We start from the raw sequence: 103995 nt of genomic DNA on the forward strand, positions 1-103995 counted from the left end.
TTGTGGGTTCAAGACCCAAAGTAAAACATTCTCCTGCTACAAACCTGGCCACATTGCTACTGGCTGTTTGAAACTGAAACTCAAGCAAAAAGCACATTCTATTCAAAAAGGCTCTGGCTTGAAAAAAAGTTGTGGGTCCAGAACTGACAAAGAAGCCAAGCCTAATAAAAAGCCACATTTGGACCATTATTGCTCAATGGTGTAATGTGATCAATTTCAGAGGTTGACTAACTCTGAGCTGCCACCTGTTGACCATCTTCTGGGTCCCTCTGAATGACCTGCAATGTGACAGATTGTGTATACCCCAACCTCAAAGTGTTTCAGTAAGGTCTATTAGCAGCCCCAAGGGTTCTCCATATGTGTTGGCTCAAAACTCTTGGCAGACTCTATTTTGAGGAAACTGGGCAACCTCATTCAGTGTTTTGGACCATTGAGAACGTGTTGGCAGATTCCACAGGCTATGCCTAATTGTTAATATAAGGAGTGGTATGTAGTATATTCAAAATTTGGTTGTGATATGATGAAGCAGGTTTAAACGGAACAATCCTCACTGGGTGTGGAAGTTGCTGTATTTCTGGCATGAACAAGTGCTGCAAAACTAGACTGATGCTGCCACGACGAAGGTGATGTACCAATTAATAATGGATGATGAAGGTGAAGATAACAGACTTTGGCCATCTACGGCTTGATAAAGTGAACTGTTAATATGTGTATTACTGAAGTATAATGCACTGATGTTGTAAGAAGTGCGAAGCTGAATTGTAGAGAAACCCTTTTCTGACAAAATGTGTTTGTAATTTACTTTTTACTTTTTTTTTTTTTTTTTTTTTAAAACATCATTCTACCCTGAAATAAAGAACCCAGTTGAAAACCAGTTAAAATAATAAAATTAAAGAGATTCATCCCCATGATGCATGGGAACACACGTTATCACAACTGAAGGTCCAAAAGTACCTGAAGCCACTGCAGGGAGAGGTCAAAATTCAATTGACTCAGATCACATTCAACACTGGCTCTTATCTGCGGACAGAGGTGGAGCAACACCTGAAGAATGAGAAATTAAGCGTCAGAGTTCAGAAATGAAAGTGAGAGATAGACCTGAGCAAAAATCAAGGAATCCAACCAGGCAGCAAAGGTGTAGTAAGATGTGACCCAAAACTCTAGATGGATGACATTCCACTGATGAAAGTTGGATGATAATGAAAGATGAAACTAAAAGCATGTGTAACAATGGAAATTCACTTGAGCAGAATCAGTTTCTTGAATTCAGATTACTCCCCTGTGTATATAAGCCCTGTTTCTTTTGTTCTCTGTTGCATCGTCTGATTTCACTGTTCCGTTGCCTGTTTTGCCTGCCTGTTAGTTTACTTTCCCTCAGTATAATTAGCCTTCTGTTCAGTCTGCAACCCACAATAAAGCTGTTTATTTTGAGTTCAACCAGCATTTTGGGTCCTTCCTCCCTCCCTGCCTGCCTGCACACAGCCATGACAGTTTTAAGTTCATGATTTCATATTTAGTCTGAATAAAGCATTGGGAGTTTAGAAATGAAAGTGAAAGCTGCAAAACATGTTCTCTCTTTCAAAGGAACCTCAAACCTGCAGCGCTTCTGTTCAACACTGAAAAGTACAGATGATCATAATCACACAAATGTTGATCTCCTCTTTATAGCCTACAAACATGGTGCAATTTGTTAAAATATTTTTTTTACATTAATGCAGGATTTAAAAATTAAGAAATCTTAATCTGCTTATTGCTGACAATTATTTGTGCTGATTATGTTTTTGTTTTATATCAGTTGGACGGAAAAATAACAGTAAAAATTCATAGACAGAACTTATTTATAGTGCAAACAAAAAACAAACTTTCACTTTCAGCTGTTGTGATCTGTGACAGAGATGTAAGTGTTGTGTATTTGTCTGAATCTGGTTTCATTTCAGCTGTTTCAGAGTAAAAGCTGTTGTTAGCTAAATAAAAGGGATTCAGAGCATCATAGAAATGACTCCTAATGATTTCCTGAAATATTCCTGCTGTGTGTCAAACACTTGCAGCTTCTTTCAATTTGAACTGCAGTCGGCACTGAGGCTGCTGTCTGCTTTATGAATGATTCTATGAAGATATGCACAGTTTGTTGGCTTTGCAGCTGATGGTGACAGAGAGTACACTATGGATGTGGGCAGACAAGGAAGGCACTCTGCGTGTGGCAGGAAACCAGAAATGGTTCAATCAGGAATCTACTGCAGAGAAATCATAATTTAAGAAATAAGAAATCATTTGGTGCTGATGAAATTTCAAATACTGGTGCACATAGTGCAAGAGAGCTTTGTTGCTTTTGTAGCTAGTGATCTCTGTGTGTGGTGTGACTGTTTGCTCCTGCTCTTTGGAGAGGAGTGTGTTTCGATGACAAACTTTTTTTTTTATCTTTTCAGTTTAGTGACCGAGTCCTGGGTGGTGTTTTCCTTATTTAAAATGTGCAGTGTTGGGTAAGTTACTTTAAATTAGTAACTTAATTACATTACTAGTTACTTCTCTAAAAAAGTAACTCAGTTACTTCAAGTTACTCGTTACTTTCAGAGTAACTAGTTACTAGGGAAAGTAACTTTGGTTTTACTCAGAATTCTCTTGTTTGTGTTGCTTCCGTAACTGGATACCCAGCAAGATTGCCAGTCTTCTAGCTTGCTTACTTGCCACAAGTGCACTGTGCCACCTACCAACAGAAAGGAAAAAATAATGTGCACATTTCCACGAGAGAAATCCCACGCCTGGACCGTCGTTGACCGCCGCCATGATTCTAGCCTGCTTTTTACATCCAACACAAAAACTGCAGTCGTGGTGCTTTTGATTGTACTCAGAACTTGGAAATTCTGCCTTCTGAATAGGAAGATGTAGGTAACACCAGACTGCAGATGAGCTGCATACAGAGCTGGACTGGGACAAAAAAAATCGTCCCGGGCATTTTGACTATTATAGGAAAAATCATAAAGCCTTTGAATGAAAATAAACACTGTTGTGACAGTGATGTACACTGTTCTGATGGTATATATGTATTAATCTATCAATTGTTTGTTGTAAGACTCAGATAATTATTTTTTTAAAAGCGAGACATTTTAAATGAGAATAATAAAGTATTTCTTTGTGCCCCCCTTTCCCTGTTAATGCCCTACCTGGCCCCCTGGCAACACTTTGCTAGACCCGCCCCTGCACAGTTACCAGCTGTCAGCTACGTAGAAAAGGATCCTGCTGTTATTTGTCTCTCAGAAACAGTTCATAACTTCCCTTCAACTCATTCATGTCACCTAAAAGGTAAACCTGTTTCTACATCACCTGTTCAGCTCTGATGATTCAGTAAGGACATCTCCTGGTTTCATCTTCATGTTTCCCTCTCACCAGATAACCAAACCGATATCATGACCAGCAGCTTTACAGCTGTGGCTCCAGCAAACATCAGCTGATACTAGAAATTAATATTAAATAAATTCTAACAACAGCTGATCAAGCTTAAACGTGCTGCTGTTGTTTAACGCGACATCCGCTGGTTTCCTCTTTCTGGCGCAAAGTGGGCGATAAATAAACAAGAGAGAAAAGCCGATCAGCTGATCATTGATCAGTTTCGTGATTGAAGTAGAAACAGGAGAGGAGAGAATGAGAGAAGAAGAGGCAGCTGTGCAGCTTCAGCTTTGTGTCTTTTTCATTGTAGCTGAAGTCCGGGACAAACTGTGTTCCTTTTCACCTCAATACGAAACGCGTAATATTTTCTCTGAATACCAGACAATTCTGTTTTTTAGGGGACGGTTGGCAACTCTAATAATTAACCGTATGAACAAAATAAAGTTCAACATCAGTAACATAGCACCCACCCAGCTGTATAGAAACTCCGTCATGCTAGCTAGCACGCAGTACGAAAATGTCAGCATACCGAAAATAAACTCCACCTAAACTTGGTTTATATCTGACCCAGATAGACTGCAGGTCATAACTTCTTACCTGAAGTTCAGTTCACCTGACACGCGGACCGGCGGCCGCTTCGGGTCTCTCCTCTTGCCTCCCTTTTCCTTCATCCACCTGCTGGCCTCCACCACTTGCTAATGTTATTGAATCTGTGGAAGCTCCGCGATATCCACCACACGAAGTAACGAGTAACGAGCCTATCTAAATCCCAGTAACGAGTAACGCGTTCCTGGTTTTGGCATAATAACTAGTTACCGTGCTCGTTACCACAATAATAACGTAGTTACTGTAACGCAGTCCCAACACTGAAAATGTGATAGTGGTTTCACCATCGTTTAGTTTAATTAGTAATAGAAACATTAATAAACCTTTAATTTGACTCATTTTTTCAGCCTTGACACCTTTTACTCTCCCACAGCCCCTGGACCTTTTAGGGCAGTATCACAGTCCTCACTGCATTTTTGCATTTATATGTGGACAGATATTTTTTTTTTTTTTCAAAACTGCACGTGGACAGGATTTAAAAACAAAACAAACAAACAAAAAAACCCCGGAAAAACTCAATTTACAAAAATGCCTGTGCAACAATCCTCACTGCATGTGGATGTTGCTGTATTCCTGTCGTGAGAACTCCTGCAACACTGGATTGATACTGCCACTACGGAGGTCATGTACCAGTTGATAACAGATGATAAAGGCAAAGATTACAGACTGGGACTGAAGTGTGATGCACTGATGTTGTAAGAAGTACACAGCTGAACTGTAGAGAAACGGCTTTCTGACAAAATGTGTTTTTAATTTACATTGTTTACCCACTGAAAATGTCTGGGTTATGCCTAAAAGTCCATATCAGGAAACGGAAACGTTTAAATGAACAAATTCTGACAAGCAGATTCTGTCTAGCCAGAATTATTCCAGAAGCTTGCTGGTGGAAATGTCACAGTGAGTGTGTCTATTTACAGTGAAAGATGGTTTATTTAACAGTTCAGTGTGCAAACATCCCACTGTGATGTTGGTAGCAGAGATGGGCAGCAATGCGTTACTTGTCACCATCAGCTGAAAAAAGTACAAGTAACGCGTTACTGTAATCCGATTACTTTTTTCAGGTAACGAGTAAAGTAAGGGATTACTATTGCAAAAACGGTAATTAGATTACTCCTTTCTCGTAGGAACGCTGCGTTACTAAAACCGTGATTTTTTTTTTTTGATTTTTTGCGAGAATGTCTCATGACAATGACGTAAGCGAGTGCGACGTTCGTGACAACAGCTGTGTGCAGATCAACAATGGATAATATATCGAGTGTGGGAGAGAGTATGACCTTACTTTGAGTTTGATTCCATAAAAAGTGCACCGAGTGCGCTACGACGTAATGGGAAATTCACAGAGAAACTCGCGGATTCTTCCACTGACCGCTGCGGCACACCTGCACCAGGGCAAACCTCCGCCTACCCCACTCCTGCTTTACAGGTGAAAATAGAGCAACAGGACCGCTGAGTCTTTGATTTTATTTATTTTCTGCTGTGTTTTACTTGCATCTATTTAAAAGAGTGAGTGTAAAGACAAAAATATTTTATTTTATGTGCTGGAATGTGCAGAAAATAGGTTTAAATATTAAACAAATTTCTTCCAGTCAGAGAATGTTGCATATAATTTAATTTTGCTTGATGCATAAAGTTAAAAGATTAAAACTAATAAAACAAGTTTAAAAAAGAGACTTTTCCATTTTGTATGATGGATTATGCAGAAAAAGTAGAATTGGGCTGAAAGATCTGTCGCTTTATCACCTATTCAGGTTGTAAATCATGTTTTTAAAAAGTAACTAAGTAATTAATTACGTTTGAAAATAAGTGATCAGTAAAGTAACAGGATTACTTTTTGGGGAAGTGATCAGTAATTGGTTACTAATTACTTTTTTCAAGTAACTTGACCAACACTGGTTGGTAGTGCATCTGTCCTTTTCCGGAAGTAAACCAGTGCACCTCCCAAGAAATCCACTCCTTGCCTGTTCCTAGTGAAAGCAAAAGGTAAATAACGATTCTTGCAGGCGCACACTTCCTTCACGATCCTGCAGCTACTACCAAGCTTAATGCAATACTCCAGCACTGACTGTCACCTGACCACACCGTTAAGTAGCATTGCTCAAGATGGCGGATGATCAGAAGCAGCTGGACGCCAAATCAGTCGGATGCACCCGGCGCCTGTCTTCCTGAAGTGCAAACTTCTGTAAACAACACACCACGGTACGGAGAGGAAGAAAAAGGAGAGGAAAACACAATAACACAAACAGTGAGGACCGTCCGACCATGACAGGAAATGAAACTTGCCATGGGATATTTAACCAAATATTAGTGTGGGTGCATGCCTATATTTGAGCCTGAATGTAAATAAAGATAATATATACAATAGAATAAAATAGAATACAAATACTATATACAACTGAGTAAGAAAATACAAAAGTACAACTTTGTCAATTCAATTCAATTCAATTTTATTTATATAGCGCCAAATCACAACAAAAGTCGCCTCAAGGCGCTTTATATTGTACAGTAGATAGCACAATAATAAAGAGAAATTCTGTCAGAGAAAGAATTGCACATATAGCAGTCTTATTGCACGTGTGAGGGTTTGATCAGCTGCCAAAGTCTTTGTTGTGGAGTCTGACAGCAGTGGGGAGGAAAGACCTGCGAAATCTCTCCGTCCCACACCGTGGGTGCCGCAGTCTCCCACTGAAGGAGCTGCTCAGTGCTGTCACAGTCTCATGCATAGGGTGGGAGATGTTGTCCAACAGGGATGACAGCTTAGCCGCCATTCTCCTGTCACTCACCACCTCCACTGGGTCCAGAGGGCATCCTAGAACAGAGCTGGCCCTGCGGATCAGCCTGTTCAGTCTCTTCCTGTCCCCAGCAGAGATGCTGCCGCCCCAGCAGACCACTCCATAAAAGATGGCTGAGGCCACCACAGAGTCATAGAAGGTCTTCAGGAGTGGGCCCTCCACTCCAAACTGAGTCTCTGCAGCAGGTACAGCCTGCTCTGCCCTTTCCTGTAGAGGGCGTCTGAGTTATGAGTCCAGTCCAGTTTGTTGTTCAGATGAACACCAAGGTACCTGTAGCTGTCCACAGCCTCAATGTCCATACCTTGGATGTTCAGTGGTTGTAGTGGAGGATGTTTGTGCCTGCGGAAGTCTACCACCAGCTCCTTGGTTTTACTGGCGTTGATCTGGAGGTAGTTCAGTAGGCACCAGTCCACAAAGTCTTGAGTCAGTCCTCTGTACTCCTTGTCGTCCCCATCAGTGATGAGGCCGACTATTGCAGAGTCATCAGAGAACTTCTGCAGGAAGCACTGGGTGGAGTTGTGGGAGAAGTCTGCAGTGTAGATGGTGAAGAGGAACGGAGCCAGAACCGTTCCCTGTGGGACCCCCGTACTGCAGACGACCCTGTCCGACACACAGCCCTGAGTCCTCACATACTGTGGTCGGTCGGTGAGGTAGTCCAGAATCCAGGTAGTAATGTGACCATGTGTGGATTAGAGAAAATGTAAAATTGTTTTTTAAAGTCATTAAAGATGTATGCTGTACAATCATTCTACCCTGTAAAAAAAAAAAACATTTGAAAAGCAGTTAAGACAAAAATGAATGATTCATGCCCATGATGCATGGAAGCACACCTGTTACCACAACTTAAGGTCCAAAAGTACCTGCAGTCACTGCAGGGAGAGGTCAAAATTCAGTTGACTCAGACAACATTTAAATGTTTACTGGTAAAATTTCACCAGTGTATCTCTCATCAAGTGAGGCGGAGCAACACTTTCATTTCTGTCAAAATTCAGAAATGAAAGTGAGAGATGCACCTAAGCAAAACCAGTTTTTCTTTAAAAGAACACGAAACTGAGCTCGGTGAGCCTTTTGCTACAACAGTGCAGGGCTTCTGTCCAACACAGGAAACCAACCAGCAACAAAGGTGTGGTAAGATGTGCCACAAAACTCTAGATGGATGACATTCCAATGATCAAAGTTGGATAACAATAAAAGCTGATACTAAAAGCATGTGTAACAATAGAAATTCACTTGAGCAGAATCGGTTTCTTTTCAAAGGAACATTAAACTGAGCTCACTGATCCTTTCATATCATTACAGCAGAGCTTCTCTAACACTGGTGAGTACAGATGATCATGAATGAATTGTTTGAAAGTCCAAATGTGGATCCTCCTGCAGAGACAAGTTTACAACTAAATCTGTAATCTCAGGGTCATCTAGGTCTATCAGGTTTTCTTCAACAACAGCAGAGTCTTTACAAACATTGGTAAGTGAACTCATGACATTCACTTTCACAGCACTTTGTTCATTCACGTTGTTTTGAATAGAAATTGGGTCATATAGCCACAGATCCACTGTAGAAACAGTTGTGTCATTTCTCAGGAGTTTGGAGGTGAATCTTCATAGTCTGGATTTCAATCTGACTACTTTTTTATTGAATACTTACTGTTTTATATTTCTTTTACCTCTTAAAAGAAAAACTACCTGCAAACCATAAAGGTTGTAAAGGTTTTCTCATATTCCCAAAAGTTGATTCTGTTCATCTGGACGTAGCGTTTTCAGTGGGAGAAACGTTTCGTCACTCAAGTGACTTCTTCAGTCTCAGCTGACTGCAGGTTTCCCCAATCTTATAAACACTACGTTTGCATATTGACTGAAACTAGCACCTTGAAGGAACAATGGGCTGGGAGGTTAGTTCCTTGATCATCAATATGCAAATTCTCATGACCACTGATCAACAACCACTGATCAAAGCTCATTAATCAAAGCCCACTGATCAATGGCCATGAGTACCATTCACAGAGAATTGGGGAATGGCTGCAATCACAGCATTGTATGATGGCAAAAGATGTACCCTTAGGCCCCCTCCTCGATTCAGAGATGGTCTTTCCCTTTTCAAGTAAATGGCCTCCTTGACTCCCCATTCAAACCAGCGTTCCTCCCTGTCCAGGATGTGTACATCCTCATCGTTGAAAGAGTGTCCACTGGCCTGTAGGTGCGACTAGACTGTGGAGTCATGGCCTGACAAGGTAGCTCTTCTGTGCTGTGTCATCCGTAAGATGTAAGATGCTGTAGCAAGAAAACGGAGATCTCATCTTTGACAGCAGATACTTGAAATGGTTGGTAAGCCAGTAAAGACTTCAATTGACTATGTGCACGAGAAAATGCTAACTTCCTGGTTTGAGGCCGGATGTGGGGTTGCACATTTCCGGTAGCTTTACTTTGCGGTAAATCGCTACTGCGAAGATATACTCCAAAATCATGTCCAAAACTTGAAAACGGAAAGATCAAGTTAAGTTCCAAAGAGCAGAAGGTGGGAACACTCACCACTGTTGTGTCACAAAAAAATCTAATGATAGATTTTGACGTTTAACCACTTAAGCCCCACGTCTCCGGTACCGGGGGCAAAAAGGAGGAGATCACGTTTAATCGGTTATAACGCGGGTTGAGAAATATAAGTCCAGACATGTGTGGTATCCACAGAAACCTCAGAATCTCAGCTAAAATGTCATATAAACCATTTCTACAACCACCAAACACACCGAAAATAAGCCGCGATTAAACGAGCAGTTACGTAATTGCGCAGAAGTCCGCTAAACAAACAAAACCGAACCAGAAATTCTTCAGACTTCATGTAAGTAACCGGTTAAAGATAGGCTGGTTAGCTCCCAGAGCTATCACTGACTCCACACACCAAGTTTCACCAAGATCAGACCAAAATTCACTGAATTAGCCGCAAAAGAAGACCACAAAAACACACAGCGGCGCAAATGCGCTAAGACAGAAATTGGCTTACCGTCCCGATTATTTTCGCCGGTAGCCGGTAACCACGTGATTGACGTTTAAAGAGTTTAGATCGATCGGTTGTTTGCATCACTCAACACAAGCAGAACTGCATCACTGCAGCATAAGACACATCGTCCACATTCAGAAGCACATCTCTGTATAGTGACTGGTCTTATTCTTTAAAACAGGCAAATGTTCAGCATTCAAACTACAGGTGAACAACAGTCACAGATGTTTCCCGTTATGTCGATATCAGCTAGTCAAGTACACACCTACACAGCATGTTAACAAACCGTGAAAAAAGCCACACAAAAAATGAACGATTGGTGGTGAGGGTTTCTATACATTAGTATGTATGGAGGGTATGTTGTGACTTACCTTCTAAATTAAAAAGTGCAGTACTGGATGTCCACGATGTCCACGCATCAAAAAAATAAAATTGGCTACTTGATTTCACCCATCGCTGGTTATTTTTAGAACATAACACCCGCAATAAACGAGGGACAGCTGAGAAATATAACATTTGAATCCCTTTTCTCTTTTGCTCTGAGGCGTGGGGGCAAAATATCGACAAGTCCATGAACATCATTTACAGATATATTGGGTAAATGCCCAAGACATCTATAGAAATGTAAATTGACGCTTAATTCATTCATTTGGTTAACTTCCTTTGGACATTAAACAGGGCGCGAATAGGACACCGGAAACAAAGCTCCACACAGGATTTTCCGCACCGGAACTAGCATATGCTAACGTGCACATAGTCAATGGGGAGAGACCAGTAGCAGTGGAAGTTATGAAGGTATGTATTTATGATACAGGACAGTTTGGAGCTTAAGTGGACTGGTTGAAAGAGGTAAGACACCGAAGGGCAGCTTATACCTCTTGGTTAGCTTTATCCCCTTACCTGTTGGTCTGGGAATAGAAACCAGAAGAGAGACTAACCTGAGCTCTTAGTGCTGCACAGAACTCATTCCAGACAGGTGGAATTAAAGTCCATGATCAAAGACAATGTTCCAGGGGATTCCACACAGCTAGAAGACGTGGTCAGTCAAGAAGCTGGGCAGTTTCTAAAGCTGAGGGAGCCTCAGAAGAGCAACAAAATGGACAGCTTTGTAGAATTTGCCAATAATAGAGTTACCTGAGGAAGTAGTTAGACCAGCAATAAAATCCGACCAAGGCTGACCGGGTGTTGGAAGAGGTCTGAGCAATCCTGTAGGAGTTAAGCTGGTTGACCTATTTTGGGCAAAAACATAGCAGGCAGTAACATATTATTATACTTTCTTTACTAGGGATGACCACCAAAACAGATGGTGATAGTACGTTTTTTTCCCCCAGCATGATATGCAATTTAGGCAGTATCTGTCCAAAGTATTGTGGCGAGCTCAGACAAGGAGGAGACAGAGGTATTGTTTGGTCTTGCTTCCCGTGAGCTAGCCAGGGAGCACAGCCATTTATTTAAATCTGCGCAGGAGCACTGCTGCTAGCAAAACTGCTCCGCGCGGCAACCACAACAACAACAACACAAAATGGCGCTCTCTCACCCGGAAACACACAGTTGCAGAGAGAGCGTCACTCGTAACCATGGCAACAGAACATAAATGTCAATAACAAAACCCCGAACAGTCCTGGCCCGCTACAGTATTACTTGAGGGTGGACCTTTGAAGCCACATAGAGATTGTTGGGTCGATCGTTTCTAGGATCAGGCTTAGCCCACTGAACATCTTGTTCTTTAACTATTGCTTTGCAGCTCAACCAGATAGGCTATTTTAGAGTTGCAAGACCAGTAGGTTGTACTTTGCTGACTAATGACTAGGAAGCCATGAGTCATATACTGTCTTCCTAAAGTCATCCTAAAGACTACTATCCAGTGCTACCAATCTACATTCTCCACTAATGCCACCTTGCAATCTGCTGTGTCTTTCATATTGCACAAGATGTTGTCCACATGTGTGCACCTTCCTCCACTCTTGCATGTTACCCTTTGTTCCTCCCTCTTCTTATATTTCCACCCTTTTCACAAAATCTGCCAACATCTGTCCTTCTTCTTTTTTAGGTCATTAATACCATACCTACCCAACACCACTTCATCACCTCTGTTTCCTTCATGCCAATTAAAGTTTGATCCACTCACCACTCTCCCCCACTGGGGACACTCTCTGCCACTTCATCCAAGATGCTCCAGAATTCTTCTTTCTCTTCAAACTGACATGCAGTTTCCAGGCATTTGCACTGACAACATCCAACATCACCCCTTAAATTTCTAGCTTCAACCTTGATATTATCTGACACCTATGGCTGGTCTTTTTATCAAACAGATGTAAGACTAAAAAAACAACAACTGTGTGATACTGAGTGTTTAGAGCAGTCTGAAGTTTGAATGTTGGGCTCAAAGGAATTACTTTCAAATACACTGACCACTTTATTTACTTAATTATTAGTATTTGAGCCTTTGGTCATGTTTAGCATAAACATACACAAGTAGAAAGAAGAAGAACTTGTGACTGGAAAGAAGGAAAAGCAGAATAGGTCCACTCAAAACAGAATTAATACTGAATTTAAAATAAAATCATTTTCTTTTCTTCCTCACTCAGAGTGCAGACATGTCTGCTGCCAGCTGTCTTCTATCTGAAGATCAGTTTCTGTGCTCCATCTGTCTGGATGTCTTCACTGATCCAGTCTCCACACCATGTGGACACAACTTCTGCAAAAACTGCATCAGTCAACACTGGGATATCAGTGAGAGGTGTCAGTGTCCTGTGTGTAAAAAGGTCTTTCAGACCAGACCTGAGCTGCACACCAACACTTTCATCTCTGACATGGTTTCTCAATTCAGACGGAAAGTCAGCAGCAGCGGCTCAGAGCAACAAGCTGCCAAAACAGGAGAAGTTCCCTGTGACATCTGCACTGGAACCAAACTGAAGGCCCTGAAATCCTGCCTGGTGTGTCTGGCCTCCTACTGTCAGACTCACCTGGAGCCTCACCTGACAGCTTCACGTCTGAAAAGACATCAGCTGATGGATCCTGAGGAGAACCTGGAAGGCAGGATATGTGTGAAGCATGATCAACCTCTGGAGCTGTTCTGTAAGACCGATCAGACATGTGTCTGCATGCTCTGCTCTGTTATAGACCACAAGACACATGCGTTTGTTCCTTTGAGAGAAGAATATGAAGGAAAGAAGGCAGAACTGGGGAAGACTGAGACTGAAATTCAACGAATGATCACGAAGAGACGAATGAAGATTTGGAACATCAAAGAGTCAGTGAAGAAGAGTAAAGATGCTGCAGGCAGAGAGAAAGCAAAAGGTGTTCAGGTCTTCACTGCTCTGAGGAAGACTCTCAGGAGATATTTGAAAAAGTTCATAAAGGAGATTGAAGAGAAACAAGAAACAACAGAGAAACAGGCTGAAGGTTTCATCAAAGATCTGGAACAGGAAATCTCTGAGCTGTCGAAGAGAAGCTCTGAGGTGGAGCAGCTCTCACACTCTAAAGATCACCTCCACCTCCTCCAAAGCTTCTCATCCCTGAAAGCTGCTCCAACCACCAAGGACTGGACAGAGGTCAGTATCCATCCACCATCATATGAGGGCACTGTGGTGAGAGCTGTTGGTCGGCTGAAGGAGACACTCAGTAAAGACATGAAGAAGCTGTTTGAGGCTGAGCTGAAGAGGGTCCAGCAGTATGCAGTGGATGTGACTCTTGATCCTGATACAGCACATCCTTATCTCATCCTGTCTGATGATGGAAAACAAGTACACTGTGGTGAAGAGGAGAATGATCGTCCAGACAACCCAGAGAGATTTTCTGCGGAGCGTCTTGTTTTAGGAAAGCAGAGTTTCTCTTCAGGCAGATTTTACTTTGAGGTTCAGGTTAAAGAAAAGCCTGACTGGGTTTTAGGAGTGGCCAGGGAGTCAGTCAACAGGAAGGAAGTCATCACACCGAGTCCTGCGAATGGTCTCTGGACAGTAGGAGTATATGAAAACATTTGTGGAGCTCTTGAAGATCCTACAGTCCCACTCTCTCTTCAGCGTGGTTCTGAGAAGGTTGGGGTGTTTGTGGATTATGAGGAGGGTCTGGTCTCCTTTTATGATGTAGATGATGTAGATGTGATCTACTCCTTTACTGGCTGGTGCTTCACTGAGAAACTCTACCCATTGTTCTGTCCCAAAGTTAATGTTGATAATGATGATGAGAACAGTTGTGGTAAAAAATTTAAACCTCTGATCATCTGTCCTGTCAATCAGTCAGTCTGATAGTTTACCATGGGGAAATTGGACCATACACAGAGTCATCTCAACCTTTCAGCTGACACAGAAAAGAAGTCATAAAAAACATAACTGAGAAAACTGCAGCTGCTGTTACAGTTAGAAGCTGCAGATTAATCCGGTAAGCTGAGTTGAGTCAGTTGAGTTTTTGTTAAACTGTTTTCAAGTTGAAAAAAATGATTACAATATAACAAAATAGAAACTCTCCTTTTCTTTTGCTTTCAGTGTTCAAAGGCACAGACATTAAAGCATATACTGTACACACATTTGAGGAAACATGTTAATATTTTATTATTTTCATTCACCTTTTCTTAAATATCAAAATCAGGATTGAGAAAATATTTTTTTTTTTAAATATGTACACCATGCTTTTTCAGAATATAATAAATACAATTCTAAACTTTTATTTCTTCTTTGATGATAATCAGCTGGTGAACTTCAGCCTTTTTACCTCTGAAGTGACAGCATGACCAGTTCTTTTAGAAAAACCCACAGTTACGCCAATAGCATGAAAACTATCATATGTAACGATGTAAAAGAATGAGTATGGTTTTGTTGTTGTTAAATTCCTGTTAAACTTGGGATCGCAACCATGGGTTTAGTTTGAAACTTTTATTTTGAAAATCCGCAGCGGAAGTCTGCTACTGGTAAACTGGTTTTCCCTGAGCTTATCCGTTAGTAGCAATGAAGCTTTTGCTGTGGTAAGTTCTTCCTCAGTCCACTCTGACTGAACATGAGTTTAAAACATATTTGAAGATCCTCATTGAGGTTAACATGACAGTGCATTAACAGCATGAACTGCCCATACAGTAGCATCTGAGTAGATTTCAGTTTTATGATCTTGTTTTGCAATTAATGGGTTAGACGCTGGTAGGAAAAATGGACACGTTGAGCTAGCGGCTAACAGCTAGAGGAGACTGTCGTGTCTAATAATTTGAAACTTCTCTTGATAGTTTGGGCGGAATTCTATTGCTGGAAACCCATGGTTATTCATGTCCCATGTTATTGCAGGTATGTGTATTTTGAAACATGTATTTGGTTGAGCTGCAGGCTAATTCTGTTTAAGAAATACTGCTTATTAAGTTTTGCCCAGTAGATGGCAGCATTGTTCCATTTACTATTGTACATGAAAGGAAATTTTGGCTTTGGTCTGGAAGTTTATTTATATTCACATGAATGTGCATTTAAGTGAATTTATTTCTCTTCTTTTTTTTTTACCTAAGCCACAATGCAGTAATATTTTATTTTCCGTAATAAGTTTTGTTGCCATTTTATTTTTCGATCAATATTTGGTTTTTATTTATTTTGAGAAAATTAAGAGTTCCACTATACGATCATTAGCTTATCTGTTAGTAGCAATGAAGCTTTTGCTGTGTTTGGGCGGAATCCTGTTGCTGGAAACGCATGGTTATTCATGTCCCATGTTATTGCAGAGACCCACAAAAGGGGAATAAACCACGCCCGAGCTCTACCCATCTCGAGTCCAGAGAGTTTTACTCATACAGCACCGGACATAGAGACTGAGGGGGGTTACAAATACATGTCATAAATAAGTTTGGAAAATGCAATTTTTTTCTTAATTTTGAACATTCAAACATCTAGCTAGCTAACTTTTAGTTCATTATTTTTTCTCTCTGATGTTTAGCCCCGATTAAGACAACAAAAATGCAGCACTTTAAATGAAAATGCAGCAGAGGGCGCTCTTAGCCAGGCCCACTCTGTTCTTTATTTAAAACATTTAAATCATTGTGTGTGTTTGATTAGTGATTATTCAGCTCATCAGAGCTGCTTCAGTGTTTCACTCTGTTTTTTCTTTATTCCAGCACATGTTGGCTTTATTTTGGAATTCTTTCCTCTTCTCCTCTAAGACATCTTTGAACTAGTTTTTGTGTTTGTCATGGTTCATGTCCTAGTTCTATACTGGTGTTTCTTCAGCTCAGTTTTCCGCAGTATAGTCTCTGTGTCTTTCAGCCTTCCCAGTCACAAACCCATGACTGTCTGTTTTCTCCCTAGTCCCAGTGTCAAGCCCACGTGTCTTAGTCATGCTCTCAGTGTTTGTACTTCCTGCTTTGTTAATCTTCCTTCTCATGTATATTCTGTTCAGTTTTGCTTCCCCTGCGTCGTCATTCAGTTTAGTGTCAGCTGTGTTCCCACCTGTGGCCTGTTCCCTTGTTGTTCTCTTTGTGTGTATATTGTGTGCATTTCTCTCTGTTGTGTTCTCACTCATGCTTGTGTCCTCTCTTTCAGTATGTGTTTCATGATATCACAAAAACATGACTCGTTAACTTACAAGTTGATGTAAGAGAACAACCACAAGTGATGTTGTTCGGCAATCAGCTGAGCCAGCTTCATATTTTACTGGACCTGAGGAATTAAATAACTTACTAACTTATGTTAGCAAAGTTTCTGTCAGCTGAATATTTTGAATTGTGTACATGGTACAAAAAAATACATTTAAAGTTCCATTAAAAGAAAAACAATTTTATAAAAATATTTAAAAACCATTTTACACCCCCCTGCACACCCCCTGTTTTTTTCCTTTTACTTTCACTTTCACCAGTACTGATCTGTGACAGCAGAGATAAGGCTGGTTGGGGGGAAGGTCTGAAACCGCTCAATTTCAGCTGTTTCCCAGTAACAAGTGTCGTTAAGTAAATGAACGAGAAATAGACCAGACTTCAAGAATCAAGAGACTCAGAAAAACCCCAACAAAATAGAAACAATCCTACTGTGTGTCAAACACTTCCTTAGCTTCTTCATTCAACGTGTAGAATTGCAGCTCTGCACCTAGGCTGCCACAATCTGTGGAATGAAGAAAGTGCATGCATGGTTTGTCTGGCTTTGCAGCTGCTGCGACGGGCTGATAGAGAGCAGCCAGACTTCTGTGTCTAAAGATTAATCATCAGCTGTGTCGTTCACTGTCAGAGCCTAAAACACGGTCCTGAGCTGAGTCATTTTCACATATTTATTCGCTCTTAAAGTTGAAACTAAGTAAAGGTAAGTTTCCTTCTTCCCTGTACAGGTACAAGAAAAAGAGGGCAACACAGGGGACTTTCAGGCTGTGGCACAAAAGCTGTGAAAGCTCCAGCTGACCCTGTGGACTCATTTAACGAGCAGTTGAAAACTTCTCTGTTATTATTGCGTTAAAGCCTGTTTTTATCCTAATTTTAACACATTTGTATTGCTATTAACTGTGTTTTAATTTTTGATTTTATTTTATTGAGATTATTTCTAGTTTTTACTTACATTAAGAAATGTTTTAAAGGGCTGCAGAGGATATAGATATTTTGGTCCTGCGTCTCTTACCTAGCGTTCTGTGTTTTTTGAGCTTTGAAGTTTTATTTAGATATCTTTAGATTGTTTCTTAACTTTACACTTCATAAATGAAATGAAATGTAATATTCCTAAGCTTTATTCAGCTTTACGTTTATTTATCACCTTGTATATTAAACAGTAAAATACTGGCAGCAGGCTGAATATTGTACTCAACACTAAAAATCTTAGAAATATGTTATCTAACCACATATTTTGTTTGCATGGCAATACTGTGGCCTCCAGTAACATTGTGAGGAATCTTGGAGTCCTTTTTGACCAGGATGTGTCCTCTAGTGTGCATGTTTATCACTTATGTATGGCTGCTTTCTGGCATTTGCATAGTATCTCAAAAATGACAAGGCCGACCCAAAAAACTTTCTAAAACTGGAATAAAAACTAAAATCATCAATTGTGTAATTACATTCAACTTTCATTTAACATGCGAGTGAAAAAAGAAAGGATTTTCAGTTTTTTCCAAAAACTCAGTGAGCTTTTACCCAGAAAACGCTGATGTTTCTGCACAAAATTGTTATATTGGTTCTTCTTTGCACAGTTCAGCTTTAGGCTGCATTTCTTGATAAAGCTGCGGATTGTGATATTGTACAATGACTTCTGAAGTTCATCTAAGGCCATGAGGCTCTGTCAGTCACAATAGCATGATGATTTTGAATGCAATACCTCCTAAGGACTTAAAGGTTACGCACATTCAGCAGTGGTTTCCTTGCTTGACCTTTACGCACTGTGATTTCTCCCGCCTCCCTGAATCTCTTCACAATGTTATGTACCATAGATGATGAGAGAAACAATGTTTTTATATTGAAAGATAATTTTCTCATGAAGTTCCACAAACACTGGTGAGCTACAACCCCTTTTGCAAAGACTGAACCTTTGGGTATAAAGGAGCATCCACCAATCTTGAAAACCTGCACCTGATATCAGTTAACCTTCTAATTGAGAGCTTCACAGATTGTTACTTGTCACTACATTTACAGGGTTATTTTGAATCTGTGTTGAGGGCATCATTGTCTAAAATTGTTTAAGAAATAAAATACACTCAAGTGCATTATGTGCACTAAGAGTAAATATGTTTTGTATACCAGAATCTGCTAACTCAGCAGCCATACTGGTTGATCCTGACATAAAAAAAAACATGCAAAAAGCAACAGAGACAGTGGTACCAAAATTTCAAAGAGAAACTAACATGGTGAATGTAAAAACCACTGTATGAAATTCTTTATTAGAGTTCTTGATAGGACAGGAACACAACTTGTGTTCCTTGGTCCAGGGCCTTGGACCAAGGAGTAGGGTAAGTTGCCAATATCTAAAAGAATGAAGATAAATACCACCATATCCATATATCAACACAAAAAAGGTAAAGAAAGCATCAAAAAAGAAGTGACATAGAGAGTTACGCTGGACATAGTTAAGTCCTGCATAAAACCTTTTGAGATCAAACGCAACAGACTTACAGACTAAAGCAGATTACGGTCTGGAAGGATCAGAATCAGAAACTAAATAAAATCCATAGATTTAATTAAAACTGAATTTAAAATAAAATTATTTTCTTTTCTTCCTCACTCAGAGTGCAGACATGTCTGCTGCCAGCTGTCTTCTATCTGAAGCTCAGTTTCTGTGCTCCATCTGTCTGGATGTCTTCACTGATCCAGTCTCCACACCATGTGGACACAACTTCTGCAAAAACTGCATCAGTCATCACTGGGATATCAGCTACAGGTGTAAGTGTCCCATGTGTAACAAGTTGTTCAGGATGAGACCTGAGCTGCACATCAACACTTTCATCTCTGAGATGGTTTCTCAGTTCAGACGTGAAGCTCAGCAGAAAGTCAGCAGCAGCAGCTCAGAGCAACAAGCTGCCAAACCAGGAGAAGTTCCCTGTGACATCTGCACTGGAACCAAACTGAAGGCCCTGAAGTCCTGCCTGGTGTGTCTGGCCTCCTACTGTCAGACTCACCTGCAGCCTCATCTGACAGCTTCATGTCTGAAGGGACATCAGCTGATCGATCCTGAGGCGAAGCTGGAAGGCAGGATATGTGTGAAGCACGATAAACCTCTGGAGCTGTTCTGTAAGACCGATCAGACATGTGTCTGCATGCTCTGCTCTGTTATAGACCACAAGACTCATGAGTTTGTTTCTCTGAGAGAAGAATATGAAGGAAAGAAGGCAGAACTGGGGAAGACTGAGGCTGAAATTCAACAGATGGTCCAGAGGAGACGACTGAAAATTCAGGAGATCAAAGAGTCAGTGAAGATGAGTAAAGATGCTGCAGACAGAGAGAAAGCAGAAGGTGTTCAGGTCTTCACTGCTCTGAAGGAGTCTGTTGACAGACGTCTGAATGAGCTCATAAAGGAGATTGAAGACAAACAAGAATCAACAGAGAAACAGGCTGAAGGTTTCATCAAAGATCTGAAACAGGAAATCTCTGAGCTGATGAAGAGAAGCTCTGAGGTGGAGCAGCTCTCACGTTCTAAAGATCACCTCCACCTCCTCCAAAGCTTCTCATCCCTGAAAGCTGCTCCAACCACCAAGGACTGGACAGAGGTCAGTATCCATCCACCATCATATGAGGGGACTGTGGTGAGAGCTTTGGTGAGAGCTGTGGGTCAACTGAAGGCAACACTTGATGAAGAGTTTGAAGACTTGTTTGAGGCTGAGCTAAAGAGGGTCCAGCAGTATGCAATGGATGTGACTCTTGATCCTGATACAGCACATCCTAATCTCATTCTGCCTCATGATGGAAAACAAGTACACTGTGGTGATGAAGAGAAGAGTCTTCCAGACAACCCAGAGAGATTTTCTATGTTTCTTTGTGTTTTAGGAAAACAGAGTTTCTCTTCAGGTAGATTTTACTTTGAGGTTCTTGTTAAAGAAAAGACTGACTGGGCTTTAGGAGTGGCCAGAGAGTCAGTCAACAGGAAGGAAGACATCACATTGAGTCCTGAGAAAGGTTACTGGACTATAGCGATATATGAAAATATTTGTGTAGCTCTTGAGGATTCTGAAGTCCGTCTCCCTCTTCACTCTGGTCTTGAGAAGGTGGGGGTGTTTGTGGATTATGAGGCGGGCCTGGTCTCCTTTTATGATGTAGATGATGCATCTCTCATCTACTCCTTTACCTGCTGCTCCTTCACTGAGAAACTCTACCCATTCTTCTGCCCAGGTGATAATGATGATGGTAAAAACTCTGCACCTCTGATCATCTGTCCTGTCAATCAATCAGTCTGATCTTTTTTTTAATTGTGTATTAAACCGACACATAGAAGTCCTAAAAACAAAATTCAGCAAACTGCAAATGTTGATTACCTTATTTAGAAGAGACCAAGAGGACACTCCTCAGATGCATGGCACAGCAAAGGATAAGCAGCTCATCAGGACCACAATAAGCTGTACATTTGCACCTAAAGGAGAAAAGGAATTCTTTAGAGAACATTAATATTTCCACTTTGAACTGTGAGGACAGATGTTTGAAAGAGAAGCCATCTATATTCCAGTGTGAAAGACAGTCATTCACCAGACATGACAGCAATTGTCAGGTACTTACAATACAGTCTTGAGATCCATGCCCACGTGATTTATTCCCCACACACACCTTGATCCACGTGACCTTAATAACTCAAATGATGTCTGTGAAGGTTTTCAGTCATCCAGGTCTGCATCTAAAGGACAAAGGTCACTCTTTCGAGGTTGCCAATGTTCACATTTTGGACAGAGAAGACAGATGGTTTGAAAGAGGAGTAAAAAAAGCCATTTATGTTCACTGTGAACGACCATCTTTGAACAGAGGTGGTGGTTTACGACACCAACTGTCTGCCAACCAAGTCATTCAAGCCAGGCCAGAGATAAAATCCCTCCTGTTTGTCCTTGGTCTGGCCCTGGGCCTCCTCCCAGTGGGACATGCCCGGACACCTCACCCAGGAGGCGCCTGCAAGCAATCCTTGTCAGATTCCAGAACCAACTCAACTGTCTTCTTCCATTGTGGAGGAGTAGCAACCCTATTCTGAGCCCCTCCCAGATTGCCGAACTCTTCGCCCTCAGACTTGGAGGTGTTGATTGTCATTCCTGCCACTTCACAGTGGCTTCGGCTGCAAACTGCTCCAGGGTGAGCTCGAGGACACCACCTGATGAAGCCAACAAAACCACATCATCTGCAAAAAGCAGATATGAGATACTGAGACCACACAAGTGGAAGTCTTCTGCCACTTGGCTATGCCTAGAAATTCTGTCCATAAAAATTTTGAACAAAATTAGTGAAAAAGGGCAGCCTTGGCAGAGTCCAACACCCTACAAGCCATATGACATCCAGAGCTTTCAGTAACTCAGAGCGAACTTCATCCACTGCACAATCGCACCACTTTCCCGTCCTGACCTGGTTTGCCAGAATCTCTTTAAGTCTAAAAAGTCTTTTTCACTGGCCTCTTTGAACTCCTCCCACACTTAAGTTTTTGCTTCAACCACTGTCCAAGTTGCATTCCACTTGACCTGTTGGCACTCATTGACTGCCTCCAAAGTCCCACAGGCTAGGCAAGCCCGATAACAGACTCCTGCTTCAGCCAAATGCAGCTCAGGGCAGCAGCTTCAGTAATGGAGGTGCTGAACATGGTCCATTCTGACTCAAAAACCGCAGTCTCCCTCTAAATGCTGTCAACCTCTGGCTGTCTGCCAGAGGTTGGAGCTAAAGATCTTGTGGACGGGGGCCCCTGCCAGGAATTCCCAGCACACCCTCACTATATGTTTAGGCACATGAGGTATGTCCAGTATCCTTCCCCACCACCGGATACACCTCACCACTAGATGGTTATCAGTATATGGCTCAGCACCTCTCCTGACCCGAGTTTCCAGAACATCCAGCCGCAGATTTGATGATATGATTACAAAATCGCTCATTGACCTGTGCAGGGAACAAACCCTCTCATCCACTGGGAAAAAGGAACAGGCAGCAAGCTGAGGAGATATTAGGATGAAGCCTGAAACCCACTAAACCGACTGAAGCTTACTATTGAAGTAAATGTGATCAGTTTCAGTGTTATTCACTAAGCTGTTGCAAGTCATCTGATTTCCATCAACAGCTAAAAAGATCCATTTCAGCAAGTCCAACTTTTTTTTAATAAGCCTTAAATTTGCTAAGAACTGCACAATTTTCAGGACTCTATTACTGAACTGTGATCCAGTCATGCAGGAACAATGGATGCAGGCAATCCAGAAGTTCCACTGGTGGCTATAAGGATTTTTCCCCATTGTATTTCATATTTGAAATGCAGCAATGAAAGCACTATTGGGGGATGCTCAGAGGAAGAAGAGAGTGGCTGGCACAAAGAAATGTCATGGTCCCAAGTCTTCAACATTTCAGTTCTGTTCATTATTAAGATTTTTTCTGCTTATTTAAATGTTTTATTCTTGTAATTTTGAGTTTGTATTCTAGTTTCTATCTCATTTTGTTTTCCATGATTTCATTCCCAGTTTTGATTGGGTCTTCCTTTGTTATTTGTAATTAGTTATTATTTATACTTGATCCCCTGGGTTTGAATTTTCCTGCCATCCTGTTTTCCCTGTGACTGTGAAGTCTGTGTTTCTGTGTTTGATGTTCCCATGTTTTATTTTGATAGTCTCCTGTCTTGTGTGCATTGTATTTAGCTTTGCTTTCCCTGTCTTTAATTAATTAATTGTCTTTAATTTTAGAGGTGTTCTTTGATGATCCCCATTTCCCTACTTGCCTTGTTTCTATTTATATCCTTTGTCTCCCCTCAGTTCTTTGTTGGGAAGAAAAGGAAAAAAACACCACGCAGGAATCTTAGTAATGAAAATTAAACCGAACCTTATTGATTCCTTCCAAAAAACTAAAGAAGTTAGAATTAAGATCTTGGGCTCATATTGCATTTTGTAAGAGTAATTTCTTTGGTGGCATTCGAGGGGTTTTTGTATTCTCCACACTCCATACCAGTTGGTGGTCATAATGCACAATTTTTCTGTTTGTCAGCCAACAATAGAAACTAATAAAAAGGGAGAAAAAAAAGAACTCCGCAGCTTCACGAACAAAGAAGCCATCATTCATGTTAGTGCAGTACTGCAGTAGATTCTCACTCTTGCAGGGAGCTGTGATCTCATTTTTAAAGCAGTGACAGCACAGCCTCTATGATGGACAGTTTCAGTTTACTGTGTTAAACTGAGTTACACCACGGCAGCAACTTAAGCACTGTTTAAAACCGCTGGTGCGTCATTAGCACGAAACTTAATGTGAAGATGTCTGATTAAGAGAAGCCGTGTCAGGAAAAGAGATCCCGGATGTGCTGACCCTGGTCTTTGACAACAAGTTGGAGGTGGTTTGCTGGACTGATGAGAATCTTGTGTCAATTTACAAATACCTTATGTGACAGAATCATTCAAACAGAGAGCTGTGAAGCTAAACTTACTCCTCATTACACCGAGTATTCCTCATGAAACTACGAACACTGGATCCAACTTAAAAATAAATCAAAAGGTGAAATAGATTCCTGAAACTGTCTAAGTAGAGCTAACAATAGAAAACATCACCAGTCTTGTCAAAGTCTTGTTCAGATTACATCAACACAGCTTGTTAAAATTCACTGTGCATTAAACAAATAAAGATGAGCTCTAAACGAGGTGTATTCATGTAGAGATACAGACTCCACTCAGATTCATTTCTCAGTTCACTGTGTGGTAGAAATCTCTGAATGAGTTTATTTCTCCTGTTCCTGTCAGATATTCAGCAGACAGCTGAGGGTCTATACATCAGTGTGTAGTGTTTAATGTTTTAGATTTGACTGTGAATTTAAATCTTTGATTCATAGAAACTTTCTGTTCATGGGTGTCATTAAATCAAAAGTAGACGTTTCTGCTGTTGTTGTAATAATAAAGTCTGATTTCTCTTGATAAGGTCTTTATAAAAACACATCTCTTTTGAGCATTAAAACATGAAGTGATCAGGGTAATATGCTATAATAAAGAGTTTAAAGACTTCATTTCCAGCTGTCTGCAGATGTTCTAGTTCACATCGAGAGGTGAACAGCCGTACTGTAAACCCTGAGCTCGTGGGAAAACGAGACTGAGCTTCACAGCGGCCTCACAGTTACATTGTGATTTTTATACACACAGGTTTAAATGGTTTAAATTAAGCATAAAGCTCAGAGCGCCCTCTGCTGGATTTTCACTCAAAGTGATACATTTACATTTGGAGCTGTCATGTTAAGCTAATCATCAAATTGGGAAAATGGTGAATCAGTACAGCCTAAATGACCCTCAGGATGATGAAGCTGAGGGTTTGCTGGATTGAAGAAAACTGCAGAGCTCCTCATGGCTCCTAAAAACACAAATACACATAAAACAGGAAGTTTATCACCTGGTTTCCTGCAAGTGTGAGAAAAAAAATAACTCACAGAGTCACAGAGTTTTACCTCCGAGGGGTTAAAAGATAAGTCAGAATAGTGAAGTCAAGCAGATTTGTTTTGCTGTATTGACTGGGATCAGCTGTGATGCTGCTGTTCTGGTATTCATTGTTTTGCTCTTTTCATGTCTTGAATTTAGTTACTGAGGTTCATTTTAACTTTTATGTTTGAGGGGAGCAGTAAAGTGTGACCTGTACAAGGACCATTACTGCCACTGAATAATTGGTAGCTGCTGACTGTGTGCCAAACATTTACTCAAGTTGAAGTCGAGCCACTACTCACCTACACTTACACCAGAGACGCACTGCTATACCTCTGTTATGCTGGATGAATCCGTCAAGGCTATTAAAATACAGTTGTCTCATAGAAAACTTTTGTTTTTAAAAGAGGGAAAAGAGGGAGCGATACAAGAGCGTTCCCCAGGCAAGGCAGTGGATCTCCACTGGTAAGCATGATACTCTGTAACACACTGTCACTCAGAAGAAAATTGGAGGAGTTGATCAAACTGCATGGCCTTTCTCTTGTGCGTGCAAATAAAAACAAAACTTGTGGGAAGAACCGAGAGGGGTGGCAGCTGCATGTTTGTGGGGGACAGTTGGTACAGAAATGACACCATCAGAGAAACTGAATTCTGAAGCACTTGGGAAATCCCAAAGACTCCGCCTGTGTTTTGTTTGTTGAAATAATCTCTGCTTTAATGTGTTACAGTATCATCTCCTTTTACAGAACCCAAGTCAGATGTCTGTCTCTCCACTTATTATTAAATGCTTTTAATTCTCTTTAACTGACAGAACAGAATTTTAGGGTGAATAACATGCGCTCCATCAGCACTGCTGTACCTTATGGCTGTGTTAGCTCACTAGTCCTGGTTACGCTTTATAATCTTTATATTTAAGTGTAGACTTCTTCCCACTCCTTGTAAATAAGTAACTGAATCAGAAAAGGTGAAGCAATATTGAAATGCATTTTGCTTTATTTTGTATAGCATTTTTGTTTTCTTTTCTTTGCTCAATTAACTTCTGTAGATTGTTTACATGATTGAAATAAAAATTAACGAACAAATGATTGTAACCCAAATAACTTTTTCAGATGTTCTGATGACAAATTTAGCCTGCTATACGAGAACGCAGATCTCTCAGTGCACTTCGCTGAGGTAAACATTCAGTCAGGTTAAACCGTTTTCTTTAGCTATCAGGGTATTCACCTTGATTACCTCTTTAGCTGGAATGGTCACACTGACAACTCATGTTCTCATTTACAGCAAAAGGACTTTATGGCTTTGACTAATGTGCTTGATGTCAACCAGAGAACAATGTTTCTGTTCATCAAGATAGAACATCATGAGGTATGGAGTATTGTTATGATATGGCAAGCTCTCTGTGGAGGCAAAATCTAAGCTGTTGTGTCTGGTGCAGTTTGCCATGAAGGTGATGGAGGACTGAAGACCTCTCCATACAATCCATTCATGAGTGTCCTGTATTCATTGAGTCACAGAGCTTTATTAGACCCTCATCTATCCTCCATCCTGAGTAGTAGCTCTTGCCTTTTGGCAGAAGAGACAGAGTCCCAAAATGCTGAATAGTATTAAAAATTAATTTGCCTGCATGTCAATCAGGGTTTTTAATCATCATTTTTAAAGTTATCTGTGCAATATGAGAATTGTGGAGTGTTTGTTGTCACTAAATTGACTGGTTATTAACAGATAGACTTCTGTTCTTTATCAATTTATTTATTTCTCTTTTATTCAAATGTTTTGATAAGATACAGTAACTCTGTATTGTCATTGCACAGTCATACATAGTACAACAGTGCAATTCAATTGGTAAACAGTCCCACGCCGCACTACGTACAACACGACACGACACATCACATCACAACACAACACAACACAACACAACACAACACAACACAACACAACACAGTGACTTAATGAATAAAATGAAGAATAAGTGTGTGTGTATTGCACATTGTTATTATTGGACATTGATTATTATTCCACCTTTTTATAAATATAAATATAATTTTTGTTATTGGCGTTACCCCCCCAAAAAAGTTCAGGGAGGTAGCCAATCAGGTCAGCTGTTTGCACTGATTAGGGCTGTTGCTCTGTTGTAAAATCTGTCCTTTAGTCTGTCCACAACCTCAGCAGCCTGAACCTCCTGCCTGATGGCAGCAGCTTAAACACCCGGTATCCTGGGTGTGTACAGTCTTGTAAGATGTTGCGTGCCCTCTTGAGACAGCGAGTTCTGTAAAGGTTCATCAGGGAGGGAAGGTTTATTAACTCTTTGTTAAGGAAGCTTCAATGACAGCAACTGAGCCCACAGCAAATATTCCTATGGACAATAAAGTATCACTCAGTGTAAATGGTGGGCTTTTTTCCAGATTCAATGTTTGAATATACTTGGGTCGAGGCTTCATATCAAACAGCAGGTGATTCACTTTCTTTGATTCCATCATAAAAAATACTTTTGCTGTTTTTCCACACGTGAGCAACATAGTCTTTGTTTGTCTCTTTACTGTTTCAACTGAAGGACCAAAACAAAGGTCTGAGTCCTGCTACTTCCTTTTTCCTGGTGCTCGCCACGTGTGTGGGTGTCTTGAGCGTTCTCCACATGGTGCTGCTTATCTGCCAGGATGCTCTGTGTGGCTTTGGTCCTCTCATATCTGGAGCATTAGTTACACAAAGGTGGACATTTAAAAATACAATTTCAGGTGTAATGTGTCACAATGGTCTGACTAACTTTGTGCTCTTCAACAGATGTTGTACAGATTTGGGGAAATAAAAAATGCAGCTTTAGACAGAACAGCATTTCAGAAGTCAAACCAAACAGAAAATATCAGCACAAAGATTTCCCTTGAACTTTTCCAAAAGTCCTGCTCCATGTGACTGAAATGTAACACACATGCACGCAGGTCCATAAGTACCTGCAGGAACTACAGAAAGAAGCGAAGACTCAACTTAGTCAGACTACATTTGAATGTATCCTGATAAATATTCATATTGATTCCCCACAGATAAAGTATTCATTACATTAAAAGTTGCCGCTGAGTTGGTAGAAGGAAGAGGTGGAGCAGCATCTGAAAGAATCTAAAAGTGAAACTTAAAGCGATTTTCTCTTCAAAAGTGCATCAAACTGTGCTCATCCAGCCTTTCTCAGCAGCACAGCAGAGCTTCTGTCCAACACTGGTAAGTACAGATATCTATGACCACACTGTTTTAAAGGCCAACTGTTGATTGTCCTACTTTCTAAACCTGTAAACAGGATGAGGGGAGACCTTGGTGCGACAAGACACTTTTTGATCATTAATTCCCTTAGCAGCGCCGATTCAGAGTAAAACTAACCACTTAAAGGGGAATGAACTGGATTCAGAGCATGAGGAGACTCATAAAAAGACTCTAGAAATATTATTAATGAGTTAAAGACATCAGGATTACCTACAAAGGTCAGCGGTGCAACTTCTTCTTTCCAGATGTTGAACTTCAGCTCTGCACAGAGGCTGAAATGTAACAAACTTGTTTTGTTCTTCGGTTGTTGTTTCAAAAGGTTGAAATGAGAGTTGACTTAATAGCGGCACTGATCAGACTACATGTGTTGGACTAAGACAAAGAAGTTTACAGTTAAAATCTTTGATCTCATCACAGTCACATTGGTTCCAATTCACTAGCTTGGACCACATCCTCATGAGGTTTGACAGCATTTCTAACAGATACTGGCAGATGGCTTGAGCATGACTTGAGGCTGCGGTTTGCGGAGGGTGGTGGCTCCCCTGCACTGGCAGATCATTGTGTACTAATGAGAAGTAAATTAACTGAAAAGGGAGGGAGGGGCATGGAAATATGAACAGCTTGTAGTGCAGGGGGATCATATACAGACAGAGAGTAGGAAAGGGCATGTATGGAGGTGTGGTCCTGCGTCTGAAAATCAGAAAAATGATCTCTACTAAAAATGCTATCATTCAGCCACAAATCCACTGTGGAAACTTAGCTGTCACTTCTCCGGACTTTGGAAGTGAATGACATGGTTTGGATTTCAGTCTGCTTGCTTTTATTACTGTTTATTCACTACTTCTTGTACTTACTGTTTCTATTTCTTTTTTCTCTTTCACAGTAAAAACATAGCAAAGGATTTATTTTATTGTGAAGGAGTGACAGGAAATATAGTGTGTGTGACATTGAGTAAGCAGAGCTTTGTTAACAGTGATGTTCTTTAATAAAAAACAATCTACACAACAGAACATGAACCATTTATCAGTAACAGTTGATCCTGTTTAACCTGCTCATCACTCTACCTTTTACTAGCATCCAAATGACTGATGATCACATCCTAACAGTTTTTAAAGTGGACTTATTCTGCTTGTTTCCAGCTACACATTTTTATACTTGGACTGTCCTAGCATTGCATGACAATTTTTAAATGAATCTGTCATGGTACTGGGTCTTGGACCATACATGCCAACCCTCCCGATTTTTCCGGGAGAATCCCAAATTTCAGGCTACGTCCACACGTACACGGGCATTTTTAAAAACTGAGATTTTCCGTTTTCATTTTAAAAAAAAATTCTATCCACACGTAAACGCCAAAAACGAAGGAAAACGCTGCTAGAAACATGCCAAAGCAACAGGTGGCAATATATTCCTAACCATGTAGAAATGGCCGGAAAAAAAAGGGAAAGAAAAAAGACCTTTATGATTCCTAAAATTTCAGACTTTCAACAGTAACATGTCAAAACAGATTTCATTTATCTCCCCTAGTGTATTTTCTGTTATTGTTTAACATGAAAATGTATAACTGTGTCCATTCTTTCAATTATTCTGGTTTAGTAATAATTCAAACAGATTAATACATTGTTGTAATAATTTTAAAATGATTGATACAAAGATAGAAAAGTGGGCGGCATCACTGAGGGGGAAAAGTTTTGCTGGCTGAGTGGGCGGGTTGTGTGTGTGGCTGGGCTGAGCGGGGTCCCCCCCAACAGATGAGACGTCTGCGAGGATTTGTGCAAAACAAAATGCATCAGAGACTTCAACTAACTACATTTTTTTGGACATATTTTTGAGAAATATTTTTAGCCAGTGAAGTTGAAATGACTGAATATCCAGTTGTCCTTGAATGTATCATTGCTTGGCTGTTTTTGTGTGTGGTCAGGATTCTCAGTATGCATCTATGACTGGCTTTTCCTGTGCTGCAACACATATTTGAAGAAATAAATGGTCAAAAAAAAACCCCAAACAAAAAAAAACAACAACAACCTAGAAATGTTGGCCAATCAGAAGTCTAGAAGCCTGGGTGGACATGTAAATAAGACACTTAGATAACTTAAGAATGTTATTGTTTGACTTTTTTCAGTATTTTATTTGTTCGTGAGTAAATTGGTTTGGCAGAGATTAAAGTAATTAGATTAGATTAGATTAAATAAAACTTTCTTAATCCCTCGGGAGGGTTCCTCCGGGTTTTCTCAGGTGGATGTAGTGTCTGAATTTATATATATGTGTTTTGGTATTATTATAGTTTAAGTTTAACATGCATGCATGCATGCATGTATGCATGTATGTATGCATGTATGTATGTATGCATGTATGTGTAGGGAGTGCAGAATTATTAGGCAAATGAGTATTTTGTCCACATCATCCTCTTCATGCATGTTGTCTTACTCCAAGCTGTATAGGCTCGAAAGCCTACTACCAATTAAGCATATTAGGTGATGTGCATCTCTGTAATGAGAAGGGGTGTGGTCTAATGACATCAACACCCTATATCAGGTGTGCATAATTATTAGGCAACTTCCTTTCCTTTGGCAAAATGGGTCAAAAGAAGGACTTGACAGGCCCAGAAAAGTCAAAAATAGTGAGATATCTTGCAGAGGGATGCAGCAGTCTTAAAATTGCAAAGCTTCTGAAGCGTGATCATCGAACAATCAAGCGTTTCATTCAAAATAGTCAACAGGGTCGCAAGAAGTGTGTGGAAAAACCAAGGCGCAAAATAACTGCCCATGAACTGAGAAAAGTCAAGCGTGCAGCTGCCAAGATGCCACTTGCCACCAGTTTGGCCATATTTCAGAGCTGCAACATCACTGGAGTGCCCAAAAGCACAAGGTGTGCAATACTCAGAGACATGGCCAAGGTAAGAAAGGCTGAAAGACGACCACCACTGAACAAGACACACAAGCTGAAACGTCAAGACTGGGCCGAGAAATATCTCAAGACTGATTTTTCTAAGGTTTTATGGACTGATGAAATGAGAGTGAGTCTTGATGGGCCAGATGGATGGGCCCGTGGCTGGATTGGTAAAGGGCAGAGAGCTCCAGTCCGACTCAGACGCCAGCAAGGTGGAGGTGGAGTACTGGTTTGGGCTGGTATCATCAAAGATGAGCTTGTGGGGCCTTTTCGGGTTGAGGATGGAGTCAAGCTCAACTCCCAGTCCTACTGCCAGTTTCTGGAAGACACCTTCTTCAAGCAGTGGTACAGGAAGAAGTCTGCATCCTTCAAGAAAAACATGATTTTCATGCAGGACAATGCTCCATCACACGCGTCCAAGTACTCCACAGCGTGGCTGGCAAGAAAGGGTATAAAAGAAGAAAAACTAATGACATGGCCTCCTTGTTCACCTGATCTGAACCCCATTGAGAACCTGTGGTCCATCATCAAATGTGAGATTTACAAGGAGGGAAAACAGTACACCTCTCTGAACAGTGTCTGGGAGGCTGTGGTTGCTGCTGCACGCAATGTTGATGGTGAACAGATCAAAACACTGACAGAATCCATGGATGGCAGGCTTTTGAGTGTCCTTGCAAAGAAAGGTGGCTATATTGGTCGCTGATTTGTCTTTGTTTTGTTTTTGAATGTCAGAAATGTATATTTGTGAATGTGGAGATGTTATATTGGTTTCACTGGTAAAAATAAATAATTGAAATGGGTATATATTTGTTTTTTGTTAAGTTGCCTAATAATTATGCACAGTAATAGTCACCTGCACACACAGATATCCCCCTAAAATAGCTAAAACTAAAAACAAACTAAAAACTACTTCCAAAAACATTCAGCTTTGATATTAATGAGTTTTTTGGGTTCATTGAGAACATGGTTGTTGTTCAATAATAAAATTATTCCTCAAAAATACAACTTGCCTAATAATTCTGCACTCCCTGTATGTATATATATGTATATATGTGTATATATATATATATATATGTCTTTACAGTCCCTGGCACAGCAGCTGCAGCAGCCTGCCTCTGTGCTAATATTTCCTTGTGCTCCCTGAATCAGCAACGAAGTTCCTGAGCTAGAAGACTCAGAAACAATCTTCTTTTGCCTGTACATGCCTTGTACAAAATGTAGGCATTCACCGCCGCCAGGTCAAGCATATTGTAGAAAACCGCTACTGGCCACCTGCGTGATGCTGCTCTTACGGAATACATCCACGCAAGTTGAGGAAGTTCACGCCGGACTTTATTCACCGTGCCCAGTAACGTTGTTTTGCGCTGCAGCAGTCTGTGCGACAGTGACAGTGAAGTAAAGAAATTGTCCGTTGTGACATTTCTCCCATCATCCAAAAACGGCTCCATCAGTTTCATGACCACGTTCTCTGCCAGCCTCTCTCCCTTCTGACGACTGGGGTCCTTTCCCAAGTAAGGAGATGCACTGCAGACATATTTGGTGTCCAAGTCCGTGGCCATCCAGAACTTGATCCCAAATTTGTCTGGCTTGGTTGCGATATACTGTGTGAATGGACAACGAACCTTGGTAGGGAACAGCTGTTCATCTATGTGTTCTCCTGGAGTGAAACTATCTCAGCCACTTCACAAGCGCATGGCACAACATAGAAGAGCCACCTCCACAGGACAAAACTCAGCAGTTTATCTGCATCTTAAGGATAAAGGTCACTCTTTCGAGGATGCCAATGTTCACATTTTGGACAGAGAGGACAGATGGTTTGAAAGAGGAGTGAAAGAGGCCATCTATGTCCACTGTGAGCGACCATCTTTGAACAGAGGCGGTGGTTTACGACACCAACTGTCTGCCATCTATAATCCAGTTTTGAGATCCCTCCCCAGACGCCTTAACGCCCACTCACATCCTGGGTCATCTGATCTCAGGAAATCACATGATAGGGTGGGACCAGGTTTCACAATGAGCTCACCCGAAACCCTGGCTGATTAGGTCCCACACCCGCTTTCACACCTTGGCTCATGTGATTAGAGGATCACCAGGGGGTCCTTTGTCCCTCTTTGGGGGGATACTCCCACTGGGTTTAAATCTGGGACTCTCAGCCATTTGACCTTAGAACTGAAGAAGCTTCTCGGATGAGAGGTGAAACGTCTTCAAGCAACTTAAAGAAGTCCAGACGCTTTTCTTTGCAAACTCCTTTGACTACGATGACCTGGATGACTGAGAACCTTCACAGCCATACACTGTTTCTTTTCCTGCACTGTGGTAGAACACCTTCAAGCTACCTCTGATGCTCATAGTTGTGCTTCCTTGCTATGTTTTTTCATGCATACACAACTCATTTACCTATATTCTCTCAATATTATCAGCACTTTACCAGTCATAGTTCCTACATTTAGTCTGTATTCTCATCTGCACATGGATGCCTCTCCTTATCTCTCACTGCGCTTGAACATGCCTTCCCCCTCCCTTCTTCCGCAGGCTTGAGGTCAGCACTAGGAGGGGACTGGATTGTGACCCTCTTGTGGCTGCATTTGTCCCAAGTAGTGAAGATTATCTGAAACTCAGTTTGTAGAGCAATCTGTAGTCTGAACTTTGGGCTCACAGGGATTACATACACTGACCTTATTATTTAAAAATGAACATTCACAAGGTGAACAATAGGGGATATGTGACAGGAAAGGAGGAAAAGCAGAAAAGGTCCACTTTAAACATAATGAAAAGTGAATTTGAAATAAAATCATTTTCTTTTCTTTCTCACTCAGAGTGCAGACATGTCTGCTGCCAGCTGTCTTCTATCGAAAGATCGATTTCTGTGCTCCATCTGTTGGGATGTCTTCACTGATCCAGTCTCCACACCATGTGGACACAACTTCTGCAAAAACTGCATCAGTCAACACTGGGATATTAGTGAGAGGTTTGAGTGCCCCATGTGTAAAAAGGTGTTTGAGACCAGACCTGAGCTGCACATCAACAGTTTCATCTCTGACATGGTTTCTCAGTTCAGACGTGAAGCTCAGCAGAAAGTCAGCAACAGCAACTCAGAGCAACAAGCTGCCAAACCAGGAGAAGTTCCCTGTGACATCTGCACTGGAATCAAACTGAAGGCCCTGAAGTCCTGCCTGGTGTGTCTGGCCTCCTACTGTCACACTCACCTGCAGCCTCATCTGACAATGAAAGGTCTGAAAAGACATCAGCTGATCGATCCTGAGGAGAACCTGGAAGGCAGGATATGTATAAAGCACGATAATCCTCTGGAATTGTATTGTAAGACTGATCAGACATGTGTCTGCATGGTCTGCTGTGTTTTTGACCACAAGACTCATGAGTTTGTTCCTCTGAGAGAAGAATATGAAGGAAAGAAGGCAGAACTGGTCAAGACTGAAGCTGAAATTCAACAGATGATTATAAAGAGACTACTTAAGATTCGAAAGATCAAAAAGTCAGTGAAGATGAGTAAAGATGCTGCAGACAGAAAGAAAGCAGAAGGTGTTCAGGTCTTCACTGCTCTGAAGGAGTCTGTTGACAGACGTCTGAATGAGTTCATAAAGGACATCGAAGATAAACAAGAATCTACAGAGAAACAGGCTGAAGGTTTCATCAAAGATCTGGAACAGGAAATCTCTGAGCTGATGAAGAGAAGCTCTGAGGTGGAGCAGCTCTCACGCTCTAAAGACCACCTCCACCTCCTCCAAAGATTCTCATCCCTGAAAGCTGATCCAGCCACCAAAGACTGGACAGAGGTCAGATTCCATCCACCATCATATGAGGGGACTGTGGTGAGAGCTGGGGTGAGAGCTGTTAGTCAACTGAAGGAGACACTCAATAAAGAAATGAAGAAGCTCTTTGAGGCTGAGCTGAAGAGGGTCCAGCAGTATGCAGTGGATGTGACTCTTGATCCTAATACAGCACATCCGAAACTCATCCTGTCTGATGATGGAAAACAAGTACACTGTGGTGAAGAGGAGAAGGATCTTTCAGACAACCCAGAGAGATTTTCTGAATTTCCCATTGTTTTAGGAAAGCAGAGTTTCTCTTCGGGCAGATTTTACTTTGAAGTTCAAGTAAAAGACAAGACCAAATTGATGTTAGGAGTGGTCACAGAGACAGTCAACAGGAAGGAAAAATTCACGGTTGAACTGAACCGAACGAAAGGTTACTGGATTGTAGGAGTATATGAAAATAAATATATAGCTCTTGAGGACCTTCCAGTCTGTCTTTCCCTTCAGTCAGATCCTGAGAAGGTGGGGGTGTTTGTGGATTATGAGGAGGGTCTGGTCTCCTTTCATGATGTAGATGATGCAGCTCTTATCTACTCCTTTACTGGCTGCTCCTTCACTGAGAAACTCTACCCATTCTTCTGTCTCTGGAATGTTGATGATGATGGTAAAAACTCTACACCTCTGATCATCTGTCCTGTGATGATGGGTGATGGTGATGAGGATGATGATGATGATGACGATGACCATGATAAGTGATCATCATCTGTTCTGTCAATCAGTCAGTCAGATATTGGACTGCAAAACTAACACCAATGGAAGATGGACAAGAAAAGGTCAAAGCCATCAGGTGCTTCAGTTTAGAAAAAAAAAGAGAAAAGGAGGTGAAACGAGAAAAAGATAAATGTAGGCAGATGTGTCATGTGTGGGTAATGACATGTGTCCTGAAACAAGATAGCATTAATTAGTAGGGATCTAAGGAGCTTGGAAAGAAAAGCGTCTGGACTTCTTTGAGTTGCTTGAAGACGTTTCACCTCTCATCCGAGAAGCTTCTTCAGTTCTAAGGGTCAATGGTGGAGAGTCCCAGATTTAAACCCAGTGGAAGTTTCCCCCCAAAGAGGGACAAAGGACCCCCTGGTGATCTTCTACCTAATCACATGAGCCAAGGTGTGAAATTGGGCGTGGGTCCCAATCAGCCAGGGTTTCGGGTGAGCTCATTGTGAAACCTGGCCCGACCCTATCATGTGATTTCCTGAGGTCAGATGGCCCAGGATGTGAGTGGGCGTTAAGGCGTCTGGGAAGGGATCTCAAAACTGGATTATAGATGGCAGACAGTTGGTGTCGTAAACCACCGCCGCTGTTCAAAGAAAGCTGCTCACAGTGGACGTAAATGGCTTCTTTCACTCCTCTTTCAAACCATCTGTCCTCTCTGTCAAAAATGTGAACGTTGGCATCCTTGAAAGAGTGACCTTTGTCCTTTAGATGCAGATGAACTGCTGAGTCTTGTCCCGTGGAGGTGGCTTTTCTATGTTGTGCCATGCGCTTGTGAAGCGGTTGTTTGGTCTCTCCGATGTAGAGGTCTGGGCATTCCTCGCTGCACTGTACAGCATACACCACGTTTTTAAGTTTGTGTTTAGGAGTTTTGTCTTTCGGGTGAACCAGTTTCTGTCTGAGTGTGAAACTCCCACTGGGTTTAAATCTGGGACTCTCCACCACTGACCCTTAGAACTGAAGAAGCTTCTCGGATGAGAGGTGAAACGTCTTCAAGCAACTCAAAGAAGTCCAGACGCTTTTCTTTCCAAGCTCCTTAGACTACGATGACCTGGATGACTGAGAACCGTCACAGACAATTAGTAGGGATAGTGATAAACTTCTGTTTACCTTTGTTAGCCACTTGGTTATGATAATAAACAGTAGGCAGACAGTAGATACTGATGTTGCTTATTGAATCTTTTGGACTGTGTTCAGCACAATATTAATTAGCCATTAATTGGAAGAGGTTTATTATTGATTTGTCTCCTCTACGAATTATAATGGCTGTTTGTTAGAGGTTTGCATACTATGCATACTATCGCTCTCTCTCTCTGTCTTTCTCTGTGTGTGTGTGTGTGTGTGTGTGTGTGTGTTTATCTGTTTAAATTCAGTATCGTTCTGACAACAGTTTTCACAATAAAATATGTCAATGCACAATCCTTGATATGTTTTATGTGTGTGTGTGTGTGTGTGTGGGAGGGAGAGGTGGGGGACGCACCAGAGTGAGTGTTCACCCAGGGCACCAAACAGGCTAGGACCGTCCCTGTGTGGAAGCATATTAATGTCAAAAGTCACACCACAAAAACATAATCATGAGCAAATAATTTTATGTCACCACATTTTCAGATTATACTTTTCAGGAGCCGCAGACAAACCAGGAAACAAACACTGGATATATCTGTGACATTTGTGTGGTTCAAATACAGTCTGTCAGTTTAAGTTAACGAGAATCTTGCTGTCTTCATCATTATTCTTCTAAAATTTTATTACTCTGATTTGATTTCAGCATTGTTGCCTGCGGACTAAAGCATGTAGTTTACAGTGTCCGCACTCAAAGTGAGTCCAGTCCACTAGTGCCGCCTGTGGCCATGTGTCATAGCCTACAAGCAGAGTAACTTGTGACACATCTGCACCTGGCTCTGTCAGCACATTGAGTAGAGGCTGAGTGGCTGCACTCACACCTGAAGCATTCAAATCGACCCACAAACATGTTTAAATATTCAATGCCAGTACATTGAATTATCAAGACTAAAATCAGTCATTAAGAATGAATCATTTATTTCTGTTAATTTAAAATGTGTAACATAGTTAATCGCCTTCTGCAATCCGGTCTTTAAGTGATGACGTGATGAATCCTGCTTCCAGGCCCAAAGTAGTTTGCATTCAATAAGGCTGTTTTGTTTTTAACATGTTTTAATGCTTTGTATCTTGTTCTATTTAATCTCAACAAGCCCCTAAAAACAGCCAGTGGTCACTCTCAGCTTCTCTCGGTTTTTATTACCGCTAATCACTTTAGAGCTCAGTTTTTAAACCCTTACAATGTAACTACAGCCCAGCCCATGCAGCAGTATATTATTGACTAACCTTGTATTGTGGATGGATTATCTCAGTTGTTCTCCTGACTGACGATTGGTCCGTTTACAGCATCCTGCCATGCGATTGCATTTGCCCCTAACCATTGGGAACCCTCACATGAACTTTTATCGAGTGGAAAAAAGTCCTCCGTTCGTTAGCGTTCGTCCTCCAGCTTTACTGTTTATGTTATGCTAACATAGCTTTGTCGTGCTAGCGATCACTTAGCACAAAATATATACCAGCTGGCCCAACTTCAGTAACCCTACAAACATCACTGCTGTTTACTTTCCTGTCTTCATTTATGTTGGAAGTGATAGCAGAGCTGTACGTTTTAATTTGTTTCCTAAATCCCTCAGTCTGAACATGGTATATTATATTTAGAGGGAAGCAAGTGAGCTAACTCCCTGCTAACTTCTAACTCGGTTAAATGTCATAGATTCCGTTTTCATGGATGCCTGGATGTTAAATTTAATTGTTACACCTGGTAGAGCAGCCACAGTGATCATTTAATTACAGATGAAAGAATTTAGACGGTTTTTCAACTCAGTAATGCTGAAGTGATCATTTGACTTAGGGACCTGCAGCGGAGTTTGGGCCCAGACATGGCTAATGACGTCAGACTTAAAGACCGGATAGGGAAGTCCTTGCACACTGTGTGGGTCTTGTGTGGGACTTTCCACAGCAGATGCATTCAATCTGAAGAGAGAAACATTTAATGTTGTCAGTCATTCATTTAAAATCAGTTTGTTGAATGAAGCAACTAAAGATGTGTAAATGTGCAGTTACTTCAGAATTCTGTGCTTCAGTCTTAGGTCTGGATTTCGTTATCTTACCCACTCATCAGTTTCTGCACCAGAGCTTCTCTTAACACAGCAGAGCTGGTAAAGATGATCTGAAAATATATGCAACAGTGAGGATATGCATATAAATATTTTAAATTAATATTGAGACAGCCGTTTCTGAAGTATACCTGAGAGAGCACATGTCCAGTCTTAGCCTGGCAATCCCCTCTTGGTCAACTGGAAACTATTGTTGTATGTGATAGGAGCTGAGCATTTCATGTTAATTAAAGTCTGTGCTTATTCAAGTGCAATACATCATGACCATTACAGCTACCTTGCATACAAAGACACCGCAGGATGTAACATCCTGCTCTTCGAGATGGGCAACAGTTAAGTATTTCAATTTTCCAAGGGTTGGAATTTTCCTCCTAATCAGAGCTCTGTACAGAAACAGATACTACAGTTTTTGAACTTAACTCAATGCAAGAGCCTTTAATGCAAGTCACATATACCTGAGAGGTGTACCTTTAATCTTGGGCCTTTGTTTTTATTTGCAAGAGGGCCTTTATCTGTTTTAGATACATAGTCTTCAAAAAGTGAAAACTATTAAACCCAGGAATTTAATTTACAGGTTTCATGGTTGTGTCAAGATTGCTGTGATGGACTTAGTTGAAAAGCAGGATCAGTCCCAGGAATTATTATGAAAAGAGGGGTTTCCTTTATTTAATCCTAAAAATTACATTCACCAAAATAATAAATGTTAATCTAAAAAAAGAGGTCAAAGAAACCAGACTGAATTCAGGCAAACAAAATGAGGACTCCACATCCCAACTGACTGCCCAAACAAACTAAACTGACCTAACCAGAGAGACAAGGTTATATATAATGGTTGATAGACCACTATGACATAACAGGGGTAGTTAAACACAACACAATCACGAAACACAAAAAACAATCCAATCCAGTCCAGTTTTTTAAACAGTGAAGAAGAAAAAAAAAACACTAAACTTGAGTTCAGATATTTAGTTAAATACAAAAAGTTAACTAAAGAAAATACACATTCTCTCCCCTCCAGCAGGAACTGGTGGTGCAGTCCAATAATCCCCTCTATGTATTTAAGTGCTCTAAGCCCTGGCCACCACCTTTTGTCTGGCAACTCCCAGAGACCATGGCATTTAAGGAACCAGTAAAGAAACAAGCATTAGTCACAGACACAAACCAAAAATAAAAAATAATTGGCTTAAATAAATATAGGTAAAGTGTAAGGAACTTGGAAAGAAAAGCGTCTGAACTTCTTTAAATTGCTTGAAGACGTTTCACCTCTTGTCCGAGAAGCTTCTTCAGTTCTAAAGTCAAATGGTGAGTGCCAGATTTAAGCCCTGTGGGAGTATCCCCCCAAGAGGACCCCCTAATGATGGAATACAGTTACTCATATTTTGTATTTTAAATACATAACACCGGTACATGTATTCCGTTACTCCCCAACACTGGCTCAGTTCAGACATGAAGCTCAGCAGAAAGTCAGCAGGAGCAGCTCAGAGCAACAAGCTGCCAAACCAGGAGAAGTTCCCTGTGACATCTGCACTGGAACCAAACTGAAGGCCCTGAAGTCCTGCCTGGTGTGTCTGACCTCCTACTGTCAGACTCACCTGCAGCCTCGCCTGGCTGTTTCAAGTCTGAAACGACATCAGCTGATCCTGATCCTGAGGAGAACCTGAAAAACAATATATGTGGAGCTGTTCTGTAAGACCGATCAGACATGTGTCTGCATGCCCTGCTTTGTTTTTGACCACAAGACTCATGAGTTTGTTCCTCTGAGAGAAGAATATGAAGGACCGAAGTCAGAACTGGTCAAGACTGAGGCTGAAATTCAACAGATGATGCAGAAGACACAGCTGAAGATTCAGGAGATCAAAGAGTCAGTGAAGATGAGTAAAGATGCTGCAGACAGAGAGAAAGCAGAAGGTGTTCAGGTCTTCACTGCTCTGAAGGAGTCTGTTGACAGACGTCTGAACAAGCTCATAAAGGAGATGAAAGACAAACAGGAAGCAACAGAGAAACAGGCTGAAGGTTTCATCAAAGATCTGGAACAGGAAATCTCTGAGCTGATGAAGAGAAGCTCTGAGGTGGAGCAGCTCTCACACTCTAAAGATCACCTCCACCTCCTCCAAAGCTTCTCCAACCACCACAGACTGGACAGAGCTCAGTATCCATCGAACATCATATGAGGGGACTGTGGTGAGAGCTGTGAATCAGCTCAAAGAGACACTCAATAAAAACATGAAGCTCTTTGATGCTGAGCTGAAGAGGGTCCAGCAGTATGCAGTGGATATGACTCTTGATCCTGATACAGCACGGGCGATCGCGCTCAAGAGTTGGCAGTTCGTCTTGTAATTGGAAGGTTGCCGGTCTCGGTCGTTGTGTCCTTGAGCAAGACATTTCACCCGTTGCCTACTGGTGGTGGTCAGAAGGCCCGGTGGCGCCAGTGTCCGGCAGCCTCGCCTCTGTCAGTGCGCCCCAGGGCAGCTGTGGCTACAATTTAGCTTGCCATCACCAGTGTGTGAATGTGGGTTAATGACTGAATGTAGTGTAAAGTGCTTTGGGGTCCTTAGGGACTAAGTAAAGCGCTATACAAATACAGGCCATTTACCATCCTTATCTCATCCTGTCCTATGATGGAAAACAAGTACACCGTGGTCACAGAAGGAAGAATCTTCTGGCAACATAGAGAAGAAGTCCCAAAAATAAAACTAAGAAAACTTGAACTGCTGATGAAGATCATGAGATTCTGTCAGAAACTGCAGAAAAAGTGGGTATCTGACCGTCACTTTATTGTTTTGTTAAACTGTTTTCAAGTTGAACAAAGTTATCCATTTTATCAAACTTCAGACTGAGAAAGTAGAAACTCTCCTTTTATCTTCTTTCAGTCTTTAAAGGCACAGGCATTAAAACATATACTGTTCACAAATATGAGTAAAAATGTTAGAATTTAATTATTTTTAGGCCTGCAGCCAAACAGGTCCATATCATTGTTCTCCTCATCAAACTCCATATCATCAGAAACAAAGCTGTTCACTTTGACTAGACTTGTAGTCAAGACCGCCTAATCCGAGACCAAGACAAGACCAAGACCAGAGGGTATTGAGACCAAGACCAAGACCAAGTTGAGACGAGACCAAGACCGAGACCGAGTCGAGACGAGACCAAGACCACGACCAAGACCAAGACCGAGACAAAAAAAGTCTTTAAACTGCAGCCAGATGCTGCTTCGTTTACGGGTGTCAGGCATATTTATGTGTTTTTGCTTTCGCACAGCCCTCCTCACCACTGTCTGCTGTCTCACTCACTTACTGAGAGGAAAGACGCATGCTCCACTTGACTGTCGCGTCTCTCACCCTCTCTGTTTTTCACATAATGATATTATCCTATATCTAGAGTTGGATGTCTCAAGACCGGTCTTGGTCTCGAGACCACTTTTACGTGGTCTTGGTCTCGTCTTGGTCTCGACGGACTTTTGTCTTGGTCTCGGTCTCGGTCTCGCTGTTTCGGTCTTGCGTTCTCAAATTGACATAGAGATTTGGAGTCAACCATCAGCGGAGCGGGGGGGTGGCTTACTGGGCTTAAGCCCGGGTCATTTTTTCAGAAGCATGATGTTTTTTGGAGTGTAATTTGTTAGTTAGATGCCTGACTGACAACTGTATAAAACAAAAACAACACACGAAGCGCAGAGCGCACCGTCGTAAATTCCCCCTAATGTTGGTATGATCCAAGCTCAGGCACTAGGCGACTGAGCACAGCACGCATGTGAGCGAGGGGGGAGAAGCTGCTGCCTGCGAGTTTGCTGCAGACAGAGGAGAGCTTAAGTTTAACCAGGTACCAAAGCAAATCATTCATACTGAACTAATAATGTAAATATGATGGTGTATCACAAAAGATTGATATCAAACTGATCAGTTGGTTGCGTTACTTACTCATCGAGTGAATCGACAAATGGATCAATAAAAAGCCGAACAACAATGCTGATTTTTTAGAGAGTCTTAGCTTACATTTCATATTTTCAGTTGTTACCCTCCACGGCTAAACAAACTCTCTAAATCGGTTTCAATTGTGTACTGATGAACACAACAATGGACATAAGGAGCTTCTTTCAAAGAAAAAACTCAGGTAGATGTTGATAGGTTTGTAGCTTGAACCTATTCGCTGGAACGTTAAAGGCAATGTGATTACACAGCAAGCAAGACACGAAGTAGGCAAAGTCCTTTGGGTTACTCATGCATGAGGGAGGCCTGCCTGGAGCCAAGTGTCGTTCCACCTACTTGACCTCCATCAGACTCTCAGCCAGGTTCCCCATAGCACTCCTTTTATTGTGGTTACTTGAATATGCATAGGGTCATTAACATATAACGGCTTACATAGGTACACATGTGAACAAGGAATACCCTGCCTGTGGTTTTGTAAGTGCGTGTGTGCGTGTGTGTGCGTGTGTGTGCGTGTGTGTGTGTGTGTGTGTTGCTGACCAAAAGGGTCATAAAGCAGGAACAACATCCTAGGTCATAAAGAGGGTAACCTCCCCACACCCAGTCTATGGTTCACCCTAGATAACACAGTGAAGCCATACAAAGGGCAGGAAGTTTTACCACATCAAAAGAAGCAGATCTTCCAGATAGGATGTATCTGCAATAAAACACTACAGCCCCTCACCCAGAACCTCGAGAATCTGGGGAGGGGAGAACAAAAGAATTCCTTTCAACACACAGTTAAAGTACAAATGGTAAGAATAAAAATGACAAACATTTAACAATTCACTCTAACAGATGTTATTTTATATATTATGCTTTGTATGTTGTTCAATATATCTATGCAAAACAAGAGGAATTTCAATACACAGCAGTATATTCACAGTTGAAACCAGATATTTACACTTTAGGGAGAAAACATAACTTTTTTTTACTGTTAAACATCAATTTAGAGTAAACTTTTGTTTTAGATAAATAAATGTTGAAATATCTTTTGAATTAGTTAAATGTCAGAATAAAAAGAGGGAGCTGTTTATTTTAATCACTTTCATCAAATTTAGGAGTACATATACACTAAGTTCATTGTTAATTAATAAGAAAACTCCAGACGATTCCATTCTGAGCTGAAGAAGCTTCTGATAGGTTAGTAGAGTCCATGTGAGTAAATTGGTGGCACTCCTGTGGATGCATATAAGGTAACACACAGAGCCTGTTTCTTTGAAATGGGAAAATCAAGAGATGTCAACCAAAACACCAGGAAAAGAATTGTGGAGCTCCATAAGTGTGGCTCAATTTTGAATACAATTTGGTGCCATTTGCAATTAAGAAATACATATAGTTTCTCTCTTTACTCTTAAAGTTAACAAATATGTTTTTTATATTTATCAATCTAAAAAAAATAAACATTTAGTCTGATTTGATGTTACAATTAAAGTGTTTGTGTTTTTATCTGAAGAGTATGTAAATATCTGGTTTCAACTGTATATTTGATGATGTTGGTGTTTGGCTTGATTGTCAGCACAAAGAGGGAGAGAGAGGAACAGAGAGGGAGAGAGAGGAGCAGAGAGGGAGAGAGGAACAGAGAGGGAGAGAGAGGAACAGAGAGGAGATGGAGAATGAGGACAGAACAGAGATGGAACAAGAGCAGGTGAGACACACGTGTTAGTCAAATGGTTGTTTGCCAAAACTCATCAGAACATGTATCTAGTACCTAGTGTTTCTTTTTAGATACCATTTGTTACTTTTCAAATTCTATATTTATTAAGTTATGCAGGCTTGTTTGCACAACAAGGCTAAATAATTATATAAACTTTTCTGAATCTAAATAGTGGACTTTGGTAGAATTAAAAAATAAGTGTAGTGCAGGTCTATGATGATTTTCAGTGCTACTATCATCTAGTTCTGTTTCTGGTTCTGTCTTGGTTACTGTTGTAGTCCTGTTTTAATTCCGGATCAGTTCTGGGTCTGGTTGAATTGGGGTTTAGTCCCTGTGTCTTGATACAGGCCCGACTTTGTTCTGCCTTGCTGCTTAATTAAAAAACTAGTTTAAGGTGTCCTGCATATGTATGTAGAAGTATATATATATATATATGTATATGAAGTCATTCTTTTTTGAACAAAACTCAAAACAGAGCCTAATAATCTTTCAGTCATTTCTACCCTCACTTAATTTCCTTTCGCTGCTCAGCTCTCACACAGTGGCTCAGCTATGCTCCAATCCCTCCATATTGTGGCCAATCACATGCGAGGATATAGGTAATATCATTATGTGAAAAACAGAGAGGGTGAGAGACGCGACAGTCAAGTGGAGCATGCGTCTGTCCTCTCAGTAAGTGAGTGAGACAGCAGACAGCGGTGAGGAGGGCTGTGCAAAAGCAAAAACACATAAATATGCCTGACACCGGTAAACGAAGCAGCATCTGGCTGCAGTTTAAAGACTTTTTTGTCTCGGTCTTGGTCGTGGTCTTGGTCTCGTCTCAACTTGGTCTTGGTCTTGGTCTCGATACCCTCTGGTCTTGGTCTTTTCTTGGTCTCGATACCCTCTGGTCTTGGTCTTTTCTTGGTCTCGATACCCTCTGGTCTTGGTCTTGTCTTGGTCTCGGATTAGGCGGTCTTGACTACAAGTCTACTTCTTTGGAGCAAGCGGTGCCTATGATTGTGCCAGAGCACATTTTGAACAACACCATGGGAATTTCAGAGTTCACACAGGTGGCTGGTTGTTGCACTCTGGAAATGGAATGAAGTGAGTGTTATTAACCATCTGGGGTCCACAGACACCACCTCCAAATCACATGACTGATTTAAGCTGCAACTGCTGCAGTCTCAGTCAGTGTTGAAGGTTCGGACTTCAACATATACACCGGTTTTGGCATTTTAATGACAGGCCACTAAATCCAGAGTTATGATAAAAAAAATATATAAGCCATGCTTTTTTCTAAATACTATTGTCACAGGTTTTTTTTGTTGTTGTTGTTTGTTTTAAAAGCATTTTCTAAGGTCAGCGCGAAAATAGTAAAGTAAAATGTACCATGTCGACCAATTTTTTAAAAGTCAACACGTGGGATTTTGTTGTTTAGGAAGAAGGGGCAGAGAGACAGAGCAAGCGAGTGACAGAGAGAGAGATAGCGAGTTTTGAGATGGGGGAGATTTGTGACATTTAGCTTGGAGTGCGTAGTGTGTGTTGTGTAGTTAGTCTGTTGTGTTGTTTTTGTGTCAATGAGGGCACTAATGACTGTCACAAATGCAGATTGCAATGTAAACACTGTCTCTAGGTGGAAAAGAGGAGGGATACACCTCCTGTTGTCAGGCCTGCAGGTTTATCCCTGTGGTGTTCTCCTCTGTCTTGTGGCGGACGAACAATTTTTTTTTTTTTACTGGAACAAATAATTTGTGGGGCATCTTATTGTGACACCTGATTGTTCTCTCATTTTAGTTATAGTAGTTTTTTTAATTGGTTGCACAAAATTAAAAAACGCCAGGTGTACTGGCTGCATTTTTAGATAAATAGTTGTATATGTTTACAAAATGTGTGCATAAGTTTTCAAAATGTACATTTATATTTCCATTTCAACTCATACAAATAATTTACTCAACATTTCTGCGATTTGTACAGTAAAAAAGAAACTATGACTAGGATTTTATATTTTTTGTGTGATTTCAGATGAGTTGTGTTAATACAGTATGTCAATGAAAAACAACTGTAAACTCGTGAGGTTGAGCTGAAAAGAATGATACCAAGCAAGGCAAGACAAAAAAATAAAATGAAAAAAATTAAAGGTGAAATACAAATGTGAAATCAAAAAGAGTCAAAAATGGCCGGTTATATTTAGACCTCAGTGGGTTAATCCAACAAATCATGAAAAATTTGGTTTAAATTTTTGTTCATGACAGAGCAGATTTCTGACATTTTGTGCAATTTAAGCATGTAACAATTTGATTTTTTTTTCTAACAAAAAAGTGTGACACTTAAGTTAGACTTGTGTTTGTAAATGAACCGCCCCATGTTGTGTTGCTTTCTGGATTGTATACTTATTGGGCTACATATTTATTTATTATACAGGCTATACAGTACATAGTATCAAAATTCGCATGTTTTATGTAACTAAAGTGTTTAATTATGTGGGCTACAGAAAATAATTAAGTTTATTAATAATTAAGATTATATTTATATGAAAAATGTGTATACTTACTGACTACATATGTAACCACCTGTATATGTGTTTGAAAAAAAACAAGACTTTGATTTTTCCACCCCATTTGATTCCTTTGCCACCCTCACGCCACCCTAATTTCTCTAGATCCGCCCCTGTTTAAACAGTCAGGAAGCTGTAAAACTAGGAAAACTCTGGTAGCTGCAGAAACTGCAGAATAGTTCTTCATTGAATCAAATTAATTTCAGTTTGAACTGCATACAAGCTAAGAGATCTTTTATCAGACTGGCACAGTGACCTTAAATGTTTAAATGTATGCAGTTTAAAGTTTCTGATTCTGATGTGCAGCTGTCATTTAGTGCAGAAGAAGCGTCACCTGACCCCTTTGCTAGGGAGTGTGCACTGGGCAGTGAGAGTGGATCCAGTTTACTCCACCTTCACAGTCCAACCAACTGGACATGGAGGCAGTGACGTTTTACTTTGAGAGTCGTTTCATTACCGTTCAGCTTGTGGGTTACAACATAAAGTGATACATTTATTGTTCTCACATGGTGTCGACTATTTCAACAAACTTTGGACGTTTTGCTGAATAAGAGGATAATCACGTCTGTGTAAACTTGATTCATAGAAAGTTTAACGCTAAAAAAACAATTTTTTCCATGATTTGGACACAAATTGCGGCTGGATCAGAAAGAAGGTTGGTCAGCCCCTGAGAACATAACGGTAAATAAAATCCATTAGCAGTGGTTGAACTTTGACCTCTGACTTTTACCACTTTCTGGCATTGTTTCAAATTACAGAGAGGTGTGTTTAAACAAATAGAACTGTGACAGGAGAGCAATTAACTACTGATGAATTTATATGTTTTACTGGGAGGGATATAGAAACAGAACATATAGAGTTACATGAGATACACGTGAGCTGCTGGACAGACAGGTGAGATCCATGTGAATGACTTCACTAAGTACGAGTTTGAATTCTTTCTTTTATTCTTCTGTCAAATCCCGATGATTTTTGTCATGGTTAGTGGTCGGAAGTACTCAAAATGCAGATTTCAGTACAATGTGTTTATTTACAGTGACACATGATCACACAGGAAAGCAACAATCTTTGCGACAAATCTCTCATAGGTGTGGTAATCGACCCAGGTGCAAATAGGCTGAGACATGCCTTTACAAAGCAAGGTGTGGCTAGTGACAACAGATAGAGAGAGGTAGAGAAACACAGAGAAAGAAAGATTGAGAGAGGAGAATATGAGCCAGGAGACTGGAGGACCATGATTTTTTGATTAATCGGAATATTTCAACTGACTGTTTTATAGAAGTAAGTAGGACTGTGTAGAGAGTTTATATAGATGGTAAGTGATGCATGAGACTGTTAACTACACAGAAACTAAGGACCAGAAAAATGTCTGATTGTGTTTTTTCCTGTGTGACAATCTGCTGTAGGCCAAAGTTTCAGATTTCAGGTTTGCTTATGTAAACTTGATTGCTTTATAGAGGTACACCATAGTATATATCATATGTTAAGGTATATGTGTTTTTGTTATCATCTTGAGGGTTGAAGTCTTTTTGATAGGTTTGTAGCTTGAACCTATTCGCTGGAACATTGAAGGCAATGTGATTACACAGCAAGCAAGACACGAGTAGGCAACATTCTTTATGTTTCACGTGCACGGGAGAGAACTGAACAAACGCCGTTCCTTCGCTTGACCCCAGTTGCTCTCGTCCGTTCCCCCGTAACACTGCTCTTTTATTGTGGTTACATGAATATGCATAGGTTCATTAACATATGACATCTTATAGGTATACATGTGAACAAAGAATACCGTGTGTGTGTGTGTGTGTGTGTGTGTGGTTTGTACGGTGGCCCTGAAGTGCAAACCACAAAAACAAATCACAAAACGCACAACAAATTGAAAAGCGCAACAACAAATTGAAAAGCGCAAAAACAAATTCACTAAACGCAAAAACAAATTGAAAAGCGCAAAAACAAATTCACTAAATGCAAAAACAAATTGAAAAGCGCAAAAACAAATCACAAAACGCACAACAAATTGAAAAGCGCAACAACAAATTGAAAAGCGCAAAAACAAATTCACTAAACGCAAAAACAAATTGAAAAGCGCAAAAACAAATTCACTAAACGCAAAAACAAATTGAAAAACGCAAAACAAATTGAAAAGCGCAAAACAAATTGAAAAGCGCAAAAACAAATTGAAAAGCGCAAAAACAAATTGAAAAGCGCAACAACAAATTCACTAAATGCAAAAACAAATTGAAAAGCGCAAAAACAAATTGAAAAGCGCAACAACAAATTCACTAAACGCAAAAACAAATTGAAAAGCGCAAAAACAAAAGAAGAATCACAAAAACAAATTGAGAAGCACAAAATAAAATTAAGATGCACGAAAACAAAAGAAGAATCACAAAAACAAATTGAGAAGCACAATTACATTAAGAAAACCGGAAAGGGTAGGTACCAGTCGGCAACAGGAGACATCACTGATTGGATGTCCGCGCTGTTCGTCTTTGGAACCGGAAGTTACTCTGCCTGTAGTGCATTTCGTTTGAAAAACGGCGGAATGTTTTGTCCTAGCTATGGGAAAAAGCTGGTTGAGGAGTCACCAAACTTTTGCAGCGGCTGTGGCGAGAGGCTTTATCACGCATCTTGCATCGGAGACACTTCACTCCCATTGAGTAAGTTAATAAGCATAGTAAAATGTTTGTTATTTATTGATTTATTAGCCTAGCGTTAGCTGTTTCCAGACCATAGCAGACCAGAGGGCTGTTCCACTAAGCGAGCTCAGAAAATCGAGGCTCATTTGAAAATGCACGCAGCTGTCAAAATGACTGCTCAAGACCTTTCTAGTAGTGAAGGTTTGAGGGCAGTTCTAGTGTTAACAAACCTCGCAGCTAGGGTGCCACGGACCAGACTTGTCCACAAGCATATTGCATAATGAATGAGTAGAAAGACTGCAGGTTAGTCTGGTTCCTGGAACCGAATTTGGGGCAATCGAGCCTGGATTTTCAGAGTGAGCCTGGCTTTTGGGATTAGCTTGCTTCGTGGAACAGTCCTCTGAGCATTTCCACAACTGAAACGATAATAAATTAGTTCATTTATTATGTTTGGTTAACTTTAGGAACTAACACTATTATGTGTCTATACATTAAAACTTAGTGGTGTAGAATTGTATTGGTCAATAGTATCAGTTACATTGTCATTCCTTGGTAGAAATTTTCTAGTGAGATTATTCAGTGTTGTCCTTATTTGCGTGTTGTGTGGACAATGGAATGTCACATGAATGAATGTCTTTAATGTGTGACATTGTAGTACATTTTTCCTTTGTTTCCCTTTAGCATCACAGACTACCTCAAACTGCCCGACTCCAACCTTCAGCACCTTCTTAGAATACAGAAAAAAGAAAAATGAAGAGAGGCAAAAGTTTTCTGAAGGGAGGAAGGGCTTAAAGAAAAAGGAAAAAAGAAAGGTTCAGGTAGTTTGGCTAGCTCTGTCTGAAAACAAGTTGAGGTTAATTTTCTAATGACATTCTTTTGTTATTCCTTAGGGGAGTTGTGTAAAAAATGTTCAGTGTAGTAAAGCTATCCAGAATAAGAACAATTGTTTATGAGTAATTGTACATTTAGGTTGTCAGGAAGATCCCTCTTTTGCAGTTAATAAATATTCAAGTTTGAATAGATCTGCTTAGAGTCATATTAGTATCTACTTGGCCCATTGTTCATGTCTTTTTCCTTACAGATAAATGTCGGCTTGATGACCATTAAAAAGGGTGGTTTGAAGCCATACCGTGGAAAAACTATTTTCCTAACAACAGACCCTGACGCTACTGCCACAAGTCTGCTCAAGCTGTTAAAATAATGAAGGACTTTAACAAAGATCTAAAAGATGGACCTTTCCTTCTTCTGTATCCGGATGGCACTGAGGTCATTACTGTCCCTGGAACACAAAGACCATTTACACTTGAGGCTTATAAGGCTGAAGTTGGCAAGCCTTATCAAAGAATCACTGTTTTCATCTGCTTGAAGAGTGACTTTGAAGATGGTAAGCTGCTAATGTTTGTTTGGATTTTGACACACATTCCCTTAGTTTCAACAAATGCTAATTTTGAAATTGTGAAATGATAACATTACGCATAAAGCACCCAAGTCAATAGCATACCTACATTAAAATGGTGAATGGGCTGTATTTGATATAGCACCTTCTAGGGTTCTACAACCCCCCCAAGACACTTCACAACAAAACCAGTCATTCACCCACACACATTCACACACTGCTGGTGATTAGCTACAATGTGGACACAACTGTCCTGGGACTCACTGATTGAAGCAAGGCTGCTGTACACAGATGCCACCTATCCCTCCCACTACCACCACCTGGCATGGAGGGTGAAGTGTCTTGCCCAAGGACACAACAAATGTGACAGACTGAGCAGGGCTCAAACCTTCAACCTTTTGATTACAGGGCGGGCTTTTAACTCCTCTGCCACCATTGCTCCCTAAATTAGCTTGTATATGTTATGTTTCTTCCTGGAAACATGAAATTCAGCCATTTTTGGATCTACTGAGTCATGAGTTTTAAATGCTAACTTTATGCCTTTCGTATTAATCTATTATTGATGATCAAATAAAGTTTCATACATTAGTATGAATTTAGTTAGCTTAGCTTAATTTGTTTTCATGTTTTGTAGTTGGAGAAAACTCAGACTTGTCTGACTCTGACCCAGAGATTGTTATTAAAAGGCCCTCTGAGTTTGATCTTGCTGATACACTGGTAAGTACAATTTAAAATTTTTTATAGAGTTTTCTTGTTGTTTAGCCACCACCATTTGCCTCAGTTCAGTAAAACAGTTAATAGTTATATGTGAAATACATTTTGTGTGTGTGTGTGCGTGCTCGCGTGCGTGTGTTTGTTTGTTTGTTTCAGCCATGGGAACTTCAACATGAAAGCAGTCCTTTACAGAAAGCGGCAGAATATGAGTAAGTGATATTTGAAGAACATGTAATCTTTTACTGTTTTTTGCCTACACTTTGTATTAATGAGATATACACTTTTGTCATTCATTCTGTATATGGTTTTTGGAACATGGACTACATAATACTTGTATTGCTTGTTTGTTAGTTAATCAAGATGCTTAAATATTTTCAAAGTGTCAATTAATATTTTCACAGTACACAACAAAAATGCTTTTCTTTGTTCTCTAAGGAAGGGTGCTGGGGATCTTGTGCTTGCTAATGAAGTACAACAGGTAAAAAACTATTTTATTAGTAAAACAGTGCAGCAGACAATCTCCACCGCCTTTACTTTGCAATTAGATAACGATTCACTGTTTGCTGAGCCCCCAGAAGAACCTGTGTTAGTAATTTAAACATTTGAATCCAATTAACCGCCATCTTGTTCTGTACAAGACATCATGCAATCATGAGAGAAGTATATATACCTTTAAAAAAAAAGTTTCCCTTTTTTTAGAGACACCAATTTGCAGGCACATGGAATTATTGCAAATTTGGCACTGGAACTTGACCACAAGAAGGTCAGCAGGTTCAATATATCAAGGTCAGCTGTATGGGATGGAGCTGTTAGAGGATTTCGACGCAGCACATACTCTGACAACTACGACATGTTCATCAAGTTTAATGATGATGCTGGCAGCTTTGAAGAAGGTTTGGATACAGGTGGCCCGAGGCGTGAATTCCTCACACTTCTTATGGGCAGTCTGCGAAATCGCCCCATCTTTGATGGACCTCCAGAGAGCCGTTATCTTGTATATAATTCAAGAGGTGGATGTTTTCTCCGTAATTATTACAATGGAAATTTTAATAAAAATTGGCGTATTTTTTTCATTAGCATATTTAATAGCAATTAACCGTGATAATTATGTGCCCTGTATAACAGCTGCCAGGCAAGATGAGTACTTTTTAGCAGGAAAGATGATCGCTGTATCCATTGTGCATGGGGGACCAGCACCACATTTCCTCTCCAAGAACCTGGTCAACCACATCACAGGGAATCAGAGTTTCAGCGCCACTGTAGAAGATGTGCAAGATGAGGAGATCACAAAAATTTACATCAGGTAGAAAATTACCTAGGCTCAGGGAATGGGTTTACTTAGAAGACACTTGGGGCCAGTTTAAAAGATTTAATCGGGATAAAAGTTATCCGGGTTGGATCATATCTTGAAAGTAGATTCTGTAATCTGAAAGGACGGATTTCCAACTCCCAACAACACAAGTGAAATAACAAATTGATTATTTTTTTAATCCAATGTTTGAATGAATCGTAAAAGTAGTGAAAATTATATTTTGTTTTTCTTACAGTAAACCTTTTTTTTTTTTTTTATAGGTTCTGAAAGCTGAATCAGAGGAGTCTTTGCATAATCTTATTTTGCAAAACAGCACAATCTTCCAAACTGCTGGATGCCTCAGAAACGTCAAGCCTTTTGAGAAACAAGCATTTGTGGAGGAGTACCTCAGATGGTACATCCTTGAAAGAAACCAAAGTGTCATTCAACGGTAAACTCATTACTCCTTTTAAATTCAGGATGGCCAGTTGCTCATCACAGCAGCCACTGACATTTTCAGACCTTCAGATGTATATGAAAAAACTGATTCAGTAGCATCGGTGATCTGATGAACAACTAGTTAATTCCTGAGCCACTGTCGCACGCTATTAACCTTTTGACACTAGAACTCTAATTTAATATACATTTATTGTTCACAATGACCCATAATAATCATAGTCATGCAACATGATTAATTTTCAGTTATTTATAAAAAGAGGTGATCCCTTGTTTGACACACTTGTTTATTCCAGTGTGAAAGCACTATTTTTTTTTTAAATGCTAAAATCCCAATGAGCTCTTCTTTTTTGCTGTCACAGTTAATTTCTGAGCGCTATGAATTGTTTTGTGTATGAGTGATTCTATGCATTTGAAATCTGTCCAAATTTATAATGAAAGATCTAGTAGGTAAAGACATTTAAACACAATTTAGAAGACTGCAATAGTTATAGCTATAAACCAATTATTAGTTATTTGTCTATCCTTTGCAGATTTAAAGATGGACTGGAAAGTCTGAATTTTTAAGTGCACTGCAACAAAATTCCAGTGTGCTGGCCCCACTCCTATGCTTCTCTGCCAAGGCCCTGACTGCTTCAGAACTGGAGAGCATGTTCAGACCAGATCTCAGCCCAGCAGGAAGCAACAAGCAGCATAAGGAGGTCCTAACACTTGGCTTTTGGGCAGATTATCTCCTTGATTGTGAAGGTTTGAATGACCATTTTTATTTGTTTATAGTTTTATGAAAGGAGAGGTGAGGAAATAAATTTTCTGTAATGTACTACAGTGTTTACTTTCTTCTTTCAGAGAAGGCAACAGCAGTGTGTCTGGAAGATTTGATGATGTTTGCCACAGGGCTGACGGCAGTTCCACCGGCAGGAATGACACCACCACCACGCATCCAGTTTTAAGTGTTTCGCCTTTTCCAGTTGCAAACACCTGTGCAAATACTCTGAAGCTACCCATCTGTGACTCATACAGCATCTTTAAGGCCAACATGGACTTTGGAATTCAAAATGCTCCAGGATTTGGATGTTCTTAAATCAGCAAGGTCATCAAGTTACAGTTACTGAGTTACCCTGTTAGGTTCAGCTGCCGTTGGCATACTACTTAACACATTTATGTGACAAGCAACTTCCATATTGTTAAACATTTAGTTGTTTTTTCTGAATATTGTGTATGCTGGACACTATTTGTAAATGGTTTTATTAAAGAAAATTTTAAATGTTTCCTTGTGGTTAAATGTTAATATTTAAATCCATGCCAGTTGCTGTATATTATGAACAATATTATATTCAATTTAGCAAGAGGGAAAGGAAACACTACTAACATTAAAAAATGAAGGAAAAACAGAAGGGCTGGAGCACTCAAGTCCAAAGGTTTTATTAGGGGCAAAAAAAGGAAAGAAACTAACGTTTCGACACCGTGTGTGTCTTTGTCAGAGTAACTCTGACAAATGTCATTACAAACTGAAGTTCAGTTGGTATCTAAAACCCAGCTATGTCCTTCAGGGCCAAATACAGTTCTGTGGCCGATTCCCAGTCTTGTGGCTGCTGCAGTGTGTTTTGTTGTACAGCCTGTTGTAAATATTCCCCAATGTTTGGATCACCACACAATCCAACCAGTAGCCCCTCCTCGGGAAACACATCCAGTTCCCTCTCCTCAACAGCAAATCCACAGTCTCTTGAACCATATCTGCAAAATGAAAATAGAACAGTGAAGGATTTTTTGCTGACAATATGGAACTATATAAATCAACGCATGCGGTGACACGTTATAAACTGCTCTATCATACTTATGTGTAAAATTATGAATATATATTAACCAACTTAAGCAATAACAACACCTTGCATTTAGTTTGATGCAAAAGGTTAATTTTGTTAAGAACTCAAATACCTGTGAGGCAAGAGATAGAGTTTGTTTGGAATCCCCCCTGGACACGATGCAAGTCTGCTTGGCCGGATCCTGTGTTTGTTCCAGAGGTCTTTGCATTCATCCAGGTCTTTCTGTAGAACCCCTGTGAAGCAGAATCTCAGCAAGCATTGGCGTTCGTGGCTTCCATTGAAGTTTCCAGAGTCTCTTAGGTCTCCAAAAAAGTCCATCCAAAACTGAGACCTGGGTATATAATTAATATTTAAGAATCAATTTAGCTTTGTTCTTGGTCATTTTATAGGGTTTGTTACATTTTGGTCCCATTTAAAACATGCCACAAATGGATGTCAAACAAAGTAATGCATATTAGTTTTCCATAAATATTGTAGCGACCCTGCAGTAATGTTCTTGTTAAAAATGCTGTATTCTTTTCACTCTGTTCTGTGTGTTGATTGTGAGGAGTGGAGAGTTTGGTCTGAGTTTTTCATTTTGTATTGGCGTCGTTAAATCTAGGCAAGCATGCTCATTTCGGCACAACAGCTGACAATGACCATTTTGAGTTCCTGCAATAAAGTGACGGCTGTTAACGTCTATCTCATCCAACTTTTCAACACGTCCAGCAGGACGCTACTCTATTTTCTTAAATGCATGTAAAAAAACAACAATCTGATCAGCTTTCACTGTAGCTTACACCTACCAGACACAAATGTACCCACCTTCCTCTTCTGAAATAAGACCACCATGACTCGATGCGCTGATTCCCAGTAGATGATCCGTATCTGTGGCTTGACGATCCAGCATAATAGTCCGTGTGCGCGTGACGGAGGGTACACTGTATTGCTGCCATAGTCCCATTCTCAGTCCCGAAGTCTGTTCGTAATCTCATTGGTATCACACCGAGACTCTTTACACAGTTTATATAATTGTGCGCTATAACAGCCGGGTTGTTGTTTGTTGCTCCACACACAAGCCACATCAGTCTTCTTGAAAAGCCATCTATACATCCTGACAGGGTTTCAGTTTATCATAGCCATCTACATGCCATATGTAATTGGGCCCCATGGAGTGATACGTGCGTCTTGTGAACCTCCTTCGAGTTCTCAAAGCGATTCCTTGAGGATTTAGTTGTCTCAACAGCCTCATAACTACATCACGCTTGACACGCAGCTTGTGTTTTTGTTTGAGAACTTGCCACATGGTCCGATATCCAAACAATTGTCCTGGTCCTCGAAGCTCGGACAAAATGGCACCCCTCACCTCAGGAAGTGGAGAATAGTTGCCTCGTCTGTACAGTCCAGATTCTTTTAAATGTGTTTTCAGTGTACGCATACTAATTGAAATGTCATGATTACACTTGAGCATATCCAGTATCACCTCGTATGTATGTCCTGAATCAAAAATATTCTCGAATAGTGACAGCTATGTTTGGGTCACCGCTAATGTTCATGTTTGAAAATAATGCGCTACAGGCAGAGTAACTTCCGGTTCCAAAGATGAACAGCGCGGACATCCAATCAGTGATGTCTCCTGTTGCCGACTGGTACCTACCCTTTCCGGTTTTCTTAATGTAATTGTGCTTCTCAATTTGTTTTTGTGATTCTTCTTTTGTTTTTGCGCTTTTCAATTTGTTGTTGCGTTTAGTGAATTTGTTTTTGCGCTTTTCAATTTGTTTTTGCGTTTAGTGAATTTGTTGTTGCGCTTTTCAATTTGTTTTTGCGCTTTTCAATTTGTTTTGCGCTTTTCAATTTGTTTTTGCGTTTAGTGAATTTGTTGTTGCGCTTTTCAATTTGTTTTTGCGCTTTTCAATTTGTTTTTGCGTTTAGTGAATTTGTTGTTGCGCTTTTCAATTTGTTTTTGCGCTTTTCAATTTGTTTTTGCGCTTTTCAATTTGTTGTTGCGCTTTTCAATTTGTTTTGCGTTTTTCAATTTGTTTTTGCGTTTAGTGAATTTGTTTTTGCGCTTTTCAATTTGTTGTTGCGCTTTTCAATTTGTTTTTGCGTTTTGTGATTTGTTTTTGTGGTTTGCACTTCAGGGCCACCGTAGGTTTGCAACGATCTGATTTACTGAAAATGATGTGTGTGTGTGTCACATGCGTGTGTTGCAACGATCTGATTTACTGAAAATGATGTGTGTGTGTGTCACATGCGTGTGTTGCAACGATCTGATTTACTGAAAATGATGTATGCTAGTCTGTGTGCGTGCGTGTGTGTGGGTGTTCACATCTATCTGTCCTTAGCTTATCTGGTGTTATCAGGTATTTTTGCCTAATTTGTTTGCTGTTTCATAACTTGCTTTTCTGTCTTAGCTCATGGCTGATGTCTGACAAAATTATATATTTATATATTATACATAAAAAGTTGCTCAATTTTGCAAATCATGAAGCAGTTACAGTGAAGCGTTTCCAGTGTTTCTTCATTTATCAACACCATGTACTGACCCCTCCAAAGCATACTAGCAACTGACTAGAAAGTCTGCCATTTGTTGGCATAGACCTTTGATAAGAATGAAGCTGCTGGAACAAACTTCATGGTTTTTATTTCCTGATGGTTGCAAACAGGCATTACAGAAACTTCATGACAGAAGACTGTTAGAGAAGAAAGCAGAGGTCATTTTCACCTTGGTACTCTTTAATTAATTTTTATTTTTAAGTTTCACTAGCAAGGCATACTTGATTTGCATGATCTGACTGAATGCCACTGGTATTAGGCGTTGCTAGCTGTGCTACATCCAGTTGTCCTAGATCTGGTAAAATTGAGAAAATATTGAAAAAGTTTAAAAACAAATTGAATGTAATTAAACAAACAGACTAAGGGTCAGATTTACTAAACAGGGCAAAATAGTGTGTGAGCACAATCCCAAAGCATCGCTGATATATGTGGTCAGATTTACAAAATGCAATATCAGGGCAAAAATAAATAAATATCTGATCGAGAAATCCCTCATCTTTGGAAAAGAGTTTATTACAGAGAAATGGCTCTTTCCAAAATAAAAGCTATACTATACGCTTCTTCTGGGGTATACTCTCAGCAGCATATTAAACATATCAGGCCCCCATAAGGAGAATCATGTGCTAACGGCTGTCTAAATGACTCGGGTAAAGTTTGTAGCATGCGTGCTTGTTGTTTTTTGTCTGCTTCCACTTGTCTTTGCACTAGGATGATGTCAGCGTAAATGTGCAGTCATATTCGTTGTGTTCCCACTAGTGCTGTCAGCGTTAATCTCGTTAAAATGACATTAACGCCATAATGTGGCAAATCTCCGTTAACGAGTTACCGCGGATCGCCCCGTGCGTGGGGCTGGATGGCGTCAACACATTAACAAGCTAACTGTGCTAACGCACTAGTTCCCACCAATTGAGCATTGCGTGGCACATCCGACATACTGTTTTACTTTTGTCCATGACGCGCTTACCATCAGGGTCATGCTTCACATGAAAACCAAGATAGTTCCAAACGCCAGATCTGAGTGAGGGTGGGGGAGGTTCAATTTCGGGTATCGTTGAGGCAGTTGCCACGTTGCAACGAGCTTAGCTTCTGTCTTGCTAGCTTGCGCGGTGCTCAGTGGATCTGCACTCGACAGTGCAGCCTAGGCAGAGTAGTCGAACGCAGATCCACTGAGCGCTCAACACAGACAGCATCGTCAGAAGTAAAGTTGATAAAATAAATTAAAAAAAATTGTATTGTTCGATATATATGCGTACCGAACCGAAAGCACCGTATCGAACGGTTCAATATCGATACGAGTATTGTTGCACCCCTAGTGTGGGGGTATGTCATACCTTCTGCACCTCAGGCTGAAGGGTAACCAACTACTTCTCTCTTTCCTAGCTGTTCCACACATTCATAGCATCCCCCCAACTTCCTATTTCCTTTTATGACAGGCAGACCCCCACTGTTAATAAATTCCTCTCTCTACAATTACACACACCCATATATTCACAAATCCTTTCCTATTCTTCTGATCTACAGCTGGACCCTGTCATCTAAACAAACTTGAGCACATTTTATTCTAATCATTGTTTTCTTGTACTCACAATTCCCACCTCTGACATGCAATTTTGTTATGTTAGTCAATTGTAAATACAGACTGCATTTTTTGTTTTTAATGCTAAAACCTGTGTTAGTAAATCTGACCCTGATTACATACAATAGTGCAACATGATGGTTGGTTGATGTCAGCTCAGACACAGTATGGAACAGGAGCTGTGTGCAAACATGAACAACACTAGAGTTCATTTAAAATTCGGGATTTCTTTATTAAATAAAGGTTTTCTGAATTACACAAAAGTTTAATGTTAGCTGCACCTACAACTAAAAATCAAACAATTGCAGCTTCAACCTTTAATTTCTCCAAAAATGTGTATTTATCATATTGAACCACCTCAAGCAGAAACTCCTGTATGATTTCTAATGAATCAGAACTGTAGTATAAGACTTTTTAATTCTTGTGCAAAATAACCAAACCTCTGGGGTCACTGCCTGACCATTTGTGTAGACTTTGATCCAGATGAAAGTTTGCTTGAGATAAAGGTGCACTGTGATTCATCCACATGCATAAATACACAGTGTGTCTACTCCAGACACCAGTCTCACTGTGTCCTCCGTAAGCATGCTGCACTTCAGCACCGCACTCTGTGAGTATGCTGATCAGTTTAAATATTTACTGATGCTGTTTACTTAATAAATAATGCATTTGATGGTTTGATGAAGACAGAAGAACAGATGATAGAATTGAATTTATTTAAGACCAGCATGGTGTAAAATGCTGAGGTTCATTTCTAACTTTATACAAATTTTCATATTTAACTATACTGAAATTTATGAGTGCTCCCTGTTTTCTTTTTCTTTTTTTCCAGTGTTGGCAGCAGCCTGTCTGGTTGTTAGCACAGGTAAATATCTGTTTGTGTTTTTACAAGTATATTTACATTTTCACGTTTGTCTTTGTGTTAAACCAATGATTCCATATGTGTTTTAAAGGTGCACACAAAGCTACCACATGTGGGAACCATGTTCACCGTCTGAGCTGTGGTAAGTTTTCCAACAGCTGTTAGTCCTCAACATTTTGGAGATTATTCAGGCCTCAGTTTTGTCTTTAATCAGATCCAGACATTTGAATTTGATGCTCAGGATGCACATTTTGTAGGTTAAATTAATTACCCATTTGTATAAAGCCAAGCAAGTAACGTAAACTAGAGCAGGGCGATATGACCAAAAATATTTATCACAATATACATTTGAAAATTTGCGATAACGATATAACTGACGATATAATTGACAATAGACAAAATACTTTATTAGTTCAAAAATAAATAAATAAATGTATTTTCACTTAAACAATCAGCTGTTTTTTATGTGCATTAAAGTTATATAAAACTTTAACAGTGCAAATGCAAGTGGCAATTTAACTAAAAGGCATTTCCAGTGGAAACTGGCCGACATATCCTCAGCATAACCACGTATAATATCCACTAAACTTAAAAAGAGGTTAAACACACACAATACGGTAATATTATGTTGAAGCATATGGGCTCAAAATGTGGTCATAAATATTTTGTACTTGTAAATCAGGATTTGTATGTGTAAAAAGAATTTGTGCGTGCGTAAAAAAGATTTGTATGTGTAAAAAAGATTTGTGCGTGCGTAAAAAAGATTTGTATGTGTAAAAAAGATTTGTGTGTGGACTTAGCCAAAAAAAACCCTGCAATTTACAAGTACGAATTTTGACCCTATTTTTCTTCCTGTCATCTGATTGGTCAATGTCATGTCAATCACAAATGTAACAATCCAATCAGAGAACAGATGGGTTTGGCTGTCGGAGGGGCACTTTTTTGAACTGCAGGTCCTTGAAGGGTAATACAGTTTGAAGCTGGAGGATCTCTATATAAATATCCGATAGCAGCTAGGTCCCCTTACTTTCAGCAGCTGTTGAAAGGATAAAGTTGTGGTATGTCAGTGGTTAGAAATACCATTATTACTTTAGGATTAGTTTAACACAAAGTCAGGGCTGACCCGGGACCACTGCTGTGAGTCACAGTGCGCAGCATAAAGGTCCTTTCACATCGGACGCAGGATGTGCTGCTAATGCTAACTGCTAACTAAAAGCCAAGGATCCAGAATTTGTTACGCTAGCTGCTGAGCTCTGTGGGTTTTTGCAGCAGCTCTACCTGTACTAGATGCACCTGCTCCTTGTCGTTTCTATCTCTGACTTTATGTCCTCTACAACAGTTTCTGGTTTTTTTGCTAGTTCTTCAAATGTTCAATAAAAATATGTATGCTAATTCATAACAAAGAAAGCTTTGTAATGAAGACTGTTATTTCCAAAACACTGCCCCCCCCCCGCGGTCCGCAGCGCTGTTGAAAAGGCTGTGGAAGTCCCTGTATAAAGCACGTAGACCTGTGACACAAAAATCACCAAACTCGGACGACCACAGACTGTTTTCCTTCGTGGTGATGAAGGAAAACGCTGGGTTGGCATGTAAAAGGGCATTTATTCCCTTCAAGGACCTGCAGTTCAAAAAAGTGCCCCTCCGACAGCCAAACCCATCTGTTCTCTGATTGGATTGTTACATTTGTGATTGACATGACATTGACCAATCAGATGACAGGAAGAAAAATAGGGTCAAAATTCGTACTTGTAACTTGCAGGGGTTTTTTTGGCTAAGTCCACACACAAATCTTTTTTACACATACAAATCTTTTTTACGCACGCACAAATCTTTTTTACACATACAAATCTTTTTTACGCACGCACAAATTCTTTTTACAGATACAAATCTTTTTTACGCACGCACAAATTCTTTTTACACATACAAATCTTTTTTACACACACACAAATCTTTTTTACACATACAAATCTTTTTTACGCACGCACAAATTCTTTTTACACATACAAATCCTGATTTACAAGTACAAAATATTTATGACCACAAATCCTGATTTACAAGTACAAAATATTTATGACCACATTTTGAGCCCATAGAAGCACAGTACGTATCACTCCGTGAGGCTCCTGCCTACGATAGCCGTAATCAGAGATGGGCGTTACTGTAATCCGATTACTTTTTTCAAGTAACGAGTAATGTAAGGGATTACCGTTGCAAAAACGGTAATTAGATTACCGTTACTTTCCGTAGGAACGCTGCGTTACTGCGTTACAAAAACCGTGAGTTTTTTGCGAGAATGTCTCATGACAGTGACGTAAGCGAGTGCAACGTTGGTGACAACAGCTGTCTGCAGATCAACATATATCAAGTGCGGGAGAGAGTGTAGCATGCAGCATTTAAAGTGTGGAAGTACTGACCTTATTTTGAGTTTGATTCCATAAAAAGTGAAAAAAACATTAGTGTCCGTTGTGGTGGGAAGAAAACTTCTTTTTACAGCGAAACCCCCCCCCCCTAAACTTCCAAGCAAGCACCGAGTGCGCTACGACTGTAATGGGAAATTCACAGAGAAACTCGCGGAGTCCTCAACTGACTGCTGCGGCACACCTGCACCAGGGTAAACCTCCGCCTACCCCAGTCCTGCTTCACAGGTGAAAATAGAGCAATTAGTCTTTGACTTTATTTATTTTCTGCTGTGTTTTACTTGCATCTATTTGAAAGAGTGAGTGTAAACACAAAAAAATATTTTATGTGCTGGAATGTGCAGAAAATAGGTTTAAATGTTAAACAAATTTCTTCCAGTCAGAGAATGTTGCATATAATTTAATTTTTGCTTGATGCATAAATTAAAAGATTGAAACTAATGAAACAAATTTTAAAAAGAGACTTTTCCATTTGATTACATTTTGTATGATGGATTATGTAGAAAAAGTAGAATTAGGCTGAAAGATCTATCGCTTTATCACCTATTCAGGTTGTAAATTGTGTTTTTAAAAAGTAACTAAGTAGCAGGTTTGTAGCTTAGCAAAATCGTACTAAAATGTTTGACAGATTTTTGAGTACCGTGTACCACATAAAATCAATTCGAGGTCAGTAAACACGACCAGAATTCATACATAAGGCACACGGGATTATAAGGGGCACTGTCGATTTTCAGAAAAATCAAAGGATTGATTTTAAGTGTGCCGTATTCTCCAAAAAACACGGTAATAACGACGGCCTGTTTAAGTGAAAATACATTGATGGGTTTCTTTTTGCACTAATAAAGTTGTGGAGTTGTAAAGTATTTTGTCTAGTGTCAATTATATCGTCAGTTATAACGTTATGGCAAATTTTCAAATGTATATCGTGATAAATATTTTTGGTCATTGATTCTGTTCATCTGGACGTAGCATTTTCAGTGGGAGAAACATTTCGTCACTCATCCAAGTGACTTCTTCAGTCTCAGCTGACTGCAGGTGTCCCCAATCTTATGAGCAGTACATTTGCACAATGACTGAAACTAGCACCACTGGTGAACAATGGGCTTTATCATGACCATTTATCAACGACGACCAATCAATGGCATTTGATCACTGATCTGTGGCAATAAGTTTCTTTTCTTATCACCAGTTTTGAGTAAGATTTGAAAAATTGTGTTTATAATTTTTTTTTTTTTTTTTTTACACAGAAATTAAATCCGCTTGAAAAAACAAATTTATAGTAAATATGTGTTGTGTTGGTACTTTGCAGGCTGCTGGGGATTTGCAGACTTTTCCCAGTTGTTTGTTTCTGATTTCTTCCCTTTGTGGTCTAACAGAAACCGGAGTGATCCTTGTGCAGGAATCCCTGTACGGACGTGCAGACACGCAGACATGTGCTGGAGGAAAAGCTGAAAGTGAGATCACTAACACTGAGTGCTCTCTGCAGGGCGCTGATGAAACCATTAAGACTAGGTATACATCTTGAATAAGCCTGACTTTATGTCTAATGTGAATGTCACTGAACTGATGCACTTTTGAAGTCATTTGTTTTTATGGTGATGTAGCATGTAAACAAGTCTGTATATAGAAAACAGAAGTATCCTCCACCCATAAAAAGTGAAGCACTCTTATCGAGTCCTTACTCAGAGGGGGTTGTCTGGTTGTTTGCGAGCTTCCGAGCTGGCAGCCAGTATCAGCAGCTCTGACCTGACCTAGTCCTTTTTTCTCTTTAATATATGTTTCTTTGTTGTTCTTGTGTTTCTTGTTTTTGTTTTTCTATTGTGGACTGCTGTCTCCCACAATGGAAATTTTATGGTGGGCCGACAGAACAACGAAAAGTGGTAAGAAGAGATGAGGGGGTCTGGCTGTGTTTGTGAATGATAGATGGTGTAACTCTGGGCATTTATCTATCAAAGACACGCTATGCTGTAAGGACATTAAGCTGCTAGCAGTTAGCATGAGACCGTACCACCGTACTACCACGGGAGTTTACACACGTTATTGTGATAGCTGTGTATGTCCTGCCCTCAGCTAATGCTGCAGCAGCCTGTGCGGTCTTGCACACTGTAACCAGCAGTCTCCAAGCACCCTCAGGCCCTTTTCCTGATCTCAGGATCAGAAGAGGCCCTGAGGGACTGTTTCCCTTCTATTGTGTGAGACAACCTCTGCAGCCCTTTGGAGGATGACCTCAACAGCATCACAGACTGCATTACGGATTACATGAACTTCTGTGTGGACAACACTGTACCCATCATAAAGGTACGGTGTTTTTCTAACAACAAGCCATGGATAAATCCAGAAATAAAGGCTCTCCTCAAGGAGAAGAAGAGTCTTTATATCTGGAGACAAACAGGAGCTGAGAGTTGTCCAGAAGAAGCTGAAATGGAAGATAAGGCAAGGGAAGGAAAACTACAGGAGGAAGATGGAATAGCAGCTGTTACAGGACAACATCAGAGGGGTTTGGAACAGCCTGAAGACAATCTCAGGACAAAACCTTGTCTTCACCCTCTACACTGCAGACTTCTCCATCAACTCCCCACGCTGCCACCTACAAAAGTTCTCTGATGACTCTGCCATAGTCGGCCTCATCACAGGTGAGGAAGACTGAGTACAGACAGTGGACTCTCGACTTTGTGGACTGGTGCCAGCAGAACCACCTGCTGATCAACGCCAGAAAAAAACAAGAAGTTAGTGGTGGACTTCCGGAGACCCAGACCCACCACACTGACCATCCAGGGAGTGGACATAGTGAACTCTTATAGGTACCCAGGTACCTATAAGAGTTCACCTGAATAATAAACTGAACTGGAGCCACAACACTGATGCTCTTCACAGGAAGGGTCAAAGCAGACTCTACCTGCTGAGGCGGCTGAGGTCATTTGGAGTCCCGGGAGCACTTTGAAAGTGCTATTGTCCATGATGTAAAAAATTTTTGTGTTTCTGTTCTGTGTCCTGTTCTGTTTTTATGTGCTTTTCTTCTGCTGCTGTTACAACCAAATGCTGTTGGGTTTTTGTTGGGTATTTCTCTGTAAAATATAAAGCACCATGAGGCCACTGTTGTTGTGATTTGGTGCTATATAGACAAAACCGAATAAAACTGAATTATATTGAATTAAAAAAAATGCTTTCAAATGGCCAGAAGAGGACGATTCCATCTTCAGGTGTAGTTGTAGAAAATGACCTGCTGAAAGAATGAATGAGCTTGTTTTTGGTTAGCTAAAAACAAGAAGGAAAAGCAAAAAAAGGACTTTTGTTATGGTTGTTATCAGGATGAGGAGAGGAGCATATGGTCCCAAGCCATGACTGTAAAACCTCCTTCAGCTTTGTTTGGATTTCTCCTGGTCCTAAGTGCTCTTTCTGTCTATTTCTGCAGGTGTAATGGCAAGAAGGTGTGTGAAGTCACCCCGGCTATCTTTACAACAGATCCCTGCAGCGAGACGTTTAAGTACCTGGAGACCAGCTACTCCTGTGTGCCAGCAAGTGAGTCACATGTCTGCTTTACAGAGCGATACATCAAGCATCAGTTTAGCTTCATAAGAGCTCGAGTTAATCTGACTCCTGTTACTTCAACAGCTCACCTCATAACATGCGAGCATTCCCTGGCACATCTGAAATGCGGTAAAATCCCATATGATGTGACACACTTAAACAGACGACCAGCTGCCTTTTCCAGCAACAGACTGACATAATGCTCTTCTCTCTTTGACAGATGATGGGCAAGTTATACATGTGTACCAAGCCGATTTTGGGCGCCGTGATCCAAACATATGCTCCTTCCGAAGGGATAACCAGCGGCTCCAAAATGTCAAGTGCTCACTCCCCACTGACAAGGTTGCCGAACGGTACAGTGACCTTTTCTTTGTACACTATCTTTTAATAATATTCTCTTGGTAGTGACAGCCACAGAGATTTTAAATCTTGACACTTTGACAAATATTATCAAAGCTCATAAAAGAAAAAATGTCACATCCACAGTGATTAACTTCCATGAAAATATCAAACTTTGTCACATTTTAAGCAACATGTTAACTGTAAGGAGATACGCTCCTGCTACATGACAGGAGAGGACGGATATGACCAGTGGCACAGTGTAATATAAGCCACATCCACATGTACACACAGGTATTTTTTAAAAAACTGTTTCTCAGTGATCCAAAACTACATTTACGTGTGGACGAAACGCCAAAATGGATAGAAAAAGTTATAATTACTAAAATACATGGGCATTTGTGGATGTAGCCTTAGTATATTTACTCCAGTACTTTACAGAGATGCAGTAGTTGCATGCTACTCCAAGTAAGTATCTATAAGAAATGTTCATTTTTCCTTCTACTGTATCTGGTACATAACATCTCCTCACTATGAATTTTCTGTATTTTCAATATTTACTTTAATTTTCTTTTTAATCTCCCAAACACACAAAACTAGTCTCCTCAAGGAGTTTTTTATTGTAAAGTAAAGACTGCAATACTGGAAATCAAGCCATTGGCGACAGTGGGAAGGAAAAACTCCCTTTTAAGTATAACAAACATAAGGCAGAACCAGGCTCAGGGAAGGGCAGTAATCTGCTGTGACCAGTCGGGGAGTCAAGGGAGTCAAGAGATGAATGAGGAGGAAACACTCGGGGCATCATGGGAAGCTGCCAGCAGCCTAGTCCTATTGCAGCATAACTAAGAGGGGCTTCAACGTCATCTGATCCAGCCCTAAATATAGGCTTTATCAAGAAGGAAAGTTTTAAGGCTAATCTTAAAAGTAGAGATAGTGTCTGTCTTCTGAATCCAAGCTAGGAGCTGGTTCCACAGAAGAGGGGCCTGAAAACAGAAGTCTCTACTTTTAAATACTCTAGAATCCACAAGCAAACCCGCAGTCTGAGAGCAAAGTGTTCTGATACTATGAGGTCTTTAAGATAACAGAAGTTAGTCCTGTGTATTACTGCTGATGTGGATAGTAAGACTGAACAAATCATGAAATATCTGGACACTGATCATTGGTGCAAACATAAAATTAACCCTTTAAAGCCGGTCGGAGCGGGCACGCTGTTTTGCGTAACTATTTTTAAATCCCGGTAGCTCTGCAACCACGTAAGCTAGCGCAATAATTTTTTTTTGCATATGAAACCGGAGGAGTTGTACTTACATCTTATGCCATCAGCTTGTCCTAGGTCACAGTTTCCTTCCACATATAGCTTTGCAAAAACTGCATAAAAAGCGCTTGCAGCAACAAAAACATAATATTCCAGAAACACGCTTTGCCGATCCGGTCAGCTGTTCATAACACTTCCTAGGTTGGAATAGACGTTAGCGCGAACTTTCACATGTCCGCCATGACCTGCCCGAAACCGAAAGTGACGTCATTTTCGCGGAAATGTAGTCTTTTTACCATCAGGGCCTCATGAGCCTGTACTGGTGTTTTTAAAAGTTATCTTTGACTTTATGACTTTCTGTGTCGTTTCTGGGATGCTTTGGACTTACATTGCACTGTTGGAAATAGTTTATTTTGATGCATATGCTGCTTTTTTGCAAATTTGCACTATAATTTTTATTTTCGTTTTTCCTGCAGTATATAAAAATTTGTGTATCTCAAAAATAAAACTATGAAGACACTCACAATAAATTTCCTGTGGTGGGAAACTATTTTGTGCAACTTTTTTGTATTTACAGTTTTGAGGGATAAGCTTCTTAAATTTCTCTAACTAGAAATATATGTTAAACCTGAACCGTGGATTTATTTGTTCCTCTGCACATGCGCTCACATTGCTCTGCATCCACAGTTGTAATGGGAGAAACAGCTGCAGCATGAGAGCAGCCCCCTCAGTGTTCGGTGACTCTTGTCCCAACACCTACAAGTACCTGGAGCTGACTTACACCTGTCGCAGTAAGTAGCTCGACAGAGAATATCACATGATGTGTGATACAAGGAGATGAAAAAAGACAAGTGACATTGAGACACAGCTTCTCAAACATTCATTGATATTACCAATAACATGCTGCATCCCTGAAATGTAGAACAAGGCTAATGCTTTCATCTGATTAGTATACATTTAATCCATTCTTGAGTTTAACTGTGACAGAATAAATAAAAACAGCTGACATTTCATATTGTTAAATACTCCACCTGATCTCATGTGTTTCATGTTCTTTTGCAGGTCCTTAAGAAGACTACATATACTGCAATGAGAGTATCTCACACAGAATAAAATTCATGAAATCTGAAAAAAGTAGATGTCTCTTTGTGACTGAGTCATGGATGTTTCAGTTTTCTGTTTCAGGTTTATTTTTTTATGTGCAGGGACGCAAACGTTCATCAGTCCAGCAAATGCTGTTTCATGTATTTATAACACTGACTCATGTTGGGACCCTGCAGAAGTCACCTGTACACAATCTGAAAGAAAAAATCATGAAGTAAAATACGAGCTGTTTCCACATTTGAACTATGACTGTAGTTGTAGCAACACTCTGACAACTGAATTATCTCAGCAGGAGCAGAATTGCTGTTTCTGATTTCACCTTTAGTGTCACACATTTGTGTTAATCCCTCATAGCCTTCAAACAAAAGCTCTTGTTAGAATAGAACACACACACACACACACACACACACGCGCGCACACACACACACACACACACACACACACACACACACACACACACACTACAGATAAATCAAGCTGGATTCACCTATGATGACTATGCAGTCTTGAGGATGCTGATTAGGGGAAAATGTGTATTGATAATGGAAACCAGTAACACTGACTGAACCAATGAAGATTGTAAGGGAGCAAAGTTTGACCCTATCAAGAGGTTATGTTCGAGGCTGAGGAATTTGACTGAGAAATCACTAAAGCGTTAAAAATAATAAGAAAGGTGGTAAAAGGAGACTGACAAAGCAACAACCGCAATCTCACATCATTTACTGCTTAAAGGAGTTCTGCACACTGAACTTTTCTATTCTAGCACAACAATTACAATATAATTCAGCTTCCAAGAGCTGAGTTTACTCATTTGATGATGGATTTTATTGGTTATTACCAAAGAGCTGGAATAATTTGTCTTCCGTCTTTGTTATGACAAAGTAATCCAAAGGTCCTGGGTTCAGTTCCCATGCTGGCCGGTCAAGCGCTCATTAATTTATCAGTATGTTAATGCACAGTTCAAATTCTTCAGTGTAGCTGCACAACATGAAATCAGCAGCAGTGCTGCAGTTTGTGTCCTGTCCCTCCAGCATCACAGCTTTAACTGCAGCACCAGAAAAGCTGCCAGATCCTCTTACTTTAAGTTAGTTTATTGGCAGCAAAATCCTTCATTACACGAGATCTCAGGGATGACAAAGTTTTGCTGGCAGTGACAAAAGTCTTACTCCGCAGTATGAACATGACAGGCCTGCTATAGTTTTGTTTTGTCTTGTCGCACTACAGCAACTGATTCAACCACAAAGTGACTCGAGGAATCTCAAGATCTGAAGTCAGACACTTGACCTATTCCTGAGAAACACTGTCACTATGTGTTCATCAAAAAAGCAGGAATTTAAAGAAAATGAACATAAATTAAAATTAAATAACTTTTTCTTCCTGTTGGAGAAAAATCCTCGTTAGGTTTTTATCTGCTTTCTGTTCAGGTTACTTTATTTAAGAATAACCTTATTGATCCCAGAGGGGAACTTCATATTTCTGACATGGCTCATCTGCTATTTGTATGAAAATTAAAAGCCTGATGAATGATTTTCTGTATTTCTCTGTTTTACAACAGAGAGAGGAGTCTTCCAGCACTGATGTTGTAAAGTGGGTGATCAGTGTTGTTCAGGATGGCTTCTAACATCTTTAATGTGCATCCTTCCACCACCTCCCTGATGCTGCCTCCCCAGCAGACTGCAGCATAGAACAGCACACTTGCCACCACAGACTGAAGGAACATCTTCAGGCTTTTGCTCTAGTTTCTTATCTTTTGGTCTGCAGTATTAAGTCCTCACATATAAATTTTTAATCTAAATCAAAACAATGACAGAAAATAAAGATAAGCTAAATAAGCTGATTTAGGTACATGCAGCAGCCAGCAGTAACAGCTTGGTGTGTGGTTTGTGACTCAGCTGCAGGGGAGATGTGGAGCAGTGGGTTCAGGGAACGGTGTTAGGGGAGGCTGGCTGTGACAGTTGGTACTCATTATGTCCATCATGTCTATGGGAGGCATAATTTGGCATACCAGGACCCACAAGGGGAGGAGAGCAGTGAGTTCAATCTGGAGTAAAAACATGCTGGATCAGGAGGACAACCCCGGGCCTTCCTAGTGCGTCACTGGCCCATAGAGGAGTGGACCCTGCAGCTGCTCGTGGCAGCGAGGGCCTGTTCTATCGTGATAAAATAACACAAAGGTGATGGGTTTAAAGACCCAGCAGTTGGAGTGATTTAATTTGAACACATGTGTCATGCTCCAAAAAATTATTTTTGATTTCTGACTGAACAAAATGGAGTCAGTGTCTAAGAGTCCAAGATCTCCAGCAGGGTGAGTGGACACATTATAAGAGTTCTACTAGATGTTTAAGCTACAGTTATAACTTGTGAACCAAAGCCCAACTTTTTAAATACAGAATACATTTTGCTTATGAATTGATTTTAGCTCTGCAAATATTTATGCTGTTATTTTAAACTCCACTTATTAAAAATAGACACCTTTTATGAATAAGATTGATGGCACAGGGGCATGATGGGAAATATATTACCTGTACTTCCTGACCTTGATCTCTGTCATATGTACAAAATGCCCAAGGACCTGTTGGCAGGATCAGTACAACACCAGGACTCTGGATGTGAGCAGTGTTGTAGCACAAGGACAAAGTTCTGATGGGTGAATGGTTTGTGATTTTGTAAAGGACTGAAACATTGTTACCACCTAAATCTGGAAAATATATCCTCATACTGTAATGTGTGTGTGTGTGTGTGTGTGATACATCTAGAAGTACGTCCATTAGAAACGATTGCTGAATGAGGATCTCTGTAAAAGAGTTTGGTTGTTGGTACATCCAGTGAGGCTTTGAGGACCTTTGGTTAATGGACTTACAATGTAGCTTGCCATCACCAGTGTGTGAATGTGTGTGTGAATGGGTGGATGACTGGATGTGTAAAGCGCTTTGGGGTCCTTAGGGACTAAGTAAAGCGCTATACAAATACAGGCCATTTACCATTTACCATTTTAATGACAATACAATTGTCTTTGTGTTATCCTAGCACGGCTGGATCTGTTTCTGGCTTGTGATAGCCTGGTTGAAGAAGATAATGTGAGGTTATAGTATAAACTGACTGCGGTTGCTGTCCATGGTGCTCACCAAAGGCTGCAATGATGCTATTCATATTACTGATTATTGCTATAAATTATTTTTGCACTTAAAATGTGTGTTTGAGTGAAAGGGAGAAAATGTGAGATTCTGTGTTTGCTTAAGTAGATCGTGGCAGTAAAGGCCAGCAAAACATCAGTTTTAAGTCTGAGACAGGGATATAGACTAATATCACTCTTTCTAGCTACACACTTTACTGTGTGGGTGAGGTGTTAGTGTTTGTACACTCGACAGGAAACTTCTAACATGTGTCCACATTATTCTGCAGATTCTTTCCTCCGGCGACTGTTTAGGGGCTGAAATCAGCTTACAAAGAGCATTAGTTATGATTCTGCCATGAAATCAGGTTTGTTTCACTTCAGTACTTTGAATAATTTTCCAGAAAGTTTGACCTTTTGAGCCTGACATGCAATATGCTGTGTTGGTTACATGACATCACTGTAATGCAAATAAATGATTGTAAACAAAGGTTGTAAAAAATATAGAACTGAAAAGTGATTTTAAAGTATAGCAAGAAGACTAAAGTAACAGTAAAAGTGAAAAATTATAACTGTACAGGGGGCTTAAAGGTAAATGAGGGTCTTTTCTGTTGGTGCCCTTTGGTATGTGTGGCCAAACAATCCAAAAGCTTAATGCTCTGATGTTACACTGTCAAAGAGAAAATGATGTGATGTGACTTTGTGGTTGTTTAGGAGATCCTGGTTCCTCTGTGTGACTGTGCCAGCTGTACTGACACATCCGAGTCTGCTGGATCTTTTATCTAAATGAGACTGACATACTCGTTAAGTATTTCCTGAATGATACAATCTCCCCATCCCTCTCAAACTGGCATTTTGTTTCTGTACAAATTTCCTGAATTACTGATGCTGTATAATGACTGACTTTCTATAACTACAATCACTGAAACAGAATCACGTCGATCACAGACATCCGAACTTTTATTATTTATTCCCCGAGTCTACATGAAGCTCGACATTAATATGGTAAAAAAAAGTTACATTTAAAAACCTGAAATGTATTAAAGGATAAATTCTTGCATAGTGTTTTTGTATACTCCTGCAGCACTCAGAGCACTTTACACAACATGCCTCATCCACACATTCATTCAGGCACTTTCTCTGTGCTTAACTTGGGGTTAGTATCTTGCCTGAGGATATCTGGCATGCAGGGCGGAGCAGCCAGGGATCAAACCAGCAACCTTTATATTAGTAGATGACCTGCTCTACCCCCTGAGCTACAGCCACCACTCATTATACATGAGGTCCATTAATGAGGAAAATTTCATAACAGTGTCACATTAAGAGAACAGAAATGATCATTATCACGTGTATCTCTTAACATGAAATACAAACTAAAAATGATTTACATGTTTATGATCATTTCTTCCAGTTATGTCAAAGTACCAAACACGGTTTTATCCTGATTGCTCACTTATTGCATCGTTACTCTGAGACATCATTCTAGAGTCTCTCTACTTTGTCCTGTCTGAAACATGTAGACCAGAATAAATACCGTTATCACAAAAGTACAAATAATAAATATGACCGACTCCCTGCACTGATAAAACGGTGATGGCTTCCGTGTTTTGTCTCAATAATATTATAACAGAATTACAATTATTACAGAAATATCAGAGGTGTAAACATCAAGATGATCATCTGTCAAGTTTCAGCAGGGCCAGTATGCAGGACTCTCAGGTTTAACAGGTAAATATAAAAGTGGGCAGATTAAGGGAATGAGACACAGCTGAAACCAATCAGGACAAGCAAACATAAATACAAGGAACAGAGACAAATGACTATCAAAATAAAACAGGAAGTAACTGCATGGGGAAATAAAGACTTGAAATCCAAAAGATTAGACCGAGAACGCAAAACTCAAAATTGTGGGTCTAAGACACAGGACTGTGACATCATCACATGACCAATTAGACATCTGACCTCCATCAAAGAAACATCTGCAGTAGCTCAGAAAGAAAAGAAACGGTGGGAAATTGAAACAAACACTGTTGGCTGCACTTTGTCTCCATATAAACTGTCTTCAAGTCATTGTAGAAAAAATAAAAAAAAATTAAGCTGGTCATCAAAACTCACAGTATCAGTGCTCCCACTCCACCCAATATTTTCATGCAATGATGACAAGAACAGAGGAAACCAGTGAATCCCTGATGATGATGATGATGACGATGATGTTCATGACGATGATGATGACGAGTGCTTCACCAGATCTCAAACTGCTTGTGTTCCTTGAAAGCTGCTCTGTCGACGATGTTGTTGCTGTAAAGTCTAGAAAGAGACCAAAGCAGAGAGAGCAGACGTCACTCATTCACTCAGAACAACATGAATCCATGTGAGCTCAGACTGTGAATGATTCCTCTGAGAGTCTGAGGAGAGACTCCTTCACTGATGGGGACTGATTCATGTTGGCTCACCGCACACAGTCGATGGAGGGGTTGATGGAGAGCAGCTGGAGCAACGCATCAGTCGAAGCATCAGTGATCTGATTGTGACTCAGACTGTAACACAAACACAACAAGTGGCTCTAATTTATCACTGCACATTATATTATTGTAGTGTGTGTGAACAGGCTGATGGTTATTGGTGCCTCCCAGAGAAGGATCAGTGTGTGACACTCACTCCAGCACTTGGACTTTGTGCAGATGTGTGATGAGAGGGAGCAGCAGCTGGTCAGTGAGCTGACAGTGACTGAGGTCCAGCTCTGTCAGCCCTTCACACGAGTCCAGCATCTGGACCAAAGCCCCACAGGCCCTCTGATCCAGCGTGCTGTGACTGAGATCCAGCTCTCCACCCAGGGCTCCACACAGGGACACCGCCCGCCTCACTGTGTCCCTCTCACTGTTCTCAGGAACCAGAGACAGCAGCTGGAGGAGGACAGTTTTACTGACTCTAAACAGGACAAACAGAGCAAAGAGAAACTGTCAGGATGCATCAACACCAGTGTGAACGAGCTTCTCTCTGGTTTAGACTCTTCAGTGGTCTTTCCCACCTGAGGCGGACCCTGTGGAGGACAGGAAACAGCAGGTCCAGCACGCTGTCCTCCACCTCACAGTCTCGCAGGTCGAGCTGTGTGTCTCGGCTGCTGTGTGTCAGGATGGTGGAGACGGCCCTGCAGTCATCAGCGGTCAGACTCAGAGGCTCAGGCTGATCCTCCTCTGGTAGCTCCACACAGGAGGAGCAGGACAGATCCAAGCTGTGCTGCAGAGTCCTCAGCAGGCCTGACGCTGCCTCCTGCTGAACGTCACAGGCAGCACAGCAGTGGATGAACCTCAGCAGCTGATTCCTGTCAACACTGCAAGGAAAACACATGCAGAAATGAACCAGCTGATGACTCTGTGTTGGACGGCACTGAGAAACGAGCTCTATTATCTGACCTGAGATGAGAAACTTTGTCCAGCATGAAGAGGATGGACTCTACTCCCTCTGCTGGTATGGAGGTCCACAGGAGGTTCAGTTTGACTCCGTCTCCATGTTTGAGGATGAAGATCAGAGCAGCACAGTCCACTGAGTCCAGCTCTCTGCTGCTCAGGTTGATCACATGACCAAGTGACCTCAGTAAACTGGGTACAGCGTGACTGTCATGAGCTCTGTAGAGCTCTCTGATGGAGCTCAGCACAAAGCTGGGACTGGGCCTGAAAACAAACAGTTTATTTCCAACTTTGTTTAAAGTCTCCATAAACTGCTGATTAAAAATGAGACAGCATTTCAAATCCTCCTGATTAAACAGCAGAAACTGTGTTTGGTAAAAGATCAAACTACATTCAGCACCTTTTAAACACAATCCTGTCCAGAAAGGGAAGCAGACGTGTGGTTTCCTCCTGTAAGAAGAGGTTCTTCCTCAGGTCCACAGTGATGGTCTGAGCTGACGACTGCTGCAGCAGATAGTGAAGAAGCTCCCAGTTCAGACAGCAGGAGGTCAGGTCTCCACCAACCTTACTGAAGAAGGACAACGTCAAGTCCTTGTCCTGGATTTCATGGAGGAGACACAAAAGCTGCTGGAAGCTCTCTTCACTCAGTCTGCAAAAAAAGAAAGAAGAGAAAAACAAGTTAATCTGTTCTTAAAAACTACATTTTATTTGAACTGTGATGTTCAGGAAAGACATTTACTTGACTGTTAGAGGACCATCATGGAGCAACAGTGTAATGAGACCCTGAGCAGGGATGCAGGTCTCAGTCAGGTCTAACCGTCCGACTGTCCAGTATCTCAGCAGGGAAGCCAAACTACTGACAGCCCTCAACATTACTCTCTGTGATGGTCGGGCTTTCTTAGGCACAAGAGAAAGCTCTTCAACAGCCAGTGGACAGACCACTCTGCCTCTTCTTACCCACTGAAACAGGAGCAAGGACATGTCGATGGAAAGCCTGAAGATCACAGAGACAAAAGAGCAGAAATGATGAACACCAAGAACTAAAGATTCAAAGTGGACAGCAGATAAATGGTGTTAGAAGAACAAGAGGGAGTCATGATTTCACTTCCTGTGAAGCTGTTTCCAGAACATTAGTTTCGTTTACCTGAGCTGTGAGATATAAGGCAGACACTGAAGGAAACTCCTCACTTCACTCTCTTCATGTGAGCAGCCTGTCAGCTCCACTTGTTTCTTCTCCGGTTGGAGTTTCAGCACTTCCAGGAGGATGGAGGTCTTTCTCTCTGAGAGGTTTATGGACCAGACTGCAGGAGCTGACTGGAAAACTGACTGTAATGATGGAAGGACACTCAAGCCTGTTTTGGTCTCACAGTCCTTCACATTGGTGTACAGATTTAGCAGGAAATCACACTGATAGTCATCATCCATGTATCTCTCATTAAACGGGAATGTTTGATATGTGCACACTGATGATAACAGCTCCAGTATCTTCTCTCCTGTCCTCTGTTCTCTCTCTGCTGCTGCACAGAACAGACTCACAAAGAACCTGACTGCTTCTTCATCTGACGTCTCAGGATCAACACTGGAACAACAAGAAGAAATATTTACACATATGTAGGTCATCTTAACAGCAATGAAAAGCCAATAACATATCACATAACAAATACCAGTTTGAACTTATACCAATATTCTGATTTTTCATGGGGCATTGCAGCCTTTCTTCATGAATTTTACAATGACTGAGTTATTGTTGTTAAATTAGTGTTCTGATTATTAGTAAGTTTACTTTTTACTAAATACATGAGATTGTAAAGTCATTATACCTAAAAAATAACAACCAAAATCAGCACTCTGAAAAGAACAGTATGTAATTTGGTTGTTGTTCTTTAATCCATAATAACAGCTCAGTTTCATGAACTCATACATGTATATAAAATACAGTATTAGACTTCAAAGCAACACAACTGACAAAGTCCAACACAGCGGTGAACACGTTTCCGTATGAAATGGAGTAAAGTTGACATTTAACTGACATATAATCCTGTGTGGATGAAATCACAGTGGGTAAATATAATACTGGTGACAGTGAAATATATAATTATTTAAAAGAGTAATGTAGCCAGGTGGAAGGTCGCTACTATGGGACATACCACTGTCTGGCGCTGTTTCTTTTGGGGTACCCCTGGGAGCGCAAGGGATGATGGGGATCTACAGAGACATTCACAGAAGTGCTAGCTTGCATTGGTGTAGCATGGGTGTTCAACGCTGTGTTTTCACTGCATGGTCTGTTTAAGCGCAAAGGGTGGAAAAGTTAAGGCACCAGGTGTTGCTGTGACTGACCTCGCTAATCATCTCAGGGGGAGCTGTACTCCGTTTTTCTGCTGGATTAATGCACTGTATGTATTTGAGTTCACACCTGTATTGTAATATTTTCATGTATAAGAGGGAAAATGTACTGTGGTTAACTGTTTAATTTTGGCTCTGTAATTTAGCAGGAGAAGCCACTAGAGTTATTTTTGCACTGCGAAGTTTGTTTTGTTTCTGGACGGGTTTATATCAGTCACACATTGACATTAGACATCTTTGGGTTCCAGACCCTGAAAAGTTGGAATAACTACCTGCAGTAGCAGTGGGTTACCAGTGCACACAGCTGTTAGTTGATGAGAACTGTGTAGCAATTTTATTTCCTTATTTTTACAACCTTTCATCTGGACGCTTACTTTATAATTCAGATTAAAAGAAGCCCAAAGATAATCTGTGTTTTCGGCTGGTTAATTTAGCCAGGCTACAGTTAAATAATATTTAGATTTACAGGTCTTAAAATATTGTTGTTATATCTTTTTTCCCAGAATTTATCTGTTCTTATATAAAGCTAATCATGTAAAGTAGAAAAAGAGTGAAGACCTATATGATTAAATATTAATCAAGGCAGATAAAATAGAAGGACGAGGGTCTAATTACATGTGTGTTATTAGCTATGATTATTTCAGATTAGATAAACAAAAAAAAAATGCTTAAATACATTATTAGACTGTAAATTAAAAATTGCTTTCAAAGTCACCTGGTAACTAAGCATTAGTTTCATTTACCTGAGCTGTGAGATATAAGGCAGACACTGCAGGAAACTCCTCACTTCACTCTCTTCATGTGAGCAGCCTGTCAGCTCCACTTGTTTCTTCTCTAGTTGGAGTTTCAGCACTTCCAGGAGGATGGAGGTCTTTCTTATTGAGAGGTTTATGAACCAGACTGCAGGAGCTGACTGGAAAACTGACTGTAATGATGGAAGGACACTCAAGCCTGTTTTAGTCTCACGGTCCTTCACATGGGAGTACAGATCCAACAGGAAATCACACTGATATTGAAGATCTATATATGTGTCATTAACAGGGAATGTTGGATATGTGCACACTGATGATAACAGCTCCAGTATCTTCTCTCCTGTCTGCTCTTCTCTCTCTACTGCTGCACAGAACAGATTCCCAAAAAACCTTCCTCCTTCATCTGCCCATAAAGTAAAAAAACTGGAACAAGAAAAAGGAAAAAAAAGAGCAGTGATATTATTTCATGAAAAGACATGGCACATTTTGAATGTAGTGACAGTATCCCCACAGTTCAGTGACTGTATATTAGCAGAGTTTTTCCTCGTGGATGAGACTGCTGCTTTCTTGCACCATTAGGGTTGAAAACTGGGTCATGATTGTCATTTGTGTGTATGCTGCATATGATACAGAGTAACCAGCTCTTTAAATTATACATTTGGTGTGCCCTCTATCTTGTGACTATTATACTGGTGACTTTAACTCTTATATTTAATTAAATACAAATACATAAAATACTGTAGTTTTACATTTGAATCCCTCTAGGTAAAGCATCTCGCGTAGATAAAGTCATGGTATAAATATAATAATGATGATAAGTAAATATTACAATTTAAACTAGTACAACAATGGTTTTATGGAAAAAATTATTACTTAATGTTGCAGAAATAATTATGGAACCATCAACCAAAATATCACAGAACTTTGCTGCTTTTATAACTGCTGTATTTAAAATGTTTGAGGCACAGCCTAATTAAAAATATTCTCCATTATATTGGTTTCAGCTTTCTCTTCACCACGGAAATGATTCTGCGATCAACGACCACTATTGTCGTCGGTGAAAGTCCAGGTCTTTTTGCTGAGTTCAAAAGTGCTTTCCTTTTTTTCAGGATGTACCAAACTGTAGGTTTCACCACTCTTAATATTGTAACAATTTCTCAGATGGGTTTTTTCTGTTGTCACAGATTAAGAATGGCTTGTTTCACCTGCATGGAGAGCTCATTTGACTGCAAGCAATCTACTGAGAGCCAAATCTTTCACATACATGTTTCTATGTCTAAATCTAAGCTGGCTCCATAGAGACTGTTTATCGTGTCCCTGAGCCCCTGAGTCTGAGTCTCCTAAGCCACCCAAGCCAGCTGAGCCCAAAGCTGAGCATATGTTTTCCAAACATGTGCATTTAGACTGCGAGACTGCCTCCTTGCAGAAATGGAAATTACACACTGATTTAAGAATATTTTCTCAGAATGAATTTACCTGAGCTGTGAGATATAAGGCAGACATTCAAGGAAACTCCTCACTTCACTCTCTTCATGTGAGCAGCCTGTCAGCTCCACATGTTTCTTCTCTGGTTGGAGTTTCAGCACTTCCAGGAGGATGGAGGTCTTTCTCTCTGAGAGGTTTATGGACCAGACTGCAGGAGCTGACTGGATAACTGACTGTAATGATGGTAAGATGCTCACGTCTGCTTTGGTCTCATAAGAGCACAGGTCCATAAGAAAATCACACCATTTCTCTTTAAGAGGGAATCTTTCATATGTGCACACTGATGATAACAGCTCCAGTATCTCCTCTCCTGTCTGCTGTTCTCTCTCTGCTGCTGCACAGAACAGATTCACAAAGAACTTAGCTTCTTCACAAAAATCTGAATTTTCAGGATCAACACTGAAACATCAAAAAACAAACATTTAGTGATGATTTGATCTGAGCTGCATAAATACAACCACACACTACTGACGGACTCCATCTTGTCCATGTGTGTCCTGTATATAATGAAAGTCCATTTTAAAGCCATCTTCCATCAGAGCAGCTGAACATTGTTTTTAGACTGTTACTGACTCACAGTTCAATTCAATTCAGTTTTATTTATATAGCGCCAAATCACAACAACAGTCACCTCAAGGCGCTTTATATTGTACAGTAGATCGTACAATAACAGATACAGAGAAAAACCTAACAATCATATGACCCCCTATGAGCAAGCACTTTGGCGACAGTGGGAAGGAAAAACTCCCTTTTAACAGGAAGAAATATAATAATATCATTATGTGAAAAACAGAGAGGGTGAGAGACGCGACAGTCAAGTGGAGCATGCGTCTTTCCTCTCAGTAAGTGAGTGAGACAGTAGACAGCGGTGAGGAGGGCTGTGCGAAAGCAAAAACACATAAATATGCCTGACACCCATAAACGAAGCAGCATCTGGCTGCAGTTTAAAGACTTTTTTTTAAAGACAAAAAAAAAAAAAGAAAAAAAAAGACTTTTTGTCTCGGTCTTGGTCGTGGTCTTGGTCTCGTCTCGACTCGGTCTTGGTCTTGGTCTCGATACCCTCTGGTCTTGGTCTTGTCTTGGTCTCGGATTAGGCGGTCTTGACTACAAGTCTACCTATATCCTCGCATATGATTGGCCACAATATGGAGGGATTGGAGCATAGCTGAGCCACTGTGTGAGAGCTGAGCAGCGAAAGGAAATTAAGTGAGGGTAGAAATGACTGAAAGATTATTAGGCTCTGCTTTGAGTTTTGTTCAAAAAAGAATGACTTCATATATACAAATACACATATATACATATATATACATACATATGTGTACATATATACGTATATATACATACATATATATATATATATATATATATAGATGGCCCCAACTGACAGCGTGCTCAGTGAATACCTCAGGCAGCAGAAACCCAAGAAAGAGGAGGAAGGCGAGGAACCATCATGGAAGGACAGGCCCCTGCACGGTATGTACCACCAGCAGATAGAGGAGGTGGCTGATATCCAGAAATCCTATCAGTGGCTGGACAAAGCTGGACTGAAAGACAGCACAGAGGCACTAATCATGGCAGCACAAGAACAAGCTCTGAGTACAAGATCCATAGAGGCTGGGGTCTATCACACGAGGCAAGACCCCAGGTGCAGGCTGTGTAAAGATGCCCCAGAGACAATCCAGCACATAACAGCAGGGTGCAAAATGCTAGCAGGCAAGGCATACGTGAAACGCCATAACCAAGTGGCCGGCATAGTGTACAGGAACATCTGTGCCGAGTATAACCTGGAAGTCCCGAGGTCAAAATGGGAGATGCCCCCAAGGGTGATGGAGAATGACCGAGCTAAGATCCTGTGGGACTTCCAGATGCAGACGGACAAAATGGTGGTGGCTAACCAACCGGACATAGTGGTGGTAGACAAACAGAAGAAGACGGCTGTAGTGATCGATGTAGCGGTTCCGAATGACAGCAATATCAGGAAGAAGGAACACGAGAAGCTGGAGAAATACCAAGGGCTCAGAGAAGAGCTCGAGAGGATGTGGAGGGTGAAGGTAACGGTGGTCCCCATGGTAATCGGAGCACTAGGTGCGGTGACTCCCAAGCTAGGCGAGTGGCTCCAGCAGATCCCGGGAACAACATCGGAGATCTCTGTCCAGAAGAGCGCAGTCCTGGGAACAGCTAAGATACTGCGCAGGACCCTCAAGCTCCCAGGCCTCTGGTAGAGGACCCGAGCTTGAAGGATAAACCGCCCGTATATATATAACCGTATATATACACGTATATATACACACACATATATATATATATATATCTATATATATATATATATATATATATATATATAGATATAGATATATATACATATACATATATATATATATACACGTATATATGTATATATATATACACGTATATATATATATTGTTATGATTTAATGTTGTCAGTGTTTTGTTTTATGTTATGTTTAAGGATTTGTTCTCGTTTCCTGTTTTATTGTGAAGGTCTGCGTCTCATGTGAGTGTGTTCAGTTTTACCTCTGTCTCGTCTTGTTGATTATTCCCAGCTGTGTTCCCCACCTGTGTGTAATCTCCCTGTGTTTCCCTGTGTGTATTTAAGTCACGTCCTCTGTCTTTGTAGTTTGGCTGGTCCGTCTGTGTATCCACCATGTCTCATCCGTGTGTTTCCCTGCTGCCAACCGTCATCTGTTTTCTGCTCGCTGTTATTCGTGTTCAGGTTTGTGTTTCTGTTCAGGGTCAGTAGTTTAGTTTTCCCAGTATAGGTTAGTTCTCCGTTCACCATTTTGTCCATCTCTTTTGTTGTGTTTAATAAACCACCCTCACACCTTTACAAGTGCCTGCGTTTGGATCCTCCTTTAATTCCCACACGGCACATCTCACTCGCCGTGGCAGTACGGACCAGCCAGATATGGATCCAGCGGCATTCACCCCACCCACGGAGCTTCGAGAGCTCACTTGTCTTTGCCTTAGTGGCACCAGCCATTTTTAGCCAACCTCTTCTCACCCACAATCTGGTATTCATCTTCTTTTATGTTGCGGCTATGAGCCGGGTCGTAACAGAATTGGGGGCTCGTCCGGGATCCGTCTGTCTTTGCTGGAGGGTCCGGAGGACCGCTTCAGCCTTCCGTCTCCGCTGGAGGGTCCAAGGGGCCTGTCCAGCCTTCATTCGTCTTCGCTGGAGGGTCCGAGGGACCGCTTCAGCCTTCCGTCTCCGCTGGAGGGTCCAAGGGGCCTGTCCAGCCTTCATTCGTCTCCGCTGGAGGGTCCAAGGGACCGCTTCAGCCTTCCGTCTTCACTGGAGGGTCCAAGGGGCCTGTCCAGCCTTCATTCGTTTCAGCTGGAGGGTCCGAGGGACCGCTTCAGCATTCCGTCTTCGCTGGAGGGTCCGAGGGACCGCTTCAGCATTCCGTCTTCGCTGGCGGGTCCGAGGGACCGCTTCAGCCTTCCGTCTTCACTGGAGGGTCCAAGGGGCCTGTCCAGCCTTCGCCTGTCTCCGCTGGAGGGTCCAAGGGACCGCTTCAGCATTCTGTTTCAGCTGGAGGGTCCGAGGGGCCTGTCCAGCCTTCATTCGTCTCCGCTGGAGGGTCCAAGGGACCGCTTCAGCATTCTGTTTCAGCTGGAGGGACCGCTTCAGCATTCCGTCTGCCTGCAGAATAGCGGCCAGTGCCTTGTGCGCTGGTCTTCCAGGACTACAGCATTCATGGCTCTCTAGGTCATGAATCAAACATTTTCATTTGGGGTTAAATGTTTGATTTTTGGGTGGGGGGAAATGTTATGATTTAATGTTGTCAGTGTTTTGTTTTATGTTATGTTTAAGGATTTGTTCTCGTTTCCTGTTTTATTGTGAAGGTCTGCGTCTCATGTGAGTGTGTTCAGTTTTACCTCTGTCTCGTCTTGTTGATTATTCCCAGCTGTGTTCCCCACCTGTGTGTAATCTCCCTGTGTTTCCCTGTGTGTATTTAAGTCGCGTCTTCTGTCTGTGTGTTGGCTGGTCCGTCTGTGTATCCACCATGTCTCATCCGTGTGTTTCCCTGCTGCCAACCGTCATCTGTTTTCTGCTCGCTGTTATTCGTGTTCAGGTTTGTGTTTCTGTTCAGGGTCAGTAGTTTAGTTTTCCCAGTATAGGTTAGTTCTCCGTTCACCATTTTGTCCATCTCTTTTGTTGGGTTTAATAAACCACCCTCACACCTTTACAAGTGCCTGCGTTTGGATCCTCCTTTAATTCCCACACGGCACATCTCACTCGCCGTGGCAGTACGGACCAGCCAGATATGGATCCAGCAGCATTCACCCCACCCACGGAGCTTCGAGAGCTCACTTGTCTTTGCCTTAGTGGCACCAGCCATTTTTAGCCAACCTCTTCTCACCCACAATCTGGTATTCATCTTCTTTTATGTTGCAGCTATGAGCCGGGTCGATAGATAGATAGATAGATAGATAGATAGATAGATAGATAGATAATATGGAGGAGGAAGGATCCTGTCTGTCCCATCTATCCCGCAATATCCGCTGAATTCTGGAAACTGTCCTTATCAATCTTGCACCTTCCACAATGGGTTGCTCGCGTATACGAACAGACAGGACATGGCTGCGACAGACTTCCCAAATCCACCTTCGCTTTTATAGCCGTGGTCTCTCATCTTGATTACACGAAGTAATTTACTATTACTACTCTAAAATATGAATTACATCTGAAATAATCAAATACATGTAATAGAATGATTACTAGTACATTTCCCTTTTTTTTTAGGAAATGACCTCTATGTATCTGTATGCAATCAATAAAAGAATCAAATCCTGTTTACATAAAGTAAGCCTGCTCCCAAGCAGGTTTACGCTTACGGATCTGTTGCTATGACAGCAAGTCCCGGATGAGCTTCGGAGAACCGAATGATCCAAGATCATGCGAAATCGTCAACAATCAAATCCAGCTAACTTACTTAGCGAGGTACGAAGAACGGACCCCTGCAAGGCTACATGTGTTTTTGTTTTTGTTTTTATCTCTTTCCCCCTCCCTCCTGCTCCTGCATCACGCGGCCGGGGCGGAGCTCACCTCGGGCTCCCGTGTTTGGCATACACACCTGCCTGTCTGTTGTTTGTTAATTCCCCCCTGGGGATAAATAAAGTCTTCTGATTCTGATTCTGATTCTACTCTGGGCTCAAATTGTGGTCATAAATATTTTGTACTTGTAAATCAGAATGCCTAGTTGTGAACTGAGTTTTGCAAGCTTGTAAACCAAAATATCTGAAAATATTTATGTTTGTGCATCTATAGATGAGAATTTGTGTGTTTGTAAAAAAGATTTACACAAGTTACATTTTTTGTTGAGATTTGGTGACAGATACAAAGGAAAAAACTATGTGTAAAACTCTGCGCTCAAGTTCCCTGGCTGTGTGTAAGTTTCATCTTGCAAGTAGGAATTTTGACCCAATTTTTCTTCCTTTCAGCTGATTGGTCAATGTCATGTCAATCACAAATTTAACTATCCAGTCAGAGAACAGATGGGTTTGCCTGTCCCCCTCTGACAGCCACACCCATCTGTTCTCATCAGCATTTTTCACACACACACAAACAAATTCTTATCTATAGATCCACAAACATAAAATTTTCAGATATTTTGGTTCACAAGGTTACAAAACTCAGTTCACAGCTATGTGGTCTGATTCACAAGTACAAAATATTTATGACCACAGTTTGACTCAGCAGCTTCACAAACAAAGAAGCCGTCATGCAAGTCTTCTTTGCGAGCACTGCAGTAGATTGGCTTTGGCTTTGCTCTGTGGAGGCAAAGTTATGGACTAACAAAAACAGGATTGTATAATAATAATTAGTACTTTATGTTGTGCATATATTATATTAGAAATATGTTCATTATCAATACTGCAGATTATATCAGTAAGGAAGCAGATTAAATATTGTCTGATATTGAAATGTATTTTGTTTTACTTTGTGTAGCATTTTTATTTCTTTTATTTGCTAAATGAACTTCTGTATATTGTTTAGATCAGCGGTCCCCAATCTCAGTCCACGAGGGCTGGTGTCCCTGCAGGTTTTAAATGTGTCCTTGATCCATCACAGCTGATTTAAATGGATAAATTACCTTCTCAACGGGCGTTTATCAATATGCGTACTTGTGCGTACTTGCGTTCTCGTGTACTCGTGATACGTCATCAGTCGGAGACCAAGTACTGTTCCAATTCGAAGTACGCATCAAGCCGAGAACGCGAAAAAGTCCCGGATGTGTTCTCGCTCCGCCCGTTTTATCGAGCATGCATCGGTGTGGACTTGGTACAGCTAAATATCCCAGAATGCATTTCGTCCAAAACTCAACACCGGACTCCCGGCACACTCCCCCCCGCTCGCGGTCTTCTCACTACTCAGGTTATAGAAATAAAAGCGTTCTAACATCTCACCTGCTTGTTTTTATTACGGTATGTACATGTATGTACATGTACACTATTTTTATTAATAGAGGTTTCACTACTGAGGTTAAAAATGATATATAAGTCACTTAGATCACTTCTAAATGTTAATGTTTGGTTTATTTCAGTGTTTTATTTGTTCCTGAGTAAACCGGTTTGGCTGTGATTAAAGTTAAGCTTCATAACATGTTACTCACAGTTACATTAAGAGGGGACGGCAATAAAAACTCCGGACCTGTGACATCATCACGTACGCAGGTGTTCCAATTGTACATATCGCGAGTCCGTGCTCGCGTTCTTGGCGGGTACGTACTCACCGAGAACGCGAGTACTTACTCGCGTACTTGGGCATTGATAAACGGCCAACATGTCCTGAAGTTCTCCAGAGGCCTGGTAATGAACTAATCATGTGATTCAGGTGTGTTGACCCAGGGTGAGAGCTAAAACCTGCAGGGACACCAGCCCTAGTGGACTGTGATTGGGGACCCCTGGTTTAGATGATCAGTCAGTCTGATGGATTCGGGTCCATCTGCTTCTTTGATGTTTCAGCGTCTGAGACATTTTCTTGTCTTGTCACTGCTTCTTCCTGTTTGCTCCACCTGTGTGGGCGTGGTCCTCAGAGCGTCCTCTCGTCTGTAATGAAAATGTTGCTTCTTTTATTTTTTCTCAAAAGAAAAAATAAGCCCTGGCTGAACACGAGCAGTGATCAGGTCCACTAAGACACATCCACGCACTGCTGAGCCACCGCCTCTCAGAGGCGGAGCAATATGTGAAAGACGAGAGCTTCAGAGTCAGAGACCGGAAGTGAAACTTACAGTGAGAACAGCAAAGTTTGTTTGTTTGTCTTCACAGGAGCGTCAAACTGAGCTCTTCCAGCCTTTCTGAGCAGCACAGCACAGGTTCTTCCAACACTGGTGAGTACAGATAATCACGATCACACTGTTTTAAAATCCACATGTTGATCCTCCTCTTTGTAACCTGGAAACACGGTGCAGTTCACCTGTGGGAGGGGTAGGGAGTATTTCCACACATATCTCTACATGTCTCCCTCTTTGTTAAATTATTTTTATAAAAATATGAAAATTCATCCTCATCTTATTTTTAGCACAGTGCAAAGAATAAAATCATAAACTTTCACTTTCAGCAGTCCTGATCTGCGACAGCAGAAATGACGCTGTTTGTGGGGACGATTTGGAGCTGTGGAATCATTTTTATGTCAAAAGTCACGCAAAAAAACGTAATCACGAGCAAATAATTTCATGTCACATGTGCAGGTATTTATTGTCACACATGTCAATAAATTCTTCGTGCGTAATGACGCTTTTATGCTCACTGTTCACCGCCTGTCCTACAGCCTCATGTGATGAAATCAATGTCATATGGTGTGAGCCATGGACGTGATTAAAAATATCAGTTCAGTTTCAGTTTTGTTTGTCACATAGTAAGTTAGCACAGGGTCAACATTGCTATGAAATGTAATACAGTAAAAAATAGTAACCCCCCCCAAATATTTATAAAATATAGCGAAAAATATATTAAAAAAATGTTAACTGACTAAATATATGTGTGTGTGTGTGTGTGTGTGTGTGTGTGCACACACTTGTATAATTATAGAAATTTTAAATAGAAATGTGACCGTTGACGTGTGTGTGTAGTTTGTACAGTATTGCACGGAGTAAGGGTTTTTATTTTTATTAAAAATGAAGTAATAAGTGCAGAGTGTAGTATGTCCCTGTGAAACTGTAGGACAGCTTCTGTGTGCATCCTGTGTAGTGGAGTGTGTGTGTTTAAGTGTTGTGGTTGAGGTGTTGAATGGCTTGGTGGTTAAAACTGTTTTTAAGTCTTGTAGTCTGAGCAGGCAGACTCCTGTAACGTCTGCCAGATGGTAACAAGGAGAACAGCTGATGAAGCTGTGTGCTGTGAGCTGTAGTCGATGAAGAGCATTCTTGCATATGTATTCCCTTTTTCCAGGTAAGTGAGCCAGTGTGCATTGTCAGGGCGATGGCATCCTCTGTGGCTCTGTATGTTCGATTGGCGAACTGAAGAGGTTCCAGAATGTCTGGGAGGGAGGAGCAGATGTGACCTTTGGCCAGCCGCTCGAGGCACTTCATGATGACAGATGTCAGTGCAACAGGACGGTAGTCATTCAGACAGGAGACCACTGATTTCTTAGGAACAGGAATGATGGTGGGTGTTTTGAGGGATGTGGGGGCCACTGACTGGCTCAGGGAGAGGTTGAAGATATTGGTGAACACCCCTGTGTTCCCGCTATTTTACAAAGTAACATGAAAGTAATGTAACACGCACAAACATTTGACCCACAGCATGCAATTTGCATGAAAGTAATTTTTTTATTGTTGCTTAGCAACGGTCGTGACTCTGAAAATGGAGCAAATGAGAATCGATAATGGAATCGGAATTGCTAAATTCTTATCAGTTGTCATCACTAGAAATATCGTTACCTCTGGTTTCTACTTTTTCTCCTTCAGTATCAGTGCAGATGTGTTGGTATTGTCTGAGTGGTGGCACCTTTCATTCTGAACTGTTTAGAGCAGTTCAGTCTGAAATCTGAACTTTTGGGCTCAAAGGGATTACTTTCACATACCCTGACCCTAGATCTATCACAGAAAAGAAGGAACAGCCAAGTAGAGCCACTTTTATTAGAATTAAAACTGAATTTAAAATAAAATCATTTTCTTTTCTTTCTCACTCAGAGTGCAGACATGTCTGCTGCCAGCTGTCTTCTATCTGAAGATCGGTTTCTGTGCTCCATCTGTCTGGATGTCTTCACTGATCCAGTCTCCACACCGTGTGGACACAACTTCTGCAAAAACTGCATCAGTCAACACTGGGATATCAGTGAGAGGTGTCAGTGTCCTGTGTGTAAAAAGGACTTTCAGACCAGACCTGAGCTGCACATCAACACTTTCATCTCTGACATGGTTTCTCAGTTCAGACATGAAACTCAGCAGAAAGTCAGCAGCAGCAGCTCAGAGCAACAAGCTGCCAAACCAGGAGAAGTTCCCTGTGACATCTGCACTGGAACCAAACTGAAGGCCCTGAAGTCCTGCCTGGTGTGTCTGGCCTCCTACTGTCACACTCACCTGCAGCCTCATCTGACAGCTTCACGTCTGAAAAGACATCAGCTGATTGATCCTGAGGAGAACCTGGAAAGCAGGATGTGTATGAAGCACAATAAACCTCTGGAGCTGTTCTGTAAGACCGATCAGACATGTGTCTGCATGCTCTGCTCTGTTATAGACCACAAGACTCATGAGTTTGTTCCTCTGAGAGAAGAATATGAAGGACCGAAGTCAGAACTGGTCAAGACTGAGGCTGAAATTCAACAGATGATCCAGAAGACACGACAGAAGATTCAGGAGATCAAAGAGTCAGTGAAGATGAGTAAAGATGCTGCAGACAGAGAGAAAGCAGAAGGTGTTCAGGTCTTCACTGCTCTGAAGGAGTCTGTTGACAGACGCCTGAATGAGCTCATAAAGGAGATTGAAGACAAACAGGAAACAACAGAGAAACAGGCTGAAGGTTTCATCAAAGATCTGGAACAGGAAATCTCTGAGCTGATGAAGAGAAGCTCTGAGGTGGAGCAGCTCTCACGCTCTAAAGATCACCTCCACCTCCTCCAAAGCTTCTCATCCCTGAAAGCTGCTCCAACCACCAAGGACTGGACAGAGGTCAGTATCCATCCACCATCATATGAGGGGACTGTGGTGAGAGCTGTGGATCAGCTGAAGGAGACACTCAGTAAAGACATGAAGAAGCTGTTTGAGGCTGAGCTGAAGAGGGTCCAGCAGTATGCAGTGGATGTGACTCTTGATCCTGATACAGCACATCCTTATCTCATCTTGTCTGATGATGGAAAACAAGTACACTGTGGTGAAGAGGAGAATGATCTTCCAGACAACCCAGAGAGATTTTCTGAAATTCCCATTGTTTTAGGAAAGCAGAGTTTCTCTTCAGGCAGATTTTATTTTGAGGTTCAGGTTAACGACAAGACCAACTGTTCCTTAGGAGTGGCCAACGAGTCAGTCAACAGGAAGGAAGAAATCACACCGAGTCCTGAAAAAGGTTACTGGAGTGTAGGAGTATATGAAAACATTTGTGTAGCTCTTGAGGATCTTCCAGTCTGTCTTCCTCTTCAGTCTTATCCTGAGAAGGTGGGGGTGTTTGTGGATTATGAGGAGGGTCTCGTCTCCTTTCATAATGTTGATGATGCAGCTCTTATCTACTCCTTTACTGGCTGCACCTTCACTGAGAAACTCTACCCATTCTTCAGTCCCGAAGTTAATGATCATCTGATCATCTGTCCTGTCAATCTGTCAATTTGATCTTTTTCTATATGGACATTTCATAAATTACAGGTTAATCTCAACATTTCTCTTCCAGGTTGCTCTGAAAAAGTTTTTGGGCCATGAAAATGCACTAGTTTTTCTATTTTTAAAAAAAATAAAAGAGCTGTTGTTAGAACACCAGCAGTGATCAGCTTTACTGAGACACATTCATGGTAAAAATGCACTACTTATCCATGTTAACACTTTATAATATGGCCGGTGAGTAAGGGTTTAATTCCTCTACAGGTTTTTTTTTTCCTTTTTAGCTGAAATTACAATCTGATTATATTGACTTCAAAATAGTTAGAAGTCAAGTGTTAGAAACACTGCTTATGAAATGTATTAATTTAAAACACTATATTTGATGATTCATGGTTAATAACAATAATTATATTTGCACATACTGGTGGATTATCCATTGCAGAAAAATAAAATGTTGTTGTTAATCCATTAATTCAGTGCAGTTGTGGCAGAAACCTTACACTGCATGGTGGTCTGATGAATTTGTTAGGCACTCTACACTAGAAAGTAGGTTTAATAACAAACATAATACATTTTACAGGAAAGGAAACACAAATTAGACTGTCAGTCAAGGTTAAGTAGAGCATAGTTTTCAGGTGTTTTAGTGGGAAAAAAAACTAAAGGAGACATTCATGGTCTTTCTTCTGTTATAATTTTGACTCTCAAAATTCTGAGAGTCAAATTTTGTAACATAAGAGGAGAGTTGAGCACTGTACCATTCATGATTGACACCAACAGAGCATAACAAAAATATAACAACACAATAAACAACCCAGCCTGTTAGCCTTACCCACCGCCTTTCAGAGGTGGAGCAACACCTGAAAGAGGAGGGCTTCGGTGTCAGAGGCGAGACCTGAAACTTAAAATGAGAGCTGCAGCTCAGCAGATCTGTTTCTCTACAAAGGAATCTTAAACTGAGCTCATCCAGCCTTTCTCAACAGGGGTTACCACCACGACAGGCACCAACCACCTTGCGGCCACAGCTCAGTACACAAGCCTCAGCAGTGGAGGTGCTGAACATGGTCCATTTGGACACTATGTTCCCATTTTAGCAGCGATCCCCAACCCCTGGGCCATGGACCGGTACTGGACCGCGAGAGTTGAAGCTCTGGTGTGAAATTTAGGGTTTTCAGGGTTTTTATCATTAACTTGGTTTCTCTGAGTCTTTTCCCGTGTTGTAGTTGTGTGTCTTATTTTGACAGAAATATTTACGCCTTACCAATAGCTACCAGAGAGCATTAAGGAGCAGAGACTCAGATGAGAGACAAGGGAAGACTGAGACAATATATTCACAGAGGTGTGATAAAGAAAGCAGAAACACAAGGTAATTTTACACTGTTGCGTTTTATATTTAAATGGAGCAATGGAACCACTGTTGGGGGATGCTCAGAGGAAGAAAAGAGCTGCTGGCACAAAGAAATGTCATGGTCCCAAGTCTTCAACATTTCAGTTCTGTTTATTATTAAGATTTTTTTCGTTTATTTTATTGTATTTTTTCTTGTAATTTTGAGTTTGTATGCTAGTTTGTATTAATTTTGTTTTCCATGATCTAATTCCCAGTTTTGGTTGTCTTCTTTTGTTATTTGTAATTAGAGTTATTGTTTATACTTGATCCCCTGGATTTCAGTTTTCCTGCCATCCTGTTTTCCCCATGGCTGTAAAGTCTGTGTTTCTGTTGTTCCCATGTTTGATTCTTTCCTGTTTTATTTTGATAGTCTCTTGTCTTGTGTGCATTGCATTTAGCTTTGTTTCCCCTGTCTTTAATTAATTATCTTTCATTTCAGCCGTGTGCTTTGATGATTCTCAATTCAATTCAGTTCAGTTTTATTTATATAGCACCAAATCCCAACCACACAAACTAAACATATGATGTAAGTGATGTTCTTGTAAGTGACAGATATACCAGGGAGGTTGAAGTGAGACAACACACACAGTTCAGTTATAGTCAATTCAGTTCAGCTTTATTTGTACAGGTTCCAAATCACAACAACAGTTGCCTCAAGGTGCTTTATATTGTAAGGTAGACCCTACAATAATACATACTCAGAAAAAACCCAACAGTCATATGACCCCCTATGAACAAGCACTTTGGCGACAGTGGGAAGGAAAAACTCCCTTTTAACAGGAAGAAACCTCCAGCAGAACCAGGCTCAGGGAGGGGCGGGGCCATCTGCTGCGACCGGCTGGGGGGAGAGAAGGAAAACAGGATAAAGACATGCTGTGGAAGAGAGACAGAGATTATTAACAATTGTGATTCAGCAGAGAGGTCTATTAACACATAGTGAGTGTTAAAGGTGACTGAAAAGGAAATAATGGATCATCGAAATCCGCCAGCAGTCTACACCTGTTGTAACTAAGGGAGGATTCAGGGTCACCTGATCCAGACCTAACTATACGCTTTAGCAAAGATGAAAGTTTCAATTCTAATCTTAAAAGTAGAGATAGTAGCTGTGTTCTACTACGTGGGCCGGGTCCTTTGGCACCTCGTTTAGATCTTATCATAAAGATGAGCTCTAAACGAGGTGTATTCATGTAGAGATACAGACTCCACTCAGATTAATCTCTCAGTTCACTGTGTGGTAGAAATCTCTGAATGAGTTTATTTCTCCTGTTCCTGTCAGATATTCAGCAGACAGCTGAGGGTCTATACATCAGTGTGTAGTGTTTAATGTTTTAGATTTGACTGTGAATTTAAATCTTTGATTCATAGAAACTTTCTGTTCATGGGTGTCATTAAATCAAAAGTAGATGTTTCTGCTGTTGTTGTAATAATAAAGTCTGATTTCTCTTGTTAAGGTCTTTATAAAAACACATCTCTTTTGAGCATTAAAACATGAAGTGATCAGGGTAATATGCTATAATAAAGAGTTTAAAGACTTCATTTCCAGCTGTCTGCAGATGTTCTAGTTCACATCGAGAGGTGAACAGCCGTACTGTAAACCCTGAGCTCGTGGGAAAACGAGTCTGAGCTTCACAGCGGCCTCACAGTTACATTGTGATTTTTATACACACAGGTTTAAATGGTTTAAATTAAGCATAAAGCTCAGAGCGCCCTCTGCTGGATTTTCACTCAAAGTGATACATTTACATTTGGAGCTGTCATGTTAATGCAGGCTAATCATTAAATTGGGAAAATGGTGAATCAGTACAGCCTAAATGACCCTCAGGATGATGAAGCTGAGGGTTTGCTGGATTGAAGAAAACTGCAGAGCTCCTCATGGCTCCTAAAAACACAAATACACATAAAACAGGAAGTTTATCACCTGGTTTCCTGCAAGTGTGAGAAAAAAAATAACTCACAGAGTCACAGAGTTTTACCTCTGAGGGGTTAAAAGATATGTCAGAATAGTGAAGTCAAGCAGATTTGTTTTGCTGTATTGACTGGGATCAGCTGATCTGTGCTGCTGTTCTGGTATTCATTGTTTTGCTCTTTTCATGTCTTGAATTTAGTTACTGAGGTTCATTTTAACTTTTATGTTTGAGGCAAGTAGTAAAGTGTGACCTGTACAAGGACCATTACTGCCACTGAATAACTGGTAGCTGCTGACTGTGTGCCAAACATTTACTCAAGTTGAAGTCGAGCCGCTACTCACCTACACTTACACCAGAGACGCACTGCTATACCTCTGTTATGCTGGATGAATCCGTCAAGGCTATTAAAATACAGTTGTCTCATAGAAAACTATTTTTTTTAAAAAAGAGGGAAAAGAGGGAGCGATACAAGAGCGTTCCCCAGGCAAGGCAGTGGATCTCCACTGGTAAGCATGATACTCTGTAACACACTGTCACTCAGAAGAAAGTTGGAGGAGTTTGCACCTCCTTGAAAATATGTTTTGAATGCTGGATCTCTGTGATCAAATTGCAGGGTCTTTCTCTTGTGCGTGCAAAGAAAAAAAAAGTTGGGGGAAGAACTGAGAGGGGTGGCAGCTGCATGTTTGTGGGGGGCAGTTGGCACAGAAATGTCACGATCAGAGAAACTGATTTCTGAAGCACTGGGGAAATCCCAAAGACTCCGCCTGTGTTTTGTTTGTTGAAACCATCTCTGCTTTTAATGTGTTACAGCCTCATCTCCTTTTACAGAACCCAAGTCAGATGTCTGGTGCAGTTTGCCATGAAGGTGATGGAGGACTGAAGACCTCTCCATACAATCCATTCATGAGTGTCCTGTATTCATTGACTCACAGAGCTTTATTAGACCCTCATCTATCCTCCATCCTGAGTAGTAGCTCTTGCCTTCTGGCAGAAGAGACAGTCCCAAAATGCTGAAAAACATTAAAAATTAATTTGCCTGCATGTCAATCAGGGTTTGTAATGATCATTTTTAAAGTTATCTGTGCAATATGAGAATTGTGGAGTGTTTGTTGTTACTAAATTGACTGGTTATTAACAGATAGACGTCTGTTCTTTATCAATTTATTTATTTCTCTTTTATTCAAATGTTTAGATAAGCTAAGACAACTCTGTATTGTCATTGCACAGTCATACATAGTACAACAGTGCAATTCAATTGGTAAACAGTCCCACGCCGCACTATGTACAACACAACACGACACATCACAACACAACACGACACGACACGACACAACACAACACAACACAGTAACTTAAGTAATAAAATGAAGAATAAGTCTTTGTGTATTGCACATTGATTATTATTCCACCTTGTTATAAATATAAATATTATTTTTGTTATTGGTGTTACCCCTCAAAAAAGTTCAGGGAGGTAGCCAATAAGGTCAGCTGTTTGCTCTGATTAGAGCTGTAGCTCTGCCCTTTAGTTTGTTTGTCCACAACCTCAGCAGCCTGAACCTCCTGGCAGATGGCAGCAGCTTAAACACCCGGTGTCCTGGGTGTGTACAGTCTTGTAAGAAGTTGCGTGCCCTCTTGAGACAGCGAGTTCTGTAAAGGTTCGTCAGGGAGCTTTATTAACTCTTTGTGAAGGAAGCTTCACTGACAGCAACTGAGCCTACAGTAAATATTCCTAAAGGACAATAAAGTATCACTCAGTGTAAATGGTGGGCTTTTTTCCAGATTCAATGTTTGAATATACTTGAGTCGAGGCTTCATATCAAACAGCAGGTGATTCACTTTCTTTGATTCCATCATAAAAAATACTTTTGCTGTTTTTCCACACGTGAGCAACATAGTCTTTGTTTGTCTCTTTGTCTCTTTACTGTTTCAGCTGAAGGACCAAAACAAAGGTCTGAGTCCTGCTACTTCCTTTTTCCTGGTGCTCGCCACGTGTGTGGGTGTCTTGAGCGTTCTCCACATGGCGCTGCTTATCTGCCAGGATGCTCTGTGTGGCTTTGGTCTTCTCATATCTGGAGCATTAGTTACACAAAGGTGGACATTTAAAAATACAATTTCAGGTGTAATGTGTCACAATGGTCTGACTAACTTTGTGCTCTTCAACAGATGTTGTACAGATTAAGACAGAACAGCATTTCAGAAGTCAAACCAAACAGAAAATAGAAAACAGAAAAGCACAAAGATTTCCCTTTACCTTTTCCAAAAATCCTGCTCCATGTGACTGAAATGTAACACACATGCACGCAGGTCCATAAGTACCTGCAGGAACTACAGAAAGAGGCGGAGACTCAAGTTAGTCAGACTACATTTGAATGTATCCTGATAAATATTCATAGTAAAAGTTGCCGCTGAGTCGGCAGAAGGAAGAGGTGGAGCAGCATCTGAAAGAATCTAAAAGTGAAACTTAAAGCAAGTTTCTCTTCAAAAGTGCATCAAACTGTGCTCATCCAGCCTTTCTCAGCAGCACAGCAGAGCTTCTGTCCAACACTGGTAAGTACAGATATCTATGATCACACTGTTTTAAAGGGCAACTGTTGATCCTCCTCATTTTATAAACCTGTAAACGGGATGAGGGGAGACCCTGGTGTGACAAGACACTTCTCATTCATTAAGTTCCTCAGCACCGCCGATTCACAGTAAAAACTGTCATTAACCACTTAAAGGGGAATGATCTAGATTCAGAGCATGAGGAGACTCATAAAAATACTCTAGAAATATTCTTAATGAGTTGAAGACATCAGGATTACCTACAAAGGTCAGCGGTGCAACTTCTTCTTTCCAGATGTTGAACTTCAGCTCTGCACAGAGGCTGAAATGTAACAAACTTGTTTTGTTCTTCGGTTGTTGTTTCAAAAGGTTGAAATGAGAGTTGACTTAATAGCCGCACTGTGTTGGATTGAGACAAAGAAGGCAGATGGCTTGAACATGTATTGAGGCTGCAGTTTGGGGAGGGCCTCAGAGGGGACTGGTGGTGGCTCCCCTGGCCTGGCAGATCTTCGTGTACTAATGAGAGGTAAATGAACCGAAGAAGATTGGGAGGGGCATGGAAATAAGAACAAACATTTTTAGTGCAGGGGGATCATATACAGACAGAGAACAGGAAAAGGCACGTATGGAGGTGTGGTCCTGCGTCTGAAAATCAGATAAACGATAAATTCATCTCTACTAAAAATGCTATCATTCAGCCACAAATCCACTGTGGAAACATTTAGCTGTCACTTCTCTGGTTTTGGAAGTGAATTACATGGTTTGGATTTCAGTCTGCTCGCTTTTATTACTGTTTATTCAAGATTCAAGATTTTTATTTGCCATTTGCGCACAGGACCAGCAGTCCATGCACACTGGAATTCTTGTGCAGAGCTCTCCAGATCAAGTCACACTTTTTACAAGATAAAGACAAATCTACTAAAAAAGGAAAATAGAAATAAAGTAAGGAATAGAGCAATCATAGTATTTACTATATACAAAAACACTGTACAGAGAGGGTTGTAATACTGTTGTGAATATATTGCTCATTAGTCAGTGATTTTAACCAATCATACATTCAAAATGAGGTAAAGTAGTGCTGTGTTATTTTAAGTGTCCAGTGTTTTTTGTTTACCATCAGTCTGACTGTGGCGTGTTTAGTGTTGTGTGAGTATTTCAGTGTTTGTGTTTTGCCATAAGTCTGACAGTTGCGGGGAAGAAGCTGTTGAAAAATCTTGTTCTCTGTGTGATGATGCTGTCCGTAATGTTGTGTCTCAGTTTGTATGTGCAGTTTTTGTGTCTGAGCAGAGAGTGAGCTCGATGGTGGGAGTCCCTGATAATTCTCTCTGCTTTTTTTCGGCAGTGTTGTGTATACAGAAAGTCCATGGAAGGAAGTTTTGTCCCTATGATCCTCTCCTCAGATTTTATGACTCTTTGCAGAGCTTTCCTCTCTGTCTGTGTGGTGTTCCCATACCAGACAGTGATGCCTGCATTGAGGATGCTCTCAATCAGTCCACTTTAGGCCTGGGTGAGAGGGCGGTGGTTCATGCTGGCTTTCCTGAGCACCCTAATGAAATAAAGCCTTTGCTGGGCTTTTTTCACTGTTGCTGTGGTGTTGAGAGTCCAGCTCAGGTCTGATGTAACCTGCAGTCCCAGGAATCTGTGGCCCTTGGCCCTCTCCACCTCCGTCCCTTTGACGATAAGAGGCTGCAGGGGAGGGGGGTTCTTCCTGATGTCCAGTATTAATTCCTCGGTCTTGTCTGTGTTGATGATGGGGTCGTTTTCCTCACCATAGACAAGAACGTTGTCTACTAGAGTCCTCCTATTCTCACTACCTGTGGTCTGTCTGTCAGAAAGTCCAGAATCCAGTTACAGGTGGGAGTCGGGATGTTGAGGTCCGTCAGCTTCTTGATTATCTTGCCCGGGCAGATGGTGTTGAAAGCAGAGCTGTAGTCCAGGAAGAGCATCCTGACATATGTTGTGGTGTTGCAGAGTATGGTGCAGGGCAATTGCTGTTGCATCATCCACTGATCGATTGGGCTGGTATGCAAACTGGACGGGGTCAATAGTGTTCGGGACCATGTGATTAATGTGTGTGAGTGCCACTGGCCTGAAGTCGTTCAGGGCGGATGTGTCCGGTCTTTTGGGAACTGGTATAATGATGGAGGATTTAGAAATATGTGGGACTACTGCCTGGGATGGTGACAGGTTGAAGATGACAGTGTACACACAAGCTAGTTGTTCCCCGCAGGCCTTCAGTACTCTGGGAGGAACTCCATCGGGTCCCACAGCCTTGTGGGGGTTCACCTTTTTCACAGCTTTCAGGACCTGTGTGTGTGACACTCACAATGATGCACTGCAGTTCTCTGGGCAAATAAAAAGGCCTTAACCTTAGAGTCAGAAATTCCACATTTTCATAGCAAGGTTTTGAAATGATCATACAGTCAGTACACCATGATTGCTTGATGTTGGCGGCCATTCTTCCACTGCGGATCTTGCTGTTGTCCATAGTGCTTCATCCGCTCTGAAGACCGTGTAGCCCTCTGGTGTTATTGGCGTATCAGGTGTCCTCTCCCCCAGCCAGGTTTCACAGAAACACAGTATGGAGCACTCCTCAATGTCTTTTTGTGTGGAAATCCAAGCATGGAGTTTGTTCATGTTATTTTCCAAAGACTGCAAGCGCCGGAGACTTCGGTCTGCTCCTCCCCGTCTCCCGCGCCTCCACTTCGGTTTGTTGTCACGAGGAGAGTCCCCGGCTGTGTGTTTTGTTTTTTGGTTTCTAGTTCAATCCAGTTCAGTTTATGTATGTGTACATCCAGCACTAAAGGTGAGTTGAAGTTCAGTCCTGGCTGCAAGTCTGCATTTTGGGTCCAATCCTGCCTGCCACACACAGCTATTCATGATATAACCTTCTTTACCTGATACTGGGTGTCAAGTCAAACCAAGTTTAGGGGGTGTTGAGCGTGGAGTGAAAAGTTTGAAGAGCAGTTTGTAGTCTGAACTTTCGGCTCACAGGGATTACATACACTAACCTTATTATTTAAAAATGAACATTCACAAGGTCAACAATAGGAGATATGTGACAGAAAAAGTCCACTTTAAACATAATGAAAAGTGAATTTGAAATAAAATCATTTTCTTTTCTTTCTCACTCAGAGTGCAGACATGTCTGCTGCCAGCTGTCATCTATCGAATGATCAGTTTCTGTGCTCCATCTGTCTGAATGTCTTCACTGATCCAGTCTCCACACCATGTGGACACAACTTCTGCAAAAACTGCATCAGTCAACACTGGGATATTAGTGAGAGGTTTGAGTGTCCCATGTGTAAAAAGGTGTTCTACACAAAAACTGAGCTGCAAATCAACACTTTCATCTCTGAGATGGTTTCTCAGTTCAGATGTGAAGCTCAGCAGAAAGTCAACAGCAGCAGCTCAGAGCAACAAGCTGCCAAACCAGGAGAAGTTCCCTGTGACATCTGCACTGGAATCAAACTGAAGGCCCTGAAATCCTGCCTGGTGTGTCTGGCCTCCTACTGTCAGACTCACCTGGAGCCTCATCTGACAATGAAAGGTCTGAAAAGACATCAGCTGATTGACCCTGATGAGAACCTGGAAGGCAGGATGTGTATGAAGCATGATAAACCTCTGGAGCTGTTCTGTAAGACCGATCAGACATGTGTCTGCATGCTCTGCTCTGTTATAGACCACAAGACCCATGAGTTTGCTCCTCTGAGAGAAGAATATGAAGGAAAGAAGGCAGAACTGGGGAAGACTGAAGCTGAAATTCAACAAATGATCCAGAAGAGACGACTGAAGATTCGAAAGATCAAAAAGTCAGTGAAGATGAGTACAGCTGCTGCAGACAGAGAGAAAGCAAAAGGTGTTCGGGTCTTCACTGCTCTGAGGAAGACTCTCAGGAGACGTATGAACGAGCTCATAAAGGAGATGGAAGACAAACAGGAAACAACAGAGAAACAGGATGAAGGTTTCATCAAAGATCTGGAACAGGAAATCTCTGAGCTGATGAAGAGAAGCTCTGAGGTGGAGCAGCTCTCACACTCTAAAGATCACCTCCACCTCCTCCAAAGATTCTCATCCCTGAAAGCTGATCTAGCCACCAAAGACTGGACAAAGGTCAGTATCCATCCACCATCATATGAGGGAACTGTGGTGAGAGCTGTGGATCAGCTGAAGGAGACACTCGGTAAAGACATGAAGAAGCTGTTTGAGGCTGAGCTGAAGAGGGTCCAGCAGTATGCAGTGGATGTGACTCTTGATCCTGATACAGCACATCCTAATCTCATCCTGTCTCGTAATGGAAAACAAGTACATTGTGGTGATAGAAGGAAGAAACGTCCAGGCAACCCAGAGAGATTTCTTGTGTTTCTTTGTGTTTTAGGAAAGCAGAGTTTCTCTTCAGGCAGATTTTTCTTTAAGGTTCAGGTTAAAGAAAAGACCAGATGGATATTAGGAGTGGTCAAAGAGTCAGTCAACAGGAAGAAAAAAATCACACCGAGTCCTGAGAAAGGTTACTGGACTGTATCAGTATATGAAAACATTTGTGTTGCTCTTGAGGATCCTGAAGTCCGTCTCCCGCTTCAGTCTGGTTTTGAGAAAGTGGGGGTGTTTGTGGATTATGAGGAAGGTCTGGTCTCCTTTTATGATGTAGATCATGCAGCTCTTATCTACTCCTTTACTGGCTGCTCCTTCACTGGGAAACTCTACCCATTCTTCTGTTCCGGTGTTAATGATGATGATGATAACTCTGCACGTCTGATCATCTGTCCTGTCAATCAGTCAGTCCGATCTTTTTCCATGAGGAAATTTGAATAATTAGAGATTCATCTCAACATTTAAGCCAACACAAAGAAGAATGGTTGCCTTAAATGGTTAGATGTTGCAGAACAAGCTAATAAGCTGACCTTTATTTTATTGTTTTGTTAAACTGCTTACACTGTTTACCCAAGAAGTCCAATCTGACAAAGAATAAACTCTCCTTTTCTCTTCTTTCAGTGTTTAAAGACAAATATACTGATCGGTCATTTTTGCTTAAATCACTTGCACTACTTAGAAACGTGCAGACATAAGATTAAAGGAATGTGAGGGGCCAGATGTAGTTAACTGGCACCTGATATCAGTCATGACCACTTCTTAGCTCAGTTCCTGCAATACAAGCAGTTTTTCCCCAGCAGTTTTAACCAGTCAAATAGATGGTCATTCTCAAATAAAAATTTGTGAAGTGCTAAGAGACGTTTCTCTCTTTTCGGTAGTTGGCCGCAGCTGATTGCTCACAGACTGTGGCTTCCATGTACATGTTCATATCTGATCACCCAATGCTTTAATAAATAATAATTATAAACAAAGTGTTTTGTCTGGTGATTCCTCAAGGTGGAGAAACGAACACAAAAACAAAACATACTGTTGTTTTATTAACGTGTACTGTCACGTCTGATGATACTTTCTTATTTCTGCTATTTAAATAGTTAAAAATGAACGCGGACCTGATTCAAAATAACCAGTAAGTCTTTTCCTTCTCTGGCATCTCTTACTCTAACATAACATGAAGATGGTAATCATCAGAATAAATCAACCCATAATTTATCAGACTGACTTTGAGTGTGTTCACATGAACAAAGTTTTTATTGAGTTAAATTCAGGTGCTACTGAAATGTGAATTCAAGGAGGCGTAGATGGAGGTTTAATATCAGGTCACAAAGGTAGAGGCTCAGATGCTGTTTTAGATAAGATAAGATAAGATAAGATAAGATAAGATAAGATAAGATAAGATAAGATAAGATAAGATAACTTTATTAGTCCCACGAGGGGAAATTTCATAACCTGGCATATGCCCTCTTAGCACCTTACCAGCATCAGGTACTTTCCTCGAGGGGGGGGATGGGGGAGCTGGCGACACAGAACAACGGTTAAAGGCTTGCTGTTGCCAGCCTGTTAAGCAGGAGTGCATGTTTGTGGGGGACCGTTGGTACAGAAATGATACCATCAGAGAAACTGACTTCTGAAACACTGGGGAAATCCCAAAGACTCCACCCATATTTTGTATGTTGATTTTAGCTCTGCTTTTAATGTGTTACAGCATCATCTCCTTTTACAGAACCCAAGTCAGATGTCCGTCTCTCCACTTATTATTAAATGCTTTTAATTCTCTTTAACTGACAGAACAGAATTTTAGGGTGAAAAACATGCGCTCCATCAGCACTGGTGTACCTTATGGCTGTGTTAGCTCACTAGTCCTGTTTACTCTTTATAATCTTTATATTTAAGTGTACACTTCTTCCCACTCCTTGTAAATAAGTAACTGAATCAGAAAAGGTGAAGCAATATTGAAATGCATTTTTCTTTCTTTTGTATAGCATTTTTGTTTTCTTTTCTTTGCTCATTTAACTTCTGTAGATTGTTTACATGATTGAAATAAAAATTAACAAACAAATGATTGTAACCCAAATAACTTTATTTTCAGATGTTCTGATGACAAACTTAGCCTGCTATACGAGAACACAGATCTCTCAGTGCACTTCACTGAGGTAAACATGAGAATTTTGGAGTGTTTGTGGTTACTACTGTCACAGCGCCGTGCACCGGTGTGTTTGAAGAGTGGATCCGAGTGCAGACACAGGCGAGGAGACAGAATCAAACTTGAACCAAAGGCGAGCCTTTATTTTGGGGGCAGATACTCAAAACATGAAACAAGGCAGAATAAAGGAAAACCAAAACATATACTGGGAAAACTAAATTGTGGTAACTATGAGTAAACTGAGAAAACTATGACTTCAACTAAGATAACTACTAATGATACCTGTGACGAGACATGGAGAGAGGTAACACAGACAACCTGACAAAGACTCAATTCAATTCAATTCAATTCAATTCAATTTTATTTATATAGCGCCAAATCACAACAAAAGTCGCCTCAAGGCGCTTTATATTGTACAGTAGATAGCACAATAATAAATAGACTGAATGAAAACACACAAACTAAATACACAAAGGACGTGATCAGGGGAATGGAAACACATGGGGAAACAGCTGGCAAAAATGAACATCATGATGCCAGCACACTAAGCATGATGAACATAGAATCAAGACTTTCAAAATAACACAGGAAACATGACGAGACGCAGACATGACACGAACTTAATAACATGAACCACGCAGTAAAGAAACACATGAGGGGCGAGGGGAACTTAAACATGGGAAGGAAGACACAAGGGGAATCTGCTAATAAACTATAACAAGACAACCTAGGCAAAATAGAAATGAGCTTGGAATACTGATTGAGACTGAATGAATATCAAAACATAAGAAAACTTAAAAACACTGGGTTGCACGACCCAGGACCGTGACAACTAAATTGACTGTTTTGTGACTGTTGTTTATAAAATGATTTATTTTGCTTTTCTTTTAATGTTTATTAACTCTTTGTTGTGGGATTTTTTTTTTCCAGATTCAATGTTTGAATATACTTGAGTCGAGGCTTCATATCAAACAGCAGGCGACTCACTTTGTTTGATTCCATCATAAAAAATTGTTTTGCTGTTTTTCCATAAGTGTGCAAGATAGCCTTTGTTTGTCTCATCACTGTTTCAGCTGCTTTTGAACACTTTTAATGATG

The 103995-nt window shown here is 40.8% G+C and overlaps 8 protein-coding genes and 1 long non-coding RNA gene across 13 annotated transcripts; 7 read left to right on the top strand and 2 right to left on the bottom strand.

The window, feature by feature from the left end:
• Positions 1 to 7805: 7805 nt before the first annotated feature.
• On the top strand, positions 7806 to 12338 carry LOC112843884 (uncharacterized). The gene is made up of 4 exons (XR_003216420.1): positions 7806 to 7902; positions 8079 to 8097; positions 8189 to 8244; positions 11822 to 12338. It is a non-coding gene; the product is annotated as an uncharacterized LOC112843884 (long non-coding RNA).
• Positions 12339 to 12368: 30 nt separating this feature from the next.
• LOC109196798 (E3 ubiquitin-protein ligase TRIM39-like) lies at positions 12369 to 14018 on the top strand. The gene has a single exon (XM_019351218.1). It carries the CDS (start codon positions 12369 to 12371, stop codon positions 14016 to 14018), a length of 1650 nt encoding a protein of 549 aa, XP_019206763.1.
• A 2869-nt stretch (positions 14019 to 16887) lies between these two features.
• Positions 16888 to 23999, top strand: LOC109196933 (E3 ubiquitin-protein ligase TRIM39). The gene is made up of 2 exons (XM_019351536.2): positions 16888 to 17027; positions 18928 to 23999. Exon 2 carries the CDS (start codon positions 18937 to 18939, stop codon positions 20587 to 20589), a length of 1653 nt encoding a protein of 550 aa, XP_019207081.1. The 5' UTR covers positions 16888 to 17027; positions 18928 to 18936; the 3' UTR covers positions 20590 to 23999.
• Positions 24000 to 26104: 2105 nt separating this feature from the next.
• LOC100711875 (L-rhamnose-binding lectin SML-like) lies at positions 26105 to 68710 on the top strand. The gene is made up of 11 exons (XM_019352186.2): positions 26105 to 26109; positions 27890 to 27951; positions 59732 to 59785; positions 60008 to 60040; positions 60129 to 60179; positions 63831 to 63966; positions 65867 to 65973; positions 66067 to 66111; positions 66203 to 66335; positions 68264 to 68367; positions 68639 to 68710. Exons 1-11 carry the CDS (start codon positions 26105 to 26107, stop codon positions 68644 to 68646), a joined length of 738 nt encoding a protein of 245 aa, XP_019207731.2. The 3' UTR covers positions 68647 to 68710.
• On the top strand, positions 49257 to 54425 carry LOC109196797 (G2/M phase-specific E3 ubiquitin-protein ligase). 3 transcript variants are annotated; one of them, XM_025903200.1, is made up of 11 exons: positions 49262 to 49405; positions 50066 to 50202; positions 50466 to 50768; positions 51415 to 51497; positions 51651 to 51703; positions 51934 to 51972; positions 52194 to 52504; positions 52620 to 52797; positions 53067 to 53236; positions 53775 to 53988; positions 54088 to 54425. In XM_025903200.1, exons 3-9 carry the CDS (start codon positions 50585 to 50587, stop codon positions 53071 to 53073), a joined length of 855 nt encoding a protein of 284 aa, XP_025758985.1. In that variant the 5' UTR covers positions 49262 to 49405; positions 50066 to 50202; positions 50466 to 50584; the 3' UTR covers positions 53074 to 53236; positions 53775 to 53988; positions 54088 to 54425. The 3 variants fall into 3 exon arrangements, with proteins under 3 accessions (XP_019206762.2, XP_025758985.1, XP_025758986.1); XM_019351217.2 differs by lacking the exon at positions 50066 to 50202 and having other exon boundaries at positions 49257 to 49405; XM_025903201.1 differs by lacking the exons at positions 49262 to 49405; positions 50066 to 50202 and having other exon boundaries at positions 50627 to 50768; positions 51930 to 51972; positions 54088 to 54423.
• LOC109197082 (uncharacterized) lies at positions 54470 to 56821 on the bottom strand. The gene is made up of 3 exons (XM_019352185.2): positions 55869 to 56821; positions 55177 to 55395; positions 54470 to 54975 (listed from the first exon to the last, which is right to left on the bottom strand). Exons 1-3 carry the CDS (start codon positions 56126 to 56128, stop codon positions 54768 to 54770), a joined length of 687 nt encoding a protein of 228 aa, XP_019207730.1. The 5' UTR covers positions 56129 to 56821; the 3' UTR covers positions 54470 to 54767.
• Positions 68711 to 73897: 5187 nt separating the features above from the next.
• On the bottom strand, positions 73898 to 79826 carry LOC102076944 (uncharacterized). Its single transcript, XM_019351138.2, has 9 exons — positions 79771 to 79826; positions 78286 to 78717; positions 75939 to 76193; positions 75600 to 75848; positions 75206 to 75463; positions 74821 to 75123; positions 74451 to 74720; positions 74246 to 74329; positions 73898 to 74099 (listed from the first exon to the last, which is right to left on the bottom strand). Exons 3-9 carry the CDS (start codon positions 76178 to 76180, stop codon positions 74033 to 74035), a joined length of 1473 nt encoding a protein of 490 aa, XP_019206683.2. The 5' UTR covers positions 76181 to 76193; positions 78286 to 78717; positions 79771 to 79826; the 3' UTR covers positions 73898 to 74032.
• A 7104-nt stretch (positions 79827 to 86930) lies between these two features.
• On the top strand, positions 86931 to 91493 carry LOC109197122 (E3 ubiquitin-protein ligase TRIM39-like). Of its 2 annotated transcripts, XM_019352292.2 has the most exons (3): positions 86931 to 87134; positions 88192 to 88407; positions 88935 to 91493. In XM_019352292.2, exons 2-3 carry the CDS (start codon positions 88402 to 88404, stop codon positions 90564 to 90566), a joined length of 1638 nt encoding a protein of 545 aa, XP_019207837.1. In that variant the 5' UTR covers positions 86931 to 87134; positions 88192 to 88401; the 3' UTR covers positions 90567 to 91493. The 2 variants fall into 2 exon arrangements, with proteins under 2 accessions (XP_019207837.1, XP_019207838.1); XM_019352293.2 differs by lacking the exon at positions 88192 to 88407.
• Positions 91494 to 96253: 4760 nt separating this feature from the next.
• On the top strand, positions 96254 to 101722 carry LOC106098970 (E3 ubiquitin-protein ligase TRIM21-like). 2 transcript variants are annotated; one of them, XM_019351379.2, is made up of 2 exons: positions 96254 to 96389; positions 99522 to 101722. In XM_019351379.2, the coding sequence occupies exon 2, from the start codon at positions 99531 to 99533 to the stop codon at positions 101196 to 101198; it is 1668 nt and encodes a 555-aa protein (XP_019206924.1). In that variant the 5' UTR covers positions 96254 to 96389; positions 99522 to 99530; the 3' UTR covers positions 101199 to 101722. The 2 variants fall into 2 exon arrangements, with proteins under 2 accessions (XP_019206924.1, XP_025758492.1); XM_025902707.1 differs by lacking the exon at positions 96254 to 96389 and adding an exon at positions 96814 to 96912.
• The last annotated feature ends 2273 nt before the right edge of the window (positions 101723 to 103995 follow it).

Source organism: Oreochromis niloticus, linkage group LG23, assembly GCF_001858045.2.
Source record: "Oreochromis niloticus isolate F11D_XX linkage group LG23, O_niloticus_UMD_NMBU, whole genome shotgun sequence".
Lineage (NCBI taxonomy): Eukaryota > Metazoa > Chordata > Actinopteri > Cichliformes > Cichlidae > Oreochromis > Oreochromis niloticus.

Bases quoted from the DNA above. Each gene is read 5' to 3' on its own strand.
- LOC109197082 (XM_019352185.2), bottom strand. From the start codon at position 56,128: ATGTGGCTTGTGTGTGGAGCAACAAACAACAACCCGGCTGTTATAGCG. The intron at 55,396-55,868 runs GTGGGTACATTT...TTATATACCCAG, and splicing joins TCTTATTTCAGAAGAGGAAG to GTCTCAGTTTTGGATGGACT. The intron at 54,976-55,176 runs GTATTTGAGTTC...TTCATTTTGCAG, and splicing joins CTCTATCTCTTGCCTCACAG to ATATGGTTCAAGAGACTGTG.
- LOC100711875 (XM_019352186.2), top strand. The intron at 60,041-60,128 runs GTAAATATCTGT...TGTGTTTTAAAG, and splicing joins CTGTCTGGTTGTTAGCACAG to GTGCACACAAAGCTACCACA. The intron at 65,974-66,066 runs GTGAGTCACATG...TTACTTCAACAG, and splicing joins CTACTCCTGTGTGCCAGCAA to CTCACCTCATAACATGCGAG.
- LOC106098970 (XM_019351379.2), top strand. From the start codon at position 99,531: ATGTCTGCTGCCAGCTGTCATCTATCGAATGATCAGTTTCTGTGCTCC.
- LOC109196933 (XM_019351536.2), top strand. From the start codon at position 18,937: ATGTCTGCTGCCAGCTGTCTTCTATCTGAAGCTCAGTTTCTGTGCTCC.
- LOC109196797 (XM_019351217.2), top strand. From the start codon at position 50,585: ATGAAGGACTTTAACAAAGATCTAAAAGATGGACCTTTCCTTCTTCTG. The intron at 50,769-51,414 runs GTAAGCTGCTAA...CATGTTTTGTAG, and splicing joins GAAGAGTGACTTTGAAGATG to TTGGAGAAAACTCAGACTTG. The intron at 51,973-52,193 runs GTAAAAAACTAT...CCCTTTTTTTAG, and splicing joins TTGCTAATGAAGTACAACAG to AGACACCAATTTGCAGGCAC.
- LOC102076944 (XM_019351138.2), bottom strand. From the start codon at position 76,180: ATGTCCTTGCTCCTGTTTCAGTGGGTAAGAAGAGGCAGAGTGGTCTGT. The intron at 75,849-75,938 runs GTAAATGTCTTT...CTTTTTTTGCAG, and splicing joins GATGGTCCTCTAACAGTCAA to ACTGAGTGAAGAGAGCTTCC. The intron at 75,464-75,599 runs GTGCTGAATGTA...GTTTGTTTTCAG, and splicing joins GACAGGATTGTGTTTAAAAG to GCCCAGTCCCAGCTTTGTGC.
- LOC109196798 (XM_019351218.1), top strand. From the start codon at position 12,369: ATGTCTGCTGCCAGCTGTCTTCTATCTGAAGATCAGTTTCTGTGCTCC.